The 144,179-nt window shown below is 44.9% G+C and overlaps 1 protein-coding gene across 1 annotated transcript; it reads right to left on the reverse strand.

Annotated features, from left to right (window-relative positions):
* Positions 1–59,219: 59,219 nt before the first annotated feature.
* FMOD (fibromodulin) lies at positions 59,220–120,021 on the reverse strand. The gene is made up of 3 exons (XM_056557825.1): positions 119,684–120,021; positions 118,269–119,217; positions 59,220–59,913 (listed from the first exon to the last, which is right to left on the reverse strand). The coding sequence occupies exons 2-3, from the start codon at positions 119,206–119,208 to the stop codon at positions 59,762–59,764; spliced, it is 1,092 nt and encodes a 363-aa protein (XP_056413800.1). The 5' UTR covers positions 119,209–119,217; positions 119,684–120,021; the 3' UTR covers positions 59,220–59,761.
* Positions 120,022–144,179: the final 24,158 nt, after the last annotated feature.

Raw genomic sequence — 144,179 nt, forward strand, 5'->3', positions numbered from 1 at the left:
TTCTGTGAATACAAGCCCCCACTTATCTTTCCCTGGATGCCACAGAAGCTGGCTGCTTCATTCTTCTTTTGTTGGATACAAAGGGGTGAGGGGGGCAGCAACTGGTAACTGTGGGGAAGCTGCAACCATCTGTTCTGTCTTTAGTCATATGAGAGGGAACAAGATGTATGGAGATTTGTGATTGAAATTGTCCTTACTACTCCCCTAATTCCTAATGCCTCTGGTAATAATAAATATATAGCACTAAGGCAGTGAAATCTGAATGCAACTTTCAGCCTTGCTTAACTGAGTAAGGGAATAAGGCCATGTTCTCACCCCCCCCCCCCCCCCCCCCAAAAAAAAAAGTTTTCAGCCATTTACGACTGAAAAAGCCGATGATTTTATGGTGTGAACTAGGCCTTAAATGGCTAAAATGGTTCCAATTTATATACTGTTTGTATACATATATACAATATCTCACATAAGTGTGTCCACCCCTCACATTTTTGGAAATACAGTGGTCCCTCAACATACGATGGTAATCAGTTCCAAATGGACCATCGTTTGTTGAAACCATCGTATGTTGAGGGATCCGTGCAATGTAAAGTATAGGACAGTGGTCTACAACCTGCAGACCTCCAGATGTTGCAAAACTACAACACCCAGCATGCCCGGACAGCCAACGGCTGTCCGGGCATGCTGGGAGTTGTAGTTTTGCAACATCTGGAGGTCCGCAGGTTGAAGACCACTGGTAGAGGAAGTTGTACTCACCTGTCCCGGCGCTCTGGATCATCACCGCTCGTCACCGCTGCCCTGGATGTCGCCCTCCATCGCTGTTGCCGCGTCCCCGGGGTGTCCCTGACGCTCCGGCAAGGCCTCTGCTTCCCTGGCATCTTCTCTCTCCGCAGCGACGTGATGACTACGATGGAGAGCGCCGACGATGCAGGGGATCCCGAAGAGGACGCGCCGGAGCCCCGAGGACAGGTAAGTGATCGTCAGCGGACCCTGCGGGGCACCGTAAACGGCTATCCGGTGGCAGCTGAAGCAGCCTGTGCTGCCGGATAGCCGTTTATGCGATGGCCCCAACATACTAAAGCATCGTATGTTGATGCTGCCTTCAACATGCGATGGCCTTCAACATGCTGTCCCCTCAAAATAACTCAACACACAGCCATTACTATCTAAACCTTCGCAACAAAAGTGAGTACACCGCTAAGGGAAACAGTGTCAATATTTTGTGTGGCCACCATTATTTTCCAGCACTGCCTAAAGCCTCTGGGCCATGGAGTTCACCACAACTTTACAGGTTGCTACTGGAGTCCTCTTCCTCTCCTCCATGATGACATTAGAATTGGTGGATGTTAGAGACCTTGTGCTTCCTCACCTTCTGTTTTATCACACCTCACAGATGCTCAATAGGGTTTAGGTCTGAAGGCATAATTGGCCATAAGCTTAAGGCTATGTTCACACCTCGGAATGTCCACACAGAAAATCTCTGTGCGGACTTTCAGCAGACTGCTGGCGTCGGCGTAACATGCCAGCGCTAGGACATCATGGGAATGCGCCATCTCATAGATGGCTATGCATTCCGTGCGGAGTCCGCAGAAAGAGTGGACAGGTTAATTCTTTCTGCAGACACAGAAATCGGAATTTCCGCCGTGGGAACAGCGCAGCATTATCCCATTGAATTCAACGGGACTCTGCTGCAGCAGAATCTTTGTGCAGAATTCCAATCATGTTGGAATACTGGCCTGCAGCACAGTTTCTGAAGAGGGGATCATGCTCTGCTTCAGTATGTCACAGTACATGTTGGCACTGTGTAGCTTCCTAGTGCCAGCAGCACTCATGCAGGCGCAGACTCCTACTTTGACTCTGAGATGAACTGATCTTGAGAGTGACGGCCTGCTCAGCCAGTCACAGACTACAACAATGTCCCATTTCAGCCCGGGATTGGCGTAGCAGGCCGTCACTTCTGAGCCCTGTTTATCAGGCCCCCTGCAATCAGACACTTATCCCCTAGAACTTTCGGCAGGAAAATTGCAGTGGTGGAAAGTTCTGCTGCTGAAATTCTGTAGTGTGCACTGTGTAGCAGCAATAGCGACTCCGCTGCACTAGAACTGAATTCTTCTATATGTGTGTGTGTGTGAAAACACCCTTAAAGATACACGTATAGCTAACTGGTGGTATGCCCAGACATGTCTTTTTTGTTCTGTTATACAGTATACACTGTTTATAGAGAACACGTTGAAAAGGCAATTGAATCGACAGGCAGCTTGGTGCAGAACTGGATTTGCTGAGTGCCTATATGCATATGGTATGTGCGTGTTTATATATATATATAGATTATTTATATATATTAGCTGAGTACCCGGTGTTGCCCGTTTTTTCCTTCCTCATCCTTGTTGGGGAGGAAAATCAACAGAGGAGGAAGCTTTTGACTTCATATCCCGTCCCCATATATTGTTGTCATATCCCAACCCCATTTCCCATCCTCATACCCCGACCTCCTGTCCCGACCTCCTATCCCGTCCTCCTATCTCAACCTCCTATCCCGTCCTCATAGCCCAACCTCCTATCCCAACCTCCTATCCCAACCTCATATCCCGTCCTCCTATCTCCACCTCATATCCTGACCTCCTAACACTACCTCCTATCCCACCCTCCTATCCCCTCCTCCTATCCCGACCTCCTATTCCAACCTCCTATCCCAACCTCCTATCCCGTCCTCATATCCTGACCTCCTATCCCATCCTCCTATCTCCACCTCCTATCTCCACCTCCTATCCCGTCCTCTTATCCCGTCCTCATATCCCGACCTCCTATCCCGACCTCATATCCCGACCCATAATATGTGCACCAGGTATTGAAATATCTCCAGCCATACAGAAGTTATGTGAGAACATACATTTCCCATTGATTTTCATGGGACTTTAAACAAAAACCCCGACCCTCACAAATGGGGGTGGTTAAGGGTTAAATTAACTGTCCTATATTTTAAGTGGACATATAAGTAAGATGTGACCAAGTATTATCGAAATATCTCCATCCGTTTGGAAGTTATGCAGTAACATATATTTCCCATAGAGTTGTATGGGACTTTAAACATAAACCCCGCCCCTGGCAAATGGGGGTGAGTAAGGGTTAAATCACCTATCCTATGTTTGTTGTTGACATATAAGTAACATGTGTGCCAAGTTTCATGTTAATATCTTTAGCCGTTTGGACGTTTTTGTGGAACATACATACATACATACATATATAACTACACACACACACACATTGAGTTTTATATGTATAGATATATGAAATATGTATGTATTATTAACTTGTGGTGCCGGGGTGAGGCAATGGTGTAACAGGGTCTGGTGGTATTAACCCTTATTTGTTGTGACGCCAGGGTGAGGTTTGCTTAGTATTGGAGGTCCTGCCGCCTGCAACAGCAGGGATAATAAATGTCCACAGCAGATTTTATGAGATAACTGGAAACTTTTACTTGAACTTTTATGCAACAGTCTTTACAATTAAACAGTTTCTCTCGAGGTAACCGGGATGTAGGTTCCTCACAGGCTTTGCTGGGATTTGTAGTAATGAGCTTTATGCAGGCCACCTTGCTACTAATTATAAGATTTGAGTAGAATAGTACTCACACAGGATTGATAGGTAGAGCTTTATAACTCACGGTTTTAGTGGCTGCTGGTTCTTAGGCTTTGGCCTAGATGAATTGAGATTGAAGATATGCTGATTGTGCTTGCTTGATAGTCCGGAACTAAGAGCAGGAACCAAGAGAGCGAATTTACAGACTATAGCTCTTTATATATTAAGAGGGCTGGACTAAGCTCATTGGCCAGAAAACCTATAGGTCCTGAACCCAGTGAACTCTGGGTACATCACATGACCCAGGAAGGTCCTTAAACCTCCGTACATTCACAACTGTAGATCACATGACCTGGGAAGGTCCTATACATTTATTTTACCTATACATTAAATAATATACATATAAACACAATTATATGAGACAATCAAGGGGCAAGCCCTGCCGAAGAGCCCTGTGGAGATGGAGGAACTCTAGCTGAGGGGACTTAACACAAGGGACAGGACAAGGTCCTGTACAGGGACACCACAAATTTATAACTTATCTTTCATTCATTGAAAGTGTGAACCTATGAGCTCAATTCTTACCCATTCTCCAGATTAAGCTTAAACAAGATGTCCAATGCTAAGCAATTTATATCTGCAGGATAGGGGATAAATGTCTGATTGTCGGGGGTCCAACTGCTGGGACCCCCTGCAATCTTCCGTATGGGGCCCCAGCTCTGCTAGAACGTGTTTTGTACCCAGTAGGTCAGCTGGTACAGTAGTTCCTGTGTCTCTGCCTCTCCCATAGAGATGAATAGAGGGGGTGTGTTTGTACCAGCTGAGCTGCTGTGTGCAAAATGCTGCGCAAAAAAATGTGCTGAAATGCGCTATTAGTACAGCAATTAAGTTTTTTCAATTATTTACTATGGGAAACTGGTATGATGCACTTACAACCTGCAATGTAACCTGACCATGTTGTTCCACCCTAAAACAATGTCTGTAAATCTGTAAAGCAACAACCAATATCTTCATTGTCATAAAAAAATAAAGGTGCACGGCTGCATTTGTAATCTTTCCCACATGCATCCTATATAATATTAATATATTTTAATTGGACCATGCATATTATTATTATTATGTGGACTACTTAAATATTCAGGTGTAGCTGTAGTTATCTCCGATTGTGGTGGCCTAGCACAGCACCTCCAGCTGCTACCCAACAGAGTAGTCAGGTGGCTGAGGTATAATAGGCTCTCTGAGAGAGGTCTTACTTGTAGTTTCTGGGCCCCAATGCAAAATCTGCAACATGGTCCACGTCAGCCATGTGCCATTCATACTACTGGTGTCTTCCTTGGGGTCCCCTCAGTTACAGGGCCCAAATGGGGCTGTTACCTCTGAACCGCTAATAGTTACACCCCTGTTTGCCGGATACAAAGTATGTCTCACAAGTATTGTATGGTCATATAAAGGGTATTTCTGCATTTAACCTCTTAAGGACCCATGACGTATGCGTACGTCATGAGTCCCGGTCCTGCGATATAACGCGGGGTCACACGCGGGGCCCAGTGTCATAGTGAAGCCGGGACCCGCCTCTAATAGCGCGCGGCACTGATCGCTGTGCCGCGCGCTATTAACCCTTTAGCTGCGCGCTCAAAGCTGAGCCGCGCGGCTAAAAACGAAAGTAAAAGTGCCCGGCTAGCTCAGGGAGCTGTTCGGGATCGCCACGGTATAATCGCGGCATCCCGAACAGCTGTAGCACAGGAGGAGGTCTTCTTACCTTCTCCTGTGCTGTCCGATTGCCGAATGAATGCTTCAAGCCTGAGATCCAGGCTTGAGCATTCAATCGCCGAAAACACTGATTGATCCATTCCTATGGAGATGGATCAATCAGTGTAAAAGATCAGTACATGCAATGTTATAGCCCCCTATAGGAGCTATAATATTGCATAAGAAAAGTGTAAAAAAATCATTAACTCTTTCAATTATCCCTTCCCCTAATAAAAGTTTGAATCACCCGGCATTTCCAAAAATAAAAAAAACATTATGTAAATAATAATAAAAATAAACATATGTGGTATCGCCGCGTGCGGAAATGTCCGAATTATAAAAATATACCACTCTGGCTAATAGGCCACCTATCAGTCACTAGTCCTGTCCGCGAAAAAAGTCCTTTCTGAACCCAGTTCCAGCCCCGCATCAAATAAACAGTAAACATTTTTCCTCAATGAGGTTTAGCAATGATAGGTTGCTGAGTTTCACTGGATCTTTCATTGGCCTCTGGTTAGACCAGCGCCTGTTTGACAAGTCATAGAGTACTACCATTGTATATGCTTCAGCAAGTGTTGGGGTAGGTTATTGACTGTTGTGTCCTTTATATTGCATCACACCATGGTCACCTCCTGTGAGATCTTTGTCCTAAACATTTATTTCTGCAAAAGTATCTGCAAAACCAGTATCTGCAAAACCACCTAACTTGTATTACAAACTATACTGTTTCAAGCTATATGTATTGTACTGGATTGCATCCGGAGTTAAGTAAAATTTTAAATTGCTTACTGGAACCCTAATTTCAGAAGTCTCATTCCTGGGCTTTGTGTGCGAGAACAGCTCAATTATACAAAAAAAATAAATAAATAAAAAGTTGTGGCCCACAGAGGAACTTTGGGCCTTTGGCACTTAGCTAAGTGCCATACGCTCCAGGGCCTACTGCCTTCATTATAACCCACAACATTACGCCAATGATTGCCACACAATAACCCCCCTCTTTCCATAATATGCTCAGAGGTCAAACATAGTAGGGAGTTTTTTTGTTGGCCTGCAATCTACTAGTGTTTCTAAGGAAAGTAATACTAATACATACTAAAACATATTAATCTGTAACTTCTCTGGGCATATTTACACTGTAGATTTTTCCATTGGAAAAATCTGTGGTAGAATCTGTGACAGAAACCCAATTTATAGTTACAGGTGGTGTTTTGAAAAATCATTAATTGTAGTATACTTTGTTTGAACTTTATGATATGGAATTTTGTACTGAAAATTCAACACAAATCTGCCAAATCTGAATGTGGCCTAAGGCCTCGTTTGAACTGCGGAAAAATTCTGCTCGGTAATTCAGTTGGAGCGTCCCATTGTTTACAATTAAAGGGGTACTCTGGCGCTTAGACATCTTATCCCCTATCCAAAGGATAGGGGATACGATGCATGATCGCGGGGGTCCCACCGCTGGGGACCCCCGTGATCATGCACGCGGCACCCTGTTTATAATCAGTCCCCAGAGCGTGTTCGCTCCGGGTCTGATTACCGGCGACCACAGGGCCGGTGGCGTGTGACGTCACGCCTCCGCCCCCCTCAATGCAAGCCTATGGGAGGGGGCGTGACAGCTATCACGCCCCCTCCCATAGGCTTGCATTGAGGGGCGGAGTGGGCAGTCCCCAGCGGCAGGACCCCCATGATCAGGCATCTTATCCCCTATCCTTTGGATAGGGGACAAGATGTCTAAGCGCCGGAGTATTCCTTTAAATTCTTCTGCACCCTGCACAAGGAATTTCTGTGGCAGAAACATCTGCTGCGGAAATTCTGATTCCGACCTCTGCAGAAAGAATTGACATGTATGTTTTTTTTCTGCAGAATCCGTTTGGAAATCCACTGCTTTGTATGGAGAGGGCGCATTTCTGAGCAGTTCTAGGTGACTGATGAATAGGCGCCTGCCGCGGACAGAATGTGCAGACAGATATTTTATGGCCAGACATTCCGCAAAAAAGATGCTGTGTGAACAGGGCTTAAAGGCTTCACAAAATATCTTGTAGTTTGAATACCACTCACATACAATATACAAACAAGTCAGCACAGGAGAAAATCTTCTCAGCTATTACTATTTGATTAGTGTAATAAAACGACTTAATGTCTGAATTAGGCTTTATCTACATATTCAGTTCAGCTGACCCTATTTTTTATTTACAATTTCCAGTACATTTTATCTACTGCATGAGAGCAGTATACACATGTGTTAGACCTCCTGCAGGCTAATAACAGGTGAGGAAACAGAATGCCTCCTCATATTCCACCCTTGGGTCTGGTTGACCTCCTCCTCTCCGGTTTCCTGGCTATTAAGAGAGGGTTGTCTCCGTATACTCCCCCTTGTTTACTTGTCTCAAGGCTGCAGCTGCTCACAGTTTGAGAACAAAGACTAGCAATGAATATACCCTTGTCTTTTGTACGGTTTCTAATAAAGTGCTTTTCCAAGGGTAATGTAGTAAAGATAAAAAACCAAAAACAGCATGTTATTGTCTATTTTGTACGTCTGTGACTACCCTAGACGTCTCTTCAGATCAGAGCTTGAAATCCAGGAATAAATGAGGGGCTGATATTGAACAAGGATCAGATCCACAGAGAAGAAAGGACTGAGAAGTAGCCAAAGTAAAAACAAATGGCTGACACTTTTCAAAGAACATATAGCACAGTGAGGGCGAACCTTTTTGAGCCCGAGTGCCCAAACCGTAATGCACGCCAACTTTTTTCCCCTCAAAGTGCCAGCACAGCAATTAAATCAGAATACTGAAGTTTAAGTTTAGAAAAAACTTCTCATACAGTTGCCATAACTAATTAACATCTTTTGTTTTAACTAATTAACATATGTTGTTGTGTGTGTGTTTGAGGGGTGCTGTGTGTGTGTGTGTGTGTGTGTTTGAGGGGTGCTGTGTGTGTGTGTTGAGGGGTGCTGTGTGTGAGGTGCTGTGTGTGTGGGGGTGATATGTGTGTGTGTGTTTGAAGGGTGCTGTGTGTGTGTGTGAGGTGCTGTGTGTGGGGGTGATGTATGTGTGTGTGTTTGAGGGGTGCTGTGTGTGTGAGGTGCTGTGTGTGTGTGTTTGAGAGGTGCTGTGTGTGGGGGTGCTGTGTGTGTGTGTGTGTGAGGTGCTGTGTGTGTGGGGGTGATGTGTGTGTGTGTGTGTGAGGGTGATGTGTGTGTGTTTGAGGGGTGCTGTGTGTGTGAGGTGCTGTGTGTGTGGGGGTGATGTGTGTGTGTGTGTGTTTGAGGGGTGCTGTGTGTGTGAGGTGCTGTGTGTGGGGTGCTGTGTGTGTGTGTGTTTGAGGGGTGCTGTGTGTGTTTGAGGGGTGCTGTGTGTGTGAGGTGCTATGTGTGTGGGGGTGATATGTGTGTGTGTGTGTGTGTGTGTGTTTGAAGGGTGCTGTGTGTGTGTGTGAGGTGCTGTGTGTGGGGGTGATGTATGTGTGTGTGTTTGAGGGGTGCTGTGTGTGTGTGTTTGAGAGGTGCTGTGTGTGGGGGTGCTGTGTGTGTGGGGGTGATTGTGTGTGTGTTTGAGGGGTGCTGTGTGTGTGAGGTGCTGTGTGTGTGTGTGTTTGAGAGGTGCTGTGTGTGGGGGTGCTGTGTGTGTGGGGGTGATGTGTGTGTGTCTTTGAGGGGTGCTGTGTGTGTGAGGTGCTGTGTGTGTGTGTTTGAGAGGTGCTGTGTGTGGGGGTGCTGTGTGTGTGGGGGTGATGTATGTGTGTGTGTTTGAGGGGTGCTGTGTGTGTGAGTTGCTTTGTGTGTGTGTGTTTGAGAGGTGCTGTGTGTGTGGGGCTGATGTGTGTGTGTGTGTTTGAGGGGTGCTGTGTGTGTGAGGTGCTGTGTGTGTGTGTTTGAGAGGTGCTGTGTGTGGGGGTGCTGTGTGTGGGGGGGTGATGTGTGTGTGTCTTTGAGGGGTGCTGTGTGTGTGAGGTGCTGTGTTTGTGGGGGTGATGTGTGTGTGTGTGTGTGTTTGAGGGGTGCTGTGTGTGGGGGTGCTGTGTGTGTGTGTTTGAGGGGTGCTGTGTGTGTAAGGTGCTGTGTGTGTGGGGGTGATATGTGTGTGTGTGTGTTTGATGGGCGCTGTGTGTGTGTTTGAGGGGTGCTGTGTGTGTGTGTTTGAGGGGTGCTGTGTGTGTGAGGTGCTGTGTGTGTGGGGGTGATATGTGTGTGTGTTTGAGGGGTGCTGTGTGTGTGTGTTTGATGGGCGCTGTGTAGGGTTGCCACCTTTCCCTTAGAAAAATACCGGTCATGGGTGTGGCTACGTGGGGGTGGAGCTACAAAAGGGGAGGGGTCCGATTGCACAGGGGCTGAGGGATCAGGGGTTTAAGAAATGGCACAGCGGATGGGAGGGGGGTTTAAGAAATGGCATAGGGGATTGGAGGGATACAATATATATGCGGGGGTAATTTTCCTATATCGCACAAAAAATTTACATTTAGAGAATACCTACCAAAACCCTATTTATGCCAGCAGCGGCGGTAGTGGTGGTGCGCGACAGCAACGCTGGCTCTCTCTGATGACGAGTGACGTCCCCCTGCGCAACGTCAGATAAACAGGCTGATCAGACAGTATCACACATGACAGATTTAGATGCACAGGCTCAGCAGATAGTATCCAACATGACAGGATTAGATACACAGGCTCATATCCCACATGACAGATTTGGATATACAGGCTCAGCAGACAGTATCACACATGACAGGATTAGATACAGAGCGCAGCAGATAGTTTCACACATTAAAACATTAAATCAGTGTTTCCCAACCAGGGTGCATCCAGCTATTGCAAAACTACAACTCCCAGCATGCCCGGACAGCCAAAGGCTGTCTGGGCATGCTGGGAGTAATAGTATTGCAACAGCAGGAGGCACCCTGGTTGGGAAACACTGCATTAAATACACAATTTTGCAGAGAGGTCTCACCAGTCTCTTGTCTTCATTTTCTCCTTTCCCCGGGCGGCTCCAGGTTAAGGAATGTCCGGGGTTGAGGAGGAATGGGGTGGGCAATTATTTATCCCATGGGGCCACATGAGAAACTAAAAATATTGTGGAGGGCCGGGTAGTTTTTCCCCAGATTAGGCAGCATAGTTGTCCCCCAGATTAGGAGCATAGTTTTCCCCCAGATCAGGCAGCATAGTTGTCCCCCAGATCAGGCAGCATAGTTGTCCCCCAGATTCGGCAGCATAGTTGTCCCCCAGATTAGGCAGCATAGTTGTCCCCCAGATTAGGAGCATAGTTGTCCCCCAGATTAGGAGCATAGTTGTCCCCCAGATTAGGCAGCATAGTTGTCCCCCAGATTAGGCAGCATAGTTGTCCCCCAGATCAGGCAGCATAGTTGTCCCCCAGATTATGGAGCATAGTTTTTCCCCAGATTAGGAGCATAGTTGTCCCCCAGATTAGGAGCATAGTTGTCCCCCAGATTAGGCAGCATAGAGGTCCCCCAGATCAGGCAGCATAGTTGTCCCCCAGATTAGGCAGCATAGTTGTCCCCCAGATTAGGCAGCATAGTTTTTAGATACACGGCCTCTCCCCTCCCTGCTCTGCCTATGGAGGGTTGTAAGACTGCACGGCAGAGGGAAGGAGGGGGAGGGGGAGAGAGGAGACAGGAGGTGCACGCCCCCTCCCCAGCACTGTACAATCTCTTCCTGTCATCGCACGGAGCTCTCCCTGTCACAGGCTGGTGGTGTCAGACCTGGGCATTGTACGGCCCGACAGTCAGTGGGCTTTGTGTCTGGGGCTGAAACTGTAGTGCGGCAGCCTGCAGGTCACAGTCAAAATGTAGTTGCCGGTCATGAAAGAAGTGTTCTTCTGGGGATGCTGCTCAGCCCGCCCCTGTCAGTGAATGAAAAATACCGGCCATTGCATGGCCGGTATTTTTCATCCAAACTTACCGGCACAGCCCGGAATGTAGATGAAAATACCGTCTGAGCCGGTAAAATACCGGCAGGGTGGCAACCCTAGCGCTGTGTGTGTGTGTGTTTGAGGGGTGCTGTGTGTGTGGGGGTGATATGTGTGTGTGTGTTTGAAGGGTGCTGTGTGTGTGTGAGGTGCTGCGTGTGGGGGTGATATGTGTGTGTGTGTGTGTGTGTGTGTGAGGTGCTGTGTGTGTGGGGGTGATATGTGTGTGTGTGTGTGTGTGTGAGGTGCTGTGTGTGTGGGGGTGATGTGTGTGTGTTTGAGGGGTGCTGTGTGTGGGGGTGATATGTGTGTGTGTGTTTGAAGGGTGCTGTGTGTATGTGTGTGTGAGGTGCTGTGTGTGGGGGTGATATGTGTGTGTGTGTTTGAGGGGTGCTGTGTGTGTGAGGTGCTGTGTGTGTGGGGGTGCTGTGTGTGTGTTTGAGGGGTGCTGTGTGTGTGAGGTGCTGTGTGTGGGGGTGCTGTGTGTGTGTTTGAGGGGTGCTGTGTGTGTGGTGTCTCGGTGCAGAACATGGTTCTGTACAGTCCTAAAAGTCCCTTAAGTCCACAGGGCTCTCCTGCAGGGTCCCCCCTAAGTCATTATATGGTGTTCTATTATATTCTGTTGTATATTAAGTATGTACATTTAATAAAAGTATTGTACAGGTAATGTAAACTGTATATAAAGGTTACTAGAATATTTACACAGTATAGGACCGTCCTAAGGTCATGTGATATGTCATGTGCTGAGTGATCACATGATATACCCAGAGAGCCATGGGCACAGGTAACCACAGGCAACCAGCTACCAATGAGCTTTAGTCCAGCCCCCTGATATATAAGGGGCTGTAGTCTCTATTCTCACTCTCTTATCTCCTGGACCCAAAAGCAAGCACAAGTCCTGCACAAGTCAAGTCCAGCATTTGTAGGCCAAAGCCTATAAACCTGCAGCCACATCTAATCTTTGAGTAGAAGTCAAGTCTCTACTGTCCCTACCAAACTCATAACAGTAGTACTGTGGCCTGCATCATTATTATAACAACTACAAGTCCAAGCAAGCCTGAGACGTTTCCTGTGTCCCAGTCACCTCTATGGAAGTTGGCTGTTTGTAAAGACTGTTTTCTGCCTTCTTCACAAGTAAAGTTCAAGTTGCATCAGAACCCTGCTTTGGACTTTCATTTACCATATGCCGTTTTTGGGCTGGTTGTCGGCGGTACATTACACCAAACAACCCATTCTGGCGTCACGAACATTAGGGGTTAATAATATCTTGCCCCAGGGGTTAACACCATCTGATCACACCACTCACTGCAACACCCGTGGCCCTGCCACTAATTACTGTAGTCACTACATGTGTGTGTTTGAGGGGTGCTGCATACTGCACGAGCTAGGGATAAGGGGGGGACATCACAGACTGGGGATGATTTCCGCCCGTGCAGTATGTCCCCATTCGCACATAGAAATCTTCCCCTGTCAGTCTCTCCCCTGCTCTTCTGTCTTTTCCCCGTGGAAACTTGTGTCCTCCGAAGGAAGAGCAGGGGGAGGGGAGATGAGAAGCCGTGTGCGTCCTCTCTCCTCTGCTCTGTCTTCTTTATCCCGTGCAGACCTGCATCCTCTGCTCTGCCTTCGCTCTACCCAGCTCTAGCTTCGGAAACCTTCGGAGAGCTGAGGGGAGTAGCAGTCGCAAGTCTGCACGGGTCGCAAGTTTCCACCTCACACCGCCAGATCGCATCAAAAGGCATCCATGGCGAACTATGGCCGCGTGCCCACAGAGGGGGCTCGGCATGCCACCTGTGGCACGTGTGCCATAGGTTCGCCATCACTGACATAGTAGCACTATTTTCAAGTTCACCAGCTGTCCTGTAGTATACAGCCGATGATAAGTACTGGAAAGCTTAAGATTTTTAAATAGAAGTAATTTACAAAAATGTTTAATTTTCTGGCACCAGTTGATTTTAAAACATGTTTTTTCACTGTAGTACCCTTTAACCCCTTGTTGTTGCTGCCAGTTTTCGCTTAATGCTAGAGCCCTATTTTTCAAGTCTGACATGAGCAACTTTATGTGGTAATAACTTTGTAATGTATTTTCATCCAAGTGATTCAGAGTTTTTTTTTTTTATGCGACACATTGGGGGATATTTATCAAAACCTGTGTTTCACAATGTTTTTATTGAATTTTATAAACATAAGAAATGTAACATATAACATATTATGACATCAGATGTGTCAGAGTTTACATATGAACATGCATAATAACCTTGACTGGTGGAGCATAATTGTTCATCCAAACAGTGTTATGCATATTCACAAAGGATCTATCAGGTCCAAAGGGACCTTAATTGAAATTTGAGAGCAAGATAATAACAATAAGAAGGAAAACAATAAAACAATAAAATAGTGAGTCTCCATAACTTCTACAAAATCAATCAAAATTGCTGCATCAGGCAGTTGTCTGGTATTTGGTAGAATTCAGAATCGAGGTCTCACAAGGGTCAGCCGTCTTATACACTATAGAGGAAGAGTGGTGGCGTTGCCTGTAGCAGCCTATCAGATTGCTTCTTTCATGTTTCAGAGGCCTTTTAAAAAAAATGAAAGTAGCAGTCTGGTTGCTATTGGCAATTGTATCTCTACACAGGTTTTCTTAACCCCTTAAGGACTTTTCCGTTATTGCATTTTCATTTTTTTCCTCATCACCTTCTAAAAATCATAACGCTTTCAATTTTGCAGCTAAAATTCCATATTGTGGCTTATTTTTTGCGCCACCAATTCTAATTTGAAGTGACATTAGTCATTTTACAAAAAAATCTACGGCGAAACAGAAAAAAAATTAATTGTGCAACAAAATTGAAGAAAAAATGTCATTTTGTAACTTTTTGGGCCTTTTGTTTCTATGCAATGCATTTTTCAGTAAAAATGACACCTTATCTTTATTCTGTAGGTCCATACGGTTAAAATGGTTCCCTGCTTATATAGGTTTGATTTTGTCGTACTTCTGGAAAATATCATAACTACATGCAGGAAAATTGTATACGTTTTAAATTGTCATATTCTGACCCCTATAACTTTTAAAATTTTCCATGTACAGGCTGGTATGAGGGATCATTTTTTGCGCCGTGATCTGAAGTTTTTATCAGTACCATTTTTGTTTTGATTGGACTTTTTGATTGCTTTTTATTATTTTTTTTTATAAAAAATGACCAAAAATATGCTATTCTGGACTTGACCGTGCGGTTTAATTAACAATATATTTTTATAGTTCGGAAATTTCTGTACACGGCAATACCATATATGTTTATTTTTATTTACAGTTTTTTTTTTTTGAAATGGGAAAAGTGGGATTCTTACTTTTATTAGGGAAGGGGTTAATTCATCATTAGCAACTTTTTTTTTGCTATGTTATAGCCCCCTCTAGTGGCTATAATGTGCAGTACATTGATTCCTGACACTGACCATCCGCATAGAACTATATGCGCATAATCAGTCTTATCGGACACGCCGGAGGCAGGTAATGGACCCTCTGCTCATGTCCTAGGTGATCAGGACATTGCGATTTCACCGCGATAGTCCCGACCAGACCGACTGAGCTGCCGGGATGCAATTTTTTCAACATTAGATGTGGCGATCAACTTTGAGCGCCGCATCTAAAGGGTTAATAGTGCACGGCACAATGATCGGTGCCACACCCTATTAGCGCAGTCACCCCTCGTTATAGACCGAGACCGGGCGCAGGGCGTACAGTTATGCCCTGCAGCCCTAAGAGGTTAAAGGGGTACTCCACTGGAAAACCATATGTTTTTAAATCAACTGGTGGCAGAAAGTTAAACAGATTTGTAAATTACTTCTATTAAAAAATCTTAATCCTTCCAGTACTTATCAGCTGCTTTATGATCCACAGGAAGTTATTTTCTTTTTGAATTTCTTTTCTGTCTGACCACTGTGCTCTCTGCTGACACCTCTGTCCACTGTCCAGAGCAGGAGCAAATCCCCATAGAAAACCTATCCTACTCTGGACAGTTTCTGACATGGACAGAGGTGTCAGCAGAGAGCACTGTGGTCAGACAAAAAAAAAAATTCAAAAAGAAAATAACTTCCTCTTTAATATACAGCAGCTGATAAGTACTGGAAGGGTTAAAAAATGTTAATAAAAGTAATCTACAAATCTTTTTAACTTTCTGGTACCAGTTGATTTAAAACATTTTTTTCCAGTGGAGTACCCCTTTAAACCCCCCGATTGTACTTTATGACAGTGGTAAATTTCGGTCAATATATTTAGAGATTTTTGTGTAAATTTCATGAAATATTGGAAACATTTTCAAAATTAAAAATTCTCTGCTTTTACAAAAGATAGTCATGCCACATAAATTAATAATTCACATTTACATAACTTTTAGAGATGAGCGAACTTACAGTAAATTCGATTCGTCACGAACTTCTCGGCTTGGCAGTTGATGACTTTTCCTGCATAAATTAGTTCAGCTTTCAGGTGCTCCGATGGGCTGGAAAAGGTGGATACAGTCCTAGGAGACTCTTTCCTAGGAATGTATCCACCTTTTCCAGCCCACCGGAGCACCTGAAGGCTGAACTAATTAACGCAGGATAAGTTATCAACTGCCGAGCCGAGAAGTTCGTGACGAATCGAATTTACTGTAAGTTCGCTCATCTCTAATTACTTTATGTTGAAATCATTTATTAACCCCTTCCTGCCTTCCGACATACAGTTACAACATGGGTGGGAATATGTTAACACATGCGTTAACTATTTTAACCCCTTAAGGACCGACCCATTTTTTTACCTCTATGACCTGGCTCTTTTTTTTAAATTTGACATGTATCTCTTTAAATGGTAACAACTTTAGAACGCTTTTTTCTGAGCAGAGCGATTCTGAGATTGTTTTTTTCGTGACATATTGTACTTTATATAACTGGTGCATTTTTGTTGACACATGAAGCATTTTTTTGTGAAAAACTTCAAAATATTGTGAAAAACTGGAACATTTCTGGCGTTTTTTTCTATTTTTTTTTAATGGTGTACACTGTGCGGTAAAAGTGATGTTACATTTACTCCGTGGGTCAGTACGATTATGGCGATACCCATTTTATATAGCTTTCTATGTTCTTTTTCCTTTTCTGAGCAAAATTATTTTTCTGCCATTCATTTTCCAACAGCCATAACTTTTTTATTTTTTGTCCGACACCATTGAGTAAGGGCTTATTTTTGGCGGGATGAGCTGTACTTTTTATTGGTATAATTTTTGTGCTACTTGCTACCTTTTGATCTTTTTTATTCCTCTATTTGTACCAAAATTGGCGAATTTTGCGCTTTTTTTGATGTTTTTTTACGCCGTTCACCGTGCAGGATAATTAACATTATAGTTTTATAGTACACGTCATTACGGACATGGCAATACCTATTATGTATGTGATTTGTGTTTTTGATATTTTTTGGTGATAATACAGGGCTTTTATTGAGATTTATTATATATATATTTTTTTTACACTTTTATTGAAAAACTTTTTATTTTATTTTTTACAGGTTATACTATGCTGCAATACATTTGTACTGCAGCACAGTATAACCTGATGAGCTGCAGACATTACAGCCTGTGCAATCCAGCCTCTGGCTGGATCTCACAAGCTTCCGTAGCAGGCATACAGGAGGTCATGATCTAACCTCCTACTGCCATAGCAACCAACAGCGACCCGCAATTGTATCGCAGCGCCGCCGTTGGAGAACAGGGGGAGAGTGCTCCCCCTGTTAACACCATAGATGCCGTGATCAGGATTGATCACGGCATCTATGGGGTTAATGCTGCCGGGACCGATGCGATCGCGGCTCCGGCAGCTGTGGCGGGTCTCCAGCTGTGATTGACAGCCGGGTCCCGTCACCGATCTCCTGCGCTGCCCGCGGCAGTGCCGGAGATCGCAATGATGTATGCATATGTCTAATTGCGCGAACGTGTCGGATTATTGGACGTATGCATACGTCCTATAGCGGGAAGGGGCTAAAAAGGGCGAGGAATTACTGGAACCTGAACGGCCTGGGGACACGCAGGTATAATACACAAGTCTGTACTTCAGTGTATTATTCCTGTCAGTGTTGGGGATCAGACTCTGCCTCTGGTTGCCATGAATTCAGAACCTGATGTTGTGAATTTGGAGATCAGACTCTGCCTCTGAATTTGGAGATCAGACTCTGCCTCTGGTTGCCATGAATTCAGAACCTGATGTTGTGAATTTGGAGATCAGACTCTGCCTCTGAATTTGGAGATCAGACTCTGCCTCTGGTTGCCATGAATTCAGAACCTGATGTTGTAAATTTAACAAATGTGATGTAAACAGGCCTTTATTTACTCACTGGCCACATTAAACAACTACATCGATGTGGTCTGAAATGGCAGGCGGTCCTCAACCCCAATTGCAGTTGTGCACTTACGCTGGGGTGGAGGTCCTGCATTTGTGGACCACAATATAAGTTCACTACTGTGGTGGATATAAACAATGACATAAAATAACCCTCAAAACTGATGTAAAATTGAGACATACCTGAGCCCGCACACCAACGCCAAGGTTTCTCAAGTGGTACGGGACCTAACACTAACCTACCTGTGCCGGATAAGCAAAACCAGGAACCAAATTACAGCAGCATTAGGTCGGACTTGTAGACTACTCCCCGGTTACCTCCAGTGTGACTAAGCACACATACAATGGGAGGGGGGGAGACAGGCTACAAGCCCCACCCTGTCTGGCTGATATATTGCCAACCTCACAGGTGAAACCTTAATGCTTATCTAGTTTATTAGATATACCTGTTCACACAAATAGCTAATTAGCTAATCACATGGCAGCAGATCAATGTATTAAGGCATGAAGATTCGATCAAGACAATTTACTGAATTCAAACTAAGCATCAGAATAGGGGAAAAAGAGCATTTAAGTGACTTTGAAAGCGGCATGGTTGTTGGTGCCAGATTGGCACAGAGAATGGTCCGAAAAAGAGAAAATATCCAGTGGGTGGCAGTTCTTTGGACAAAAATCCCTTGTTAATGTCAGAGAAAAATGGGGAGAATGGTTCGAGATGACACAATGGCAACAGTAACTTGTTAAACCAAGGTCTGCAGATATTATCTCTGAACACACAACACACCAAACCTTGAAGCAAAAGCAAAAGGGATTCAGCAACAGAAGACCCCACCAGCTGCCACTCCTGTCCGCTAAGAAGAGGAAACTGAGGCTACAGTTCTCACAGGCTCACCAAAATTGGACAATAAAAGACTGGAAGAAAGTTGCCTGGTCTGAGTGCCTGATTAAGGTGGCAGACTAATCCACACTCAGGAATCAAGGGTAATTAACAACCATATTACCATGACCAAAGAACCACCAATACCCTACTAGTAGACCCTAACCATATAATGTAACTTTTATTTGTATGCATTATTATATAAACATTTGTAATCAACGTGTTTAAAATAACAATTGATGCCCTAGTGTTTGTAGGTTTTAGAACATGTTTACTAGTCAAAGTGCGGCAATACCGGTGTCACTATACGTGAAGATGAGTGCACGTGAAGAGTCTTCTGGCTGCAGTCAGAATTTGGCAAAAACCATATTCAGGCTGGTGGTGTAATGGTGTGGGGACATTTACTTGGCACACTTTTGGCCCCTTAGTACCAATTGGGATTTGTTTAAAGCGCAACTGTCATGACATTTTCCCCCCCATAAACTATTCCCAGAGTGACACAGATATTTACAATGACAATTTAGGCATAGCTTTTTGCTGCTTTTTAGCTGCATTAAAGGGGTACTCCACACCCCTAGACATCTTATTCCCTATCCAAAGGATAGGGTATAAGATGTCAGATCGCTGGGGTCCCGCTGATGAGGGCCCCCGGGATCTCGGCTGCCGCACCCACCTGTACGGCTTCCACCTCACACCGGCAACGCTGGAGGTTTCGGAGCCCGACCACAATGGCGGACGAGCGTGATGTCCCGCCCCGCCCCCTAAATGCAAGTCTATGGGAGGGGGCATGACGGACCTCCCATAGACTTGCATTGAGGGGGCGGGGCGTGATGTCACACGGGGCGGAGCCGTGACGTCACGCTCGTCCGCCATTGTGGTCGGGATCCGGAGCCTCCAGCGTTGCCGGCGTGAGGTGGAAGCCGTACAGTTGGGTGCGGCAGCCGAGATCCCGGGGGCCCCCAGCAGCGGGACCCTGGCCATCGGGGATGTCTAGGGGTGCGGAGTACCCCTTTAATCAGGCAAAAGAATTGCTATATTCAGTAGTCAGTAACAGTCGGATAGGACCGCGGGCACCCGGTTATCCTGTACTCTAGGCAGATCCGCCACCTCCCGGACAGCACCACAGACCGACCTCATGCTCGTTGATTGTCTGACCCAGGCTGGAACAGCCTGAGACGGAGAACCATCCTCTCTTGGGGGCATAGCGGCAAACATGTTAAAGAATGCAGCCAACCCCGCGAAAATATCCTGCCCAGGTGTGGGGCCCTCCCCCCCGGCAAACCCTCTAGGAGTCAATATGGGGTAGAACAGTATTATACTCACCGCCCGGCGCCCCCAGAGCTGTGGCAGAAGCGGACCTGTCCCTCCTGTTGGGTGACGCTGCTCCTGATGCTTGGGGGGGTGGGGCGGGAGCTCTCTTCGGTGCTGCCCGGCTGGAGCAGGCTTCCGATGGCGACGGTCTTCTTCTTTTGGAACAGCTTGAGTTCCTGGAGGATCTTCTGGGTAACGGAACTTCCTGCCCTAATGACTTCAGCGGCGCGGCGACGTGATGTGACTCCGCCTCTTCCTCCATTTCTGGACGGCGTATCATCCGGTCTTGGGTCTCGGCTGCGGAGTCCCTCGGATAGGACGGGAATCTTCTTCAACCGAAGGTCCGGGCGCATCTTCAGGACAACGGGTAAGCCAAAGAGCAAATAGAGCTCTTTTACAGCGGAGCTGACAGCGCCGGCAGGGGCTGGATCTTCGGGCTGGAACATGACTTGACCACGGCAGAAATGGAGCTCAAATCTTCTTTCTTCGCAGGTTCGCAGGACTGACCCGAGCAACAGCGATGCCTGGTCATATATACCTTCCAAGATTCCTGCTTCCAGACTCGCAGCCAATCCGCAGCCAGCTAACATCTGCCCAGCAACAGCCCTGCAAGAGAAACTCAGCACCAACGTAAATGGGTAAATAGTCATTAACCCTTACTATACCGACCGGTTAACCCGTATACCCTTATGTAATTTAGATAACAACCTATGGAAAAAGAGGGGGTGGGGGCAGGGGAGAGGAGCCCATCCCATGTGGCCCCTACGTTACCCTCCTGAGCCTTCTACAATATATAAAAAACTTAACCACTAAACTGGACCAACCGCGGGGTCTGATTGTGTGGCAGGGTTATATTTAGTGGGCACAGTGTGTGGCAGTATTATATGAAGAGGGTACAGTGTGTGGCAGTATTATATTTAGAGGGTACAGTGGCAGTATTATAGTTAGAGGGTACAGTGTGTGGCGGTATTATATTTAGAGGGTGCAGTGTGTGGCAGTATTATATTTAGAGGGTACAATGGCAGTATTATATTTAGAGGGTACAGTGTGTGGCAGTATTATATTCAGAGGGTACAGTGTGGGGCTGTATTATATTTAGAGGGTACAGTGGCAGTATTATATTTAGAGGGTACAGTGGCAGTGTTATATTTAGAAGGTACAGTGGCAGTATTATATTTAGAGGGTACAGTGTGTGGCGGTATTATATTTAGAGGGTACAGTGTGTGGAGGTATTATATTTAGAGGGTACAGTGTTTGGCGGTATTATATTTAAAGGGTACAGTGTGTGGCAGTGTTATATTTAGAGGGTACAGTGGCAGTATTATATTTAGAGGATACAGTGTATGGCAGTATTATATTTAGAGGGTACAGTGTGAGTCAGTATTATATTTAGAGGGTACTGTGTGTCAGTATTATATTTAGAGGGTACGGAGTGTGGCAGTATTATATTTAGAGAGTACAGTGGCAGTATTATATTTAGGTACAGTGTCTGGCAGTATAAATGGGGCACATTGTGTATCATTAGTATATTCAGGGGTATAGTGTGTGGCAGTATTATTATATTCAGAGGGTAGAGTGTGTCACAGTATTATTATATTCAGAAGGTACAGTGTGTGGCAGTATTATATTCATGGGGTCCAGTATGTGGCAGTATTAAATTCAGGGGGTACAGTATTTGGCAGCTTTATAATGATTATTGTTTTGATATAGAGGATGAGGATCTGTCAATAAAGTGAAAAACCAATTATGTCCGGGCTTCAGACTCTGCTAAGAGTAGATATAGCTGGAAGAAGACCTGGTGCCTGGAGCAACAGAGAAGACGTCCCTCAGGTCATTGATATTGTGTATTCTTCCCATCAGAGCTGTAGTCACTGGTAATTTCTGTATTGATGATGGATGAAACTGTGCTCCAATCTGTGGCTCTCCAACTGTTACAAAATTACAACTCCCATAGGGGGAGATTCATCAAAACCCGTCCAGAGGAAAAGTTGCTGAGTTGCACATAGCAACCAATCAGATCGCTTCTTTCAGTTTTAACAAGGCCTGTGAAAAATGAAAGAAGCGATCTGATTGGTTGCTATGGGCAACTCAGCAACTTTTTTCCTCTGGACAGGTTTTGATAAATCTCTCCTATAATGCCTGAGACTCTTCAGATATGATGGAAGTTGTAGCTTAGCAATAGCTGGAGAGCCACTTGAACCGAGGTGATCAGTGGGTGTCCCAGCAGTTGGACCACCACAAAAAAAATGGTCTGCTTATTTTAAAATGCCCGGCCTATTTTTGGTCACAGTCCGGCCCTGGCGCAGGGGGGTAGGGGGGCCCTGGGCAATTTTTGGCATCGGGCCCTGTGGTTTCTAGCTACGCCCCTGCCCACATGGCATACTATTTGGAAAACTACACCCCTCAAGGAACGTAACAAGGGGTGCAGTGAGCATTTACACCCCACTAACGTTTGACAGATCTTTGTAACAGTGGGCTGTGCAAATGAAAAACGGAACTTCCTGCCCTAATGACTTCAGCGGCGCGGCGACGTGATGTGACTCCGCCTCTTCCTCCATTTCTGGACGGCGTATCATCCGGTCTTGGGTCTCGGCTGCGGAGTCCCTCGGATAGGACGGGAATCTTCTTCAACCGAAGGTCCGGGCGCATCTTCAGGACAACGGGTAAGCCAAAGAGCAAATAGAGCTCTTTTACAGCGGAGCTGACAGCGCCGGCAGGGGCTGGATCTTCGGGCTGGAACATGACTTGACCACGGCAGAAATGGAGCTCAAATCTTCTTTCTTCGCAGGTTCGCAGGACTGACCCGAGCAACAGCGATGCCTGGTCATATATACCTTCCAAGATTCCTGCTTCCAGACTCGCAGCCAATCCGCAGCCAGCTAACATCTGCCCAGCAACAGCCCTGCAAGAGAAACTCAGCACCAACGTAAATGGGTAAATAGTCATTAACCCTTACTATACCGACCGGTTAACCCGTATACCCTTATGTAATTTAGATAACAACCTATGGAAAAAGAGGGGGTGGGGGCAGGGGAGAGGAGCCCATCCCATGTGGCCCCTACGTTACCCTCCTGAGCCTTCTACAATATATAAAAAACTTAACCACTAAACTGGACCAACCGCGGGGTCTGATTGTGTGGCAGGGTTATATTTAGTGGGCACAGTGTGTGGCAGTATTATATGAAGAGGGTACAGTGTGTGGCAGTATTATATTTAGAGGGTACAGTGGCAGTATTATAGTTAGAGGGTACAGTGTGTGGCGGTATTATATTTAGAGGGTGCAGTGTGTGGCAGTATTATATTTAGAGGGTACAATGGCAGTATTATATTTAGAGGGTACAGTGTGTGGCAGTATTATATTCAGAGGGTACAGTGTGGGGCTGTATTATATTTAGAGGGTACAGTGGCAGTATTATATTTAGAGGGTACAGTGGCAGTGTTATATTTAGAAGGTACAGTGGCAGTATTATATTTAGAGGGTACAGTGTGTGGCGGTATTATATTTAGAGGGTACAGTGTGTGGAGGTATTATATTTAGAGGGTACAGTGTTTGGCGGTATTATATTTAAAGGGTACAGTGTGTGGCAGTGTTATATTTAGAGGGTACAGTGGCAGTATTATATTTAGAGGATACAGTGTATGGCAGTATTATATTTAGAGGGTACAGTGTGAGTCAGTATTATATTTAGAGGGTACTGTGTGTCAGTATTATATTTAGAGGGTACGGAGTGTGGCAGTATTATATTTAGAGAGTACAGTGGCAGTATTATATTTAGGTACAGTGTCTGGCAGTATAAATGGGGCACATTGTGTATCATTAGTATATTCAGGGGTATAGTGTGTGGCAGTATTATTATATTCAGAGGGTAGAGTGTGTCACAGTATTATTATATTCAGAAGGTACAGTGTGTGGCAGTATTATATTCATGGGGTCCAGTATGTGGCAGTATTAAATTCAGGGGGTACAGTATTTGGCAGCTTTATAATGATTATTGTTTTGATATAGAGGATGAGGATCTGTCAATAAAGTGAAAAACCAATTATGTCCGGGCTTCAGACTCTGCTAAGAGTAGATATAGCTGGAAGAAGACCTGGTGCCTGGAGCAACAGAGAAGACGTCCCTCAGGTCATTGATATTGTGTATTCTTCCCATCAGAGCTGTAGTCACTGGTAATTTCTGTATTGATGATGGATGAAACTGTGCTCCAATCTGTGGCTCTCCAACTGTTACAAAATTACAACTCCCATAGGGGGAGATTCATCAAAACCCGTCCAGAGGAAAAGTTGCTGAGTTGCACATAGCAACCAATCAGATCGCTTCTTTCAGTTTTAACAAGGCCTGTGAAAAATGAAAGAAGCGATCTGATTGGTTGCTATGGGCAACTCAGCAACTTTTTTCCTCTGGACAGGTTTTGATAAATCTCTCCTATAATGCCTGAGACTCTTCAGATATGATGGAAGTTGTAGCTTAGCAATAGCTGGAGAGCCACTTGAACCGAGGTGATCAGTGGGTGTCCCAGCAGTTGGACCACCACAAAAAAAATGGTCTGCTTATTTTAAAATGCCCGGCCTATTTTTGGTCACAGTCCGGCCCTGGCGCAGGGGGGTAGGGGGGCCCTGGGCAATTTTTGGCATCGGGCCCTGTGGTTTCTAGCTACGCCCCTGCCCACATGGCATACTATTTGGAAAACTACACCCCTCAAGGAACGTAACAAGGGGTGCAGTGAGCATTTACACCCCACTAACGTTTGACAGATCTTTGTAACAGTGGGCTGTGCAAATGAAAAATTACATTCTTCATTTTCACGGCTCACTATACCCCTTGTTACGTTCCGTAAGGGGGGTAGTTTCCAAAATTGGGTCACATATGGGTGTTTATTTTTTGCGTTTATGTCAGAACCGCTGTAAAATCAGCCACCCCTTTGCAAATCACCAGTTTAGGCCTCAAATGTACATAGTGCGCTCTCACTCCTGAGCCCTGTTGTGCGCCACAGAGCATTTTACGCCCACATATGGTGTATTTCCATACTTGGGAGAAAGTGTGTTACAAATGTTGGGGGTCTTTTTTCCCATTTACCTCTTATGAAAATAAAAAGTATGGGGCAACACCAGCATGTTTCTTGTAAAAAATATAATTTTCATGAGGGGTGCAAGGAGAAATAGCGACCAAAAAATTTGTAGCGCAATTTCTCCTGAGTACGGAAATACCCCATATGTGTCCCTAAACTGTTGCCATGAAATACGACAGAGCTCTGAAGTTAGTAAATTAGGGATTTTCGTAGGGGTGGACCCGGATGTAAGCGTTACACTTGCCTCCACCACCAAAAATACTGTACGTCAGTTTTCCCCAAACAGAATGCCTCCAGCTGTTGCAAAACTCCCAACATTCCTGTCAATGGCTGTCCGGAAATACTGGGAGTTATTATTTTGCAACAGCTGGAGGCTCCGTTTTGGAAAAACTGACGTACAAGAGATTTTTTATTTTTATTTGGGGGGGCACAGTGTAAGTGTGTAGTGTATATGTTGTGTTTTACTCTTTATTTAGGGTTAGTGTGGTGTAGTGTTTTTAGGGTACATTCACACGGGCGGAGGTTTACAGTGTGTTTTCGGCTGCAGCGGAAAATTTGCCGCATCTCAAACTTGAAGTGGGAAACTTGTTGTAAACCTCCACCCATGTGCACCCTGTACGTTCACTTGGGGGGAGGGGGGCAAAATAACAACTCCCAGCATGCACTGACAGACCGTGCATGCTGGGAGTTGTAGTTATGCAACAGCTGGAGGCACACTGGTTGGGATTGGGAAACACTGAGTTAGGTAACAGACTGCCGCAGTGTTTCCGCACCACTGTCTGTTTCCTAACTCAGTGTTTCCCAACCCATGTGCCTTCAGCTGTTGCAAGACTACAATTCCCAGCATACATGGTCTGTCCATGCATGCTGGGAGTTATAGTTTTGCAACAGCAGGAGGCACACAGGTTGGGAAACATTGAGTTAGGAAAAATACAATGTTTCCCAACCAATGTGCCTCCAGTTGTAGCAATACCACAACTCCCAGCATGCCCAGACAGCTGAAGGACATATTGGGAGATGTAGTTATGCAACAACTGGAGGAGAATAGTTTGGAGACCACTGTGTAGTGGTTTCCAAACTGTAGCCCTCCAGATTTTGCAAAACTTCAACTCCAAGCATGCCCAGACTGCCCAGGCATGCTGTGAGCTGTAGTTCGGCAACATCTGAAGGGCTAGATGTTGCTGAACTACAACTCCCAGCATGCCTGGACAGTCTCGGCATGCTTTGAATTGACATCTGGAGCGCTACAGTTTGGGCTCCACTGTATAGTGGTCTCCAAACTGTGCCCTTCCAGATGTTGCAAAACTACAACTCCCAGAATGCTGAGACTGTCCAGGCATGCTGAGAGTTGTAGTTCTGCAACATCTGAAGGGCCAGATGTTACAGAACTACAACTCCATCCACGGCCCCGCACCTCACCGCCATCTTCCCCCGCTCTGCCCCAACATCCAGGGGAGGGCAGAACGGGGAAATTAATGTTCCCCGCCCCTGCCCTCCAATTCGCCGATTGGTCCACCGATCGGCCAATCGCAGGGAATAGGAGGAGGTGGCACCCTGCCACATCGCTCTTATTGTGGTGTTCCTGAGGATTTGTAGTGTTGGGGTGTTGGAATAGTATTACAGGGTCTGGCGGTATTAACCCTTAGTTGTCGTGACGCCAGGGTGCGGTTTGCTTTAATGTTCCTGCCGCCAACCGGCCCACAAACGGCAGGGATAATAAACGGAATGTCCACAGTCTCACTAATATGGCCCTCCATGCCGGCAGTCCTGGAGGGTACCAAAACCTCTGGCCTGGTCAAACTTGACCACTGTGGCGTGTCCATGCTCCAAGGGTGGCTCACCCTCTCGTGGATTGTCCAGCATGCAGATTTTATGAAGTAACTGGACAACTCTACTTTAACTGATATGCAACAGTCTTTACAATTATGCAGTCTTTTGGAGAGAACCGGGATGCAGGTTCCTCACAGGTTTTGCTGGGACTGGAAATTATGAGCTTTTTTATACAGGCCACTGTGCTACTAATTATAAGATTTTAGCTGGTAGTAGTCACACAGGATTTGATAGGTTGAGCTTGATAACTCACGGTTTTAGTGGCTGCTGGTTCTTTCAGGCTTTGGACTAGATGAATTGAATGAAGCTCATTGGCCAGCAAACCTGTAGGTCCTGAACCTAGTGAACTCTGGGTACATCACATGACCCAGTAAGGTCCTTAAACAATTATACATCACAACTGTACATCGCTTGACCCGGGAAAGGTCCTATACATTTATATTTCCAATACATTAAATAATATATCAACATAATTTATATGAGGCGACCAGGGCTAAGCCCTGCAGGAGAGCCCTATGGAAATGGAGGGACTCTGGCTGAGGGGGACTTTAGACAGGGACAGGACCAGGTCCTGTACTGGGACACCACAAACCCCCTTACTTGAGAAAAGTCATCCTCGACGTAGGTCCCCTAAGGTAGAGGGATGGAATGGCCATAGGGCCGGATGCAGTCCTGAGCATTAATACAAATGTCCATATTCAGGCTGTTGTGAAGAACTGGTATAGAGTCTCTGTGCATTTTAAAAATGTCCATACCAGCTCTAACAATAATATACAAACAGAACGGTTGGGGATTAGTTCACGAACTGGATTATTGATAGTTAATTCAAGAAACACTAGTTCTGCGACAAAATTAAAAAAAAAATGTAGTTTTGTAACTTTTGGGGGCTTCCGTTTCTACGTAGTACATTTTTCGGTAAAAATGACACCTTATCTTTATTCTGTAGGTCCATACAATTAAAATGATACCCTACTTATATAGGTTTGATTTTGTCGGACTTCTGGAAAAAATCATAACTACATGCAGGAAAATTAATACGTTTAAAATTGTCATCTTCTGACCCCTATAACTTTTTTATTTTTCCGTGTATGGGGCGGTATGAGGGCTCATTTTTTGCGCCGTGATCTGAAGTTTTTAACGCTACCATTTTTGCATTGATAGGACTTATTGAATTATATAAAAAGTGACCAAAAATGCACTATTTTGGACTTTGGAATTTTTTTGCGCGCACGCCATTGACCGAGCGGTTTAATTAATGATATATTTTTATAATTCGGACATTTCCGCACGCGGTGATACCATATATGTTTATTTTTATTTATTTATTTTATTTTATTTTTATTTATTTATTTTATTTTTTTATTGGAAAAGGGGGGTGATTCAAACTTTTAATAGGGGAGGAGTTAAATGATCTTTATTCACTTTTTTTTTCCACTTTTTTTTTGCAGTGTTATAGGTCCCATAGGGACCTATAACACTGCACACACTAATCTTCATCATTGATCACTGGTTTCTCATAAGAAACCAGTGATCAACGATTCTGCCGCATGAATGCTCATGCCTGGATCTCAGGCACTGAGCAGTCATTCGGCGATCGGACAGCGAGGAGGCAGGTAGGGGCCCTCCCGCTGTCCTGTCAGCTGTTCGGAATGCCGCGAATAGCCGCGGCTATCCCGAACAGCCCGACTGAGCTAGCCGGCCACTTTCGGTTTCGCTTTTAGCGATCGGCGCTGCGCGCTATTAGAGGCGGGTCCCGGCTTCACTATGACGCTGGGCCCGCCGTGATATGACGCGGGGTTTCTGTGTAACCCCGCGTTATATCAGGAGAGCAGGACCAAGGGCGTACCTGTACGCCCTTGGTCCTTAAGGGGTTAATGAAGTTATGCATTTACTGACTATGCATGAAATTAAGTGATATCTGACATTGGACTGATATTTGATTTTTTTTTTTTCTTGAGTGACAAACTGATATTTGACTAGACGTATGCATAAAGACGGTAATGCTACTACATACTGTAATAAATTTAGCCAAACAACAAAAGCGGCAAAACAATACGTGCCGTATGTAGGTCCCGGGGGTACCAATATATAGCCAAAAACAAAGAGACCCACAATACTAATATTATTTCAAAAAGTATAACAATCTTTATTAGACAATAAAAAAACAGTTTTAAAAAATTAGAAAAAGGCAGAGGATGACCTTACGCAGGAGACAACAGGTGCCAGTGGACCTGGTATGGGTAATGTAGGTATTCAGTCAAGAGTATACATAATATAAGGCTGGCGTAGCTGCATGTTTATAATATCGTAACAATAGATATAATACACATTGAGGTAATATAGGAAGCAGCAATGCAATACAACAGACATAAATAGGAAATACCTAAAAAGACTACCTGTCATATACCCAAAGGCCAGGAGCACCAAGCACCAACACCCCAACGCACGTTTCGCGTATGGGCTTCGTCACACGCCCCCTGACGAAGCCCATACGCGAAACGTGCGTTGGGGTGTTGGTGCTTGTTGCTCCTGGCCTTTGGGTATATGACAGGTAGTCTTTTTAGGTATTTCCTATTTATGTCTGTTGTATTGCATTGCTGCTTCCTATATTACCTCAATGTGTATTATATCTATTGTTACGATATTATAAACATGCAGCTACGCCAGCCTTATATTATGTATACTCTTGACTGAATACCTACATTACCCATACCAGGTCCACTGGCACCTGTTGTCTCCTGCGTAAGGTCATCCTCTGCCTTTTTCTAATTTTTTAAAACTGTTTTTTTATTGTCTAATAAAGATTGTTATACTTTTTGAAATAATATTAGTATTGTGGGTCTCTTTGTTTTTGGCTATATACTGTAATAAATCTAACTTTCATTTTTTTTTCTTTTTGACATACATTAAATATTATACCACATATTATTTTCTTTTTCATGTTATACACTGGTTGCGAATTGGGTTGCCTGAGGCTTTCTGCCCAATGCCTTAGCTACTAGGGTCTATTGGTACAACACACTTACCCCTAGAACTCTGAACTAGAAAACTATTTGCATACTGTTACCTTTTTGGATACGTGTATTTTTGGTTAGCTACGGGATTACCTTCTGGCCAGGAAGAGCATCCTGAACACGCAAAGACAAAAGAACATATTAGTACATGACATTAGTGCATAACAGTATATGGACTGAGATATAGCATGTTACAGTTCCTAAGACTTAATTTTGTGTTTTTGTGAGATATTTTTCTGAGTTATGTGTATTGGATCTTATGAAAGTACAATAGTGAATTTTATGTACTGTACTATGTGTACATTGTATTGGATGACTGGAGTCAGTCTTGATACCTGATTGGTATGTTTCGTTGGTATGTTCACTATTGCTAGTGAAGGGTGGCATTATTGTTACTCCCAGAGGAGCTGGTAGGGCACCTTTAAGTAAACACTATAACACCTGGAAAAGATATGTACTGTGTGTACAGGGATTGGATATTTCTGTACAATAACCACTTGCTGTTGCCGGGTGCAAATCTACTAAGATCTCCTCAGGCAAGGAGTCTCTTGGCCTGGGGCCGGGCACAAGCTTAAGAAATGGTTACATTGCTGAACAGTGAATTTCTTGGCATAGTCCTGCCAGGCACTACTTCTTTAACAGGTTACCAAACTGAAGAATCTGTAGGAAGAACAAAGGTACTGGTGTACCAAACAGTTAATGGCAAGCAGGGGAGGGAAAAAAAATGACTTAGACAGGGAATCTTCTTGATTCCCAACCTCGCCTATCAGCGTGCTTCCTGCTCTGCGATATGCAGCGAGGAGCACAAGGTTGGGATTCTCTCAAATGGTTTATAGCAGTGTCCCATGAGACATTGGTGAGACGAGACTGTGATACAGATGGGTTCACGCTCACCACAAAACTTGTAGCAGCGGCTGAGGCCACTGGCACTATAGTTGGTGCCGGTTGGTCCGGCCACACCTCCTTGGGTAGAGTAGGCCACGGCACTTCAGTCGGTGCCTGCTGGTTAGGCCACACCTCCGGGCATGGAGGAGGCCTAGGCACATTTGTTGGTGCCCGTTGTTTAGGCCTCACCTACTCAGGGGGAGTAGGCCTGGGCATGTTTTCTGTCACAGACGCTGTAGAAGAATAGCACCTCTGCATATGTTTAGGATCCATGATGGGTACTCTGTACTCCTCCTCTTCACAGACTGTATTAGGCTGCCTCATCGGCCGGATTCCGTGGGAATCTGCGTCCCAGTCATCCGATGGGAAGTATATGAAGGGTATCTGTGTGGGAATTTTGGCTTTGTCACTGCTGCAGCCCATTCACCCTGCAGACTCTTGACTGGGATATACACTACAATCTCCCCTTGCTCCAGGGAGCGGTATCTTCTTGGCAGGTAGTCCCGCTGAACGGCCCTTCTGTTCACTAATATGGCCCTCCATGCCGGCAGTCCTGGAGGGTACCAAAACCTCTGGCCTGTCAAACTTGACCACTGTGGCGTGTCCATGCTCCAAGGGTGGCTCACCCTCTCGTGGATTGTCCAGCATGCGGATATACAGAGCTTCTAACTTCTTGGTGTCTCTCTGTTGCTCTGCCTGGACTTCATAGAGCAGGTGTTTCGGGCCATACTTCTCCCTGTGCTGGGCCTTTAATTTTTCGAGAATGTTGGAGACTTCAGCCTCCCTGCGGGCCCTTTCTGCCTCAGCTATGGGGACCGGTGGATGGGACTTCCCGGGCTGGGGAAGGATTTGGTCCCACATGTACTGAATAAGTGCAGGCTCATCACCGAAGACCCATTTTGGGAGAGGGGGTGATCGCGGGCGTGCACTGGCCAGGGTCACTTGGGACAAGGGGAACTCTCTCTCTCTCTCTCTGGGCTGGAAGAAGAAGAGAAAGCGGCTTCAGCCGGTGTACTCACATCTGAGTCCTCCTTCGGGATCTCGGTCCAGGACCCCCATGTCCTGTGGTGAGGGGACAGTCTCACCAGTGATGCCATTGCTGATGTCCATGGGGATGCCCCTTTCGGGGTAGCTGGCCACTCATCATCCTCGGGTAGCAGTGGTAGGTTGCAGGCCTCCTCAGCCCCAAGGGACAACTGCTGCAAACGGTCGGCGAGGTCTTGGAAAAGTTGCGCTGCAGTAACTTTCTTCTGCTCCGGCGCCATCTTGCTGCTCTCCTCACGTGTTGCGGTGGGCTCCACCATCTCTGCACACCTCGCTGCCATCTTGAGATTGAAGAGGTCTGGCTGCGTGGCTTCTTTCATGGGAGGCTTCAACAAAATGGCCGCCAGCCGGAAGGACGTCATTGGTGCAGCTCTGACTTCCTGTCCCCCGGCAAACACAAGCAGAAGATAACAGTTCCACTTCGGCATAGGAACAACTACTTGATGTCCACACCCAGTGGCGGGTCGCGTACTAGTGCGGGACATTTTCGCGTGCGCTTTTGGGGTAAGTCATTAACCCTTGCAGGTACTTGTGGCAGAGAAGAGCGCAGTCAGGGCGGTCAGGGTAGCAAAGTTCTTAAAGGCACACACCCGTATCCTGTTCGTGAGACGCCAAAAGAGTTGTGGTGGTCCTCAGGATTTTTAGTGTAGGGGTGTTGGAATAGTATTACAGGGTCTGGTGGTATTAACCCTTAGTTGTCGTGACGCCATGGTGAAGTTTGCTTAATAGTAATGTTCCTGCCACCAAACGGCCCACAAACGGCAGGGATAATAAACGGAATGTCCACAGCAGATTTTATGAAGTAACCGGAAAACTTTACTTTAACTGATATGCAACAGTCTTTAAATTTTGCAGTCTTTTGGAGAGAACTGGGATGAAGGTTCCTCACAGGTTTTGCTGGGACTTGAAATAATGAACTTTTTTATACAGGCCACTGTGCTACTAATTATAAGATTTTAGCTGGTAGTAGTCACACAGGATTTGAGCTTGATAACTCATGGTTTTAGTGGCTGCTTGTTCTTTCAGGCTTTGGACTAGATGAATTGAATGAAGTTATAATGATTGTGCTTGCTTGATAGTTCGGAAATAAGAGGAGGAACCAAGAGAGCAAATTTAGTGACTACAGCCCTTTATATAATAGGGGGCTGGAATAAGCTCATTGGCCAGCAAACCTGTAAGTCCTGAACCCAGTGAACTTCTGGGTACATCACATGACCCAGTAAGGTCCTTAAACAATTATACATCACAACTGTACATGGCTTGACCCGGGAAAGGCCCTATACATTTATATTTCCTATACATTAAATAATATATCAACATAATTTATATGAGGCAACCAGGGGTAAGCCCTGCAGGAGAGCCCTATGGAAATTAAGGGACTCTGGCTGAGGGGACTTTAGACATGGACAGGACCAGGTCCTGTACCAGGACACCACACTATCCTCTAGGAGGATTGGGGCTGTCTGACAGCTCCGATCATCCCTATATTCCGGGCTATCGGGCCCTCAGAGACCCGATCAGCCGGGAATAACCGCAAGTCGCCGATCTGGGGGGGGTTGGGTCCGGGTCTACGGGGATCGAAATTCCCTTGGTCCTTAAGTACCAGAGAACAAGGGCGTACCTGTACGCCCTTCAGCCCCAACAGGTTAACAGTGCCTCTGCAAAAAAGAAAGAAGCAATCTGATTTGTTGCTATGGGCAACTTTTCCTTTGCACAGGTTTTAATAAATCTCCCCCATAATGTTCATATGAACCAAAATCTCTGAGGTATGTTTTCAACACCTTGTAGAAAGTATGCCACATATAATGAATGCAGTTCTAAAGGCCAAAGGGAGTCTAACCCGATACTAGCAAGGTGTATCTAATAAAGTGACCATTAAGTGTGTATCAATCTGCTTAGCTGTTCCTGCTGTATAACATTATACCAATAGATGAGATAACATTTTCATAGTAACTGATACCCTTGGGATCTGTATTATGGTAGGGACTGATTTTGGGGTCTGTATTATGGCGGGTGGTGATTCTGGGGTCTGTATTATAGTGGGGTCTGATTCTGGGGTCTGCATTATGGTGGGGTCTGATTCTGGGGTCTATATTATGGTGGGGTCTGATTCTGGGGTCTGTATTATGCTGGGTGGTAATTCTGGGGTCTGTATTATAGTGTGGTCTGATTCTGGGGTCTGTATTATGATGGGGTCTGATTCTGGGGTCTGTATTATGCTGGGTGGTGATTCTGGGGTCTGTATTATGGTGGGGTCTGATTCTGGGGTCTGTATTATGCTGGGTGGTAATTCTGGGGTCTGTATTATAGTGGGGTCTGATTCTGGGGTCTGTATTATGCTGGGTGGTAATTCTGGGGTCTGTATTATGGTGGGATCTGATTCTGGGATCTGTATTATGGCAGGTGGTGATTTTGAATTCTGTATTATGATGGGGTCTGATTCTGGGGTCTGTATTATGGCGGGTGGTGATTCCAGGGTCTGTATTATGGTGGGTGGTAATTCTGGCGTCTGTATTATGGCTGGATCTGTATTATGGTGGGGTCTGATTCTGGGGTCTGTATTAAGGTGGGTGGTGATTCTGGGGTCTGTATTATGGCGGGTGGTGATTCTGGGGTCTGTATTGTAGTGGGTCTGATTGTGGGGTCTGATTCTGGGGTCTGTATTATGGTGGGGTGGGGACTGATTGTCGGGTCTGTATTATGGTGGGGTCTGATTCTGGGGTCTGTATTATGGTTGTGTCTGATTCTGGGGTCTGTATTATGGTGGGGTCTGATTCTGGGGTCTGTATTATGGTTGTGTCTGATTCTGGGGTCTGTATTATGGTGGGGACTGACTCTGGAGTCTGTATTATGGCTTGTGGTGATTCTTAGGTCTGTATTATGGTGGGGACTGATTGTGGGGTCTGTATTATAGTGGGGTCTGATTCTGGGGTCTGTATTATGGTGGGGTCTGTTTCTGTGGTCTGTATTATGATGGGTGGTGATTCTAGGGTTTGTATTATGGAGGGTGGTGATTTTGAGGTCTGTATTATGATGGGGTCTGATTCTGGGGTCTGTATTATGGTGGGGTCTGATTCTGGGGTCTGTATTATGGCAGGTGGTGATTCTGGGTTCTGTATTATGGTGGGGTTTGATTCTGGGGTCTGTATTATGATGGGGTCTGATTCTGGGGTCTGTATTATGGTGGGGACTGATTCTGGGGTCTGTATTATGGTGGGGACAGATTCTGGGGTCTGTATTATGGTGGGTCATAATTCTGGGGTCTGTATTTTGGTGGGTGGTGATTCTGGGGTCTGTATTTTGGTGGGAGGTGATTCTTGGGTCTGTATTATGGCAGGTGGTGATTCTGGGGTCTATATTATGGTGGAGTCTGATTCTGGGGTCTGTATTATGGTGGGGTCTGATTCTGGGGTCTTGTATTCAGGGGTGTGGAAAAAAAAAAACTACTTGTCCAAGGGACTAAAGCGGAGCACAATCTACTTGTCCCTCAAGAAAATCCACTTGTCCTGATAGATAAAATAATTTCAACCAAAATAGTACGAAAATATGGTCTTTATTAGTTTCTGCACTTTCATTTTTTCCTCCTCGTCCTATAATAGCCATAACACTTATTTTTCCATCTACAGACCCATATGAGGCTTGTTTTTTGCGGGGAAGTATACTTTGTAATGACACCTTTCATTTTCCCATAACTTATGCTCTGAAACAAAAAAAACAAAAACAAATTATTTCTGAGGTGAAACTGAAAAGAAATGCAAATTTTGAGATTTTCTTTTTTTCGCCATTCACCTCGTGGTCAAACTTACATATTATTTTGATACTTTACATCGGCCTGATTACACCAATACCAAATTTTAGTTTCCGTCACTTTTTAATACATATATATTTTTTTATGTTAACGCAATTTACTGTACGGGATATAAAATGTAATTTTTTAATAGTTCAGTCAATTGTGCACGCGCCAATACCAAATATGTTTATTTTTATTATGTTTACATATTTTTATATGGAAAAGGGGGTGATATGAACTTTTAGGGTACGTTCACACAGGCAAATTTATTTGCGGGTTTGCTGCTGCGCATTTGAAAGGGGGCGGTCTCTTCTCAGCTGTCCGCAGCAGATTTTCCGAGGCGAAATTTACACTGCGGAAAATGCGCCGCACGCCCCGTTGAAGTCAGAAGGGTCTGCGGCGGATTTTCCGCTGTGGAAAATCTGCTACAAACAGCAGAGAAGAGGCCGCCCCCTGTCAAATACGCAGCGGCAAACCTGCAAATAAATCCTGCCCGTGTAGACGTACCTCTAATATGGTAGGGGTTAATGGGTGTTTTTAAACTTTTATTAAATTTTTTTTATATACTTTTTTAGGAGGAATCCTTTAGATTCCTCATATGGATAAATGCAGTTTTATTGAACTCTATTGATCTGTGTTCATTTGGTTGAGCCTGCTCAAGGCAGGCTCAATCAAATGCAGATCTATGGGGGCAGCCACGGATCACATCTGAGTCCTCCTTCGGGATCTCGGTCCAGGACCCCCATGTCCTGTGGTGAGGGGACAGTCTCACCAGTGATGCCATTGCTGATGTCCATGGGGATGCCCCTTTCGGGTAGCTGGCCACTCATCATCCTCGGGTAGCAGTGGTAGGTTGCAGGCCTCCTCAGCCCCAAGGGACAACTGCTGCAAACGGTCGGCGAGGTCTTGGAAAAGTTGCACTGCAGCAACTTTCTTCTGCTCCAGCGCCATCTTGCTGCTCTCCTCACGTGTTGCGGTGGGCTCCACCATCTCTGCACACCTCGCTGCCATCTTGAGATTGAAGAGGTCTGGCTGCGTGGCTTCTTTCATGGGAGGCTTCAACAAAATGGCCGCCAGCCGGAAGGACGTCATTGGTGCAGCTCTGACTTCCTGTCCCCCGGCAAACACAAGCAGAAGATAACAGTTCCACTTCGGCATAGGAACAACTACTTGATGTCCACACCCAGGGGCGGGTCGCGTACTAGTGCGGGACATTTTCGCGCGCTTTTGGGGTAAGTCATTAACCCTTGCAGGTACTTGTGGCAGAGAAGAGCGCAGTCAGGGCGGTCAGGGTAGCAAAGTTCTTAAAGGCACACACCGTATCCTGTTCGTGAGACGCCAAAAGAGTTGTGGTGGTCCTCAGGATTTTTAGTGTAGGGGTGTTGGAATAGTATTACAGGGTCTGGTGGTATTAACCCTTAGTTGTCGTGACGCCATGGTGAAGTTTGCTTAATAGTAATGTTCCTGCCACCAAACGGCCCACAAATGGCAGGGATAATAAACGGAATGTCCACAGCAGATTTTATGAAGTAACCGGAAAACTTTACTTTAACTGATATGCAACAGTCTTTAAATTTTGCAGTCTTTTGGAGAGAACTGGGATGAAGGTTCCTCACAGGTTTTGCTGGGACTTGAAATAATGAACTTTTTTATACAGGCCACTGTGCTACTAATTATAAGATTTTAGCTGGTAGTAGTCACACAGGATTTGAGCTTGATAACTCATGGTTTTAGTGGCTGCTGGTTCTTTCAGGCTTTGGACTAGATGAATTGAATGAAGTTATAATGATTGTGCTTGCTTGATAGTTCGGAACTAAGAGCAGGAACTAAGAGAGCAAATTTAGTGACTACAGCCCTTTATATAATAGGGGGCTGGAATAAGCTCATTGGCCAGCAAACCTGTAAGTCCTGAACCCAGTGAACTTCTGGGTACATCACATGACCCAGTAAGGTCCTTAAACAATTATACATCACAACTGTACATGGCTTGACCCGGGAAAGGCCCTATACATTTATATTTCCTATACATTAAATAATATATCAACATAATTTATATGAGGCAACCAGGGGTAAGCCCTGCAGGAGAGCCCTATGGAAATTAAGGGACTCTGGCTGAGGTGACTTTAGACATGGACAGGACCAGGTCCTGTACCAGGACACCACACTATCCTCTAGGAGGATTGGGGCTGTCTGACAGCTCCGATCATTCCTATATTCCGGGCTATCGGGCCCTCAGAGACACGATCAGCCGGGAATAACCGCAAGTTGCCGATCTGGGGGGGGGGGGGGGGTTGGGTCCGGGTCTACGGGGATCGAAATTCCCTTGGTCCTTAAGTACCAGAGAACAAGGGCGTACCTGTACGCCCTTCAGCCCCAACAGGTTAACAGTGCCTCTGCAAAAAAGAAAGAAGCAATCTGATTTGTTGCTATGGGCAACTTTTCCTTTGCACAGGTTTTAATAAATCTCCCCCATAATGTTCATATGAACCAAAATCTCTGAGGTATGTTTTCAACACCTTGTAGAAAGTATGCCACATATAATGAATGCAGTTCTAAAGGCCAAAGGGAGTCTAACCCGATACTAGCAAGGTGTATCTAATAAAGTGACCATTAAGTGTGTATCAATCTGCTTAGCTCTTCCTGCTGTATAACATTATACCAATAGATGAGATAACATTTTCATAGTAACTGATACCCTTGGGATCTGTATTATGGTAGGGACTGATTTTGGGGTCTGTATTATGGCAGGTGGTGATTCTGGGGTCTGTATTATAGTGGGGTCTGATTCTGGGGTCTGTATTATGGTGGGGTCTGATTCTGGGGTCTATATTATGGTGGGGTCTGATTCTGGGGTCTGTATTATGCTGGGTGGTAATTCTGGGGTCTGTATTATAGTGGGGTCTGATTCTGGGGTCTGTATTATGATGGGGTCTGATTCTGGGGTCTGTATTATGCTGGGTGGTGATTCTGGGGGTCTGTATTATGGTGGGGTCTGATTCTGGGGTCTGTATTATGCTGGGTGGTAATTCTGGGGTCTGTATTATAGTGGGGTCTGATTCTGGGGTCTGTATTATGCTGGGTGGTAATTCTGGGGTCTGTATTATGGTGGGATCTGATTCTGGGATCTGTATTATGGCAGGTGGTGATTTTGAATTCTGTATTATGATGGGGTCTGATTCTGGGGTCTGTATTATGGCGGGTGGTGATTCCAGGGTCTGTATTATGGTGGGTGGTAATTCTGGCGTCTGTATCATGGCTGGATCTGTATTATGGTGGGGTCTGATTCTGGGGTCTGTATTAAGGTGGGTGGTGATTCTATCGTCTGTATTATGGCGGGTGGTGATTCTGGGGTCTGTATTGTAGTGGGTCTGATTGTGGGGTCTGATTCTGGGGTCTGTATTATGGTGGGGTGGGGACTGATTGTCGGGTCTGTATTATGGTGGGGTCTGATTCTGGGGTCTGTATTATGGTTGTGTCTGATTCTGGGGTCTGTATTATGGTGGGGTCTGATTCTGGGGTCTGTATTATGGTTGTGTCTGATTCTGGGGTCTGTATTATGGTGGGGACTGACTCTGGAGTCTGTATTATGGCTTGTGGTGATTCTTAGGTCTGTATTATGGTGGGGACTGATTGTGGGGTCTGTATTATGGTGGGGTCTGATTCTGGGGTCTGTATTATGGTGGGGTCTGTTTCTGTGGTCTGTATTATCATGGGTGGTGATTCTGGGGTTTGTATTATGGAGGGTGGTGATTTTGAGGTCTGTATTATGATGGGGTCTGATTCTGGGGTCTGTATTATGGTGGGGTCTGATTCTGGGGTCTGTATTATGGCAGGTGGTGATTCTGGGTTCTGTATTATGGTGGGATCTGATTCTGGGATCTGTATTATGGCAGGTGGTGATTTTGAATTCTGTATTATGATGGGGTCTGATTCTGGGGTCTGTATTATGGCGGGTGGTGATTCCAGGGTCTGTATTATGGTGGGTGGTAATTCTGGGGTCTGTAGTATAGTGGGGTCTGATTCTGGTGTCTGCATTATGCTGGGTGGTAATTCTGGGGTCTGTATTATGGTGGGATCTGATTCTGGGATCTGTATTATGGCAGGTGGTGATTTTGAATTCTGTATTATGATGGGGTCTGATTCTGGGGTCTGTATTATGGCGGGTGGTGATTCCAGGGTCTGTATTATGGTGGGTGGTAATTCTGGCGTCTGTATTATGGCTGGATCTGTATTATGGTGGGATCTGATTCTGGGGTCTGTATTAAGGTGGGTGGTGATTCTATCGTCTGTATTATGGCGGGTGGTGATTCTGGGGTCTGTATTGTAGTGGGTCTGATTGTGGGGTCTGATTCTGGGGTCTGTATTATGGTGGGGTGGGGACTGATTGTGGGGTCTGTATTATGGTGGGGTCTGATTCTGGGGTCTGTATTATGGTTGTGTCTGATTCTGGGGTCTGTATTATGGTGGGGTCTGATTCTGGGGTCTGTATTATGGTTGTGTCTGATTCTGGGGTCTGTATTATGGTGGGGACTGACTCTGGAGTCTGTATTATGGCTTGTGGTGATTCTTAGGTCTGTATTATGGTGGGGACTGATTGTGGGGTCTGTATTATGGTGGGGTCTGATTCTGGGGTCTGTATTATGGTGGGGTCTGTTTCTGTGGTCTGTATTATCATGGGTGGTGATTCTGGGGTTTGTATTATGGAGGGTGGTGATTTTGAGGTCTGTATTATGATGGGGTCTGATTCTGGGGTCTGTATTATGGTGGGGTCTGATTCTGGGGTCTGTATTATGGCAGGTGGTGATTCTGGGTTCTGTATTATGGTGGGGTTTGATTCTGGGGTCTGTATTATGATGGGGTCTGATTCTGGGGTCTGTATTATGGTGGGGACTGATTCTGGGGTCTGTATTATGGTGGGGACAGATTCTGGGGTCTGTATTATGGTGGGTCATAATTCTGGGGTCTGTATTTTGGTGGGTGGTGATTCTGGGGTCTGTATTTTGGTGGGAGGTGATTCTGGGGTCTGTATTATGGCAGGTGGTGATTCTGGGGTCTATATTATGGTGGAGTCTGATTCTGGGGTCTGTATTATGGTGGGGTCTGATTCTGGGGTCTTGTATTCAGGGGTGTGGAAAAAAAAAAAACTACTTGTCCAAGGGACTAAAGCGGAGCACAATCTACTTGTCCCTCAAGAAAATCCACTTGTCCTGATAGATAAAATAATTTCAACCAAAATAGTACGAAAATATGGTCTTTATTAGTTTCTGCACTTTCATTTTTACCTCCTCGTCCTATAATAGCCATAACTCTTATTTTTCCATCTACAGACCCATATGAGGCTTGTTTTTTGCGGGGAAGTATACTTTGTAATGACACCTTTCATTTTTCCATAACTTATGCTCTGAAACAAAAAAAAACAAAAACAAATTATTTCTGAGGTGAAACTGAAAAGAAATGCAAATTTTGAGATTTTCTTTTTTTCGCCATTCACCTCGTGGTCAAACTTACATATTATTTTGATACTTTACATCGGCCTGATTACACCAATACCAAATTTTAGTTTCCGTCACTTTTTAATACATATATATTTTTTTATGTTAACGCAATTTACTGTACGGGATATAAAATGTAATTTTTTAATAGTTCAGTCAATTGTGCACGCGCCAATACCAAATATGTTTATTTTTATTATGTTTACATATTTTTATATGGAAAAGGGGGTGATATGAACTTTTAGGGTACGTTCACACAGGCAAATTTATTTGCGGGTTTGCTGCTGCGCATTTGAAAGGGGGCGGTCTCTTCTCAGCTGTCCGCAGCAGATTTTCCGAGGCGGAATTTACACTGCGGAAAATGCGCCGCACGCCCCGTTGAAGTCAGAAGGGTCTGCGGCGGATTTTCCGCTGTGGAAAATCTGCTACAAACAGCAGAAAAGAGACCGCCCCCTGTCAAATACGCAGCGGCAAACCTGCAAATAAATCCTGCCCGTGTAGACGTACCTCTAATATGGTAGGGGTTAATGGGTGTTTTTAAACTTTTATTAAATTTTTTTTTTATATACTTTTTTAGGAGGAATCCTTTAGATTCCTCATATGGATAAATGCAGTTTTATTGAACTCTATTGATCTGTGTTCATTTGGTTGAGCCTGCTCAAGGCAGGCTCAATCAAATGCAGATCTATGGGGGCAGCCACGGATGCAGAGGTAAATCCTGCGGCTACCTCCACAGGGGATCTTCCCCTGCAATCGCGCTGCGGGGGGTGGGTGGTTTTGGTGCGATCCACCCCACTAGACCGCCAGGGATGGTAAAAAGATCCCTTTAGCGTGATCTAAAGGGTTAATAGCCATCCAAGGCAATCTTCGCATGCCGGGCTATTAGCGGTGGCCCCCGGCTACTGAAATCAGCCGGGGGCCGCCAAGTATGGAGTGGGCTCAACTCAGGAGCCCCCTCTGTACACCCTGAGTGCCGGTGTGAGGTGCAGACTTGCATCCCATGCAAGTCTGCATCCGCTCCTGCAACTCACACCGGCATTGTATAAAAAAAAAAAGGGGAAAAATTCACCTGCCCAGCGCCCGGAACTACATGTCCCGGCCATCGGGCGATAGGATTTCTACATCCCTGGTATTAAGGTGGGTGGTGATTCTGGGGTCTGTATTATGGTGGGTGGTGATTCTGGGGTCTGATTCTGGGGTCTGTATTATGGTGGGTGGTGATTCTGGGGTCTGTATTATGGCGAGTGGTGATTCTGGGGTCTGTATTATAGTGGGGTCTGATTCTGGGGTCTGTATTATGACGGGTGGTAATTTTGGGGTCTGTATTATGGTGGGGTCTGATTCTGAGGTCCGTATTATGGTGGGTGGTGATTCTGGGGTCTGTATTATGGTGGGGTGGGGACTGATTGTGGGGTCTATATTATTGTAGGGGATGATTCTGGGGTCTGTGTTATGGTGGGGTTTGATTCTGAGGTCTGTATTATGGTGGGACAAAACCTACTTGGGCAAATGAATCCCCTCAGGGTGAACCCTGACTAAAGATCCCCTATAAAATTGAACTTTTATTTATATTCATTAAAAATGAATTTTTCAACTTGGTGTGTTGCACATTATTTACCACTAGGTGGCAGTGGTGTTTAAAATTCTCAACACTGTGCCCAGTTAATTCCTCTCTGAAGGATCGCAAAGTTTAACGTTTTAATAGCACACTGTGCCAGTGACCTTCCTAGCTAGTACACCGATTGCCCGAGCTGCAGCAGGGCACTGGAGTACACTAGATAGAAATGTTTAAATAGTAGTCTGCATGACAGACACTTTGCGATCCTTCAGAGAGGAATTAACTGGGCACAGTGTTGAGAATTTTAAACACCACTGCCACCTAGTGGTAAATAATGTGCAACACACCAAGTTGAAAAATTCATTTTTAATGAATATAAATAAAAGTTAAATTTTATAGGGGATCTTTAGTCAGGGTTCACCCTGAGGGGATTCATTTCCCCAAGTAGGTTTTGTGGTATTAAAAATTGGCCCAGAGACCCTTAGGGGACTTATCTTGTGGCATTGTATTATGGTGGGGTCTGATTCTGTGGTCTGTATTATGGTGGGTGGTGATTCTGGGGTCTGTATTATAGTGGGGTCTGATTCTGGGGTCTGTATTATGGTGGGGTCTGATTCTGAGGTCTGTATTATGGTGGGGTCTGATTCTGGGGTCTGTATTATAGTGGGGTCTGATTCTGGGGTCTGTATTATGGTGGGGTCTGATTCTGAGGTCTGTATTATGGTGGGGTGGGGACTGATTGTGGCGTCTGTATTATGGGTGGGACTGTTTGTGGGGTCTGTGTTATGGCAGGTGGTGATTCTCGGGTCTGTATTATAGTGGGGTCTGATTTGGGGGGCTGTATTATGTGGGGTCTGATTCTGGGGTCTGTATTATGGCGGGTGGTGATTCTGGGGTCTGTATTATAATGGGGTCTTATTCTGGGGACTGTATTATGGTGGGGACTGATTCTGAGTTCTGTATTATGGTGGGTGGTAATTCTGGGGTTTGTATTATGGTGGGATCTGATTCTGAGGTCTGTATTATGGTGGGTAGTGATTCTGGGGTCTGTATTATGGTGGGGTCTGTATTATGGTGGGGTCTGTATTATTTTGGGGACTGATTCTGGGGTCCGTATTATGGTGGGGTCTGATTCTGGGGTCTGTATTATGGTGGATGGGGATTCTGGGGTCTGTATTATGGTGGGTGGTGACTGGATTCTGTCATATGGTAGGTGGTTATTCTGGGGTCTGTATTATGGTGCGGATTGATTCTGGGGATTGTATTATGGTGGGGTCTGTATTGTTATGGGGTCTGATTCCAGGGTCTGTATTATGGTGGGTGGTGATTCTGGGGTCTGTATTATGGTGGAGTTTTATTCTGGGGTCTGTATTATGGAGGGGTCTGATTCTGGGGTCTGTATTATGGTGGGTGGTGATTCTGGGGTCTGTATTATGGTGGGTGGTGACTGGATTCTGTCATATGGTAGGTGGTTATTCTGGGGTCTGTATTATGGTGCGGATTGATTCTGGGGATTGTATTATGGTGGGGTCTGTATTGTTGTGGGGTCTGATTCCAGGGTCTGTATTATGGTGGGTGGTCATTCTGGGGTCTGTATTATGGTGCGGATTGATTCTGGGGATTGTATTATGGTGGGGTCTGTATTGTTGTGGGGTCTGATTCCAGGGTCTGTATTATGGTGGGTGGTGATTCTGGGGTCTGTATTATGGTGGAGTTTTATTCTGGGGTCTGTATTATGGAGGGGTCTGATTCTGGGGTCTGTATTATGGTGGGTGGTGATTCTGGGGTCTGTATTATGGTGGGTGGTGACTGGATTCTGTCATATGGTAGGTGGTTATTCTGGGGTCTGTATTATGGTGCGGATTGATTCTGGGGATTGTATTATGGTGGGGTCTGTATTGTTGTGGGGTCTGATTCCAGGGTCTGTATTATGGTGGGTGGTCATTCTGGGGTCTGTATTATGGTGGAGTTTTATTCTGGGGTCTATATTATGGTGGGGTCTGATTCTGGGGTCTATATTATGGTGGCTGGTGATTCTGTGGTCTGTATTGTGGTGGGGTCTGATCCTGAAGTCTGTATTATGGTGGGTGGGGATTCTGGAGTCCTTATTATGACTGGTTGTGATTCTGGGGTCTGTATTATACAAGTCTGAGTTAAAATGGTTGTTCTCACTGTAAGGTCCTTACAGCAAGAACAATATATAGGGACAATTCTGTAAAAAAACAAAAAACACTCTGTGACAAGCCACACCCCCACAATCCCCACCCACAAGAAGCCACACCTATATTGCTGGCACACCAAGCGACTTTGAAAAAAATTTGGGCACAGTACTACCAAAAGGTTGCATGCCCCTGACCTTTCTGGATAGCTTCCTGTCTTCCTACCTAGCTACCAACTTACCTATCTACCTACATAGCTACCTACTTAGCTACCTGGATATCTACCTATCTACCTATTGAATTAAGTCTAACATTTGTTTTCATTTATATATAGATACAGCTGAGGTCGTACTTATGAATGCAAGATAAGCCGTGTACCCCTCGATTTACCCTGGAAAATCGTTGTCATTATAGGGGTACTCCGCTGCTAAGCGTTTGGAACAAACTGTTCCCAGCGCTGGAGCCGGGAGCTCATGGCTTCATGCCCCCTCCCATAGTCTTGCATTGAGGGGGCGGGGCGTGACGGCATGAGGGGCAGGGCTATGATGTCACAAGCTCCCGGCTCCAGTGCTGGGAACAGTTTGTTCCAAACGCTGAGCAACGGAGTACCCCTTTTAAAGAACTAGCTCAATTGCATTTTATATCCAGTAATATGGTATATTTCTACCAAACAGTGTAGGATGTCATCTAATTTCTAGCACGTGTATATATACTAATAATCCTTAGTGCTTATAAATATATTAATTACGGTATTTATTAATTTTAGATTGGCACATTGCACTTTACCAGCTAAGAATTGTCTTAGGGCAAATAAAAGAGAAGAAAACCTCCCGTTGGTTGCACATAAATATTTTCGGTAGTCAACAAAAGAGAGAAGCGGCACTCCAAAATAGGTAGAAAAAAGTGTTGGTTTATTCACCCATCATGTGAATAGTGCTATTTACATAATGGGTAAATAAAGCACCACTTTTTTCTACCTATTTTGGAGTGCCGCTTCTCTCTTTTGTTGACTGGATATTCAAGGGTTATTGAGTCCTATTCCAGACAGCAGAGCACCCACTTGGACCTGGAGTCCTGAAGACAGTGCCTGTTCTTTCTTGATTTAAATATTTTAGGTAGGTATTCTCAATTTCATATTTTCATACTTTTCCGTACAATAGTGATCATCTTCATAGTGATTGATAATCCTAATTTTTTCTTGCAATATATTGTGTTTCATCTACTCTGGAACAACCCACACAAATTTGGAGCAGTATAACAATATATTGTCTCCTCTGCACAGGTATTGATAAATATCCCCCAATAGGGTGTATTTTTTCACTCATGGCTTTTCCATTTTGGCTCCATTTTTGTGTTGTGTTGTTGTTCATCCGAGGTTCTATTTACCTAATTTTAACAACTTATAAGGAAGAGATTTTTTTTGATGTCCTGATATGTAAAACTATACAATAAAAAATTGGTATGCTTTCTCTTTCACATGAATGTATACTGTTTACATGCCTGTATTATGCATTGTGGATGAAGTTATGTTTGACGTAGGCCAAAAATGTGGTTTAATGTTGTGAACAATTTTCAACTCTATGGTGAACAGTGACATCTAGTGGTCAGATTGCAATAATGCTCTATTTTTAAGTAGAACCAGCTTGTAAATGCAGTGCAGTGGTGTTACAACTCAGAGTCTCTAGTTATCCTGATAGAGACACACAAAATGGCACGATAACAGTTCATATTGATGGCAACTGGATTAGTATTCAATATACAAAGGAAATGACAAGTGTAAATACGCAGCTAGATTACTAGGAATGTACTTAATTAGTACACATGTAAGACAGTTAATTACTACAAAGGTGTTATTTCAGGGAAAAACATAGTCCAATTCCACCCACACCTCCATTGTACAAAGTGCTATACCATACTGATATTTACAAGCTAGGGCTATAGGATGCACTCAGAGACCCGCTTAAAGGGATTATCCACCACAAGGTGATTTTAGTACGTACCTGGCAGACAGTAATGGACATGCTTAGGAAGGATCTGCGCTTGTCTTGGGGCTAGAGTTTGCCCTGGAAAAGCTGTCCGGTCCGGCCAGTAGTGTGGCATCAGAGCGGGTGTTTAGTGCAGTGGGGGCCATGGTCACCCCAAGGAGAACTCGTCCCTCCACGAAAAATGTGGAGAGACTGACCTTTGTGAAGATGAATCAGCCAGGATTTCCACCCACCAATGCCAGATGCATCAGAGTAGATTCACCATGGTGTTATATCAACACTTCACAAATATGGATAGTGCCAAACAGATTTAAGGCACTGCTCCTCAGTTACAAACATTCCAGCCACCGTCATCACCGGGTACTGGTATTGCCACCCACCGCACCACTCTGTCACCGGGCCACTTTCAGGACTCCTGATGCTGCTGCTACTGCCACCTCCAGGCGGTTTCATTCAGCAACTATTCTGTCTCCTTATGCTTCTGCCAACTCCAGGCTGTGCCATTCAACCACTATATGGTCTCCTCATGTTTTGGCCAACGCTGTACCATTCAGACACTATATGAGCTCCTTATGCTTTCCCCACCTCCAGGCTGTGTCATTCAGGCAATATATTGTCTTCTGATGCTGCTGGGACTGTTTTGGATATTAATAGAGATGAGCGAACTTTTGAAAAATTAATATTCAGCCGATTCGCCAAATTTTTCGAAAAAATTTGCTTCGATCCAAATTTATATGCGGCGGATCTATATTAAAAACGGCTATTTCTGGCCTACAGAGAGCCTCAATAAAGGTGTAGAACACTTTGCTGTGTTCTAACACGCATAGTGAGTGTGCTGGGGTAGTGAAATAATACTGTTATTCAGAATAACATGCAGATTGCCGGCATCGCTTTTAGAATCACTGCCGCAGAGTGGCACAATGACAGTGCCTGGAGGTGGCATCAGTATGAGGAGACCATATAGTGGCTGAATGACATAGCGTGGAGGTTTTGGCAGCATGAGGAGCCCATATAGTGGCTGAATGACACAGCATGGAGGCGTTGGCAGCATGAGGAGACCATATAGTGGCTGAATGACACAGCATGGAAGTGGTGGCTCCATGAGGAGACCATATAGTGGCTGGATGACATAGCTTGGATGAGGCTGAAGCATGAGGAGACCATATAGTGTCTGAATGGTACAGCCTGGAGTTGGCGGCAGATGAGGAGACAATAGGGCCTCACAATCTCTAATAATAAAATTGCAATTGAAGATATTTGGTACCTAGTGCTACCATAAACATATGTAGGTTATGTCCTAGGCTCAGCAGCATCACTAAACCATGTAGTTGCTATATGACACATACAGGAGCAGGCGGTAGCATGAGTACACAAGAGAGATTCACAACCCCTAACCTTAACCCCTTAAGGACCGGGGGTTTTTCCGTTTTTGCATTTTCGTTTTTTGCTCCTTGCCTTTAAAAAATCATAACTCTTTCAATTTTGCACCTAAAAATCCATATGATGGCTTATTTTTTGCACCACCAATTCTACTTTGTAATGACGTCAGTCATTGTGCCCAAAAATCTACGGTGAAACGGGAAAAAAAATCATTGTGAGACAAAATTGAAAAAAAAAACGCCATTTTGTAACTTTTGGGGGCTTCCGTTTCTACGTAGTACATTTTTCGGTAAAAATGACACCTCATATGTATTCTGTAGGTCCATACGATTAAAATGATACCCTACTTATACAGGTTTGAATTTGTCGCACTTCTGGAAAAAATCATAACTTCATGCAGAAAAATGTATACGTTTAAAATTGTCATCTTCTGACCCCTATAACTTTTTTATTTTTCCGTGTATGGGGCGGTATGAGGGCTCATTTTTTGCGCCGTGATCTGAAGTTTTTAACGGTATCATTTTTGCATTGATAGGACTTATTGATCGCTTTTTATTCATTTTTTCATGATATAGAAAGTGACCAAAAATGCACTATTTTGGACTTTGGAATTTTTTTGCGCGCACGCCATTGACCGTGCGGTTTAATTAACGATATATTTTTATAATTCGGACATTTCCGCACGCGGCGATACCATTTATGTTTATTTTTATTTTTATTTACACTGTGTTTTTTCTTTTATGGGAAAAGGGGGGTGATTCAAACTTTTAATAGGGAAGGGGTTAAATGATGTTTATTCACTTTTTTTTTGCACTTTTTTTTTGCAGTGTTATAGGTCCCATAGGGACCTATAACACTGCACACACTGATCTTTTACATTGATCACTGGTTTCTCATAAGAAACCAGTGATCGATGATTCTGCCGCATGACTGCTCATGCCTGGATCTCAGGCACTGAGCAGTCATTCGGCGATCGGACAGCGAGGAGGCAGGTAGGGGCCCTCCCGCTGTCCTGTCAGCTGTTCGGGATGCCGCGATTTCACCGCGGCTATCCCGAACAGCCCACTGAGCTAGCCGGCATGCTTTCGGTTTCACTTTAGACGCGGCGTTCAACTTTGAACGCCGCGTCTAAAGGGTTAATAGCGCGCGGCACAGCGATCAATGCCGCGCGCTATTAGCCACGGGTCCCGGCCGTTGTTAGAGGCCGGGCCCGAACCGCTATGACGCGGGGCCACGCCGTGGCCCCGCGTTATAGATCGGGAGTGGACACATGACGTTCCAGTACGTCATGTGTCCTTAAGGGGTTAAAAGGCGAATGTTGAAATCTCTATTGAAGATGCTTGTTAGCGCTACCATCCAAAAATGTAAGGCTCAAGCACAGAAGCATCAGTAAGCCAAGTTATTCCTGAAAGACACAGGAGCAGTCAGGAGCAGGCATCAGCAGTACACCAGAGGGTTTCATAACTCCTTATATTGAAAGATCAATGTTGAAATTTCTATTAAGCATGTATTTGGCTTGTGCTAAACATCCAAAAATGTAAGGCCCAAGCCCAGAAGCATCAGTAAGCCAAGTAATTCCTGAAAGACACGGGAGCTGTCCAGAGCAGGCATCAGCAGTACACCGGAAGGTTTTATAACCCCTTTACATTGGAAGATCAATCTTGAAATCTCAATTAAGCATTTATGTTAGCTAGTGCTACCAGAACATATTTGGAGTTAATATCCCAGTCCCAGTAGCATCAGAAAACGATATATTGGCTGAATTACACAGCCTAGAGGTGGGGAAAGCATAAGGAGCCCATGTAGTGTTTGAATGGTACAGCCTGAAGGTGGCTGAAGCATGAGGAGACCATTAAAATACTTCACAGTATATGTGATTAGATGACAACACACTCTCAGTTTGAAAGTTCAGTGGTGGTTAGAGGCAGATCCACTTATGTGTACTTGCAACCTCTGGAGACCCCCAGTCTGGGGCCCACAGTTGCAGGAAAAACAGAGGTACGGCTCGTCCGTTTTTAAATAAAGTACAGTGGTGGGGATAAATAACAAGTCACTTAATCCGTAGGTTCAGGGGTATAGATAACAATGTCTCTACTGAAGGTATAGTTAGATAGTTCCTGCATACACAACGCGGCGGCTGTGCAATAGTGCAAATGAATTGGCGGCTCGGTGGCCGTAAAAATAAAGTCTTCGGTACTGTGTACCGCTTACCCGTCCTGTGGGTAGGTGGAGCGAGGCTCTGCGAGATGGGGTCCCGGGAGCTGTGCAGTTCCTATGGGGATATTCTCCCATCATGCACAGCTCCAGGGACGTGACATCATCATTGAGCAGTTAGACAGAAAACTTCAGAAGCTAATAAGTATTGGAAGGATTAAGATTTTTTTTATAGAAGTAGTTTACAAATCTGTTTAACTTTCCGGAGCCAGTTGATATATATAAAAAAAGGTTTTGCCTGGAATACCCCTTTAATGTTGAAATCTGTATACAAGATGAATGTTATAGTTGAAAAACTCTTGAGGGCAAAGAAACCCACAAGGAGTTCTAAACAGTTGATATGCAAGGAAGATTCTTCTAAGAACAAGTCTCATTATAGCATTCTTTTGGGTATGGACAATACTGCGGCCGTTCAATATATAAATCGTCTCGGAGGCACAAAATAAAAACTTTTAGCGGACATTGCAAAAGATTTTTGGTATTTTTGCTTAGCCAGGGATATTATTCTAAAAGTGGAGTATCTTCCAGGTCTTTTCAATTCTGTAGCAGAATGTAATTCTCGATATTTGACTGACTCCAGCGATTGGCAACTATATCCTATTCTTTTCGCACAGATCGATTCCCTTTGGCAGGGGTCTCAAACCTAAATTATCTGGGGGCCACTGGAGGTAGAGGCTGAGTGAGGCTGGGCCGCATGCACCCATCACATATAATGCCCCCATCATGCGTCCCTCACATATAATGGCCCCATCATGCGTCCCTCACATATAATGCCCCCATCATGTGCCCCTCATATATAATGCCCCCATCATGCGTCCCTCACATATAATGGCCCCATCATGCGTCCCTCACATATAATGCCCCCATCATGTGCCCCTCATATATAATGCCCCCATCATGCGTCCCTCACATATAATGCCCCCATCATGCGTCCCTCACATATAATGCCCCCATCATGTGCCCCTCATATATAATGCCCCCATCAAGCGCCCCTCACATATAATCTCCCCATCATGCGTCCCTCACATATAATGCCCTCATCATGCACCCCTCTTATATAATACCCCCATCATGCGCCCCTCACATATAATGCTCCATCATGCACCCCTCACATATAATGCCCTCATCATGACCCCTCACATATAATGCCTCCATCATGTGCCCCTCATATATAATGCCCCCTGTGCTGTGCCCCTCATATATAATGCCCCCTGTGCTGTGCCCCCCACATATAATGCCCCCCTGTGCTGTGCCCCTCACATATAATGCTCCTGTCCTGCCCGTCACATATATTGCCCCCTGTCCTGCCCCCTCAGGGGGCATTATATGTGAGGGGCACAGCACAGGGGGCATTATATGTGAGGAGCACAGCACAGGGGGCCCCACCTGTCATGTGCTCTTCACATATAATGCTCCCTGTGCTTTGCCCCTCACATTATATATTTCCTTTCCCTCCCAAGTTTTTAAATCCACCCCTCCTTATTCTGCTCGATATAGTGCCCCCTGGGCCCTGAGCATACTCGTCTTACTTACAGTATGCGAGCCGTGGGTGTGATTATGTGATGTCATTGCGCCAGGCTGCGGTGGATAGATTCCCCATGGTTCACGTGATGTGTATTCACAGCGTGTGAGGAAGGTTAGTGAATGCTCCACCATGCTCAAGTACGGGGGGACCCCCCTTGCTACGCCACTGTGCAGTGGGTCGCAAAATTTCGTTCTGCGGGCCGCAAATTACTCGTGGGCCACGAGTTTGAGACCCCTGCCCTTTGGGGTCCTCTTTACCTATACCTCTTTGCTTCCGTCAAATTCAGTTTCTTCAGTTGGCGTCCCGACCCAAAAGCGTTGGGAGTAGATGCTTTTCGCCAACCTTGGCCACATCAGATCCTTTACACTTTTTCCTCCTTTTGCTATAATTCCGAGAGTACTCCTTCATTCATGGATTCAGAAAACGACTTTAGTTTTGATAACACCTCAATGGCTGACTCAATCTTGGTTTCCCCAGCTCCTGGGGATGTCCATAGATTATCCTCGTCTTCTCCAATTGTATCAGTTCATTCTTCGGGATCCTTGTGGGAATCCACAACCTCTTGTTCTTTCAAACTCTCTTCCTCTTATCGCATGGTTAATATCAAGTGTTCCTCATCTTTCCATGCACTTTCACAATCATCTAGAGATATCCTCTCGGAAGCATGGGCCCCAGGTACAAGATCAGCTTACCGATCTGCCTGGAGAATTTGGGTACATTGGTACTCACGACGTGATCTGGATCCCATTCATTCCTCTATTGCTGTCATCTTCAATTTCCTATCCACATGTTTTGATGCATGCAGAGCTTATCGTACTATTGATGTTTATAGATCTGCTATTTCATCTTATCATTCTCCCATTGACTCTTTGCCGATCGGTAAACACCCTTTGGTATGTAGACTTATGAGAGGTATTAGGTTTAAAAGACCCCATCTTCCTAAATATCTATCTCCTTGTGATGTCAATGTGGTTTTATGTTTTATTGAATCTTAAAGGGGTTATCCAGGAAAAAACTTTATATATATATATATATATATATATATATATATATATCAACTGGCTCCAGAAAGTTAAACAGATTTGTAAATTACTTGTATTAAAAAATCTTAATCCTTTCAGTACTTATGAGCTGATGAAGTTGAGTTGTTCTTTTCTGTCTAAGTGCTGTCTGATGACACGTGTCTCGGGAACCGCTCAGTTTAGAAGCAAATCCCCATAGCAAACCTCTTCTACTCTGTGCAGTTCCCGAGACAAGCAGAGATGTCAGCAGAGAGCACTGTTGCCAGACAGAAAACAACAACTCAACTTCAGCAGCTGATAATTATTGAAAGGATTAAGATTTTTTAATAGAAGTAATTTACAAATCTGTTTAACTTTCTGGAGTCAGATTATATATATATATATATATATATATATATATATATATATATATATATATATATAAAGTTTTTTCCTGGAATACCCCTTTAACCCCTTCCCTAATAAAAGTTTGAATCACCCCCTGTTTTCCCATTAAAAAAAACAACTGTGTAAATAAACATAAACATATGTGGTATCGTTACGTGTGGAAATGTCCGATCTATAAAAAATATATCGTTAATTAAACCGCACGGTCAATGGCGTACGCGCGAAAAAATCCCAAAGTCCAAAATAGGGTATTTTTGGTCACTTTTTATATCATGAAAAAATGAATAAAAAGCGATCAAAAAGTCCGATTAATACAAAAATGGTACCTATAAAAATTTCAGAACACGGTGCAAAAAATGAGCCCTCATACCGGCCCGAACGCAGAAAAATAAAAAAGTTATAGGGGTTAGAAGATGAGAATTTTTACCATATAAATTTTCTTGCATGTAGTTATGATTTTTTTTCTGAAGTACGACAATATCCAACCTATATAAGTAGGGTATCATTTTAATTGTATGGACCTACAGAATAAAGATAAGGTGTTATTTTTACCGAAAAATGCACGGCGTAGAAACGGAAGCCCCCAAAATTTACAAAATGAAATTTTTTCTTCAATTTTGTCGCACAATGAATTTTTTTTCTGTTTCGCCGTGGAATTTTTGGTAAAATGACTAATGTCACTGCAAAGTAGAATTGGTGGCGCAAAAAATCAGCCATCATATGGAATTTTATGTGCAAAATTGAAAGCGTTATGATTTTTAGAATGTGATGAGGAAAAAATGAAAATGCAAAAACGGAAAAACCCTGTGTCTTTAAGGGGTTAAACTGGCATAGAAACATCCTGTACATCTGCCCTAAATAATTAAATGCCTCCACATATGTACAGTGACCCCTCGACATACGATGGCCCCGACATACGATAATTTCAACATGCGATGGCCTCTCAAAGGCCATCGCATGTTGAAGGCAGCATCAACATACGATGCTTTTTTATGTCGGGGCCATCGCATAAACGGCTATCCGGCAGCGCTGACAGGGCACGGGGCACCGTAAATGGCTAACTCATATACACACCAAAGTATACATGAAATTCAGGGGTGCAGCTCCAGTGAAATAACACATATTACAACAACTAAGCAAAAAAAAAGAGATCACTGGAAAAAGGAGCACACAACCAATGTAGTAATGAAAATAGAAAAAGCCTTTATTATACATATATCAATAAATCCATATATAGGGAGACATTTAAAAACAATTAAAATAGCCCAATATAGGGCATAGCACAACCCTGGGGAAGGGCCATGAACCCCCTCCCACAGGTAAGTGGCCCCGTCCGTAATAAATACTCAGTACAATGGTAACAGATAATAACACTGTGTCCCAGTTACCTATCCTGCTCAAGCATAGAAAATGCGTCTAACAATAAAGGCAATGCTAAATAATACTTAGGCGAGAGACAGAGATGGATATCCAATGTCAAGGAGGACAGGGTCACGCCAGAGCCCCACGCGTTCCGTCGCAAAGCGACTTCCTCATTCACAAATAATACTCCAACTATAGACCCACTCGTTAATAATGCCCTCCTGTGCCCTTATATATTAATAATGACCTCTTCTGCCCCATATAGTAGTAATGTACTCCTGTGTCCCATATAGTAATACTGACTTCATGTGCCCTGTATATTAATAATGCCCTTCTGTGCCCGTTATAATAGTAATGCCCACTTGTGTCCCCTTATAGTAACAACTCATTTCTCTCATGTGTTCATCATATTGTAATTGTGCCCTCCTGCTTCCCATATAATAATCCATTCCTGTGCCCCATATAGTAAGAATGTCCTCCTGTGTCCCCATATAGGAATAGTGCTCTCCAATGCCTTTTATATGCTAATAATGCCTTCTTTATTAATAATACCCCCATACTGTAATTATACCTTCCTTTGCCCAATATAGTGGTAATACTCACCTGTCTCCCATATAGTAATACTGCCTTCCTGTGCCCCTTTTAGTAATGATGCACTCCTGTGCTTCAAAATAGTTATCATGCCCTCCTGTGCAGCCATATCAGTGTTTCCCAACCCTTGTGCTTCCAGTTGTAGCAAAACTACAATTCCCAGTATGCCTAGATAGCCAAAGCCTTCCAGGTCATGCTGGGAGTTGTACCTGGGAAACAGCTTGAGGCACATTGGGTGGGAAAATTTTATCTATATAGTGAAAATGTCCTCCTGTTCCTCCATACAGTAGTAATGCATTCCTGTTCCCCAAATAGTAAGAATGCCCTTCTGTTTCCCCATACAGTAATAGTGATCTCATGTGCCCCATATAGTAATAATGACACCAGTGCCCCCATTCAGGAATACTGCTTCCCTAAAGTAGTAATGCTATTGTGGCCAATAAGAAAAAAAGCTTTCATACTTACCTAATCCCAGTCCCATGATGAATCAAGTGTCTCATGCTGACCGGTGGGGGGATTGCGTCACTGCAGTTCATAAGCTGCAGGTCTAATGTGTCACTGCACCTGCTTATAGAGGACGCAGATGCAGTCAAGAGTGGCAGTCACCTGGACCTCAGGGGAACCAGGCCAAAAATCCAGATGCCTGATGCTAGCGATGCCCTAGAATGTCACTGTAAAAACTGGCTCTGTCTCATCAATGGCTAGCTATGAGATTTTCATGTTCTGTCAAATAGGACTTACCAAGGCAACTTACTAAGGTAGGTACAGTGAATAACTGGCCATTCATACAAGCTTATCAGACCTAACAGACAATACCAGCCCTTCATAAACCTATGGGGATTATGTGTTCTAAAGAACTCCCCAAACACTTTGACAACGACATTCATCTCTTCTAGGCTTGGTGACTTGATTTTTAGGCCTCGTTAAATATATATTTTTCCCCATTTAATTTATATTATTTCATTGAAACCATTTCATACTTATAACATACCTGGTCATTGTAGTCTGGCAAAGGATCACCGAGGCTTCATTATCATGTTAGAACATACCACAATAGTGACACCTCAGTTCTGCAGTTTTTAGGTTTAGAGTGTATTGTTCGTTATAATGGTGAAGATCGGCACAGAAAACTTTTACAACGTGAATCCTACTTAATCCTGAAAACCAGAGCTCAAGAAGCATCTGGATTGAATGACAAGGTGGATTTCAGACTATTTTAATAATTTTTCTATGATCTTTTTCTATGTGGTTTTAGATTACCTATTGCTACCCACCTGTCCTGCTCACGTCACTGGGGGGCAAGTACTTCAGTGCCGAGGTGCCGGAAGTGGACAGGTCTGTAGAAGCACACGTGTTGTGCGAGACAGCGTTGTTACCTGTCTGTTTGTTGCTGTAAGAAGTTTTGCATCTTCCCCTCCCGTTGGACACTGTACCCGCAAGTTTGAAAGTAAAAGACTGTTTTTTGCATCACACTGGTGAGTTGCCACTGTTTCTCTTCTCTACAACTACATGTTAACTTCTGGCTACAGTATCAGACACACATTGCAGTGTTAGGTATAGGGGTGCAGAGGTAGCAGTCGCACCAGGGCCCACGTGCCTAAGGACATCTGCCCTATAAGAGTCCAGTATTATAATTGGCACATGGGGCCCTGTTGCAAATTTTGAAAAGAGGCCCAGAAGCTACATGTTTTTGATATCTTAATTTTGGAAATAACAGGGCACTAGGGCATTAAAAATATTTAAAATGTCTTATACTTACATATATTGTTATATTCAATGAACTGTGTTAAAAAGTGTGCAGGCTTGTAGAAAGACAACTCTAGATCTTTAAATGAGTAAAAGTATTTTATTGAAAGGTATACAGAGCTGTGTATATTGCAAAAAGCAGGCAGTAACATTTTAAAGGGGTTCAGTAACTCTATGGCAAACAGGTAAAGCACTTGTCTCCCACAAAAGTAAATGGCATTATTAGCATTGCATTTACCAAACTGGATATACCACAAAACAGAAACATCTATGACTTCGTCTCTGTTCCCAATGTGTTTGCAGTGCATGTTTGCCGTATATGCTTGGAAAGTCTTGTAAAACCATACCGTAAATACAGTGTGAAAATAGTTTAACATAGTTCTGTTTTATAGAATGATTTAATGATACAGTTTCACCATCCACTATCGATACCTTCTATTCTATGCAGTCCACTCTTTCTCTTTTTAGGGTACATTCACATGTGCATATTTTGCTGCAGATTTCCCACAGCAAAATATGCACATGAAGTCAATGGGTAGCAAAATCAGCTGCAGAAACTCCATGTTTACTCCCCGTGCTCACTGAGCCTGTTTCCCTTGAGATTCCTTCCCCATTTTGTCAGCGCTTGTCCGTTGTCCGATGTTTGTTCTTTATGTTTTTTTGTCCACGTCTCTTGACCTACCTGGTGGCGTTCGGTTGGGCTGTTGTCTTATTGGCAACCCAAGATCAATGATAGATGGTGACCGGTTGTTCAGTGTACTTGTTATTTCTTGGTCTCTGTTTCTGGTTGAACTGCCTCCTGGGGTCTCTAGCGTCTGACCCTGTCGCTCGCATAATGTGATCTGTGTCTATCAATGAGTGCCTTCACACCTTTTGTTGATGACTATGTTCTTTACTGTTTGTAGGCCTTGTGGCCGATGTTGTTCACTTTTCAATAAAACAAACAAAAAAAATCAGCTGCAGAAAGTCTGCAGGAAAATATGGAGAAAAAAGCACACATATGAACATACCCTTAAAAGAAAAAGGACACATAGTTCACCCACACAAATAAACAGGGTTATAGTGCCCATGAACCTGATTAAAAAGAGGTCTAACTCACAGCGATCAGTGGTCTGGTTTTGGAGATCCAGGCAGTATCCATTAAACATTGCTAATATCCCCTGTGCAATGTAGGTGGGAGACAGTATACAGAGTTACCCTGCCTGCCTTCCCATATGCTTGTCCACCATGCACTTGTAGGAGCCAAGGGTCTATGAATATTTATAAGGTGGGCAGTTATATGAGAGTAGAAGAGGACAGAGGCAGGGAATCTCTGTATACCGGCTTCCATCTACATTGCACAAGGAATATTAGCAATGGTGAATGGATGCAGCCTGGGTCTCCAGAACAAAATCGGGGTAAGTTATACCACTTTTCAGTCATGTTCATCTGCACTATAACCCTGTTTATTGGGTTTAGTGCTGGAGAACAAGGTGTCAGTTTCCCTTTAAAGAGATTTTCCCGCTATGGTAAGTGATGGCAAATCACTACGATGAGTCTTTCTGATCGGACTGTCATAGCTCTGTTGATACTTCGCATGAAGGAATTCTTATTGGCCACTCACTGTGCAAGGAACTATAACAAAACTGTATTCAATTGAGTATGATTATGTTGCTATTACCGTATTTTTTGCCGTATAAGACGCACTTTTTCTTCCCCAAAACTGGGGGGAAAAAGTCGGTGCGTCTTATACGGCGAATACACCCCTATTGCGGCGGTCCCTGCGGCCATCAACGGCCGGGACACGCGGCTAATACAGGACATCACCTATCGCGGTGATGCCCTGTATTAACCCTTCAGACGAGGCGATCAAAGCTGACCGCCGCGTCTGAAGGGAAAGTGACACTAACCCGGCTGTTCAGTCGGGCTGTTCGGGACCGCCGCGATTTCACCGCGGCGGTCCCGAACAGCCCGACTGAATAGCCGGGTTAGTGCTTACAGGACACCGGGAGGGACCTTACCTGCCTCCTCGGTGTCTTCTCCATTCAGGGATCCCCTGTATGCCGGCGCTCTCCTTCCTCATCATCACATCGTCGCGTAGGTGCGTCGGCGTGCGTAACGACATGATGGCGGCGACGGAGAGCGAGGATACCCGGCCGGCAGCAGAGACGTTCCGGGGCGACGGGGACACGGCGACAGCGATGGAGCGACATCCAGGGCGGCGGTGACGGGTCCGGAGCGGCGGGGACACGTGAGTATTACCTCCTATGCAGTGGGCTTCAATCTGCGGACCTCCAGATGTTGCAAAACTACAACTCCCAGCATGCCCGGACAGCCAACGGCTGTCCGGGCATGCTGGGAGTTGTAGTTTTGCAACATCTGGAGGTCCGCAAGTTGAAGACCACTATTGGGTTCAAAATCTTAATTTTTTTAGATTTTGCCCCTAAAAATTGGGTGCGTCTTATATGCCGATGCGTCCTATAGGACGAAAAATACGGTAACTTCATGGTGTGCGGCTTAAAGTGTTATACCCTAATATTCTATCATGGGACATGTAGCAAATAAAACAAAAAGTTAAACAAATTTAACTAATGGGTGCCCTGTTCACACACTGTTTTGCAGTTTCATGATATGTGCAATGCAGTTAATTTTTAGATGGATGTGAACCTTATTGTAGTAATAGGAGTTAATATCAGGTGATGGGTGGGATTTACTTTTTGACAGTATCATCAGAGTAGTCTAAGCAAAACCTCTGGTCACTCATTAATGATGCATTATTAGTTTTACACATTTTTAGAGGGGTCTTCAAACTGTAACTTCTGCAGGCAACAAAATGCTTCTCTTTGCTGCAAGATTTCACACCTTACTTCCAGTTGTGAGAGACTTGTGAGCAGATAGGAATAAAGAAGAATAAAGCATTTATGGCATATGTTCTCTTTGCTGGTTACATATTGATAATGTCAGCATTTCGCAGGCATAAGGGAGTGTCTGGTGGGATACTATTACTTTGGATCTCATTACCATCCAAGCGTAAAATTTGAAGTTGAGAGAAGGAGGTGATGTCCACATGTGTGCAGAAACTTTTTACTGTAAATTCTGAAAAAAAAATGTAATCAAAATTATTATACATATTAAGGCATTGAATGCGTAAAATCATTTATTCAACAGCATTTAAAGGGGTATTCCAGGAAAAAACTTTTTTTATATATATCAACTGGCTCCAGAAAATTAAACCGATTTGTAAATTACTTCTATTAAAAAATCTTAATCCTTCCAATAATTAGCAGCTGCTGAAGTTTAATTGTTGTTTTCTGCCTGGCAATGGGGCTCTCTGCTGACATCTCTGCTTGTCTCGGGTACTGCACAGAGTAGAAGAGGTTTGCTATGGGGATTTGCTTCTACTCTGGACAGCTCCCGAGACAGGTGTCATCAGAGAGCACTTAGACAGAAAAGAACAACCCAGCTTCAGCAGCTCATAACTACTGAAAGGATTAAGATTTTTTAATAGAAGTAATTTACCAATTTGTTTAACTTTCTGGAGACAGTTGATATATAAAAAAAAAGTTTTTTCCTGGAATACCCTTTTAATATAACAGTGTAGACTTCATTCACATCATATTTATGGTCTCCACTGCAAGTATATGTTAGAACATCATCAAAAATGTGTTTTAAACTAATGTGTCTGTGGCATGGCCATAGACTTCAGACCAAATGTAGTCTATCTACTTGGACTGTATTTAATAATATAACAATTATTTATAATAATAATTACTTATATAGATACTGCAGCGCTGTACACTCAGATTAGTCCCTGTCCCCATTGATGCTCACAATCTAAATCTATCTGTATGTTTTAAAGTGTTTTAAAAGAAACTTTTTTTTAAAAAAAGGTAGACGTTAATAGTCTTTTGGAATATAGTAGTTCACATTATCCCAAGTGGATCAAAAATGTGCCCTATGGGCAGTATTTACGTATTCGCAAAAACTGTACCAATAAACAAGATTTTTTTAAACAGTCGGGTATCCTCCGTGAGCGTTTTCTATCAAAGGGCTATCCCCCCTCCATTCTAACTGATGCATTTAATAGGGTGAAGGATATATCACAAGAAACACTTAGACAGCATCTAAGGAATCTAAGGAATCTTATAAATGTTATTTTATTACAGATTTTAACTGTGGAGCAGGCAATATCTGCCGAATATTAAGCAGAAATTGGTCTATCCTACAGGATGACTCCATTTAAAAAAAAATTGTTACCATCTCAACCAGGTATTCGTCGGTCCCCGAACCTGAGAAATATGGTGGCCCCAAGTAGGTTAAAATCTGAATCCTTTTTACAAAACCATTCTGTTGGTTCTAATGCCCCGGGCACTTTTCCATGTGGGCGATCAAGGTGTCTGTGTTGTGCTATGATAGGCACCCCCCCCTGTTTCATTCAAATCTACAGTAACAAATAAAAGTTTTCAAATAAAAAAGCAATATTCTTGTGATAGTTCGTTTGCCATCTATCTACTTACCTGTTCATGTGGGCTTCAATACGTTGGCTGCACCGTACAGACGGTGTGGTCACGTATGAATAAACACAGATCTAACATTAAAAATGGTTTTGCCTTGCACAGGGTCTCACGCCACCTACTTCTTAAGCATGATAGATGCATTGATGTTTTAAAATTGACCATACTGGAAACTGTTCCAGTTTTCTGTCATAATCGCATGCAGCAATTAAATAAGAGGGGATCCTTTTGGATTTTCTCTATAGTCACTTTATTTCCAGATGGACTTAATGAGACATTGGAAAATTCTCGCAAAAAAAATTATTCTAAAGAGTATTGTGATATTTTTATAATATAATTATTGTTCTTAATTATGGTGTATTTGTTTTATTAGATATTACTTTTGTGATATTATGTGTTTTTATATTGTTGTAAAGGGTTAGAAGGGCTTGGCCCCTCAAGGGGTTAATTAAATTTTCCTATATATACCACGTAATTTGCTGAACCCAATATGCCTGAGGAAGCGGGTAACCGTGAAACGCGTTGCATGATGGGAAATAAACCATTTTAAACCTCTACCTTGTCTCAGCGCTCCGATCCATCCCGCCTTGCTGTCTGGAGATTGTCTGCTCTTATCATGTTTTAAAGTGTGGGAGGGAACCAGAGTACCTGGAGGAAATCCACACAAACACGGAAAGAACATACAAACTCTTTGCAGATGTTGTCCTTGGTTGTCCCAGAGCTGCAAGGCAACAGTGCTTACCACTGAGTCACCATGTATTTGGTCTGCTTTAACCCAATATACATTTTATTAGACAGATAGAAAAGTAAAGATGACCATACCTACTGTCCTTCTAATAAACTGTATTCTGGAATAAAGAAGACCAAATGTAGTCACATGTATTCTACATATTGTGGTGAGAGTGTGGTGAGGGCAGATGTTATTACCCTAGGGGCAGATAGCATTAACCCCTTGTATTCATGACGCCAGGGCATGGTGAACCTCTGCACCACCCGAGGTAGGGCCGCTAGATCCTGGGCTAGGCGCGGGGCAAATAATGACTCCGCTGCCAAGTTACGAAACAACGGCAGCTTTACTGAGGCAGACAGATGAAATAGTCTTTACAACTCAGTTAGGCCCAAGGAGGTGACCAGTGACTTTAGAGACTTGCGGGTTTCGCTGGGACTTGTAGTGGACTTGAACAGAATTCTGCAGGCCCACGCTGAATTTAGACAGACTTGACAGACTTGACTAGTACTGACTAAACTTCACCCCTTGTGTAGCTTACCAGGCTTTGATGTTCACCTGTGTGGCACTTGATGATGGAAGCATGGCTGCGTGACTAGGCCTTGGGTCTTCTCAGGACACCGGACACTCTCAGGTCTTGACTGTACCTCAGCATTCATAGAACTCAAGAGAGCTAGCTAACTCCTTCCTTAGTTTATATAGGAGGACTTTTGAAGGGGTCCTACAGGTCACCCACAAGTCATCTGGTCACTGACACCTTCCCTGGTTACAAGACTTGGTAACAATATTTAAAGAACATTATACAGACAATCTCAGATAACATAAGGCAGTTATTAACCATTTAAGATATATGCACAAAGGGTGGACTCAGGGGACACTGCGATAGCGTGTGCCACACAGGACAGAAAGGATACACAAGTGTAACTTCTGTACTGGGCCACCATAATATGGTCTATTGAAACCTATGCTGCAGAAACATTGCTGCAGAAACATTGCATTATATGTTTGAATAGCTTTTTGATAAAATTTTGACCATTACCCATGGCAGATTGTAATAACACCAGCTGACCTACACCAGTGATAAGAGGTGGCTTAAAACATAACTTTTAATTGTTATCCTCAATAAAAGATACATATAGTACAAATAGTGCCGTTTTGTGCATGTACCCAATAATCTTTAAACCAGAGTATTACTGCTAATCAATATTCCTTCATCAATAATATCCAAGTAGGGAGTACTATAATGTTATACAAGCACATCCGTTCACATGAAAAAGGTTCTGTCAAACTACGTTCAACCTGATGTGACTAACCATCTAGTGATCATTCAACATACAATTACTCCCTCAGTCATCCTATGGTGCGCGCACATACACCGTCTGGACTCCATCATGCCTATCCTCACCAGGTGCGTTCCTGCTCCCTCATTGGTAGGTTCCCCCTTAAATACCATGGCCATCTCAGTCCACATCAGTCCTAGACAAAGCGAAACGCGTTGGAGCTGTGGTTGTGGGTCCTGGGTGAGTCCTGTATTCTACTACATTGGCCTATCTGTATTCAATGCTGCTACTTGCTAGCCACCGTTTTTGCTGCTAATCTGCATCAGTCACCTTCTCACTTGCTGCTACCAGTGTCCCCACCCCCCTTTTTTTGTCTCACTTGTGTTTCTTCCAGTTACTTATTGGCACATTACACTCACAATTGTGTGTTTTTGATTCTCTTTGAGCTATGTTTGCACTTTTTTGCATTCTTTTGCACTGTGTGTACCAGCACTGATTTCTCTATTTATTTACTCAGTTGCAACATATCACTTGTGCACTTATCTTATCCCTGGCACTAGCACTTTATCAATTAGCAACCTAGGCCATTGATTTTTCTGCATCATACATATCATTCCCTTTTTTAATTATACAGGACTCTACATCCCAGCACCCCTCCATTTTTCTTTTATCCTATATATATATATATATATATATATATATATATAAAACTATAATTTTTTTATATATATATCCAAAAATATTTTTTAATATGCCCATATGAATTTATTATGTATGCATTGTTTTATCTATTTTGTGTACTAAAATATTTTTAACTATCACTCTCATTGTATTTTACCTGTCATTTTATCTCTATTTATACATCATATTGGGGGTTAATCTCTCAGTCAGGTGTGTTCTTTCACACAACTTTTGGTGGCATATGTTATTTGGTTCTTGTGAACCCCTTTTTCTATATATTTTTGAGCTTGGAAATAGGAAAGTTTCTCTTCGGTGTGGTATAAAAAGTGACCAAAAATACGCTTGTTACGCCGAGCGCTCCGGGTCCCCGCTCCTCCCCGGAGCGCTCGCTACACTCTCGCTACTGCAGCGCTCCGGTCAGATCCACTGACCCGGTGCGCTGCGATACCGCCTCCAGCCGGGATGCGATTCGCGATGCGGGTGGCGCCCGCTCGCGATGCGCACCCCGGCTCCCGTACCTGACTCGCTCTCCGTCGGTCCTGTCCCGGCGCGCGCGGCCCCGCTCCCTAGGGCGCGCGCGCGCCGGGTCTCTGCGATTTAAAGGGCCACTGCGCCGCTGATTGGCGCAAGTGGTTCTAATCAGTGTGTTCACCTGTGCACTCCCTATGTATACCTCACTTCCCCTGCACTCCCTCGCCGGATCTTGTTGCCATTGTGCCAGTGAAAGCGTTTCCTTGTGTGTTCCTAGCCTGTGTTCCAGACCTCCTGCCGTTGCCCCTGACTACGATCCTTGCTGCCTGCCCCGACCTTCTGCTACGTCCGACCTTGCTTCTGCCTACTCCCTTGTACCGCGCCTATCTTCAGCAGTCAGAGAGGTTGAGCCGTTGCTAGTGGATACGACCTGGTCACTACCGCCGCAGCAAGACCATCCCGCTTTGCGGCGGGCTCTGGTGAAAACCAGTAGTGACTTAGAACCGGTCCACTAGCACGGTCCACGCCAATCCCTCTCTGGCACAGAGGATCCACCTCCTGCCAGCCGGCATCGTGACAGTAGATCCGGCCATGGATCCCGCTGAAGTCCCTCTGCCAGTTGTCGCCGACCTCACCACGGTGGTGGCCCAGCAGTCACAACAGATAGCGCAACAAGGCCACCAGCTGTCTCAACTGACCGTGATGCTACAGCAGCTACTACCACAGCTTCAGCAATCATCTCCTCCGCCAGCTCCTGCACCTCCTCCGCAGCGAGTGGCCGCTTCAGGCCTACGACTATCCTTGCCGGATAAATTTGATGGGGACTCTAAATTTTGCCGTGGCTTTCTTTCTCAATGTTCCCTGCACTTGGAGATGATGTCGGACCAGTTTCCTACTGAAAGGTCTAAGGTGGCTTTCGTAGTCAGCCTTCTATCTGGAAAAGCTCTGTCATGGGCCACACCGCTCTGGGACCGCAATGACCCCGTCACTGCCTCTGTACACTCCTTCTTCTCGGAAATTCGAAGTGTCTTTGAGGAACCTGCCCGAGCCTCTTCTGCTGAGACTGCCCTGTTGAACCTGGTCCAGGGTAATTCTTCCGTTGGCGAGTACGCCGTACAATTCCGTACTCTTGCTTCTGAACTATCCTGGAATAATGAGGCCCTCTGCGCGACCTTTAAAAAAGGCCTATCCAGCAACATTAAAGATGTTCTGGCCGCACGAGAAATCCCTGCTAACCTACATGAACTCATTCATCTAGCCACTCGCATTGACATGCGTTTTTCCGAAAGGCGTCAGGAGCTCCGCCAGGATATGGACTTTGTTCACACGAGGCGTTTTTTCTCCCCGGCTCCTCTCTCCTCTGGTCCCCTGCAATCCGTTCCTGTGCCTCCCGCCGTGGAGGCTATGCAGGTCGACCGGTCTCGTCTGACACCTCAAGAGAGGACACGACGCCGCATGGAGAATCTCTGCCTGTACTGTGCCGGTACCGAACACTTCCTGAAGGATTGTCCTATCCGTCCTCCCCGCCTGGAAAGACGTACGCTGACTCCGCACAAAGGTGAGACAGTCCTTGATGTCAACTCTGCTTCTCCACGTCTTACTGTGCCTGTGCGGATATCTGCCTCTACCTTCTCCTTCGCTACTATGGCCTTCTTGGATTCCGGATCTGCAGGAAATTTTATTTTAGCCTCTCTCATCAACAGGTTCAACATCCCAGTGACCAGTCTCGCCAGACCCCTCTACATCAATTGTGTTAACAATGAAAGATTGGACTGTACCATACGTTTCCGCACGGAGCCCCTCCTAATGTGCATCGGACCTCATCACGAGAAAATTGAGTTTTTGGTCCTCCCCAATTGCACTTCCGAAATTCTCCTCGGACTACCCTGGCTTCAACACCATTCCCCAACCCTGGATTGGTCCACTGGGGAGATCAAGAGTTGGGGTTCCTCTTGTTTCAAAGACTGTCTTAAACCGGTTCCCAGTTCTCCTTGCCGTGACCCTGTGGTTCCCCCTGTAACCGGTCTCCCTAAGGCCTATATGGACTTTGCGGATGTTTTTTGCAAAAAACAAGCTGAGACTCTACCTCCTCACAGGCCTTATGACTGTCCTATTGACCTCCTCCCGGGCACTACTCCACCCCGGGGCAGAATTTATCCTCTCTCTGCCCCAGAGACTCTTGCTATGTCTGAGTACATCCAGGAGAATTTAAAAAAGGGCTTTATCCGCAAATCCTCCTCTCCTGCCGGAGCCGGATTTTTCTTTGTGTCCAAAAAAGATGGCTCCCTACGTCCTTGCATTGACTACCGCGGTCTTAATAAAATCACGGTAAAGAACCGCTACCCCCTACATCTCATCTCTGAACTCTTTGATCGCCTCCAAGGTGCCCACATCTTTACCAAACTGGACTTAAGAGGTGCTTATAATCTCATCCGCATCAGAGAGGGGGATGAATGGAAAACGGCATTTAACACTAGAGATGGACACTTTGAGTATCTGGTCATGCCCTTTGGCCTGTGCAACGCCCCTGCCGTCTTCCAAGACTTTGTTAATGAAATTTTTCGTGATCTCTTATATTCCTGTGTTGTTGTGTATCTGGACGATATCCTGATTTTTTCTGCCAACCTAGAAGAACACCGCCAGCATGTCCACATGGTTCTTCAGAGACTTCGTGACAATCAACTTTATGCCAAAATGGAGAAATGTCTGTTTGAATGTCAATCTCTTCCTTTCCTAGGATACTTGGTCTCTGGCCAGGGACTACAAATGGATCCAGACAAACTCTCTGCCGTCTTAGATTGGCCACGCCCCTCCGGACTCCGTGCTATCCAACGTTTTTTGGGGTTCGCCAATTATTACAGACAATTTATTCCACATTTTTCTACCATTGTGGCTCCTATCGTGGCTTTAACCAAAAAGAATGCCAATCCTAAGTCATGGCCTCCTCAAGCGGAAGACGCCTTTAAACAGCTCACGTCTGCCTTTTCTTCGGCTCCCGTGCTCTCCAGACCTGACCCATCTAAACCCTTCCTATTGGAGGTTGATGCCTCCTCAGTAGGAGCTGGAGCGGTCCTTCTACAAAAAAATTCTTCCGGGCATGCTGTTACTTGTGGTTTTTTTTCTAGGACCTTCTCTCCGGCGGAGAGGAACTACTCCATCGGGGATCGAGAGCTACTAGCCATTAAATTAGCACTTGAGGAATGGAGGCATCTGCTGGAGGGATCAAGATTTCCAGTTATTATTTACACCGATCACAAGAACCTCTCCTATCTCCAGTCTGCCCAACGGCTGAATCCTCGCCAGGCCAGGTGGTCTCTGTTCTTTGCCCGATTTAATTTTGAAATTCACTTTCGGCCTGCCGATAAGAACATTAGAGCCGATGCTCTCTCTCGTTCCTCGGATGCCTCGGAAGTAGAGCTCTCTCCGCAACACATCATTCCTCCTGACTGCCTGATCTCCACTTCTCCAGCCTCCATCAGGCAAACTCCTCCAGGGAAGACCTTCGTCTCTCCACGCCAACGCCTCGGAATCCTCAAATGGGGTCACTCCTCCCATCTCGCAGGTCATGCGGGCATCAAGAAATCCGTGCAACTCATCTCTCGTTTCTATTGGTGGCCGACTCTGGAGACGGATGTTGTGGATTTTGTGCGAGCCTGCACTGTCTGTGCCCGGGATAAGACTCCTCGCCAGAAGCCCGCTGGTCTTCTTCATCCTCTGCCTGTCCCCGAACAGCCTTGGTCTCTGATTGGTATGGACTTTATTACAGACTTACCCCCATCCCGTGGCAACACTGTTGTTTGGGTGGTCGTTGATCGATTCTCCAAGATGGCACATTTCATCCCTCTTCCTGGTCTTCCTTCAGCGCCTCAGTTGGCAAAACAATTTTTTGTACACATTTTTCGTCTTCACGGGTTGCCCACGCAGATCGTCTCGGACAGAGGCGTCCAATTCGTGTCAAAATTCTGGAGGGCTCTCTGTAAACAACTCAAGATTAAATTAAACTTTTCTTCTGCCTATCATCCTCAATCCAATGGGCAAGTAGAAAGAATTAACCAGGTCCTGGGTGATTATTTACGGCATTTTGTTTCCTCCCGCCAGGATGACTGGGCAGATCTTCTACCATGGGCCGAATTCTCGTATAACTTCAGAGTCTCTGAATCTTCCTCCAAATCCCCATTTTTCGTGGTGTACGGCCGTCACCCTCTTCCCCCCCTCCCTACTCCCTTGCCCTCTGGTTTGCCCGCTGTGGATGAAATATCTCGTGATCTTTCCACCATATGGAAAGAGACCCAAAATTCTCTCTTACAGGCTTCATCACGCATGAAGAAGTTTGCTGATAAGAAAAGAAGAGCTCCCCCCATTTTTTCTCCTGGAGACAAGGTATGGCTCTCCGCTAAATATGTCCGCTTCCGTGTCCCTAGCTACAAATTGGGACCACGCTATCTTGGTCCTTTCAAAATTTTGTGCCAGATTAATCCTGTCTCTTACAAACTTCTTCTTCCTCCTTCTCTTCGTATTCCTAATGCCTTTCACGTTTCTCTTCTTAAACCACTCATCATCAACCGTTTCTCTCCCAAACTTGTTTCTCCCACTCCTGTTTCCGGCTCCTCGGACATCTTCTCCGTAAAGGATATACTGGCCTCCAAGAAGGTCAGAGGGAAAACTTTTTTTTTGGTCGATTGGGAGGGTTGTGGTCCTGAAGAGAGATCCTGGGAACCTGAGGACAATATCCTAGACAAAAGTCTGCTCCTCAGGTTCTCAGGCTCTAAGAAGAGGGGGAGACCCAAGGGGGGGGTACTGTTACGCCGAGCGCTCCGGGTCCCCGCTCCTCCCCGGAGCGCTCGCTACACTCTCGCTACTGCAGCGCTCCGGTCAGATCCACTGACCCGGTGCGCTGCGATACCGCCTCCAGCCGGGATGCGATTCGCGATGCGGGTGGCGCCCGCTCGCGATGCGCACCCCGGCTCCCGTACCTGACTCGCTCTCCGTCGGTCCTGTCCCGGCGCGCGCGGCCCCGCTCCCTAGGGCGCGCGCGCGCCGGGTCTCTGCGATTTAAAGGGCCACTGCGCCGCTGATTGGAAGTGGTTCTAATCAGTGTGTTCACCTGTGCACTCCCTATGTATACCTCACTTCCCCTGCACTCCCTTGCCGGATCTTGTTGCCATTGTGCCAGTGAAAGCGTTTCCTTGTGTGTTCCTAGCCTGTGTTCCAGACCTCCTGCCGTTGCCCCTGACTACGATCCTTGCTGCCTGCCCCGACCTTCTGCTACGTCCGACCTTGCTTCTGCCTACTCCCTTGTACCGCGCCTATCTTCAGCAGTCAGAGAGGTTGAGCCGTTGCTAGTGGATACGACCTGGTCACTACCGCCGCAGCAAGACCATCCCGCTTTGCGGCGGGCTCTGGTGAAAACCAGTAGTGACTTAGAACCGGTCCACTAGCACGGTCCACGCCAATCCCTCTCTGGCACAGAGGATCCACCTCCTGCCAGCCGGCATCGTGACAACGCTATTTTGGACATTGGAATTTTTGTTGCGCGTACGCCATTGACCGTGCAGTTTAATTAATGATATATTTTTATAGTTCGGACATTTACGCACGCGGCGATACCACATATGTTTATTTTTATTTACACAGTTTTTTTTTATTTGGCAAAAGGGGGGTGATTAAGACTTTTTTTATTTTTTATATTAACGTTTTATTAAAAGTAGAAAGTTCAAGTAAATTACAAAAACACCATCAATAAACAGGCATCGTAGGAAACGCTGTTGTCGATAGGGTACACACATATGATGCGTACCATCACTATATAAAGTCAGGTATTCAGTAACAAGACAGGATGTTGAATACATTAAAGTGAATAGTTAAAGACATGACAATTCAAACATCAACTAGTCAACTCAAGGTACATGGTCCATGCTTCTATGTGATCAGGGTAGGTACAATCAACAACAATGTGGTTGGTGTAAGCAACATATGGGAAGAAGAGGAGATGAGGACAGAAAGAAGGAGGAAGAAGAGACAGGAAAGGGTTCCAAAGGGACAGAAGGGAATGGGAACGAGGAAGACTACTAGGTTCGTAAGAAAGAGGTTGTTAGACTTACCCAGCGGGTCAGGAGGGCTTCAGAACAACATGGCAAAGCAATGAGGCATGGTGGCTATTTGTGAAAAATGGGCTGTTTAGGTAGAGGGAGCACCGGAAACCGGGCGTGCTGTAGGGCTTGGGGGACATATGTTTCCGAGTGAAAGATGCATGGACGTATAGTCCCTAGAGGATGTAAAATGTGTCCAAGGGTGCCAGACGGTGTTGTATTTGTCTACCTGATTTTTGGAGTCAGCTAGCAATTCTTCCATCCTGTGTAGATGGGAGGATTCTTGGAGCCAAGAGGTAATGGATGGGGGAAGTTGTGATTTCCAAAGCCTTGGAATTACCGTTCTGGCCGCAAGCAACAGAAACGATATTAGTTTGGCCGTATGCTTGGGTATGTGAGCAGGAAGGATGGTGAGTAGGATGACTTCTGGCGTGGGGGGGAGCTGGGTCAATGTGATACGATGTATTATATCTATAACTTGAGTCCAGTATGTAGATAAGTGGGGGCAGGTCAGCCAAACATGAAGCATAGTGCCACCTACACCTCCACATCTCCAGCACATATCTGGAAAATCGGGATAGAATTTGGCGAGTAAGGATGGCACTCTGTACCATCTCGTTAGAACTTTATAGTTGATTTCTTGTGCTTTACAAGAGATGGAGGTGTGGTGGCATTGATTCAAAGCCCTGGTCCAGTCTTCCTCCGTGAATTGATGTCCTATTTCTTTTCCCCAGCCTAACCGGAATGGGAGCGGATCGGTTGTAAATTCATGTATGAGGAGAGAGTAAAGGACACTGATTTTATGGTTGATTTTATGCGAGGAAACACAGAGGTTTTCAAAGTTGGTGAGTGGACGATGAAGTGATAGCTTCCTTTTGTTAGACAGGTAAAAGTGACTGAGTTGTGCGTATTGAAAGAGTAAGTGGGTAGTCACCTCGGCCTCCTGTAAGAGATCAGGTAGGCTCTTCAACGATGTCTGAAATATTAATTTGGAAAAACAAGTGCCATCTCCCCTTTGGAAGGTGAGGAAGGGGCTCGTGGATAAGGCCGGGGGAAAAGCCGGGTTGTCAAATAATGGGGTAAGGGGGCCGTCTGGGGAGAAGAGCGAAAGATGACTAAGATATGTATTGCGAGTGCGAATGATTGAGTTAAGGACAGCCGGGAGACTGGCCACATCTTTAGTGGAAGAGATGTATTGCGGGAGCCAAAGTAAGAATTTGGGGTTTTGATTCAATATAGTACCCTCAAATTGTACCCATTGTTTGTCTGTATAATGGTGAAAGCAATCTAGTACGCGGGAGAGGACTGCAGCCAGGTAATATGAGAGAGGGTCAGGCATCGCCAAACCCCCCTCTCTTTTCCTTCTAATCAATATGGTGCGGGCCAGGCTTGACGGTTTGTGCATCCATACAAATCCAGAGCTGAGAGCAGAGAGTTCCCTGAAATAGGATCTGGGTATTAGGCAGGAAATACAGGAGAAAAGATATGAGACGAGGTAGCATATTCATTTTCAGGATATTTACCCTCCCCAGCCAAGAAAAGTCTCTCCGCTCCCATCTGGACAAGTCGGATTTGAGAGAGTGTAAGAGTGGTGGGAAGTTGATGCAAAAGGTTTCAGACGGCTCAGCGGGAACATGGACACCTAAGTATTGAATAGACTTAGCCTGCCGTCGGAAGGGATAACATTCCTGCAACTGTTGTAGGGTGTGGGCAGGGAGTGTGATGTTTAAAGCTTCACATTTGGAAGTATTGAGTTTGTAATTGCTATAGTTAGAGAACTGGTGTATTGTGGACAATAGGGAAGGTAAGGTAGTTAAAGGGGAGGAAAGAAATAACAGCATCGGCGAAGGCCGAACATTTGCAATGACCCGGGGGGACATTCAGACCCTTAATGTCCTCATTATTGCGAATGGCAACCAGAAGATGTTCCATACACAGGACATATAATAAAGGGGATAACGGGCATCCCTGTCGGGTGCCATTACAAATATTGAATGGGGTCGACAATTGGCCATTTATTCTTATCTGAGCCTGTGGGTGGAAATATAATGCCTGTATACGGGCCAGCATACGGGAACCTATACCAATTTGAGCCAGCGACGCATATAAGAAGTCCCAGTCCACCCGGTCAAAAGCCTTTTCTGCATCTAACGACAGCAGAAATAGAGGGACTTTATTTTGTCTAGCGTAAGAAACTACAGAAAAGGTCCGGAGTGCATTATCCCTTGCCTCTCTGCCGCTCACAAAGCCTACTTGATCCGGGTGTACTAGGGACGGCATATGCGTCGCCAATCTGTTAGCAATCAGTTTAGCAAACAGTTTTGCATCTGTGTTAATTAAAGATATAGGTCGGTAGCTTTGGCATAGTAGCGGGTCTTTACTCTCTTTTGGGATTACAGTAGTTACAAAGGCTCGTAGAAAGGAACTGGGTGGGGGGGGGGGGGGGGGGAGAGGAATGGACCTGATAATTCCTCTCTAAGTGATCTGTAAAATGATTAAGACTTTTATTAGGGAAGGGATTAAATGATCTTTATAACTTTTTTTTTTTTCACTTTTTTTTTTTTTGCAATGTTATAGCCCCCATAGGGGACTATAACATGCACTACATTGATTCAATACACTGATCACTGCCATTGCATTACATTGTTATCAGTGGTTGATTGCTCAAGCCTGGATTTCAGGCATGGCGCAATCAATCGCCATCGGAGGCAGGTAAGGCACTTTCCTGTTGCGTTTTAGCTGATCGGGACATCGCAATTTTACTGTTAAAGGGGTACTCCGGTGCTTACACATCTTATCCCCTATCCGTATGATAGGGGATAAGATGCCTGATCGCGGGAGTCCCGCAGCTGGGGACGCCCGTGATCATGCACGCGGCACCCCGTTTGTAATCAGTCCCCAGAGCGTGTTCGCTCCGGGTCTGATTACGGTCGACCGCCCCCGTATGACGTCACGCTCCGCCCCTCAATGCAAGCCTATGTGACAGCTATCACGCCCCCTCCCACAGGCTTGCATTGAGGGTCGTAGCGTGACGTCACACGGGGGCTGAGGCGTGACGTCACACGCCGCCGGCCCTGCGGTCGACCGTTATCAGACCCGGAGCGAGCACGCTTCGGGGACTGATTACAAACGGGGTGCCACATGCATGATCACGGGCGTCCCCAGCTGCGGGACTCCCGCGATCAGGCATCTTATCGCCTATCCTTTGGATAGGGGATAAGATGTGTAAGCACCGGAGTACCCCTTTAATGGTCCCGATCAGCCCGATTGAGCTGCAGGGAAGATTTTACTTTCCCTTTGGACGCGGCGATCAAAGTTAAAGTCTAAGTCTAAAGATTTAATCCCAGACATCAGCCCGATCGGCGATGTAAGGCATTAGCCACGCGTCCTGGTTGCTTATAGCAACTGGGACCCACCGGGTATGACCTTCTGTGGGCATGTCATACCTCGAGAGCCGCTTATGGACATTTATAAACATCCGTATGTGCAAGGGGTTAAGGACACAGCCCATTTTGGCCTTAAAGGGGTACTCTGCCCCTAGACATCTTATCCCCTATCGTAAGGATAGGGTATAAGATATCTGATCGCGGGGGTCCCACCGCTGGGGACCCCAGCAATCTCTCCTGCAGCACCCTCGTTCACCAGCTGCATGGAGCGAAGAACGCTTCATGGCTGATGATGGTCGATACAGGGGCCGGAGTATTGTGACATCACACTTCGCCCCTTGATGCAAGCCTATGGGAGGGGGTGTGACAGTCGCCATGCCCCCTCCCATAGGCTTGCATTGAGGGGGTGGAGCGTGATGTCACAAGGGGGCGGGGCAGTGACGTCACGATACTCCGGACCCTATATCGCCCGTCATCAGCCACAGAGCGTTCTTTGCTCCGTGCAGCTGCTGCTGCAGGAGAGATCGCAGGGGTCCCCAGCAGCGGGACCATGGCAATCATACATCTTATCTCCTATCCTTTGGATAGGGGATTAGATGTCTAGGGGCGGAGTACCCCTTTAAGGGCAATCAATTTTTTTTTTCCATTTTTGTTTTTTTCTCCTCGTATTCTAAAAATCATAATTCTTTAATATTTCTATCCATAGACCCATATGAGGGCTTTTTTTGCACGGCCAATTGTCCTTTGTAATTACATTACTAATTTTACCATAAAATGTATGGCACAACCAAAAATATTATTTGCGTGGGGAAATTGAAAAGAAAACTGCAATTTTGCAAATTTTGGAAGGTTTTGTTTTCATGCTGTACACTTTGTTTTATACACTTTATGGTAAAATTGTTTTCGTGTTTGTTTTTCATGTTTTTTTATTCTGTGGGTCAATACGATTAAAATTATACCCATGGTTACATGTTTTTCTATTGTACTGCTTAACAAGAAAACCCATATTGATAATGTCAGTATTTTGCAGGCATAAAGGAGTGTCTGATGGGATACACCGGTACTATTACTGGATTACTTTGGATCTCATTACCATCCTATTTTTTTTATTGTAAATTCTGGGAAACATTTTTATCAAAATTATTATACGTATTAAGGCATTAGTAGTGTGTACCAAATATGTTTATATACCAAATATGTTTATGAATAATTTTTTTAAGGCTTTCTGGGGTAAAATGGGAAAAAGAGGCCATTTAAATTTTTATTGGGGGAGGGGCTTTTTCACATTTTTATAAACCCCAATTTTACAATTATTTTACACTTATTATGTCCCCATTGAGGACTATTTATAGTGATCATCAGATTGTGAATATTGTTCAATTCTATGCATAGTCATAGCGCTGATCAGTATTGTTGGCGATCATCTTCTTTGGTCTGCTCGATTGCACACCAAAGAAGTAGAAAAATGAGAAAAAATATCACCACAAATTTCCTAAAAATTTGTTCTAAGCAAGAAAATATAACGTCTGAGATGACACAGAAGCAGAAGTGAAGCATCGGGAAGCGAGGAAAGGTAAGACCTTTCCTGCTGCTTGGATAACCCCTTTAATTTCAGTATGTGTGTATTTGCCCCTGTTTGCATCATACTATTGCACTGTTTGATGTATACACTGGAAAAGGTCATGAATGATGTACACCTCTGATAGTTGTCTGTATTGTGATCCACTGTATAAGCATACCATGGAAAACATTGTCAATGTCATATTAGTTTTTTCAAGTTATCCAGGACTGCTGAATACAGACTGACTGCTTGTAGCACTATACATTTAGTACTTAGTCATTTTTAATTGCATATTACTGCCAAAAGGAAAAAGAGCCAAAAAACTCACAGGGAGTGAAGCACATAACTGCATGCTTATCTTCACTTATTATGATGATCGGTGGGGGGGGGTCTCACTTCTGAGACCCTTACTGATCAAAACTTATGTGTCTCTGTTATGTGTATCTGTGACATGTCAAACTTTTTTCAAATGACAGGGACACTATTATGTAGAATTTAGAATGTGGATATTTATTGAGATAAAATTACTACTCCTAATGCAGCACATTCTTGTCCTCTCGACCACCAAAGTTTGGTGCCATGCAGGTACATGCAATTTACAATTAATTTACATTGAGTGGGCAGTACTTTAACATGTTCAGAGGTTTAGCTTCTGAAAAGGGGCGTGGCTAGGGTATATAGTGTGACATCTTTTTTTAATTGGCTTGTTAGTGCAGTCATACTGCATGAATCTGTGGTGCAGCAAAATCACTGGACACAGTACTGCAGGTCATCCTACTGCACAATGCATTGCTTTGTGTAGTAGTGATAGCCGGAAGAAGCATGATTTTGTGTGAAACGGACATTGCTCTGCTATTGTGAGTTTGTACCTGGATGTACACCAGCTTGTGAATAAAGAAACCCAGAATTCATTTGGTGAGCTGCCACAGTTTCTGCCCCAGTTTCAAACCTGATTGGCCTGGGAGCCATATACAAAAAAAAAATTGCCAAACCCACAGTCAAGTGATATTATTGCTAGCTGCAAAGTGATATTATTGCTAGGCTACCCTAACGTCATCTCAGTGTTCCTACTTCCTCATCCGATGCTCAAAAGGTGCCAAAACGCTATGTGTTCCTTATCCTTTCCTCTATAAGAGTGCCATAAACGGGCTCATGCAAGGCATCTGAGGCAAAGTTTGGCTCGCTCATCTCTAATCTTAAAGGGGTACTGCAGAGGGGAAAAAAAAATTCAAATCAACTGGTGCAAGAAAGTTACAGAGATTTGTAAATTAATTATATTTAAAAATCTTAATCCTTCCAGTATTTATCATCTGCTGTATGCTACAGAGGAAGTCATGCAGCTTTTTCCAGTCTGACCACAGTGCTCTCTGCTGACACCTCTGTCCATGTCAGGAACTGTCTGGAGCAGGAGAGGTTTGCTTTTCTCCTGCTCTGGACAGTTCCTGACACAGACAGAGGTGGCAGCAGAGAGCACTGTGGTCAGACTGGAAAGAAGTACACAACCTTCTCTGGAGAATACAGCAGCTGGAAAGTTTAAGATATTTTTAATAGAAATAAATTACAAAATACATAACTTTCTGGCATCAGTTGATTAGAATTTTTTTTTACCCCTTCAAACATTGATCACAAGGTGGATCCCAAGTCACAACTGCCTTAAATACTGCCTCTAGGAATGCTGACTACAAGTCAGTATTCAAATCTACTTTCTACTACTACTACAACTTTCTACTTTATAACTACTAATCCATGTAATTGTTCCTGGCTGGTGCATCCCTATCTCTTATCCTCTTAAGGATGCAGGGCGTACCTGTACGCGTTCCACCCCCTCCCACGATATAACACGGGTTCACACGGTGACCCCACGTCATATCGGGTCGGTCCTAGCAGTAGCCGGGACCCGTGGCTAATACCAGATATCACTGATCGTGGTGATGTCCAGTATTAACCCCCTAGAAGCGGCAATCAAAGTTGATTGGGATAGCATTGATCTGTGTCTGCAATCAATGTACTGCATGTTATAATCCCCCATGGGGGCTATAACATTGCAAAAAAAAAAGTAAAAAAAAAATAAATTAAAGATGATTTAACCCCTTCCCTAATAAAAGTTTAAATCACCCCCTTTTTCCCATTTAAAAAAAAACTGTGTGGTATCACCACGTGCGTAAATGTCAAAACTATGACAATATATCATTAATTAAACCGCACGGTCAATGGCATACACGGGAAAAAAAATCCAAAATAGCGTATTTTTGGTCACTTTTTATACCATAAAAAAGGAATAAAAGGCGATTAAAAAGTCCCATCAAAACAAAAATGGCACCAATAAAAACTTCAGATCACGGTGCAAAAAATGAACCCACATGCGGAAAAATTATAAAGTTAAAGGGGTCAGATGAGGACATTTTTAAACATATAAATTTTTGTGCATGTAGTTATGATTTTTTCCAGAAGTAAGACAAAATCAAACCTATATTAGGCTGGGTCCACACTACGTTTTGTCCCATACGGGAGCGCATACGGCAGGAGGGAGCTAAAACCTCGCGCTCCCGTATGTGACCGTATGCGCTCCCGTATGTCATTCACTTCAATGAGCCGACCGGAGTGAAACGTTTGGTCCGGTCGGCTCATTTTTGCGCCGTATGCGCTTTTACAACCGGACCTAAAACTGTGGTCAACCACGGTTTTAGGTCCGGTTGTAAAAGCGCATACGGCGCAAAAATGAGCCGACCGGACCGAACGTTTCACTCCGGTCGGCTCATTGAAGTGAATGACATACGGGAGCGCATACGGTCACATACGGGAGCGCGAGGTTTTAGCTCCCTCCTGCCGTATGCGCTCCCGTATGGGACAAAACGTAGTGTGGACCCAGCCTAAGTAGGGTATCCTTTTAATCATATGGACCTATCGAGTAAAGAGAAGGTGTAATTTTTACTGAAAAATGCACTGCATAGAAACAGAAGCCCCCCAAATTTACAAAATGACTTTTTTTTTTTTATTTCAATTTTGTAGCACAGTGATTTCTTTTTTGGTTTCGCCGTAGATTTTTGAGTAAAATGACTGATGTCATTATAAAGTAGAATTAGTGGCACAAAAAAAAAAAAGCCATCATAGGAGTCTGTAGATGCAAAATTGAAAGGTTTATGATTTTTAAAATGTGAGGAGGAAAAAACGAAAGTGCACGGAAACGGAAAAACCCTGAGTCCTTACCATATGCCAACTCTGCCCCAACCCTTATAGTACTGCTACTATTCTTATTTTATGTGTCAGTGTGTGTAGGTTGATGTTTTCTAGACTCGTCTAGCATCTCTTTTTGGATGTCATGGCACAATTATTTTATTTCTATATTCTGCTTGTATCACAAAGTAACAATGAAACCCTGTAATGCTGTATGTGCTGCTCAATGAAATTATACTTTCTGTGTCTGTACAGTAAGCTTTATCCACTGCTAGTAAAATGCTGAATGCTGAGGATTAGCATATTAACCTCACAAGATGCATAAGCAAATTGTTTGCTTTGTATATGTAGAAAATATATTCTTTGTGATAAACAGTAAGCCATTATGAAATGGCAAGCTTTTTATTTTTATTTTAGTTTAATATTTGTTACTGTGAAGTAAACTGTATCCACCAAGTTTATGCCTCCCTTGAGTAAAGTTGCGTGTCAGATTCAAGTGTCTTTTGTTATCCCAGCTGCACTAATTCCTTTGTGGGATGGTCACTCTTCTGCTTTAAAAACAGTTCTGATCCAAAAATATATATATTTTTTTATGTAATTGTTGTAATCCCCTACGTACACTAAAATCACAAGATGTTTTAAAAGAAGCATAGATGGTCATAACAAGGATATATTTTTGCCTTTGTACAAATCAGCAGTCCGACCACTTATAGAATATTGTGTCCAATTTTAGACGCCTGTTTATAAGAAGTTCATGGCTGAACTGTAGTGGGTGCAGAGAAGGAAGACCAAGATTAGAGGTGAGCAAATATTTGAAAAAGTCGATTCGGCCGATCCGCCAAATTTTCCGAAAAAAAATTGGTTCAGTCTGAATTTATTCACAACGAATCTGTATTAAAAACGGCTACTTCTAGCCTACAGGGGTGCCCTATTTCTAGCCTCAATAGGGGTCTAGAACACTTTGCCTTGCTGTAACACGTATAGAATATGTGCTGAGTCATTGAAATAATACTGTTCAGTATGTATGACATGCAGATTAGAGGCGTCGCTATTAGAATCACTGTCGCAGAGCGGCACAATGACAGAGCCTGGAGGTGGCATCAGTATGAGGAGACCATATAGTGGCTGAATGACACAGCATGGAGGTGGCAGCATGAGTAGACCATATAGTGGCTGAATGACCCAGCCTGGTTGTGGCAACAGCCTGATGAGACCATAAGGCCTCACAATTGAAAAGATTAAAGATATTTTTTAACATTTAAATTGAAGATTTCAAAAAGATGAACCTAAGAAGTTTTATTTAATGTGCCAGCAGCATGAGGAGACCACATGGCGGTACAGTGACACAACCTGGAGGTGGTGGAAGCATGAGGAGACCATATAGTGGCTAAATGACACAGCCTGTAGTAGACGGCAGCAAGAGCAGACCATATAGTGGCTGAATGACAGCCTGGAGTTGGCAGAAGCATGAGGAGAACATATGGTGGCAGTATGAGAAAGCCTGGAGGTTGTATCAGCAGCATCAGGAGTCCTGAAAGTAACCCAGTGATATAGTGGGGCGGTGGGTGGCAATACCAGTACCCGGTTCTGAAGGTGTGTGAAAAGGAGAACTTGGCATCAGATGTGTGGCATCACCTGGGTGGCAGGATCAGAATAGTAGCTGAGGCAGGTAAGCAGAAGAAAACGGTCTCTTTTATAAAAGTGTTAGTGTGCACAAGGAAGTATGGAGGATATGCACTACGTAAAACCTAACTTTTAATAAAATTCTTAGGATAAAATATATGTACCCCAATTTTTTTTTTAAATCAAACAAAAGGAAAGGTGTGCAAAAAAAACCATGTGCCACCTACACCACCAAGTATTGATGTGATACAAAAAGACCTCTAAATGGTGTAAGGAAACAATGTATGGTCCATTGTAACCAGTGGGGTTAAAAACTTCCCCTGTAAGGCCCTACTCTCGCATTATTAATTCCCTTCTTGGCAAGTGTTACTCGCCCTAAAAAGGGTGGCCCCACACAGGAATCTCTCTCTTTTTCCACCCGCAAACACTACAATTTCCCAGGGTTTTTAGGTGGAAATAGGGAGAGGTTCCTGTGTGGGCTGCCCTTTTCAACACCCGCTCTGATGGCACACTACTGGCAGAGAAGGACAGCTTTTCCAGGGCAAACTCTGCTAGTTGCAGCCACAAATCAAGTTTGGCTGCCCAGAAGTCAAGCGGATCTTCAAAGTGTTTTGGCATAGTCATGTCAAGGTATGCCACCACCTGCTGGTTCAGGTCCTGCTTCCGGTCTACCTGCTGATGATGAGTTGCTTCACTATGTGGGTGAAGAAAGCTACTCATCAGTGACTGTAGACTCAGGCTGCTGCTGATGGAACTGGTACTGCTCCTGCCACCCCACCCCTCCCCAGCAGCTATGGCAGTGGAAGGTGAGCGCAGAGGGGCCCCCGAGTCAGACCTGCGAGAGGATGAACGATGGTGCAGATAGGCATCAGCCAACTGACTACGTAGGATGTCTCTGTAGTAGGTCAGTTTGTCCTCCCTCTCAGTGGGTGTAAAAATGCCCCCATTTTGTGCTAGTAGCAAAGGTCCAATAAGGTGGAGAGCCAGAAGTCATCCTGCTGCCGAATGGTGACAATTCGGCGGTCACTACACAAGCAAGCATGCATCTTGCCATTTTGTGCAAGTGACTCAGAGGGACTCCCTGCCTCCATCTCCACTGCATACTGTCACTGTGTGTCTGGGTCCTCTGTCTCGCCTTCCTCATAACCCTCTAGCTGCTCCTGCTCCACCTCTCTTGTCAGATGACTAGAAGAACCGCCTATCTCGCGAAACCTAAACTCAAACCTCATCCTCCTCCTCCAGCTCAGCCCCCTTCAGGGCTCATGTGGCCGTGAGATGTAGGTGCCACGTCTCCAGTGCCATGACCAGCCATTGTTTCCAACACATGTTGTAGTAAATGAAGCAGTAGAATTATGTCGTTCATGCCATAATCCTGGTGACTGACAAATAATGTGGCTTTCTCAAAGGGCCTGAGCAAACTGCAAGTGTCACGGATGAGTTGCCACTGGTTGACATTGAAGATACACAGGGGAGTCCCCCTATCCATTTGGATCATAAAGAAATAGGTGATGGCTTTTCTCTGTTCGTGTAGTCGGTCCAACATATGGAGGGTGGAATTCCAACGTGGGGAAATGTCGCAAATTGGACAATACCGTTCTGATGCTGCAGCTCAAGGAGGGTGTGCTTTGCGGTGTACGAGTGGCTGAAGTGCATGCAAAGTTTCCTTCTCATTGTTAGGATGTCTTGCAGATGGGGGAACACTTCAGGATCCACTTGACAGCCAGATTGAACATGTGTGCATGTCTCATGCTTCTTTGTCGCAGCGCAGACAAGATGTTCTTCCCGTTGTCGGTCACCATGGTTCCCATTTCCAGTTTTCGTGAAGTAAGCCATGATTCGATCTCTTGATGAATGACTTTTAGCAGTTCCTCCCCATGTAACTCCGTTCGCCAAGGCAAACCATGTGAAGAACAGCGTGACACTGCCGTACCCTGCACACATGGTATACTGTAGGGGCACTGAGACTCGTCCGTGCAGTGGAGGCTGAGGACACAGGGGAGGATGAGGAGGCGGAGTCACACACTGTCATAGGACCAATGACCTGAGAGCGTGGAGGCGGAAGCGGCGTGACCTGTCTAAGTTGCTGTTGTGGCTGTGCAGGAACCACATTTACCCAGTGGGCTGTAAATTACATGAATTGTCCCTGACCGTAGTTACAGCTCCACATGTTGGCGCTACCATTCACTTTGGTTCACACCGACAGGCCCAAGCACTGGCCTACCTTCTGTTCCACAAAATTGTGCAGGGCTGGTACTGCCTTCATCGCAAAGAAATGACGGCTTGGCACTCTCCACCTCGGCTCGGCACAAGCCATCAGTTCTCTGAAAGGTACAGAGTCCACCACTTGAAAAGGGAGGGAATGCTGCACCAGCAACTTGGACAGGAGCACATTCAGCTTCTGCGCCAGTGGATGAGTGGGCGCATACTGTTGTCTCATGGACACGGCTTCACCAATGGATTGCTGCCGGAATAATTCGAAGTAGGAGCAGCAAGAGCATCTGGAGCGACAGAAGATGAGTATGACACACAGCTCCCTTTGGCTGAGGTGATGGAGCCTTGGCTGGCTGAAACAGGGAGCAGTGTGCCACTGGGTGATGCAGCAGGCTGGACCACCACATTGGAGCCCCAGTTCTTCCAGGCCACTTTATGGTGACGCTGCATAAGTTAACGCAGGGCCGTGGTGCCAACATTGGGGACCCTGGCCACGCTTCACCTTCTGCCGACACATCTTGCATGTGGCCAGGTTAACCTCCTCCGGATGCTTAATGAAAAACTGCCACACAGCTGAGTAGCTGATTTTCCCTCCAACAGTCCACGCTGATTGACTGCTACTTCCGCAGACTCCAGGAACCCCTGTTCCACTACTTCCTGGGAAGGTAGGCTGCTGTAAAGCAGGTGGTCTACCCCGTGAACATTTGGCTCCAGACTTTCCACTTCTGCCACCATGCTGACTGCCAACCATGCTACCACCTTGCTGGCTCAGCTGCTGCTTCACGGGCAACCTGCATCCCTCTTTTCCTGATGATGATAAAGACCCTTCTACACCTGGCTCCCAAGTGCGATCGGCTTCATCATCATCGAGTTGCGTCTGCACGTCAATGATGTCCTCCTCAGGTTCCTCAACAGTGTCTGCTTCAGGAGCTTGAACGTTCGCAAGACCAACTTCCACGCCACTCTCCTCATCACTACTTGCCACCTAGCGGAGGAAGCGTCAGATTTATCCTCCACTTCTTGGCTGGGCAGTAGCTGCTGACTGTCCTCTAGTTTATCCTCACTAAATAGTGGATGTGAACCCACAACATAAGATACTTCTGTGGGGGAGGGAACAGCATAGGACAGAGGCAATGGGAGGACAGGGACTGCTCCCGGGCCATGCCAACTGAGGGTTGTGTCTGAGGTTCCCACCGGCTGTTGACTGGGGGTGTCAGATATCACTTGTGATGAAGTGGATGACCGTGTTAACCAGTCAATGAAGGCAGATGGGTTGCTGGTCGAGACACGACCACTAACTGATACCGGGAGCTCAGGCCTCTTGCTGCAACTCCTGCTGCCACTCACCCCTAGTCTGCTGCGACCTCTGCCTGATGAATTTAGGCCTCTGCCACTCTTCTGTGCACGTGCTCTGCCTGACATACTTAGTGCATATATGAGGGAAGTACAATACGCTCCACTATGCTTGTCTACAACACCAGCAGGTGTGTACTTTTGCCTGACCTTTCACAGTATCTAGGCCCTTAAAGGGGTACTCCGCCCCTAGACATCTTATCCCCTAGCCTAAGGATAGGGGATAAAGATGTCAGATCGCGGGGATCTCGCCTGCTCCACCCTTCTATCATTACTGCACAGAGCAGACTTGCTCCATGCGTAATGACCAGCAATACAGGGGCCGGAGCATCGTGACGTCACGGCTCCACCCCTCGTGAAGTCACGGCCAGCCCCCTTAATGCAAGTCTATGGGAGGGGGCGTGATGGCTGTCACGCGCACTCCCATAGACTTGTATTGTGGGGGCGGGCTGTTACATCACGAGCAGTAACGTAACTATGGGGGCGGAGCAGTAACGTAACTATGCTCCAGCCCCTGTATTGGCCTTCATTACGCACGGGGCGAGTCTGCTCTGTGCAGTAATGATAGCGGGTTGCCACAGCCGAGATCCTGGGGGTCGCCAGCAGCGGGACCCCTGCGATCTGACATCTTATCCCCTATCCTTAGGATAGGGGATAAGATGTCTAGGGGCGGAGTACCCCTTTAAGGCTTTAAAAGGAACAAAATGGTACACCACTTAGAGGTATGCACAGGTTACACTTAATAGAGGACAATATGCTTTTAGTGCTCTGCTCACACTAACTTGCTGGCTACTCTTAGCTTTTCAGTTGTTGTACACACCAGTGCTGCAGCACACAGTAACTGTGTACTACACCCAAAATAGCACTTTCGCTCTCAAACTCACTACTTCCCTATCAGTGTTTCTAGGCTGGATTTGGGCTTGAGGGGAATCGCTGCTGCTAAAAAGCTTTTCTGTGCAACACACTGCTCTCTGTCTGCAATAGAACACTTAGTTCTGTAACCATGACAAGGGGGCATCCTCTATGCCTAGAGGAAAGAAGGTTTCACCAGCATTACAGAAAGAGATTTAAGAACAGTTAGACTAATGAACTTTCTTCCACATGGTGTTGTGATACAGTAGTTGATTCATTGAACATTTTAAGAGTGGTCTTAATGCTTACCAGGAGAACAGGGAGAGTGAGCCCTAAACTGACCCTAAAACATCTCTCCCTGCCTACTTGCCCATCCATCCTAAATGATGGCTCGACAACTGGGTGCCGGTCCCTTCCTGCGCTAAAGTGTAGTGGTGTAAAAACACATAATATACATAGTCGGTCACAAACCAGAACAGAAACAGAAAACTACTAGACAACCTGATATACCAGACAGAATACACATACTAACAGGGCAGAATGTAAACTCACAAACAGAGCAGAATATAGCGAATTAACAAACAGTTCATAAACTGGATATAAGATAAATGGCAGACATGATAAAATGAGACTAGGCATGATATGAGTATACAGGAAAATCCAGGAGATGAAGGGGATAAACAGAAGAACTGAGAGCCAAAACACTAAACTGAACAGGTAACATAGAACACTGTTCACAAACAGGTACAAGTACAAATGAAAACGATCAGATCAACCAAACTGGATATAAATATAGGACACTGTTCACACTGGGACACAGAACATACAAACTGGACTCCCCACTCCACTATAGGAGCAGCCATTAATAATAAAGCCAAATAGGCTACTGGCCAGCGGACACACTCCACCGTGTGGACAAAATGCTGACCCAGTAAAAACGGAAATATAATACATGAAACACTAGACTAGAACCGGATGAGTCTGAATAGACTCTAGAATACCGAACAAGAATATAACATACACACTAGAACCAGATGAGCCTGAATAGACTCCAGAATACCGAACAAGAATATAACATACAGAGCACAAGGTACAAGCTAGACTCAGACACAGTGTGAACACAGACAGAGCAGAACAAACAAACATATTCCTAAAACTGACTAATGTAACACAGACTAAAATACAAGGAGCATGCTATATAACCATGGCTAAAAACCCAGATAAAATGACAAGATAAATTCCAGGTAAATGCTCCAGCAGACATCGTCAGAATATATCACAAACAGACATAGTAGTATTGCACTAGATAACCAGCACCAGAATGCAGGAGAACTCTGGCTAAATAACTCCACCCGAATTCTCATTCGTTCAGAGCATTAACTATTCCCTATCCAGGTAAAACGGCAAACTGCTCTGAACAAACTAGTGTGTGAACACACACCTGAACAGAAAAATACAAAAACAAATAAACGGACATTATATAACGGGGACTAGTGGGGAGATTTATAAAAACATGTGCAGAGGAAATGTTGACCAATAGCCTATAACAACCAATCAACTTCTTCTATTTTTTTAGAGCCCTTTTAAAAATGTAAGAAGGCATCTGATTGGTTGCTATGGACAACTGGTCAACTTTTCCTATGCACAGGTTTTGATTAATCTCCCCATAGATTTCTGGAGGTACGTTGATCTCTGGATTTATTCTGATTACCATATTTGAGGTTGGTAAGTAATTTTTTCCCCTGATATGGTGCATTTGTCATCTGCCCCATAAGGGATTTTTGCCTTCATTTGTATCGAAACAGCATTGGTTGGGCTTAATGGGCTCTTGCCTTTTTGCAACCATATAATCTATGTAACAATTTTAGGCAGGCAGATTTAGGAAGAATAGAAAATAGCATTGCATTCAAAATCAGAGTGTCATGAAACCAAGAAAACAGTGAAACTAGTACATGACCTTTTTAGGTGTTAGACCAATGAGTAAGGAAATGTTTCATTGTACAGCCAAGACATTTTGTTGTCCACTTTGAATTTTTTTTCCATATGTTTGAGTGTAGTGTAAAAATAATAAAAAGCAATATTCACCAATTCCGAGCCCCTACAGTTGCCATGCTGGTGCTACTAGTCCATGCTTATCACTTCTATTCCCTTGTTCCTGGGGAAGCAACTTTCCTGCAGAAACACCTGCTCAGCCAATCACTGACTAAGGAGAAACATCAACAAGTCACCAGAAGCCAGGAAATAGCGATAACAAACGGTTCTGGGCCTCAGGTAGTATTACTTTTTTTTATTAGAAAGACATGAAGGGGATTCCAAAATTGATGATGTCTCTAGCTATTCCTTATAATTTGGATGCACACCTTGTTTTATCAATGAAAACTTGTCTCAAACGGCACTGTGGGAATCTGGTGTTGACCATTTAAAGACATCATATGTGCCCTTATTTTACATCTCCAACTTTTCACAACTATGTAGAAAAAGTCATGCATGGGTGTCATGGAGAAGGTACCCTCCTTTCCAATCACAGAAAACGTGTATAAACAATTTTTTATGACGGTCTCCAAATTACTACTGTACATCTCCAAAATTATTAGCACTAGATCATATAAACATTAAGGTATAAGACCATATTTTACCATATTATTTGACAGAAGACACATCATCTTTAATAAAAAGAAATATTGTATTTGATATCATTTCAGCTTAGTTTAAAATTATCTAATAAACCCTATCCTTTATCCTTGAACTCAATAGATTTTAATACAATAGATTTATGTCTGGTTACTGCCCAGTGATTAAAGTTATTCAGCCAAGTCTTTGGATTGACATTGATATCAGATTACTTATTTATAGCTAGCAATTCCAGTTCTACAGTTGATTTAAACAGGTGCTTACCATTAGCATTCATGTGATGTATCTCCCTATTAACAGTTCAGAATTATAGATTTTTGAAATGGTTCTGAAAATAATAGTGGACTGTTCCTATACATAAACAGAAATGTACTAGCTGATATTGCAGTATAGGTTTTTAGTCACCAGTTCTTCTAATAACTAGTTGTTGTTAAAATGAACTTGACCTGTTTTGCGATCTTGGAATTGTTCCATTGCTGATCCAAGTGGCTTCAACTGCGTTCCCCCAATATGTTACATCTGTGAGCAACTTAGAAGTACCTTCTCAAAGCCTTTACCTTCTAAAAGCCTTTTAAGCATGTTTCAGTATATTTCATCAATGCATTCGGAGACTTTTCAGACCCTTTCATTTTTTCACATTTTATGTTGTACCCTTGTGCTATATATATATATATATATATATATATATATATATATATATATATACACCGTATTTATCGGCGTATAACACGCACTTTTTAGGCTAAAATTTTTAGCCTAAAGTCTATGTGTGTGTCATACGCCGATACAGGGGGAGAGAAGCGGTGTCGGCAAAGGGGCAGCGGCGCCGACAGACAGGGGGAGAGAAGGGGCAGCGGCACCCATTGCCGGCGCCGCTGCCCTGTTGCCTCCCCCATCCCCGGTTGCATAATTAGCTGCTGCCGGGGTCGGGTCGGCGCTGCTTCAGGCCTCCGGTGTGCGTCCCCTGCATCGTTGCTATGCGCTGCGCGGCGCATGACGCCACTGCCCCTTCTCTCCCCCTGGCTGTCGGCGCGGCTTCTCTCCCCCTGGCTATCGGCACCGGCAATGAGGCGCCGGCACCGATAGTCAGGGGGAGAGAACGGGCAGCGGCGCCTATAGCCAGGGGGAGAGAAGGACCGGCAGCAGGGCTCTAGACCCCAGGAAAGGCAGGGGGAGAGAAGTCGGCAGCCACGGCCTCTCTCCCCCTGCCTTTCCTGGGGGTGTATTGGGGTATACACGCGCACACACGCACCCTCATTTTACCATGGATATTTGGGTAAAAAACTTTTTTTACCCAAATATCCTTGGTAAAATGAGGGTGCGTGTTATAGGCCGGTGCGTGGTATACCCCAATAAATACGGTATATATATATATATATATATATATATATATATATATATGTATATTTAAGATCTCAAAGCTGACAATTTATATTAGAGCAAGAAACCAAGTCATGACTAATAAAGAACTGCCTGTAGAGCTCAGAGACATGATTGTGCAGAGGAGCAGATCTGGAGAATGGTACAGTAAATTTCTGCTGCCCCAAAAGTTCCCATGAGCATGGCAGCCTTCATAATTCTTAAATGGAGAAAGTTTGAAAGAACAAGGACCCTTCTAGAGCTGGCTGCCCCACCAAACAAAGTAATCATGGGAGAAGGGCCTTGATAAAGATAAGTAGAGATGAGCGAACTTTTGAAAAATTAGATTTGCCTGATTTGTTTCGGTCTGAATTTATTTGCGGTGAATTTATATTAAAAACAACAAAGCGCCTCAATAGGGGTATGGAACACTTTGCTGTGTTCTAACACGCATATGGAGTGTGCTGGGGTAGTGAAATAATATGGTTATTCAGAATAACCTGCAGATTACCAGCATCGCTTTTAGAATCACTGCTGCAGAGCGGCACAATGACAGAGCCTGGAGGTGGCATCAGTATGAGGAGACCATATAGTGGCTGACACAGCGTGGAGATTTTGGCAGCAGGAGGAGACCATATAGTGGCTGAATGACACAGCATGGAGGTGTTGGCAGCATGAGGAGACCATATAGTGACTGAATGACACAGCATAGAAGTGTTGGCAGCATGAGGAGACCATATAGTGGCTGAATGACACAGTGTGGAGGTGTTGGCAGCATGAGGAGACCATATAGTGGCTGAATGACACAGCGTGGAGGTGGTGGCAGCATGAGGAGATCATATAGTGGCTGAATGACACAGCATGGAAGTATTGGCAGCATGAGGATACCATATAGTGGCTGAATGATAGCGTTGAGGTGTTGGCCGCATGAGGAGACCATATAGTGGCTGAATGACACAGCATGGAGGTGGTGGCATCATGAGGAGACCATATAGTGGCTGGATGACACAGCTTGGATCAGGCCGAAGCATGAGGAGACCATATAGTGTCTGAATGGCACAGCTTGGATGAGGCTGAAGCATAAGGATACCAGATAGTGGCTGAATGACACAGCGTGGAGGTGTTGGCAGCATGAGGAGATCATATAGTGGCTGAATGACACAGCATGGAAGTATTGGCAGCATGAGGAGATCATATAGTGGCTGAGTGACACAGCATGGAAGTATTGGCAGCCTGAGGATACCATATAGTGGCTGAATGACAGAGCGTTGAGGTGTTGGCCGCATGAGGAGACCATATAATGGCTGAATGACACAGCATGGAGGTGGTGGCATCATGAGGAGACCATATAGTGGCTGGATGACACAGCTTGGATGAGGCTGAAGCATGAGGAGACTATATAGTGTCGGAAAGGCACAGCCTGGAGTTGGCGGCAGATGAGGAGACAATAGGGCCTCACAATCTCTAATAATAAAAGATGAATTTTTATATTGCAATTGAAGATGTATGGTACCTAGTGCTACCATAAACATATATAGGTAATGTCCTAGGCTCAGCAGCATCACTAAACCATGTAGTTGCTATATCACACATACATTAGCAGGCAGCAGCATGAGTACACAAGAGGGATTCACAACCCCTAACATTAAAAGGTGAATGTTAAAATCTCTATTGAAGATGCATGTTAGCTAGTGCTACCATCCAAAAATGTAAGGCCCAAGCCCAGAAGCATCAGTAAGCCAAGTAGTTCCTGAAAGACACAGGAGCAGTCAGGAGCAGGCATCAGCAGTACACCCGAGGGTTTCATAAACCCTTACATTGAAAGATCAATGTTGAAATTCCTATTAAGCATGTATTTAGCTCATGCTAAACATCCAAAAATATAAGGCCCAAGCCCAGAAGCATCAATAAGCCAAGTAGTTCCTGAAACACACTGTCAGGAGCAGGCATCAACAGTACCCAAAAGGGTTTCATAACCCCTTACATTGAAAGATCAATGTTGAAATTTCTATTAAGCATGTATTTAGCTCATGCTAAACATCCAAAAATGTAAGGCCCAAGCCCAGATGCATCAGTTAGCCAAGTAGTTCCTGAAAGACACAGAAGCAGTCAGGAGCAGGCATCAGCAGTACACCCGATTGTTTCATAACCCCTTACATTGAAAGATCAATGTTGAAATTTCTATTAAGCATATATTTAGCTCATGCTTAACATCCAAAAATGTAAGGCCCAAGCCCAGAAGCATCAGTAAGCCAAGTAATTCCTGAAAGACACAGGAGCAGTCATGAGCAGGTATCAGCAGTACACCAGAGGGTTTCATAACCCCTTACATTGAAAGATCAATCTTAAAATCTCAATTAAGCATTTATGTAGCTTGTGCTAGTGCTATCAAAACATATTTGGAATTAATATCCCAGTCCCATTAGCATCAGCAAACAATATATTGGCTTAATTACACAGCCTGGAGGTGGGGAAAGCATAAGGAGCCTATGTAGTGTCTGAATGGTACAGCCTGAATGTGGCTGAAGCATGAGGAGACAATTGAAATACAAGAATTTTAAATAGAAATCTAAGATATTGAAATTGAGGATTTTGAAATGGAACTTTTAACTCCCAAGTTTTAGTGGCCAGGGCCCCGACGTGTGGGTACAAAGGACCTAATCTAACAAGGAGTCCCATGTCACATGTCAGTACAATGAGCCCGGAGGTGGCATCAGTAGGAGGAGACCATATAGTGTCTGAATGGGACATCCTGGAGTTGGCTGAAGCATGAGGAGACCCCAGGGCTTCACAAAAATTGTCAGAATACCACCTGACATTCAAAATAATGAAATGATGGATACGTGCTCTGAAGATGACAATATGAGTATTGTGTGTTCCAGTGACATTAACTCATCGGAGGAACAGGAAAAGATGATACAACTAAATTCTGCAACTGAAGAACCACAACAAAGAATGAACGACGTAAAGCCTACTGGAATTGAGGAACTTCAAAATGGTAAATATACTACCTGGGATAGTTAGTCAATTCCCACAGTTGGTGTTTAGTATCCACAGTTCCCTGTTTCTGCTAGTCCTTGGCAATATTCCTTTTATTACTGGTCTGGAATCACCATGGCAATAATGCTGGGAGAGTAACTCAAGGATAGCCACATGTTTCCTACAATACACAGTCAATATATGGAGACCATATAGTGGCTGAATGGCACAGCCTGGAGGTGGCATCAGGAGTCCTGAAAGTGACCCTAATGCAAGGAATCTCTGAACCTGGGGACCAGCACCTTAATTATGTTTTGCAGTATCCATGGCAGCACAATGAGAGAGCCTGGAGGTGGAAGCATAAGCATGAGGAGACCATAGAGCAGCACAATTATAGAGCCTGGAGGTGGCAGCATAAGCATGAGGAGACCATAGAGCAGCACAATTGGAGAGCCAGGAGGTGGCAGCATCAGCATAAGGAGACCATATGGCGGCACAATGACAGTGCCTGGAGGTGGTAGTATCAGCATGAGGAGACCATATGGCGGCACAACGACAGAGCCTGGAGGTGGTAGTATCAGCATGAGGAGACCATATGGGGGCACAATGACAGAGCTTGGAGGTGGTAGCATTAGCATGAGGAGACCATAGAGCAGCAAAATGAGAGAGCCTGGAGGTGGCAGCATCAGCATGAGGAGAAAATATTGCGGCACAATGAAAGAGCCTGTAGTTGGTAGCAATAGCATGAGGAGACCATAGAGCAGCATAATAAAAGAGCCTGGAGGTGGCAGCAGCAGCATGAGGGCCATGCCAACTGTGTGAGGAACCCTCTGACTGTTGACTGGGGGTGTGGGATGTCACTTGAGATGAAGCAGATGACCGAGTTAACTGATCAATCACAGCTGCTGGGTTGCTGGTCGTGACACGACTGCTAGCTGACACTGGGAGCTCAGACCTCTTGCTGCAACTCTGGCTGGTACACACCCCTACTCTGCTGCGACCTCTGTTTGCGCCTGATGAATTTAGGCCTCTGCCGCTCCTCTGTGCACATCCTGGCAATACTCTTCCTGACATACTTATTGCGCATATGAGGGGAGTACAATATGCTTCACTACACTACATTTACACTTAAAACAGTATTTGTCTAGAACAGCAGCAGGTGTGTACTATTGGCTGTCCTTTCACAGTATCTAGGCCCTTGACAGATTAACAAGTACAAAATAGTACTCTACTTAGATGTAGGTATGCTTATGCACTGATGAGGGCAGAAAAATGCTCTACAATACCCTAAAAACGCTGTATTTTAGTAAAACACCAGCCGGTGAGTACTATTGCTTGTATTTTCACAGTATGTATGCCCTTGACAGATTAACAGATACAATATGGTACACTACTTAGATGTAGGTATGTGCTATTCACGTATGAGGGCAAAAAAAATGAGCTACAGTACACTTGAAAAACGTATTTTCATGAAACAGCCAGTGATTAGTTTTCCCTGGCCTTTCACTGTATGTAGGCTTGTTACAAATTAACAGGTACAAAAAAGTGAACTACTTAGATGCAAGTATGTGGTATGCATGTATGAGGGCAGAAAAATGTACTACAGTCCGCTGAAAAAACATATTTTTGAACAGCAGCAGGACACAACAGTGCAGCACCACAAAAAATAAAAAGTGCACTCTGTCACACAGTATTAAGAATGGTTTGAACTGCTGGTTATTATACCGTCTACAGACTAGTAGAAGCAGCAGATAATTTCTTGTGGAAAAAATACACAGAATTGCACTGAAAAATCATTCCTGCCTCCTGTGATACGGTTCATGAAGTTAAGGCAGCTTGTTGAAATGTATGAGGCAACGAAAAGCTATCTGCCCCTCTCTGATAAAATGCTGAATAAGGTGACTGGGAGGTTAATGGCGGGCATAAAAATCTTTCTCAGTGAGAACAAGCAAAGCACTGCACTTCTCTCTGTTCACAACGCTGATGTGACTAGCAGTTGGAAGTTGAACAATGTGGTATTATCAATTCAGCGTGTCCGTAACACACAGAGACACGCAGCCGTCCTCTCTATGCAGTGTATGGCATGAAATGAGCAGCTGCAAAATGGCTGCCAATTATATAGGGCTGTGACATCACAGGGGTCATTGAATGCTGATCCTGCATGTGATTCAGGGTCATCCAACCTACCTCCCTTCCCGCCTTGCCTTCCCGCTTTCCCAGCATCCCCTGCCCCATGTACTGACAGGCTCCGCCATTTTAGGGGTCCTGGAGCCTGAAACGCTGTAGAATGGAGTATAATGAAGCGATTCGCGCAAAAGAATTGTGGCGATATTCTCATTCGTTGCAAATCAAATAAATCCTGAAATTCGCAACAAAACATTTTGATTTTATAAATGTGTTTATTGTTGTCTCTTGTAATTATCTATTTGTAATTCCATGTACAAAAGTTGAAGTGTACCGGTCGTCTGCAAAAACTTTTTATATAATACAGATAATACCATAATTTTTTTAAATATTTTTGGCTGAATAAAATCTGTCCTGCAGCTATTGCCTGTTTGTCTCTGTAAGGAGACCAAATACAGGAAGTGAGGGCGGGACAAGCAGGGCTCTGTGCAGGCTCTTGGCTAGTCAATCATCCGGCTATGTGAGCCCGGAGTATGTCACAGGGCCGCAATGCACGGAGCCCTTCTTGTCCACCCACACATCCTGTATTTGGTCTCTTTACAAAGAAACACAGGTGATAGCTGCAGGGACAAAAATATAAACATTTTTAATCAATGTATATTTCAAATATACAAATAATGTTATTTTCTACATTATAGAATATATATATATATATATTTTTGCTAATAAGTACACTAGAAACTAAGATGCTTATATAAGGAGCTGTTACCAGTATGTGTGTCACTGTGGCTAAGCCACATGGCAGCGAGAAGTCCCCTTTACCGAACAAAGAACTAGTCTAGAGGAAGACAATAGTGTGCATTGGAGGGTTGTGATGTTGCCTGTTTGGTTCTGTGGTAGGTACTAAACTGAAGTAAAATTAGAGGTTAGTTGAAGAAGAATGAAGCTTGGTGTCTAGAGAAAGACCCTCTTCTTGACTAAAAGAAATGTGTTGAAAATTGTTTTGTGTTGTAAGCTGATGTTAAATGAAGTTGAATTATGACAGCTTTATGTTGACGGCAAATTTCACACAAAATAAGTGCCAATTTGTGTGTAAGATTTACACACTTTGCCCTGGCTGAAGATGGAGTGTTCAGATGTGACTGTCAAGACTCGGTTACAGAGAGGGGTGTAACCCTAGTGCTTTTACAGAAGTCAACACTGGTCTGTGGTCCTTGTGGAGCTAACAGTGACTTAAAGGAAAACTGTCATATATTTTCTCCCGCACTATCCACACTACTGGTGGATAGTGCGGAAGACGCTGATTAAAATGAGCCCTACTTTACCCGGATCCGGACGTCCGTTCGCCCGCAATTGTAGTGCTATAACTGGTACGGACGGGGCTTCTGCAGCTAACTGGCACTGACGTCAGCGCCGCTTATGAATATTCATCCCCCCTCCCTCCAGCTCTCCCTCTCTTGGCCGCTCCTAACTGGAGGGAGGGGGGATGAATATTCATAAGCGGCACTGACGTCAGTGCCAGTTAGCTGCAGAAGCCCCGTCCATACCAGTTATAGCAAGATATACACATAGAATAAAACTAAAATTGCGGATGAACGACGGATCTTGGTAAGGTAGGGCTTGTTTTAATCAGCGTCTCCCGCACTATCCACCAGTAGTGTGGATAGTGCGGGAGAAAATATCTGACAGTTTTCCTTTAATAAGAGTATAATTGTTGTATTCCAAAACAAACTGCTTAATTTATGTTGTAGAATGGCACTTAACTGCGGTCACTATGCATACTGTGCCCTACCAAAGACACTGTAACTGTCAAAGTTGTTGTGGTACTGTGGGGTTTTGGTCTGCAATGATTTCATTAGAGGGAACCTATCACCTTGTCTATCACCTTACATGTGTAGTCAGTAAAGGATCTATGGCTTTGAGGAACTAGCCATGTTTGGGTCATTTAGGAATATATTTTCTGGGTGTTAAATGACACAGTACTAGTTATCATAATATTCTTAATATGGTGATGAAAAGATGGTAAATGTTCATGTAGCATAGAAATGTACACATGATGTTCTCAATGGAGAAGGTGGCCTACAAAATAAATATATTACTCCCAAACCTGGACCACATTTTACCACCACTTAATGAAAAATAATACTATGCTGTAAAAGGGGTTCTCCGGTTCTCCTCCAGTTGTTGCAAAACTACAACTCTCAGCATGTCCTTCGGCTGCCTGGGCATGCTGGGAATTGTAGTTTTGCAACAACTGGAGGCACACTGGTTGGGAAACATTGTCTGTTTCCTAACTCAGTGTTTCCCTACCTGTGCGCCTCCAGCTGTTGCAAAACTATAACTCCCAGCATGCACTGACAAACCGTACATGCTGGGAGTTGTAGTTTTGCAACAGCTGGAGGTGCACGGGTTGGGAAACACTGAGTTAAGTAACAAACTCTCAGTGTTTTGCAACCAATGTGCCTCCAGCTGTTGCTTAACTACAGCCCCCCATGATGGGAGTTGTAGTTTAGCAACAATTGGAGGCTCCCTGTTTAGGAACACGCTGCATTATGTGCGCTCTTCCCAGGGGAGAGCACAAAAAATTTACTAACCCATATTTCTTGTTTTTCTTTTCTTCTCATTTCAGATACGTGAATGCGGAGGACTACATCAGATTCGGTGGACTGCGACGATGACCAGCATTTTTTTTTTATTTCAATAAAATGGTTAACGAGGGCTGTGGGGGAGTGTTTTTTTAAATAAATTTTTTTTTCAATGTGTCCATGTTTTTCATACTTGAATTTTCAGGGTTAGTAGAGGAAGCTGTCTTATAGACGGAATCCATTACTAGGCCGAGGCTTAGCGTTAAGCCCCAAAAACAGCTATCGCTAACCCCCAATTATTACCCCGTACCCACCACCACAGGGGTGCCGGGAAGAGCCGGTACCAACAGGCCCGGAGCATCAAAAATGGCGCTCCTGGGCCTAGGTGGTAACAGGCTGGCGTTATTTAGGCTGGGGATGGCCAGTAACAATGGTCCTCGCCCACCCTGGTAACATCAGGCTGTTGCTGCTTGGTTGGTATCTGGTTGATACTGAAAATAGGGGAACCCTATTATAAATAAAAAAATTAAAAAAAAAAGTGTGTAGTTCCCTCATTTTTTCAGTATCAGCCAGATCCCAACCAAGCAGCAACAGCCTGATGTTACCAGGGTGGGCGAGGACCACTGTAACTGGCCCTCCCCAGCCTAAATAATGCCAGCCTGTTACCGCCTAGGCCCAGGAGCGCCATTTTTAATGCTCCGGGCCTGTTGGTACCGGGTCTTCCTGGCACCCCTGTGGCGGTGGGTACCGGGGTAATATTTGGAGGTTAGCGCTAGCTGTTTTGGGGGCTAACTCTAAGCCTCGGCCTAGTAATGGATTCCGTCTATAAGACAGCTTCCACTACTAACCCTGAAAATTCAAGTATGAAAAACACGGACACATTGAAATATTTTTTTTTTTTTTAAAACACTCCCCCACATCCCTCGTTAACCCTTTATATAGGAGTGTACAGCCTTAGTAAATTCTGAGCAAGAGTGTACAATAGACAAGAAGTGTAAAGGGGTAGAACTGTGTCTACAATAGACACATAATGATAAATTCCCCCCATCCTGTGTACAGCTGATAGTATACTGGTCTGTGTATAGTGGTTTTATTCAGTACAGTATGGCGGTATTATCCAGTTATTGTGTGGTGCTATATATTTGCTCCTTGTATACCAGTATTATTGGTCATGGAAATTTACCTACATTAAAGTTATTCTTACATATATAAATTTTAGTTTATTGTGTGTGGGATTTTTGTGGAATAGGGGTGTGGTAGAAGATTGACGAGCTGCAGAGCCTAGCAGGGGCCCAGCAGTCAGTCCGCCCCTCTAACAGTAGATACCAATCCTACACAAGTGTTCTGCAGACTGTATAAATGAATATAGTTACCACCAGTGACTCATTTTCTTCTCCACCTGTCCTGGACCACCATAATGACTTCGGCTATAACTTGTTTCTGCAATTTCCTTGGCAGATGTCTTTAGCTGATCACTTTTCCAGCACACTCCACACCTATTCTTTACCCTCTACACAAACTTCCCACTCTGCTCCCCTTTAGCAGTACTATCTTGTGCCTGCTGCTGCAGCCAATACTCTCATACCTAGATATTTAACCCCTTAACGACGCAGGACGTATATTTACGTCCTGCGCCGGGTCCCGCATCATATCGCGTCGGTCCCGGCGCTAATCAACGGCCGGGACCCGCGGCTAATACCACACATCGCCGATCGCGGCGATGTGCGGTATTAACCCTTTAGAAGCGGCGGTCAAAGCTGACCACCGCTTCTAAAGTGAAACTGAAAGTGACCCGGCTGCTCAGTCGGGCTGTTCGGGACCGCCGCGGTGAAATCGTGGCGTTCCGAACAGCTGATCGGACACCGGGAGGGCCCTTACCTGCCTCCTCGGTGTCCGATCGACGAATGACTGCTCCGTACCTGAGATCCAGGCAGGAGCAGTCAAGCGCCGATAATGCTGATTAATACACGCCAGTGATCAGCATAGGAGATCAGTGTGTGCAGTGTTATAGGTCCCTATGGGACCTATAACACTGCAAAAAAAAAGTTAAAAAAAAAAGTGTTAATAAAGGTCATTTAACCCCTTCCCTAATAAAAGTTTGAATCACCCCCCTTTTCCCATAAAAAAAATAAAACAGTGTAAAAAAAATAAAAAATAAACATATGTGGTATCGCCGCGTGCGTAAATGTCCGAACTTTAAAAATGTATCATTAATTAAGCCGTACGGTCAATGGCATACGCGCAAAAAAATTCCAAAGTCCAAAAAAGCGTATTTTGGTCACTTTTTATACCATTAAAAAATGAATAAAAAGTGATCAAAAAGTCCGATCAAAACAAAAATCATACCGATAACAACTTCAGATCACGTCGCAAAAAATGAGCCCTCATACCGCCCCGTACGAGGAAAAATAAAAAAGTTATAGGGGTCAGAAGATGACATTTTTAAACATATAAATTTTCCTGCATGTAGTTATGATTTTTTCCAGAAGTGCGACAAAATCAAACCTATATAAGTAGGGTATCATTTTAACCGTATGGACCTACAGAATAATGATAATATGTAATTTTTACCGAAATATGCACTGCGTAGAAACGGAAGCCCCCAAAAGTTACAAAATGGCGTTTTTTTTTATTTTGCCGCACAATGATTTTTTTTTTCCGTTTCGCCGTGCATTTTTGGGTAAAATGACTAATGTCACTGCAAAGTAGAATTGGCGACGCAAAAAATAAGCCATAATATGGATTTTTAGGTGGAAAATTAAAAGGGTTATGATTTTTAAAAGGTAAGGAGGAAAAAACGAAAGTGCAAAAACGGAAAAACCCTGAGTCCTTAAGGGGTTAATCATCCAATATCAAGTCCAATTAAACAGTGGCCCCTTAGTGCCCCACACAAAGTTCCCCCTTAATCCCCCTCCCCCCCCCACACACACAAAAGGGCCTCCTTGAAACATTGAAACACAAAGTGGTGTACCTTAGTACCCCCAAACACAAAATCCTCCCTTAGCAACCCACACATGTCCCACGAAATGATGTTTTTTTAGTGCAGTATACAATATCCATAACATTCCATCTTTTTGCCCTTAGTGCCCCCATATACAAAGTGCTCCTTAGTGGCACCCACACACAAAGTTCTCCCCTACTGCCCCCCCACCAAAGTGCCCCTTTAGTGGCCCCCACTAAAGGTGCCCTAACATAAAAAAGTAAATACTTACTTAAACCTGTTCCCACAACAAATGGTTCTGGGCCTCTTATGGTCAGTGACAGTGCTTTCAACATGGTGGTGCAGGTGGGTGTGATATCATCATTACATGCACTGGCTTGCATGGAGTATTGTAGGCTGCAGAATTGAAGTGGATGCGGCCCATGAGACTGCATTGTGGAGAAGAAAGATAGTACTTCTGTGCTCCACCATAGTATGCAGGCAACATCTCTGTTGAAAGCTGCCTGAACTGGACAGTCCGATAAGCAGCCAGGGGAGTGGTATGACAGATGAGTGTTATTTATTTATTTATTTATTCATATTTCCACATATGGAGTAGTCTGGGGGTCTGATCTACTATTTGTGGCAGGGTGGGGGTCCTAACTACTATATGAAGCAGTGTGGGGCCTAACTATATGAGGACAGTCTGGGGCCTAACTATTATATAAAAGCAACGTGGTGGCCTAAACACTATATAAGGGCAGTGTCTGGACCTAACTACTATATGTGGGGGGGGGGCTAACTACTATACAGGGGCACAAAGGAAGGCTAACTACTGTATGGAGCACAGAGGGTGCCTAACTACTATATGGTGGCAGAATGGAGAGCTTAACTACTTGATGGATCAGTGTGGGGGGAGCCTAACTTCTTTATGGGGCAGCATGGAGCCGAACTACTATATAGGGCAGTATGGGTGGCCTTACTACTTTATTGGGCAGTGTGAGGGGCCTAACTACTAAATGGGGGCAGTGTGGGCTTAACTTCTATATGGGTCAACAGAGGTGGTCAAACTATTATACGGCAGTGTGATTTGGCTTAGTTACTATATGGGGGCAGTGTGGGGGCCTAACTACTATATGGGCCACAGTAGGGCCTAACTACAATATGGGGTGGTGTGGAGGCCTTACTACTATATTCAGGCCTAAAGGGGGCCTTACTACTATGTGGGTAGTAGTGTGGAGGTCTAAATACTGTATGTGGGCAGTTTGGGTGCCTAACTACTATATAGGAGCACTACTGTATGGTGCACAGAGGGGCCCAACTACTAAATGGAGGCACAGAGGTCTAACTACTAAATGGGGCAGTGTGGGGGAGCTTAACTACTATATAGGGGCACAGAGCGGGCCTAAACTATATTGGCAAAGTATGTGGGCCCAACTACTATCTAGGGCAGTATGTGGGTTTAACTGCTGTATGAGGGCACACAGTGGGCCTAACTACCAAAAGGAGCACAGAGAAGGGCCTAAATACTTTGTGGGTGGTGTGGGGGGGGGGGGGGGGGGGCTTAACCTCTATATGGGTGAACAGAGGGCAAGGAAGCGAAGAATTCCATATAAGAAAAAAGAATGATTGTCCCATAGATAAAGTTTCTAATTACTCAACATTTTTACCTTTTATACACTATATTCCTTTTTTTCTACAAAATGTATTAGAACAATTGTATGCAAACTAATCTTAGGCAATTGTAAACCAATACAGTAGCACATGCAAAAATGAATACCTTAAAATACATTTTTGGCAGAACTGATTCGCATGGCAGACAATATTTCACTACTGCTAGCAAACAATATCCAGATGTGAATCAAATAAATGCCAAAATGACATTCTTTTAGCTTACGTTTATATAATATAAACCTATTAGTATGTCATAGGATATGTTTAGATATATATAGAAGTTTTTTCATGCCTAAATGTAATCTGCAGACGTGGCTTATGAATGAGGTATGAATAAAGACAATTTTTTCCTTTCAGAAACATACGTTGTGATAATTGAACCTGTTCCCTTACAGCTGTAATCCTACGTGTCCATTCCTTTTATTCAGGAGGAGGATTTTGAATATTTTCTTGGATAACCAAAAGCATTTCTAAAAATTAGAAGTTCACTCTACAAAAATCTTATTAGTAGTCATAAAGGATAAAAAACATGGTAACAAGGTAAAAACAACAGAAAAGTTGTTTTCTTGTAATGGTTTGCATTATGTATGTGTAATTTAGCTCTGGGCTTTGCCACCTAGAGAATCCAGAATGCAGCAGAAAAATGTGGGAAGCTATGAGGAACTACCCCAACTAGAATACCCCATAATGAAAGAGGGTTAAACGGGTACTCCGATGGAAAACAATTTTTTTAAATCAACTGGTGCCAGAAAGTTAAACAGATTTGAAAATTACTTCTATTTAAAAGTCTTAATCCTTCCAATACTTATGAGCTGCTGTATACTATAGGAAGTTGAGTTGTTCTTTCCAGTCTGACCACCGTGCTCTCTGCTGACACCTCTGTCCATGCCGGGAATTGTCCAAAGCAGGAGCAAATCCCCAAAGCAAACCTCTCCTGCTCTGGACAGTTCCTGACATGGACAGAGGTGTCAGCAGAGAGCATTGTGGTCAAGAACTTCCTGTGGAGCATACAGCAGCTGATAAGTACTGGAAGGGTTACAATTTTTAAATAGAACTAATTTACAAATCTGTGTAACTTTCTGGCACCAGTTGATTTAGAATTTTTTTTCCCCACCGGAGTACCCCTTTAAGGGCATGTTCCCACTTGGCATATACGCAGATTTCACACTGCGCAAAATCTGCAGAAGTAGTGTAAAATACGCTGCTTATCCCTCGCTCACCATTCACACAGGCAGCAGCTCTATGTGTGTAGTGAGTTTTGGAGGCGTAGCCGCCCGCCACAGTCATTCCGACACACGGCCCCGCCTCCAAAACTCACTGCACACACAGGGCTGCTGCAGGAAAGCTGTGTGAATGGTGAGCAAGGAATATGCAGCATATTTTCCGCTGCTTCTGCAGATTTTGAGTAGCGTGAAATACACTGTATATACGCCAAGTGCCATGGTTCCTGGTGCCATGGTTCATAGCTCTTTTTGTGAAATGTCTTTTTTTTTCAGAGTAAAACCCTGTATCAGAGTCTCCCTAATAACAATGCTCTCAGAATGTCTTTGATAAAGGAGGTTATCCCGGATTAGAATAACCACAGCTGTTTTCTTCCAAAAACAACACCACTCCTGCCTTCAGGTTGTATGTGATATTGCAGCTCAGTTCCATTGAAGTGAATGGAGCTGACTTATAATACCACACACATCCTGAGGTGTGTTTTTTTTTACACCGAAAAAATCAGCCTGTTAAGGTTTGATGCATCCCATGGCTTGGGCATAAATCTTTAATGTATGTTTCAATGTTTTTAGTGTGCTCTGGCCCCTTCTGTCTAAAATCCCCTGTTGAAATGCTGTGCAACCTCTTTCATTAAGTTGCATTGCAATACTCTGTCCTACACAGTTAAAAGAAAACTGTCAGCCAGTTCACCCACACTAAACCCAATATACTGGGTGATAGTGTGGTGTACAGGAGTCCATACAGGGGTCACTTACTTTTTTGTGTGCCCTGACCACTGAGTACACCCCCGCTTAAGTTGTGTTTTCGGTCTTCTCAGTGGCGCTTTGAAGGCGGGTCCCCCGCTGTCTGTCTCGCTTTGGGTCCCGGAGGAAGGGCCCTAAGCCCGCCCCATTGTTTGCATATTGATTTTGTTCAACTCCTAGTTCTAGTGATGTGAAGTTACATGCCCCTGAGCACACCGCTCTGTCTGCAGAGTGCATGTGACTGAAGTTTTTACGCAGCTCTTACATGCAAACAATGGGGTCGGGCTTAGGCCCCTTCCTCCAGGACCAAAAGTGAGACAGACGGCGGGGGAGCCACCTTGAAAGCGCCACTGAGAAGGCAGAAATTACAACTTTAGCCTGTTCACCCACACTATCACCCAGTATATTGGGTTTAGTGTGGGTGAACTAGCTGACAGTTTTCCTTTAACTGTGAACAAGTAGCAGATAACAAACCTGTGCCTGCAATGTGCACTGTATCTGGTGTTTTGTCTAATCAAACAGGTTTACCCAATTTTGTTCCAGGGTACAGAAACAGGTAAACCTATATAGAGAAAGCAATTGAGCATTTAGTACAGCAGAGCATGCATTGCAATTACAGGTGCAGCTATGTCATCATTACCTTCTATGGCTCATTCACATGTGCAGGACTGCCATCAGAAATTTTGGGGCCCCTTACACAGCTCAAGGCTTGCCCCCCCTCCCCTTCCACCACGTGGCCCGCCCCCCGAATCCGCCCCCAGGGCCTGTCCCTAATCTTATTTTATTTTCTATTTATATATTTCTAATTAGATTATAACAGAGTGCAGTGCAGTAAGACATTGTGCTGCACAGTATTTTACTGCACTGCACCCTGCTATATTGTAAAACACCCTAATCTAGTTACTGTGAAACTTCCCTAAAAATTCAACAATAGTGCCACATACTGATCATACAGTGGTAGATACTAGCAAGGGCTCTGCAGCCATTATAAGGGATTACAGTTACATTTACTGTCTCACAAGCTACGTCTTCTTTGATTAGAGGCCATCATGGAGACTCATCTCCAAAGAACCTGCCAGACTCCTCATGTGTATGTCTGCACACATTAATAGTGCCCACTTTGTGCCTCTCTGTCCCTGTATATATATGTACACCCCTCTGTGCTCCCTATATATTTATTGACACCCCCCCCTCTTGGTGCCCCCATATATATATATATATATATATATATATATATATATGTAATGACTCCCTCTCGGTGCCCCCATAATATATTTAATGACCCCCTCTTGGTACCCCCATATATATTTAATGACCCCCCCCTCCCCTCTGTGCCCCCATATACTGCTGTAGGCCCTCCACAGACATACTGCCTCCAGCCATATATAGGATGCGGCTGCAGGCAGTATGTCTGTGTACCGGCCAGTTTCCGTGGTCCAATCACTCCTTCTCTAGTCTGGGGTCAGGATTGACTGCTATGGCCTATGGGTCATAGCCAGGGGCAGACTGACAACACTCGGGGCCCCCAGACCAAAAAAAAATGCAAGGGCCCCTGCTAGGCTCTGAAGCTCATCTTCTGCCACAGCCTATTCCACCCAAATCCCACACACAATAAACTAAAATTTATATATGTAAGAAACACTTTAACGTAGGTAAATTTCCATGACCAATAATACTATTATACAAGGAGTAAATATATACCACCACACAATAACTGGATAATACCGCCATACTGTACTGAATAAAACCACTATACACAGACCAGTATACTATAAAGGATCTGTATAAGTGATTATATACAGGACCATATGGCGGTAGATATCAGCTGTACACAGGATGTGCATACCATATAAGTGATTACAGTTACATTTTGGGACTCACAATTACGTCTGTTCTGATCAGCGGCGTCCTCTTTCCCTTTCTTCTCCATCCGGATAAGAACGCCATGTGGATCTCTTAACATCTGCAGGAAAAACATTTTCCAGTGCCCTCCCCTCCTCTACACAATCTTTCCATCTATAGGCCCACAAAATGTAATAATGCCCTCCTTGGTGTCCTGCACAGTAAAAGGGCAGGTAGGTAGGTAGCCAGTTAAATAGGTAACTAGGTAGGTAGATCAGGAAGCCAGATATGTAGGTAGGTGACAAGCCAGGTAGGTAGGGGGCTAGGTAGTTAGGCAGCCTCGTATGAAGGCCAGGTACATAGTTAGATAGCCTGGTATGTAGGTAATTAGTTAGGAATCCAGGTATAAAGTTAGGTAGCCCCCCCCCCCCCCATAAGTATAGGCAGAGTTACCCAGCCCATTCCCCATAGGTGTAGGCAGAGTTATCCCCCCCTTCTTCCCCATGGGTATAGGCAGAGTTTCCCCACCCCCTTTCCCCATAGGTATAGGCAGAGTTACCCCCCTTTCCCTATAGGCAGAGTTACCCCCCTTTCCCGATAGGTATAGGCAGTTACCCCCTTTCTTCCCCATGGGTATAGGCTAGGCAGAGTTACCACCCCCCTTTCCCCATAGGTATAGGCAGAGTTACCCCCCCCCTTTCCCTATAGGCAGAATTACCCCCCTTTCCCTATAGGTTTAGGCAGAGTTACCCCCCCCCCCCCCCTTTCCCCATAGGTATAGACAGTTACCCCCCTTTTCCTATAGGCAGAGTTACCTCCCTTTCCCTAAAGGTATAGGCAGAGTTACCCCCCCCCCCCCTCTTCCCCATAGGTATAGACAGAGTTACCCCCCCCCCCCCTTCCCCATAGGTATAGGCAGAGTAACCCCCCCCCTTTACCTATAGGCAGAGTTACCCCCCCTTTCCCTATAGGCAGAATTATGCCCCCCCTTTCCCTTTAGACAGAGTTAACCCACCCCCCTCTTCCCCATAGGTATAGGCATAGTAAAAAAAATATATATATAATTATGCTCATCTGATGTCCCACGCAACGATCTCCTCACCAGCAGGGGCCCGCGTCTTCTCCCCTCCACAGTACAGGCGCCGATGAGTGACGTCATTGGCTCCTGTGCTGCATGGGGGTCACGTCTCCTCTGTATAAGCGGCTCACACAGAGGGGATGCCTTCTCCTGTATGTGTGTGTCCCGGATCCTCAGTAGTGGTGGCGGGCCCTTAACCCAGCCGGGCGGGGTCGGTCACTGAGCCCGGGCCCCCCTGGGCTCCGGGCCCCATACCGGGGTACTGCCTGTACCCCCTTGATGGCGGCCCTGCACATGTGAGTACAGGCAGTAGCAGGGAAGGACAGAGCTGCAAGTGCACTCCGTTGGACCCGGCATTCTCGCTCTTTCTAAACAGGTTTAGAAAAACCAGGTGCTCTCTTGGGTACAGCATCAGGTAGAGCTATTTAGAGAGAGAGAGAAAGAGAACACTGGGTCCTGTGCTCATTGCATGTGCAGCTCTGTCATCTCCTGCTACTGCCAGTACATAACAAACTGGCCCTCATTTACTGAGCTAAAACTGACTAGTTTTTGTCAGGTTATTCCAAGTTATTTTGGCGCATAGTGTCTGAGACATGTCTGCGCCAGTCTGCACTATTTTGCGACAGTGTGCGCCAGGAAAATCGGACAAACCACATTGCATTGTAAAAAAATAGAAAAGGGGGTGTGGTCTGTTGCAAAGGTGTGTGGTCAGTCCAAAAAGGGGCATGGTTTCACAACCCGATCTATTTACTATTGAATTCCCAGAAAACCCTGTGAATAAATGGCTGAAAATTTCCACCTAGAAAAAGCTGGTCAAAAAGAGTCCCAGACTTGTAATTCTGTGAATCCCCATAGTTAATAGAGTGGAATCCTGCAAGTCTGAAACAACATTTCACACTAGTAAAAACCCAACACTCTTAGTAAATGAGGGCTACTGTGTTGGTTTACATAGTAATGCAAAATGCAAGATGGTCACAGCAAAAAAAAAAAGAATATCAGAAATACGGAAGTAGTGAAGGCTTCATATTTATTGTACATCATCAAGTGTACATGTGCAACTTTTCGGCCAGGAGCCTTTATCAAGCATGCTGACTCTTCTTTTTGGTTTACATAGTAACATAGTTTGTAAAGCTATGACCGACCCAATATGGCAATCAGAATAAATCCCTGGATCAACGTTCTATCCCCTTAAATCCAGTATCCATAGCTTCTAATGTTATTACTCTCTAGAAATACATCAAGGCCCCCCTTGAACTTGTTTATTGAGTCAGACATTACTACTTCTTGCAGCAGGATTTCCATAGTCTTACTGCTCTTACAGTAAAGAATCTCTGTCTGTGATTATGGTGAAACCTTCTTTCCTCTAGACGGAGAGGATGCCCCCTTTCATGGTTACCGGATTAGGTATTAAAAGATCACTAGAAAGATCTCTGTACTGTCTATTCATATATTTGTACATTGTAATCAGATCCCCCCTTAAACATCTTTTCTCTTTCTTATTTGTAGATTTTATTTCTCTCCTTATAATTCTTTAATTTTCCCCATTAACTTCTTGTTTTAGTAGTCTAAACGCTGCTTTCCTCTGTTAGCCAAATTGGTTTTCTCCTATTCCTAGACTCTCTGGTTTGGCTCATGGTACAGGTAATATTTCAGAAAATACTACCTTGGAGGTCCTTGGGGCTTGTTGCCTAACTCCCTGAAATCATTTTTAAGGACACTCCACCTTCGTCTTAGGCTCCTTTCACACTGTTGTCGGGACACGTTTTTTTTTTTGGGGGGGGGGGCGAAAACAGGCCCGTTACCTGACTGTTCACAATGGTTGCCGACAGGACGCGATAGACCCCATTCACTATGATGAGGTCCCGACAGACCCGTTATTTTTTCTACTATTCGCGATCCTAAAATAACAAGCTTCACACTGTTGGAGTCAAATGGCAGTGTGAAAGTAGCCTTACTTTGCCATTTGTGCCAATGTGTACTATGACCGATGGGTCATCTCCAGCCCCACCCAGCAACCTGTCAACCCGATCCGTGATATGCCGAACTCGAGCTTGAGCGCCCGGCAGACAACACATTATTCGGCAATCCCGGTCTTTGTGACAGATCGCCCTGTCTGTCCCCCTAATAATAGAATCCTAGTGTGCTAGATCAGGACTAGCCTCCCTGACACTTTTCTCTTACCCCGTTTTCGAACTGTGACCCAGCTAGCTGCCCAACCTCCCTGCACCTCCATCCCGCTCCCCTCCCCCCCCTCTACCCCCGAAAGTGCCTGCTCAGTGACTCCTCTTCATGTTGTCAATGGATCTCTGTGTTGCCAGTTGCTCTTCTAGATCCAGGATCTGGGTTTCCAAATGAACAACTCGCACACACCTCACACAGCGTATGCACCCTTAAACCGTTGTTAAAGGAGTGTATACGTTGAGCAAGATGTACACTGGATAACATTTTTGAACATGGAGGACACCTTAATTTTGGGGTTTGCACAGATTAACAGCCCAAAACAGACAGTAAATATTACAATTAAATTGTCTCTAGACCTTGTGAGTCTACAGGGTAAGGAAAGTAACACTTACAGGGATGTCAAACTCCTGCTTTCAAACTCCTCTTTAACCAGCACCTCTAAGACCTGGGTCCCAGAGTAAAACCTAAAGGGGTATTCCAGGCCAAACCTTTTTATATATATATCAACTGGCTCCAGAAAGTTAAACAGATTTGTAAATTACTTCTATTAAAAAATCTTAATCCTTCCAATAGTTATTAGCTTCTGAAGTTTTCTGTCTAACTGCTCAATGATGATGTCATGTCCCGGGAGCTGTGCATGATGGGAGAATATCCCCATAGGAACTGCACAGCTCCCGGGACGTGAGTCATCAGAGAGCAGTTAAACAGAAAACAACAACTCAACTTCAGAAGCTAATAACTATTGGAAGGATTAAGATTTTTTAATAGAAGTAATTTACAAATCTGTTTAACTTTCCGGAGCCAGTTAACTCAGGCAATTTTATTTTGACGTTTTTGTTTTTCCCTCCTCGCCTTCAAAAAATCATAACTCTTTTATATTTTCATCCACAGACTAGTATGAGGGCTTGTTTTTTGCACGACCAGTTGTCCATTGTAATGCCGTCACTCACTTTACTATAAAATGTATGGCTCAACCAATAAAATACTATTTGTGTGGGGAAATGAAAAAGAAAACCACAGTTTTTCAAATTTTGGAAGGTTTCGTTTTCACGCCGTACAATTTACGGTAAAAATGACATGTGTTCTTTATTCTTTGGGTCAATACGATTAAAATGATACCTATGATAACATACTTTTCTATTACTGTTGCACTTAAAAAAAAACGCAAACTGTTTAACCAAATTAGTATGTGTCAGGATCCGGATAGGTATGCAGCGAGGACACTGGTGGTTGATCCTCTGTGTCAGTGGGGTGATGACGTGGGCCGTACCAGGGGAACATAGTCTAAGGGGTTACTGGTTTTCACCAGAGCCTGCTGCAAAGCGGGATGGACTTGCAGCGGCAGGTAACCCCCAGGTCGTTCCACCCAATAGCGACTCAACCCCAGCTGACAGCTGAGACAGGCGCGGTAAAGAAGGACAAGGCAAGAGCAAGGTCAGACGTAGCAGAAGGTCAGGGCAGGCAGCAAGGGTCGTAGTCAGGGGCAACAGCAGGTCTGGAACACAGGCTTGGGAACACAGAAAACGCTTTCACTGGGCACTAGGCAACAAGATCCGGCGATGACAGGAAGGGGAAGTGGGTTTTTATAAGGAGGGAGCAGGTGCAGGTACTGATTGGGCCAGGCGCACTGGCCCTTTAAATCTCAGAGAGCCGGCGTGCGCGCCCTAGGGAGTGGGGCCGCGCGCGCCGGGACTAAGCAGACGGAGGACGGGGCAGGTGATGGGATGAGATGAGATGAGATTGGGATGCGAGCCGCGGGCGGGCGCGTCCCGCTACGCGGGTTGCATCCCCGCCAGTGACAGTAATGCAGCGCTCCCGGTCAGCGGATCTGACCGGGGCGCTGCACGGAGGTGAGTGCCGCGAGCGCTCCGGGGAGGAGCAGGGACCTGGAGTGCTCGGCGTAACAGTATGTTTAAAATCCCCCTATTTTGAAGACCAATAACTTTTTAATTTTTCCGTATAAGCGGTGGTATGAGGGCAAATTTTTTTCCGCCGTGACTTTTTATTGATACCATGTTTGCTTATATAAAACTTTTAATACTTACTTTTTTTGGGAATAAAATGTTATAAAAAAAAAGCAGCTATTTTGGACTTTAAATTTTTTTTTACGTTCACGCTGTTCACCGTACGGTATCATTAACATTTTATTTTAATAGTTGGGATATTTACACACGCGGCGATACCAAATATGTATATAAAATATTTTTTTTACACTTTTTGGGGGTGAAATAATGAAAATGGGACAATTTACGTTTCTATTTGGGGAGGGGTTTTTTCAATTTTTTTTTTACTTTTTTATTTTTACTTTATTTACTATTATTTTTGCACTTTAATAGTCCTCGATTGCTAATACTGTTCAGTGCTATGCATAGGACATAGCACTGATCAGTATTATCGGTCATCTTCTTTTCTGGTCTGCTCGATCGCAGACCAGAGCAGAAGACCCATGGAAGGCAGCAGAGGCAGGTGAGGGGACCTCCGGCTGACATGCTGGATGATCGGATCGCGTATTGATCTTGGCATCTGAGGGGTTAATGGCGGACATCTGCACGATCACGGATGTCCACCATTACGGGCGGGTCCCTGGATGCTATCACCAGCCGGAACCTGCCGCCCATGACGAGAGCATCACTCTGATGTGGTTATGCATACATTTACGTCCTGCGTCGTTAAGGGGTTAAAACTAACTTCTCTATAAAAATCTTAAAACTTCAGCTGCTGTATGCTACAGAGGAAGTTGTGTAGTTATTTCCAGTCTGACCACAGTGCTCTCTGCTCCCACCTCTGTCGGTGATAGGAACATTCCAATGCAGGAGAAAATGCTTATTGCAAACCTCTCCTGCTGTATCCTGTCCTCATAGTCTGGTCTTATATCCTGTCCTTGTATCCTGTCCTGTTATCCTAACCTCATATCCTGTCCTTTTATCCCGACCTCGTATACTGTCCCGAGCACTAACTATTCTCTGCGCCTGCCTCCTGGGCAATCTCTGCAACCCGAGTTGTTGGATCAGGAGATGTACTAGAACAGGGGTACTCAACTATTTTTAGTGAGGGTCCGCTTATCCAGGTCTGCCTTCACCTCTGGTGAAGGTCCGAGCTGAACGCTAAGGCCTGTTCACAAATAGCAGCCTCAGTGCCAAACGAGCAACTGAAGTGTGGAGGATGTATGACCTGAATACTGCCTCACACTGTACCCCTGAATATAATACTGCCACACATTGTACCCCTGAATATAATACTGCCACACACTGTACCCCTGAATATAATACTGCCACACACTGTACCCCTGAATATAACACTACCACACACTGCACCCCTGATTATAATACTGCCGCACACTGTACCCTTGAATATAATAATGCTGCACACTGTACCCTCAGAATATAATACTACCACACACTGTACCCCTGAATATAATACTGCCACACACTGTACCCATGATTATAATACTGCCACACACTGTACCCCTGAATATAATACTGCCACACACTGTATCCCTGAATATAGTACTGCCACACACTGTACCCCTGATTAGAATACTGCCACACACTGTACCCCTGAATATAATACTACCACACACTGTACCCCTGAATATAATACTGCCGCACACTGTACCCACTGAATATACTACCCCACACTGTACTCCTGAATATAATACTGCCGCACACTGTACCCTCTGAATATAATACTGTCACACACTGAGCCCCTGGTATTTTACTGTCACACACTGGGCCCCTGGCATATTACTACTACACACTGTGCCCCTGAATATAAAAGTGCCACACACTGTGCCCCTGAATATAATAATTCCACCCACTGTACCTGTTATATTATTGCCACACACTGTACTCCTGAAAATAATTCTGCCATACACTGTACCCCTGAATATAATACTGCCATGCACTGGGCCCCTGGTATATTACTGCCACACACTTTTTCCCTGCAATACTACTGCCACACGCTATGCCCTACGCTACATTTTCAACAAACACTGTGTGCCCTGTACAGACTAATTGTACCTCTGTGCTCCAAATAATTGATGCCACTGTGCCCCCAGAATTAATGATGCAACTGTGCCCCAGTTATTTATGCCACTGTGCCCCCAGAATTAACCTGTTGGGGACGAAGGGCGTAAACATACGCCCTTGCATCCTGGTACTTAAGGACGAAGGGTGTATGGATACGCCCGTGGGAATTTTGGTCCCCGCCGCGCGCCAGGCGGGGACTGGAGCAGGGTGACTGCTGATATCGATCAGCAGGCACCCCGCGCAAATGCCCAGGGGTGCCCCCATGTCGGCGACCAGCGCAAATCGCAAGTGAATTCACACTTGCGATTTGCTCCGATTCCAGGTCATACGGGATCTGTGGTGACCCGGAATATAAGGGGAATCGCGGTTGTCTAAGACACTTATGATCCCCCTGAAGGGATAGGAGTGAGGTGGCACCCCTCATATCCCTGCTATTGGTCGTCAGAAGCGACGACCAATAGCAGATCTGGGGCGGGGGGGGGGGGGGGTTAACTTTCATTTTCCCCGTCCTGCCCACCCACAATAGGCGGGGCAGAACGGGGAACCGAAGGGGACCGGGCGCCGAAGATCCACTTACCCATCTGACGGGAGCGGGCGACGGTGATCGGCAGGCGGCGATGTCGTGCGGCAGAAGAGGATGGCTCCCTGGATCCTACGGAAGCCGGTAAGTTGCCTAGCAACATCTGGAGGGCTATAGTCTGAGACCACTTTACAGTGGTCTCTAACCTGTAGCCCTCCCGATGTTGCAAAACAGCTGTTTTGGCATGCTGAAATATGTAGTTTTGCAACAGCTGGAGGGCTACAGTTTGAGACCACTATACAGTGGTCTCTAAACTGTATTCCTCCAGATTTTGTAAAACTTAAACTCCTAGCATGCGCAAACAGCTGTTTGCTGTCTGGGCATGCTGGGATTTGTAGTTTTGCAACATTTGGAGGGCCACAGTCGGAGATCACTGTGCAGTGGTCTATAAACTGTAGCCCTCCAAATGTCTCAGCATGCTGGGAGCAAACAGCTGTCTCGGCATGCTGGGAGTTGTAGTTGCGTACCTCCAGCTGTTGCATAACTACATCTCCCAGCATGCCCTTCGGAGATCAGTACATGCTGGGAGTTGTAGTTTTGCAAAAGCTGGAGGCACACTGGTTGGAAAATACTGAGTTAGGTAACAGAACCTAATTGAAGGTTTTCCAACCAGTGTGCATCCAGCTGTTGCAAAAGTACAACTCCCAGCATGCACGGTCTGTCAGTACATACTGGGAGTTGTAGATTTGAAACAGGTTTGCCCCTCCATGTGAACGTACAGGGTACATTCACACAGGCAGGTTTTACAGTAAGTTTCCTGTTTCAAGTTTGGGCTGCGGCAAATTTTTCACCGCAGCGCAAACTCCTAGTGGGAAACTCACCGTAACATGCCAGTGCAAATGTACCATAAAAACACTACACTAACACATATACACCCCCTTACACTGTCCCCCCCAATAAAAATGAAAAACATATTGTACGGCAGTGTTTCCAAAACGGAGCCTCCAGCTGTTGCAAAACAACAACTCCCAGCATTTCTGGACAGCCACTGACTGTCCGGGCATGCTGGGAGTTTAGCAACAGCTGGAGGCACCCTGTTTGGGAATCACTGGCGTAGAATGCCCCTATGTCCACCCCTATGCAATCCCTAATTTAGTCCTCAAATGCTCACGGCTCTCTCTCATTTCGGAGTCCTGTCGTATTTTAAGGAAACAGTTTAGGGCCACATATGGGGTATTTCTGTACTCGGGAGAAAATGCACTACAAATTTTGAGGGGCTTTTTCTCCTTTTACCTCTTATGAAAAGGAAAAGTTGGGGGCTACACCAGCCTGTTAGTGTAAAAAAATCAAATTTTTTACACTAACATGCTGGTGTTGCCCCATACTTTTTATTTTCACAAGCAGTAAAAGGAAAAAAAGACTCCCAAAATTTGTAACACAATTTCTCCTGAGTACGGAAATACCCCATATGTGGGCTTAAAATGCTCTGCGGACGCAGAACAAGGCTTAGGAGTGAGAGCGCACTATGTAGATTTGAGGCCTAAATTGGTGATTTGCACAGGGGTGGCTGATTTTACAGCGGTTCTGACATAGACGCAAAAATATAAATACCCACATGTGACCCCATTTTGGAAACTACACCCCTCACGGAACGTGACAAGGGGTATAGTGAGCCTTAACACCCCACGGGTGTTTGACGAATTTTCATAAAATTTGGATGTGAAAATGAAAAAAAAAAATAAAATGGCACTAAAATGCTGGTGTTACCCTAAATTTTTTCATTCTCAAAAGGGAAAATAGGAAAAAAAGCCCCCCAAAATTTGTAACCCCATTTCTTCTGAGTAAGAAAATGTGGATGTAAAGTGCTCTGCGGGCGAAATACAATGCTCAGAAGAGAAGGAGCGCCATTGGGATTTTGAAGAGAAAATTTGTCCGGAATTGAAGGCCGCTCGTGTTTACAAAGCCCCCATAGTGCCAGAACAATGGACCCCCACATGTGACACCATTTTGGAAACTAAACCCCTCATGTAATGTATTGAGGGGTGTAGTTTCCAAAATGGGGTCACATGTGGGGGGGGGGGGGGGGGGTTCCACTGTTCTGGCACCAAGGGGGGCTTTGTAAATGCATATGGCCCCTGACTACCATTCCAAACGAATTATCTTTCCAAAAGCTCAATGGCGCTCCTCCTCTTCTGAGCATTGTAGTTCGCCAGCAGAGCACTTCACGTCCACACATGGGGTATTTCCGTACTCAGAAGAAATGGGGTTACAAATTTTGGGGGTCATTTTCTCCTATTACCCCTTGCAAAATGTAAAATTTAGGGAAAAAACTGCATTTTAGTAAAAAAAAAAAAAAAATTTCATTTACACATCCAACTTTAACAAAAAGTCGTCAAACACTCGTGGGTAGTTAAGGCTCACTGTTGCCCTTGTTACGTGCCTTAAGGGGTGTAGTTTCCAAAATAGTATGCAATGTGGGTATTTTTTGCTGCTCTGGCACCGCAGGGGCTTTCTAAATGTAACATGCCCCCCCCCCCCCAAAACCATTTCAGCAAAATTCCCTCTCCAAAATCCCATTGTTGCTCCTTCCCTTCTGAGCCCTCTACTGCGCCCGCTGAACACTTGACATACACATATGAGGTATTTCCTTACTCGAGAGAAATTGGGTTACAAATTTTGGGGGGCTTTTTCTCCTATTACCACTTGTAAAAATAAAAAAACTGGGTCTACAAGAACATGCGAGTGTAAAAAATGGAGATTTTGAATTTTCTCCTTCACTTTTCTGCTCTTCCTGTGAAACACCTAAAGGGTTAACACACTTACTGAATGTCATTTTGGATACTTTGAGGGGTGCAATTTTTTTAATTTGGTCATTTGTGGGGTATTTCTAATATTAAGGCCCTTCAAATCCCCTTCAAATCTGAACTGTTCCCTGAAAAATTCCGATTTTGAAAATTTTGTGAAAAATTGGAAAATTGCTGCTGAACTTTGAAGCCCTCTGATGTCAACATGTCAACTTTATGATGCAAATATAAAGTAGACATATTGTATATGTGAATCAATAGATAATTTATTTGGAATGTCTATTTTCCTTACAAACAGAGAGCTTTAAAGTTAGAAAAATTCAAAATTTTCAAATTTTTCATCAAATTTTTTAATTTTTCACCAAGAAATGATGCAAGTATCGACGAAAATTTACCACTAACATAAAGTAGAATATGTCACGAAAAAACAGTCTTGGAAGCAAATTTATAAGTAAAAGCATCCCAGCGTTATTAATGCTTAAAGTGACAGTGGTCAGATTTGCAAAAAATGCTCCCGTCCTTAGGGTCATAATGGGCTCCGTCCCCAAGGGGTTAATGATGCCGCTGTGCCCCCAGAATTAGTGATGCCACTGTGCCCCCAGAATTATTGATGCCACTGTGCCCCTAAAATTAGGGATGCCGCTGTGCCTCCAGAATTAGTGATGCCTCTGTGCCCCAAGAATTAATTATGCCACTGTACCCCAAGAATAAGTGATGCTGCTGTGCCCCCAGAATTAGTGATGCTGCTGTGCCCCCAGAATTAGTGATACTACTGTGCCCCCAGAATTAGTGATGCCACTAAGCCGCACAAAATTTATGATGCCGCTGTGCCACACAAAATTAATGATGCCCCTGTGCTCTCCCCATCCATCTATTCATCCATCCACAGTCTCCTCACCCCCCCATCCATTAACAGTCTCTTCACCCCCATCCATTCATTCTCCTCACCCCCTCAACCCATCCATGCATCCACGGTCTTCTCACATGCACATTCCCCATCCTTCCATCTATGCATGGGTCTCCTCACCTCCCCCTCGGTCTTCTCACTCCTCCCCCAGCCAGTGCACTCACCCTCCAGTGCCGCTGGTAAAATGTGAGGTAGTGCGGAGGGTGCTGTTTCTGTGCTCCTGTGTGCACTGCAGTTGATCTGTGGGGTCAGACACAGGGACCTGTCAGGGGCTTGGAGCACGTGTGTGTCTGCTCCCAGCAGCCCCAGACCTGTCCAGCCCTGCACAGATTTTTAAAGAGCCCGGGCTGGGGATGAAGGTGATGGACCTGCTGTGGCAGCATAATGTATAGCGCGGTCAGGGCTACTCCCCCTGCTCCTTTATAGGCAGTGATTTCAACCACTGATTCGATGCTAATTGTTGTGTTTCGTCGGCGCTCCTACTGTCCTGACACTGCTCTAACTACTAGTGCGGCGACCTGACATGTTTTTCATGTCCGGATGACTGGCGGCCGCGGTCCGGATCTGGACCGCGGTCCACCAGTTGAGTACCCCTGTACTAGAAGTACCACATAGTTGCTTGGGAGTTCATAGTAAAACCCCACCCTTGCATAAAGGGGTGGCTTACTGTTAATTTAACTCTGCTATACTTTTAATTGTCATGTGTACCGAGTTTCATTGAAATAACTCCAGCCATTTGGAGTTATGCTGGAATGTACATACACACTATATATATATATATATATATATATATATATATATATATATATATTTGTGTGTGTAATGTCCCAGTACAGGACATGGTCCTGCACTGCAGTTAGGCCCTTTCAGGTTGAGTCCCTCGGTGACTTGGGGGCATCCCTGCAGGGTCTCTCCTGCTGTTTTTATAATGTTATTTACCCTACCTTATATTTAGTCAGTGTCTTAATGTATAGCTAATCTAAAGGACCTTTCAGATTGTCACATGTTATGCTGTCACATGATGTTACCCAGAGAGCACCAGCTTAACCTATGACCCGCAGTTTGACCAATGGGCCTTAGTCCCCACCCCCCACTATAAAAAGGGGTGGCCATTACAATTCACTCCTCTTTGAGATCAGTCTTTACTGAGACCAGCAACCACCAGAGAGCTCAGTGCAAGTGACCAGCATCTGGAAAGCCACAAAGCTACAGTCATTCCAGTAAGTCAAAAGTCTATGCCTGTTGTCACTACAATTAGTCAAGTCCTGCATATAGTCAAGCCTCAAGATAATTGTCTCAAGTCTATTACAAGTATAATTGGTCCCAGCAAGCTGTGAGGTCCTTCTGGGTTCCTGGCCACCTCTCTGGGAATCTGGCCTAGCTGTGAAGATAATTCCATCTGTCTTAACTCAGTAAAGCCTTTGTTAAACCATAACTGGTTGTGGACTCTCCTTTCCTTAACTAACCATTGGAATAGTGGAGATACCGTTTGTGTGGTTCCGGTACCAAAAACCACTCTGGCATCACGAACACTAGGGGTTAATAACATCTTGCCCCAGGGGTTAATAACATCTGGCCCCACCACCTACACCGCTACACCTGTGGTCCCGCCATGCACCGGTGGTCCACCACATATAATGGCTAGCATCAGATCCATTGTATGATGATACAATAATTATCAGTGAAGTTTAAAACAAGAATATAAGGGAAATATTGTATAATGAACAATCTGTTTAAATCTAGCTGGTAATAATCTGTAAAACTTTAGAATTTTTTAGTTAGCTGAAGCTTTAAATCTGCACCTAACCCAAGTTTCCAAATAAATAAATAAAAACATTGCATTAATTAATTAGTCATGAGCATATATATATATATATATATATATATATATATATATATATTCTTTTTTTTTTTTTTTTTTTTTAATTCTCACCTGCGATCTGATTTCCTTGCAAGTAAAGATGCTGCAAGCTAGTGCTAACTGGTGGTATACGATGAAGTTGGTTATAAGATAGGTCTAGCTCCACAAAACTGCTGGTGTTGAATGTAGTTCCGGACAACCCATCACTGGTGAGTCTGTTGTGTGAGATTCTAACATACTGTAGCTTTGGATAGGCTTTGAAGTAATCGCTTGGCACAGAGCTCAGTTGATTGTACTCTAAATATATCTGCTCAATAGAATCTGGAAGGGAGTCCGGTAGTCTGCGGAGTTGATTGTTGCTAAGGTCCAAGTGCACCAAAGACTTAAGACCTCTAAGTGAGTGCCCCACTTCTTGAATCTGGTTTTCGTGAAGATACAGAGCGGTTAAATTTTCCAACCCTTCCAAGGCATTTGTGGGAACTCTGTTTATCTGATTAGCGGACAGGTGTAGTTCACGAAGTGAGCGAGGCAGGCCACTAGGAATGCGGGTCAAATTATTGTTTTGCATATAAAGTCTCTCCAACCCTCGAAGCTTAGAGAAAATCTTTCTGCCAACTTTATCACTTAAAATCTGGTTCCCATGCAGAGCCAACCACACTAGTCCAGTGGCATTGTCAAAAGCACCATCTGGAATAGCAGTTATCTGGTTGTTCTGGAAATAGGCATATTTAACACGAGATGGAACATAAGGTAAATATTTCAGATTGCGTCCATCACAGTACATAGCAGTTGGAAAACTTGGGGGGCACTCACACTCCTGAGGACAGTCACTGACAAATGGTCTTGGAGGATCTGGACCCTCATAATCATAAGAGGGACCATAGCTATACTGTGGACTGCTGTACTGCTGACTGTGCAAATAGGCAATCCACCAATGGGAATCATATTCATAATATTGTGAAAATGAGACATCACAGAGGGAGACCAAAATAATAATAGCAAGGAACTTCATTTTGGAAACCTTAGGGAGGAAAAGTAAAAAAGCTTTACTTGACACAGAGGTTGTTTTTACATTGTATCAGAATATTTGTATATAAAAGGCATATACTACTAACTTGACCTATGAGATCAGTAGTGTCAGAATATGTGCTGATGTTTAAGGAAGAGACTTTTGTTATTAGGAATACATATTTAAAGTTTGTATTGTAGTATACATAGAAGAAGGCAAATAGGTTAGCTAGCATTTCCTTGTGTATTTAATGTTTTATTAGCAAATACTCTCATTCTGACCATTGACAGATATTAAGATTTGCAGCAACTTTAAAGTTATGTTTCAATTTGAATGACAAATGTGATAGTAATAATTTATAATGGCTTTACAATGGAATAGATTTATAAATATTAAACCTGGAATAATGAAATGTAATGACTTATTTGCATATTAACACAATATTCTATTATAGTGAAATAAATGATAATCTATTTACCTTTTGTGTCGGTACCTTCAGTCTAGTAGGTTGTGGCAAGCTGAGTCTTTAGGTGCGATGCAGATCTAACTGCTGTTTTATTCTGTATGCTGTAAATACAGAACAGGGGTGTATGTGAGTCCAAAAATTGATGTCTTCCTAAGGCCACCAAGCAATTTCTTCTCTTCTTCTCTGTAACCCCCTTGTCTTCTCTCCACACTTTATTTTTTGCTTAGGAAAAAGAAAATACTTTCCTCTCTCTTAGCTGTACTCTTTTTTTCTCCTTTCCTCTGTCACACTCTCTCTTCTCTCCTTTCTGATGAGCTTCTTCCCGTGTTTCTATGTGGTGTTTATGGAAATTGAGACCTGGGATGAAAATGGAAGTTTTCCTCCATCCCCTGCCAATTACAACCTTCATTTGTAACTTCTGTGTGGCTCCTCCTTGTCTCCTGCCCTCAACAGTGCTGCCAGTTATTCTCATGCAATGAGGCCCTCTTAAAATGTCTGCATGCCATAGTGCAGCATAGCAAAGACTTAACTGTAACCTTCCCCGTAATCTTTTCTCAGGATTTTCACAGTTGGATTTTTGTATTTGAAGTCACAATTATTTTTTGTAAAAAATGACCAATTAAATTTTGAAAGACCCCTGTCACTTTTGTATCTGTATTTGATTATTGTATAAAATGTTGGCTTTGTTAACAGTAGTGCCATGGCTTTTGTTCATAGCATGACTGTGACAGCTATGCAAACAAATCATTCTGTTTTGTTCTTGCTGTCATAAATTCCTCTAAATTAAAGGGGTACGCCGTTGGAAAACATTTTTTTTAAATCAACTGGTGCCACAAAGTAGGGTTGTCCCGATACCATTTTTTTTAAGAATGAGTACGAATACCGATACTTTAATTCTAGTACTCACCAATACCAAGTACAAGTACTTTTTATTTAAAGGGAATCTGACACCAGGGTGACCCGGTTTCTGGCGCTGTTTACCGTATGATATGTGGTTCCTTGTTGTGTACAATGGAGGCGGCTGCTGTAATATGAGCCAAGATTTCTCTCTTCTCCATTGGACAGAACAGGGAATTTGCATTGGCGGCAAAACCAATGTCTCCGGAGCGATTGGGCTGACATTCACATGGTGAGCAGCGGTAGAAACCGGGTCACCTGACCTATCTACCTATAAATTGAAGTTAGTGCAGGTGACTCTGCTGTAAGATTGCCTTTAATAGTAGGTAGTATCCCCTTGTAGGTAGTATAGATAGTTGCAGACATTAGTAGCAGCCCCCCTGTAGACCGCAGCCCCCCCTTGTAGACAGGGCCCCCCCCTGTAGACAGCACCCCCTCTTGTCCCCCTTGTAGACAACAGCCCCCCTTGTAGACAGCACCCCCTCTTGTCCCCCTTGTAGACAACAGGCCCCCCCCTTGTAGACAGCGCCCCCGTGTCTCACTTGTAGACAGTGGCCCCCCCCCTCCTTGTATACAGGGGGACCCCTCCTTGTAGACAGGGAGCAGTGTCCCCCTTGTAGGGAGCAGGCCAGCCCCTTATAGACAGCAGGCCACCCCCCTATTATAGACAGCAGCCCCCCTTATAGACAGCAGCCCCCCTTATATAGACAGCAGACCCCCCTTATATAGACAGCAGCCGCCCCCGCTTATAGACAGCAGCCCCCCCTTATATAGACAGCAGCCCCCCCTTGTATAGACAGCAGCCCTTCCCCTTATAGACAACAGCCCCCCTCTTATAGATAGCAGCTCCCCCCCCTTTATAGACAGCAGCTCCCACCTTCATAGACAGCAGCCCCCGCTTATAGACAGCCCCCCCTTATAAAGACAGCACTCACCTGCGTCCGTCCTCGGGGGTTGTCGCTCCGCTGTCCCATTCTCCCGATCGCATCATTGCGTCCTACGGAGGAGCATGTGACATACACGTCACTCTGCTTCCTCCGTAGCATTACGCTGGGCGCAGGGGAGGAGGAGTGACGTGTGTGTCACATGCTCCTCCATAGGACGCAATGATTGCGATCGGGAGAACGGGACAGCGCCGCACAGCACCAGGTATCGGGCATGGTATCGGGGACATTAAACGAGTCCCCGATACCATGCAAATGCCGAGTATCGGCCCCGATACTGATACCACAAAGTTAAACAGATTTGTAAATGACTTCTATAAAAAAATCTTAAATCCTTCCAGTACTTATTAGCTGCTGTATACAACAGAGTAAATTCTTTTCTTTTTGGATTTCATTTCTGTCTGTCCACAGTGCTCTCTGCTGACACCTCTGTCCATTTTAGGAACTGTCCAGAGCAGCATATGTTTGCTTTGAGGATTTTCTCCTGCTCTGCACAGTTCCTGACATAGACAGAGGTGTCAGCAGAGAGCTCTGTGGACAGACAGAAAAGAAATCTAAAAAGAAAAGAGTATTAGTATACAGCCTCTAATAAGTGCTGGAAGAATTTAGATTTTTTAATAGAAGTAATTTACAAATTTGTTTAACTTTTTGGAACCAGTTGATTTTTTGGAAAAAGTTTTCCACCGGAGTACCCCTTTAAGTCTGTGATTTAACCCCTTAAATGTACGTCCTGGTGATGTGGTACTTAACGCACCAGGACGTACATTTACGTCCTGAGCATAACCGCAGGCATCGGAGCGATGCCGGCATCATGCGCGGCAGGTCCCGGCTGTGGATCGCAGCCAGGGACCCGCCGGTAATGGCGGACACCCGCGATCCCGCTGATGTCCGCCATTAACCCCTCAGATGCCGTGATCAATACAGATCACGGCATCTGCAGCATCGCGATCACTTAACAAGATGATCGGATCGCTCGCAGCGCTGCCGTGGCGATCCGATCATCCTGCACGGCAGACGGAGGTCCCCTCACCTGCCTCCGCTGTCTTCCGGGAGTCTTCTGCTCTGATCTGCCTTCCCGCAGACTAGAGCAGAAGATGACCGATAACCCTGATCAGTGCTGTGTCCTATACATAGCACTGAACAGGATTAGCAATAGAATGGTTGCTATAAATAGTCCCCTATGGGGACTATAAGAGTGTAAAAATAAAAGTAAAAAAAGTAAAAAAATTAAGTTAAAAAAATTTGAAAAACCCCCTCCCCCAATAAAAACCTAAATTGTCCCATTTTCCCTATTTTACCCCCAAAAAGTGTAAAAAAATTATGGTGAAAACCAGTAACCCCTTAGATTCCTTTCCCCCGGTACGGCCCACGCCATCGCCTCTCTGGCACAGAGGATCCACTACCAGTGTCCTCCCCGCGTACCAGTCCGGATCCTGACACCGACCTCCTATCTCGACCTCATATCCTGACCTCATATCTTGACCTCCTATCCTGACCTCCTATCCTGACCTCCTATCCTGACCTCCTATCCTGACCTCATATCCTGTCCTTATATCCTGATCTCCTATCCTGTCCTCATATCCTGTCCTCATATCCCGACCTCATATCCCATCCTCATATCTCGACCTTCTATCCCAATGTCCTATCCTGACCTCATATCCCGTCCTCCTATCCCGACCTCCTATCCCGACCTCCTATTCCGTCCTCCTATCTCAATCTCATATCCCGTCCTCATATCCTGACCTCCTATCTCGACCTAATTTCCCGTCCTCCTATCTCAGCCTCATATCCTGTCCTCATATCCCGACCACATATCCCGACCTCATATCCCGACCTCATATCCCATCCTTATATACCATCCTCATATTCCAACCTCATATCCCATCCTTATGTCCCATGCTCATATCCTTTCCTCAGGTGGGACTGATTTGGGATGAAGATATTGTAAGCTGAAAATAGAAGGGAACGTGGCTTTGTGGGACTGGGCATGATTTGCAAGCCAGACCGATGCACAAAAAGGGTAGAGCATATAATGGGTGGGGCTTAAACAGTGGGCAAGTCTTTGTGAGATGAGGTGTGGCTTGCAAGCCGGATTGACACATCCACCAGGAGATGCAGAGCGGAGCTTGTGGAGTAAGGTGCTGGAAGTCCCATATACTTGCATCCTATGTTTGTTGTTGACATATAAGTAACATGTGTGCTAAGTTTCATGTTAAAGGAAATATCCAATAGTGAAAAATCTGAAAATAAGTACCTGCCACAGGTTAGACCTTGACTCCATGATGCCACCACACTTTTCATTATATGTCTGCCCAATCCCGTTTGTATGCTATGCCACTGTGAAAATAGCAGCACTTCCTGGTTATGGAGCCTGAGCTCCCATTATCCTCTTCACTCTGATAAAAATTACTTCCTCTCAAGTCTGTAACATAATGTACGCCCCCAAAGCCTGCCCATATCACGCCCTACTGTACTAAATCTCTGCCCTTCTTATTGCTTACAGCTCCTCACCCCCCCCCTGCTCTGTTTACACAGGACGTAACTTATCATGGGGAGGTTTCAAGTTTGCACAGGGAAAGCACTGAGCAGGAGATGTGTGAGGAGACATACTGCACTGCACGGGCTGGGGATGATTTCTATATGTGAGGAGACATATTACACTGCACGGGCTGGGGATGATTTCTATATGTGAGGAGACATACTGCACTGCACGGGCTGGGGATGATTTCTATATGTGAGGAGACATACTGCACTGCACGGGCTGGGGATGATTTCTATATGTGAGGAGACATATTACACTGCAGGGGCTGGGGATGATTTCTATATGTGAGGAGACATACTACACTGCAGGGGCTGGGGATGATTTCTATATGTGAGGAGACATATTACACTGCAGGGGCTGGAGATGATTTCTATATGACAGGAGACATATTACACTGCAGGGGCTGGAGGTGATTTCTATATGTGAGGAGACATATTACACTGCAGGAGCTGGGGATGATTTCTATATGTGAGGAGACATACTGCACTGCACGGGCTGGGGATGATTTCTATATGTGAGGAGACATATTACACTGCAGGGGCTGGGGATGATTTCTATATGTGAGGAGACATACTGCACTGCAGGGGCTGGGGATGATTTCTATATGTGAGGAGACATATTACACTGCAGGGGCTGGGGATGATTTCTATATGTGAGGAGACATACTACACTGCAGGGGCTGGGGATGATTTCTATATGTGAGGAGACATATTACACTGCAGGGGCTGGGGATGATTTCTATATGTGAGGAGACATACTGCACTGCACGGGCTGGGGATGATTTCTATATGTGAGGAGACATATTACACTGCAGGGGCTGGAGATGATTTCTATATGTGAGGAGACATACTGCACTGCAGGGGCTGGTGGTGTATAGACTACAGGGAATAAATATCATACTGGGGATGATTTCTATATGTGAGGAGACATACTGCACTGCACGGGCTGGGGATGATTTCTATATGTGAGGGGACATATTACACTGCACGGGCTGGGGATGATTTCTATATGTGAGGAGACATATTACACTGCAGGGGCTGGGGATGATTTCTATATGTGAGGAGACATATTACACTGCAGGGGCTGGGGATGATTTCTATATGTGAGGAGACATACTGCACTGCACAGGCTGGGGATGATTTCTATATGTGAGGAGACATACTGCACTGCAGGGGCTGGGGATGATTTCTATATGTGAGGAGACATATTACATTGCACTGCAGGGGCTGGTGATGATTTCTATATGTGAGGAGACATATTACACTGCAGAGGCTGGGGATGATTTCTATATGTGAGGAGACATACTGCACTGCAGGGGCTGGGGATGATTTCTATATGTGAGGAGACATATTACACTGCACGGGCTGGGGATGATTTCTATATGTGAGGAGACATACTGCACTGCAGGGGCTGGGGATGATTTCTATATGTGAGGAGACATATTACACTGCACGGGCTGGGGATGATTTCTATATGTGAGGAGACATATTACACCGCAGGGGCTGGGGATGATTTCTATATGTGAGGAGACATATTACACCGCAGGGGCTGGGGATGATTTCTATATGTGAGGAGACATATTACACTGCAGGGGCTGGGGATGATTTCTATATGTGAGGAGACATACTACACTGCACGGGCTGGGGATGATTTCTATATGTGAGGAGACATATTACACTGCACTACAGGGGCTGGGGATGATTTCTATATGTGAGGAGACATATTACACTGCAGGGGCTGGGGATGTTTTCTATATGTGAGGAGACATACTGCACTGCAGGGGCTGGGGATGATTTCTATATGTGAGGAGACATATTACACTGCAGGGGCTGGGGATGATTTCTATATGTGAGGAGACATATTACACTGCAGGGGCTGGGGATGATTTCTATATGTGAGGAGACATATTACACTGCAGGGGCTGGGGATGATTTCTATATGTGAGGAGACATATTACACTGCAGGGGCTGGGGATGATTTCTATATGTGAGGAGACATATTACACTGCACAGGCTGGGGATGATTTCTACATGTGAGGAGACAAATTACACTGCACGTGCTGGGGATGATTTCTTTTTTTTTTGTATAACTGTTTATTTAAAGGATTTTGTATCTTAATACAGAAGAAAAATACGACATGTGTACAGTGAGCATGAGTACTTTGCAATATATAAAGCAAAATTTGCAACTTTATATATATAAAGGAGAAACACTGTAGAGATGAAGTAGGAGGAGAGAAAGTGGCAGAAAGTAAAATTTAAAAAGAAATAATGATTAAATAAATTAAAATAAATAAAAGAAAGAATATAAAATAGAGAATCTCGCATGGCCATGGCACATCAGTGGTTATTCAGAGAATCATCATACTCCTCCCAAAGCCTCCATATCTTCTGAAAGACATGGAGTTTATTATCTAGTACTGCTGAAAGACGTTCCATCCTATACACCTCTTTAATTTTTTCCAACAGGGCTCGAGTCGGCGGGGATTCGGGAGATTTCCACCAAAGGGCTATGAGACATTTAGATGCAGTCAGAATATGTAAGAGCAGTTTAGAAGAGGTGGAGGGCATTCCGGAAACAGGGAGATTCAGAAGATATGTGGTTGAATGGAGGGGGACATGTATTCCCAAAACCTGAAGAATTAGGGATTGGACCTCCAACCAAAAGTGTCTCAATGCAGGACAGTCCCAAAAAATATGTTGTATAGAGCCAGGTCCAACCTGACACCTCTAGCATAGAGGGGATACCTGAGGGAAGAGGCGGTGCAATTTCTCTGGGGTCTTATACCACATCATTAATATTTTATATTGATTTTCCTGGTATGAAATGCAGGAAGATGACTTTGCCGCAGCCTTCCAAATAGTCTGCCATTGGGAGGTGGACAAAGGGGTGCAGAAATATTAGTCTCATTTGTCCATATAGGTATGTCTATGATTGTCTATGCCTCCTTCAGAGGACAAAATATTATAGATAGCAGAAATGAGGCCTTTTGTGGACGTAGAACCCCTACATAATAATTCAAATGAAGTGGGAGGTGGAAAGGGGGGGCAATTTAGGGGCAGTTTCAGGTAGTGTATAATCTCCCGGTACAGCTCGGAGGCACCATCTGGGAGGTGAAATTTGTCCCGCAGGACCGAGAAGGGGAGGAGGGTCTTCGAGCGTGGATCAATTATGTCAGCTAAGTGAAAAAGATGAGATTGGATCCATGGAGTGACAGTTATAGGGTCCCAACTATTTGGGATCAGGAGGTTGTACAGGAGGGGAGTAAGAAGTGTGATATTAGATTTAAGATGGAACATGGACATGGATTGTTTCCAAATGTCTATTGTCAATTTCATGGGACCCAATAATTTAGGGGAAGGACAAATGGGGTCTTTAGACCATATAAAAAAAACTTGGGTGTATAGGGGAGACCCACATCTTCTCTACCTCCGTCCATTTGTTAAAGGCCAGAAAAGTTGACCAAGATGGGATTCTGTGTAAGTGGGCAGCTAAGTAATATTTATGTAGATCTGGCACAGATGATTTCTATATGTGAAGAGACATATTACACTGCACGGGCTGGGGATGATTTCTATATGTGAGGAGACATATTACACTGCACGGGCTGGGGATGATTTCTATATGTGAGGAGACATATTACACTGCACGGGCTGGGGATGATTTCTATATGTGAGGAGACATATTACACTGCAGGGGCTGGGGATGATTTCTATATGTGAGGAGACATACTGCACTGCACGGGCTGGGGATGATTTCTATATGTGAAGAGACATAACACTGAACGGGCTGGGGATGATTTCTATATGTGAGGAGACATACTGCACTGCAGGGGCTGGGGATGATTTCTATATGTGAGGAGACATATTACACTGCAGGGGCTGGGGATGATTTCTATATGTGAGGAGACATATTACACTGCAGGGGCTGGGGATGATTTCTATATGTGAGGAGACATAGTACACTGCAGGGGCTGGGGATGATTTCTATATGTGAGGAGACATATTACACTGCACGGGCTGGGGATGATTTCTATATGTGAGGAGACATATTACACTGCAGAGGCTGGGGATGATTTCTATATGTGAGGAGACATACTGCACTGCAGGGGCTGGGGATGATTTCTATATGTGAGGAGACATATTACACTGCAGGGGCTGGGGATGATTTCTATATGTGAGGAGACATACTGCAGGGGCTGGGGATGATTTCTATATGTGAGGAGACATACTGCACTGCAGGGGCTGGGGATGATTTCTATATATGAGGAGACATATTACACTGCACGGGCTGGGGATGATTTCTATATGTGAGGAGACATATTACACTGCACGGGCTGGGGATGATTTCTATATGTGAGGAGACATATTACACTGCACGGGCTGGGGATGATTTCTATATGTGAGGAGACATATTACACTGCAGGGGCTGGGGATGATTTCTATATGTGAGGAGACATATTACACTGCAGGGGCTGGTGGTGTATAGACTACAGGGAATAAATATCATACTGTGGATGATTTCTATATGTGAGGAGACATACTGCACTGCAGGGGCTGGGGATGATTTCTATATGTGAGGAGACATTACACTGCAGGGGCTGGGGATGATTTCTATATGTGAGGAGACATATTACACTGCACGGGCTGGGGATGATTTTTATATGTGAGGAGACATACTGCACTGCACGGGCTGGGGATGATTTCTATATGTGAGGAGACATATTACACTGCACGGGCTGGGGATGATTTCTATATGTGAGGAGACATACTACACTGCAGGGGCTGGGGATGATTTCTATATGTGAGGAGACATATTACACTGCAGGGGCTGGGGATGACTTCTATATGTGAGGAGACATATTACACTGCACGGGATGGGGATGATTCCTATATGTGAGGAGACATATTAAACTGCAGGGGCTGGGGATAATTTCTATATGTGAGGAGACATACTACACTGCAGGGGCTGGGGATGATTTCTATATGTGAGGAGACATATTACACTGCAGGGGCTGGGGATGATTTCTATATGTGAGGAGACATTACACTGCAGGGGCTGGGGATGATTTCTATATGTGAGGAGACATATTACACTGCAGGGGCTGGGGATGATTTCTATATGTGAGGAGACATATTACACTGCAGGGGCTGGGGATGATTTCTATATGTGAGGAGACATATTACACTGCAGGGGCTGGGGATGATTTCTATATGTGAGGAGACATATTACACTGCAGGGACTGGGGATGATTTATACATGTGAGGAGACATATTACACTGCAGGGGCTGGGGATGATTTCTATATGTGAGGAGACATATTACACTGCAGGAGCTGGGGATGATTTCTATATGTGAGGAGACATATTACACTGCAGGGGCTGGGGATGATTTCTATATGTGAGGAGACATATTACACTGCAGGGGCTGGGAATGATTTCTATATGTGAGGAGACATATTACACTGCACGGGCTGGGGATGATTTCTATATGTGAGGAGACATACTGCACTGCACGGGCTGGGGATGATTTCTATATGTGAGGAGACATATTACACTGCACGGGCTGGGGATGATTTCTATATGTGAGGAGACATATTACACTGCAGGGGCTGGGGATGATTTCTATATGTGAGGAGACATATTACACTGCACGGGCTGGGGATGATTTCTATATGTGAGGAGACATATTACACTGCACAGGCTGGGGATGATTTCTATATGTGAGGAGACATATTACACTGCAGGGGCTGGTGGTGTATAGACTACAGGGAATAAATATCATACTGTGGATGATTTCTATATGTGAGGAGACATACTGCACTGCAGGGGCTGGGGATGATTTCTATATGTGAGGAGACATTACACTGCAGGGGCTGGGGATGATTTCTATATGTGAGGAGACATATTACACTGCACGGGCTGGGGATGATTTCTATATGTGAGGAGACATACTGCACTGCACGGGCTGGGGATGATTTCTATATGTGAGGAGACATATTACACTGCACGGGCTGGGGATGATTTCTATATGTGAGGAGACATACTACACTGCAGGGGCTGGGGATGATTTCTATATGTGAGGAGACATATTACACTGCAGGGGCTGGGGATGACTTCTATATGTGAGGAGACATATTACACTGCACGGGATGGGGATGATTCCTATATGTGAGGAGACATATTAAACTGCAGGGGCTGGGGATAATTTCTATATGTGAGGAGACATACTACACTGCAGGGGCTGGGGATGATTTCTATATGTGAGGAGACATATTACACTGCAGGGGCTGGGGATGATTTCTATATGTGAGGAGACATTACACTGCAGGGGCTGGGGATGATTTCTATATGTGAGGAGACATATTACACTGCAGGGGCTGGGGATGATTTCTATATGTGAGGAGACATATTACACTGCAGGGGCTGGGGATGATTTCTATATGTGAGGAGACATATTACACTGCAGGGGCTGGGGATGATTTCTATATGTGAGGAGACATATTACACTGCAGGGACTGGGGATGATTTATACATGTGAGGAGACATATTACACTGCAGGGGCTGGGGATGATTTCTATATGTGAGGAGACATATTACACTGCAGGAGCTGGGGATGATTTCTATATGTGAGGAGACATATTACACTGCAGGGGCTGGGGATGATTTCTATATGTGAGGAGACATATTACACTGCAGGGGCTGGGAATGATTTCTATATGTGAGGAGACATATTACACTGCACGGGCTGGGGATGATTTCTATATGTGAGGAGACATACTGCACTGCACGGGCTGGGGATGATTTCTATATGTGAGGAGACATATTACACTGCACGGGCTGGGGATGATTTCTATATGTGAGGAGACATATTACACTGCAGGGGCTGGGGATGATTTCTATATGTGAGGAGACATATTACACTGCACGGGCTGGGGATGATTTCTATATGTGAGGAGACATATTACACTGCACAGGCTGGGGATGATTTCTATATGTGAGGAGACATATTACTCTGCAGGGGCTGGGGATGATTTCTATATGTGAGGAGACATATTACACTGCAGGGGCTGGGGATGATTTCTATATGGGAGGAGACATATTACACTGCAGGGGCTGGGGATGATTTCTATATGTGAGGAGACATACTGCACTGCACGGGCTGGGGATGATTTCTATATGTGAGGAGACATATTACACTGCAGGGGCTGGGGATGATTTCTATATGTGAGGAGACATATTACACTGCACGGGCTGGGGATGATTTCTATATGTGAGGAGACATACTACACTGCAGGGGCTGGGGATGATTTCTATATGTGAGGAGACATATTACACTGCACGGGCTGGGGATGATTTCTATATGGGAGGACACATATTACACTGCAGGGGCTGGGGATGATTTCTATATGTGAGGAGACATACTGCACTGCAGGGGCTGGGGATGATTTCTATATGGGAGGACACATATTACACTGCAGGGGCTGGGGATGATTTCTATATGTGAGGAGACATATTACACTGCAGGGGCTGGGGATGATTTCTATATGTGAGGAGACATATTACACTGCAGGGGCTGGGGATGATTTCTATATGTGAGGAGACATATTACACTGCAGGGGCTGGTGGTGTATAGACTACAGGGAATAAATATCATACTGTGGATGATTTCTATATGTGAGGAGACATACTGCACTGCACGGGCTGGGGATGATTTCTATATGTGAGGAGACATTACACTGCAGGGGCTGGGGATGATTTCTATATGTGTGGAGACATACTGCACTGCACGGGCTGGGGATGATTTCTATATGTGAGGAGACATATTACACTGCACGGGCTGGGGATGATTTCTATATGTGAGGAGACATACTACACTGCAGGGGCTGCGGATGATTTCTATATGTGAGGAGACATATTACACTGCCGGGGCTGGGGATGATTTCTATATGTGAAGAGACATATTACACTGCACGGGATGGGGATGATTCCTATATGTGAGGAGACATATTAAACTGCAGGGGCTGGGGATAATTTCTATATGTGAGGAGACATACTACACTGCAGGGGCTGGGGATGATTTCTATATGTGAGGAGACATATTACACTGCAGGGGCTGGGGATGATTTCTATATGTGAGGAGACATTACACTGCAGGGGCTGGGGATGATTTCTATATGTGAGGAGACATATTACACTGCAGGGGCTGGGGATGATTTCTATATGGGAGGAGACATATTACACTGCAGGGGCTGGGGATGATTTCTATATGTGAGGAGACATATTACACTGCAGGGGCTGGGGATGATTTCTATATGTGAGGAGACATATTACACTGCAGGGACTGGGGATGATTTATACATGTGAGGAGACATATTACACTGCAGGGGCTGGGGATGATTTCTATATGTGAGGAGACATATTACACTGCAGGAGCTGGGGATGATTTCTATATGTGAGGAGACATATTACACTGCAGGGGCTGGGGATGATTTCTATATGTGAGGAGACATATTACACTGCAGGGGCTGGGAATGATTTCTATATGTGAGGAGACATATTACACTGCAGGGGCTGGGGATGATTTCTAAATGTGAGGAGACATATTACACTGCAGGGGCTGGGGATGATTTCTATATGTGAGGAGACATATTACACTGCAGGGGCTGGGGATGATTTCTATATGTGAGGAGACAAATTACACTGCACGGGCTGGGGATGATTTCTTTATGTTAGGAGACATATTACACTGCAGGGGCTGGGGATGATTTCTATATGTGAGGAGACATATTACACTGCAGTGGCTGGGGGTGATTTCTATATGTGAGGAGACATACTGCACTGCACGGACTGGGGATGATTTCTATATGTGAGGAGACATACTGCACTGCACGGGCTGGGGATGATTTCTATATGTGAGGAGACATACTGCACTGCACAGGCTGGGGATGATTTCTATATGTGAGGAGACATATTACACTGCAGGGGCTGGGGATGATTTCTATATGTGAGGAGACATATTACACTGCACGGGCTGGGGATGATTTCTATATGTGAGGAGACATACTACACTGCAGGGGCTGGGGATGATTTCTATATGTGAGGAGACATATTACACTGCAGGGGCTGGGGATGATTTCTATATGTGAGGAGACATATTACACTGCAGGGGCTGGTGATGATTTCTATATGTGAGGAGACATATTACACTGCAGGGGCTGGGGATGATTTCTATATGTGAGGAGACATATTACACTGCAGGGGCTGGGGATGATTTCTATATGTGAGGAGACATATTACACTGCACGGGCTGGGGATGATTTCTATATGTGAGGAGACATACTGCACTGCAGGGGCTGGGGATGATTTCTATATGTGAGGAGACGTATTACACTGCAGGGGCTGGGGATGATTTCTATATGTGAGGAGACATATTACACTGCAGGGGCTGGGGATGATTTCTATATGTGAGGAGACATATTACACTGCAGGGGCTGGGGATGATTTCTATATGTGAGGAGACATATTACACTGCAGGGGCTGGGGATGATTTCTGTATTTGAGGAGGCATATTACACTGCACGGGCTGGGGATGATTTCTATATGTGAGGAGACATATTACACTGCACGGGCTGGGGATGATTTCTATATGTGAGGAGACATATTACACTGCAGGGGCTGGGGATGATTTCTATATGTGAGGAGACATATTACACTGCAGGGGCTGGGGATGATTTCCATATGTGAGGAGACATATTACACTGCAAGGGCTGGGGATGATTTCTATATGTGAGGAGACATATTACACTGCAGGGGCTGGGGATGATTTCTATATGTGAGGAGACATATTACACTGCAGGGGCTGGGGATGATTTCTATATGTGAGGAGACATACTGCACTGCATGGGCTGGGGATGATTTCTATATGTGAGGAGACATATTACACTGCACTGCAGGGGCTGGGGATGATTTCTATATGTGAGGAGACATATTACACTGCAGGGGCTGGGGATGATTTCTGTATGTGAGGAGACATATTACACTGCATGGGCTGGGGATGATTTCTATATGTGAGGAGACATATTACACTGCACGGGCTGGGGATGATTTCTATATGTGAGGAGACATACTGCACTGCAGGGGCTGGGGATGATTTCTATATGTGAGGAGACATATTACACTGCACGGGCTGGGGATGATTTCTATATGTGAGGAGACATACTGCACTGCAGGGGCTGGGGATGATTTCTATATGTGAGGAGACGTATTACACTGCAGGGGCTGGGGATGATTTCTATATGTGAGGAGACATATTACACTGCAGGGGCTGGGGATGATTTCTATATGTGAGGAGACATATTACACTGCAGGGGCTGGGGATGATTTCTATATGTGAGGAGACATATTACACTGCAGGGGCTGGGGATGATTTCTATATGTTAGGAGACATATTACACTGCAGGGGCTGGGGATGATTTCTATATTTGAGGAGGCATATTACACTGCACGGGCTGGGGATGATTTCTATATGTGAGGAGACATATTACACTGCACGGGCTGGGGATGATTTCTATATGTGAGGAGACATATTACACTGCAGGGGCTGGGGATGATTTCTATATGTGAGGAGACATATTACACTGCAGGGGCTGGGGATGTTTTCTATATGTGAGGAGACATATTACACTGCACGGGCTGGGGATGATTTCTATATGTGAGGAGACATATTACACTGCAGGGGCTGGGGATGATTTCTATATGTGAGGAGACATATTACACTGCAGGGGCTGGGGATGATTTCTATATGTGAGGAGACATACTGCACTGCACGGGCTGGGGATGATTTCTATATGTGAGGAGACATATTACACTGCAGGGGCTGGGGATGATTTCTATATGTGAGGAGACATTACACTGCAGGGGCTGGGGATGATTTCTATATGTGAGGAGACATATTACACTGCAGGGGCTGGGGATGATTTCTATATGTGAGGAGACATATTACACTGCAGGGGCTGGGGATGATTTCTATATGTGAGGAGACATATTACAATGCACGGGCTGGGGATGATTTCTATATGTGAGGAGACATACTGCACTGCAGGGGCTGGGGATGATTTCTATATGTGAGGAGACATACTGCACTGCAGGGGCTGGGGATGATTTCTATATGTGAGGAGACATACTACACTGCAGGGGCTGGGGATGATTTCTATATGTGAGGAGACATATTACACTGCAGGGGCTGGGGATGATTTCTATATGTGAGGAGACATACTGCACTGCAGGGGCTGGAGATGATTTCTATATGTGAGGAGACATATTACACTGCAGGGGCTGGGGATGATTTCTATATGTGAGGAGACATATTACACTGCAGGGGCTGGGGATGATTTCTATATGTGAGGAGACATATTACACTGCACGGGCTGGGGATGATTTCTATATGTGAGGAGACATATTACACTGCAGGGGCTGGGGATGATTTCTATATGTGAGGAGACATACTGCACTGCACGGGCTGGGGATGATTTCTATATGTGAGGAGACATATTACACTGCACTGCAGGGGCTGGGGATGATTTCTATATGTGAGGAGACATATTACACTGCAGGGGCTGGGGATGATTTCTATATGTGAGGAGACATATTACACTGCAGGGGCTGGGGATGATTTCTATATGTGAGGAGACATATTACACTGCAGGGACTGGGGATGATTTATACATGTGAGGAGACATATTACACTGCAGGGGCTGGGGATGATTTCTATATGTGAGGAGACATATTACACTGCAGGAGCTGGGGATGATTTCTATATGTGAGGAGACATATTACACTGCAGGGGCTGGGGATGATTTCTATATGTGAGGAGACATATTACACTGCAGGGGCTGGGAATGATTTCTATATGTGAGGAGACATATTACACTGCACGGGCTGGGGATGATTTCTATATGTGAGGAGACATACTGCACTGCACGGGCTGGGGATGATTTCTATATGTGAGGAGACATATTACACTGCACGGGCTGGGGATGATTTCTATATGTGAGGAGACATATTACACTGCAGGGGCTGGGGATGATTTCTATATGTGAGGAGACATATTACACTGCACGGGCTGGGGATGATTTCTATATGTGAGGAGACATATTACACTGCACAGGCTGGGGATGATTTCTATATGTGAGGAGACATATTACACTGCAGGGGCTGGTGGTGTATAGACTACAGGGAATAAATATCATACTGTGGATGATTTCTATATGTGAGGAGACATACTGCACTGCAGGGGCTGGGGATGATTTCTATATGTGAGGAGACATTACACTGCAGGGGCTGGGGATGATTTCTATATGTGAGGAGACATATTACACTGCACGGGCTGGGGATGATTTCTATATGTGAGGAGACATACTGCACTGCACGGGCTGGGGATGATTTCTATATGTGAGGAGACATATTACACTGCACGGGCTGGGGATGATTTCTATATGTGAGGAGACATACTACACTGCAGGGGCTGGGGATGATTTCTATATGTGAGGAGACATATTACACTGCAGGGGCTGGGGATGACTTCTATATGTGAGGAGACATATTACACTGCACGGGATGGGGATGATTCCTATATGTGAGGAGACATATTAAACTGCAGGGGCTGGGGATAATTTCTATATGTGAGGAGACATACTACACTGCAGGGGCTGGGGATGATTTCTATATGTGAGGAGACATATTACACTGCAGGGGCTGGGGATGATTTCTATATGTGAGGAGACATTACACTGCAGGGGCTGGGGATGATTTCTATATGTGAGGAGACATATTACACTGCAGGGGCTGGGGATGATTTCTATATGTGAGGAGACATATTACACTGCAGGGGCTGGGGATGATTTCTATATGTGAGGAGACATATTACACTGCAGGGGCTGGGGATGATTTCTATATGTGAGGAGACATATTACACTGCAGGGACTGGGGATGATTTATGCATGTGAGGAGACATATTACACTGCAGGGGCTGGGGATGATTTCTATATGTGAGGAGACATATTACACTGCAGGAGCTGGGGATGATTTCTATATGTGAGGAGACATATTACACTGCAGGGGCTGGGGATGATTTCTATATGTGAGGAGACATATTACACTGCAGGGGCTGGGAATGATTTCTATATGTGAGGAGACATATTACACTGCACGGGCTGGGGATGATTTCTATATGTGAGGAGACATACTGCACTGCACGGGCTGGGGATGATTTCTATATGTGAGGAGACATATTACACTGCACGGGCTGGGGATGATTTCTATATGTGAGGAGACATATTACACTGCAGGGGCTGGGGATGATTTCTATATGTGAGGAGACATATTACACTGCACGGGCTGGGGATGATTTCTATATGTGAGGAGACATATTACACTGCACAGGCTGGGGATGATTTCTATATGTGAGGAGACATATTACACTGCAGGGGCTGGGGATGATTTCTATATGTGAGGAGACATATTACACTGCAGGGGCTGGGGATGATTTCTATATGTGAGGAGACATATTACACTGCAGGGGCTGGGGATGATTTCTATATGTGAGGAGACATACTGCACTGCACGGGCTGGGGATGATTTCTATATGTGAGGAGACATATTACACTGCAGGGGCTGGGGATGATTTCTATATGTGAGGAGACATATTACACTGCACGGGCTGGGGATGATTTCTATATGTGAGGAGACATACTACACTGCAGGGGCTGGGGATGATTTCTATATGTGAGGAGACATATTACACTGCACGGGGCTGGGGATGATTTCTATATGGGAGGACACATATTACACTGCAGGGGCTGGGGATGATTTCTATATGTGAGGAGACATACTGCACTGAAGGGGCTGGGGATGATTTCTATATGGGAGGACACATATTACACTGCAGGGGCTGGGGATGATTTCTATATGTGAGGAGACATATTACACTGCAGGGGGCTGGGGATGATTTCTATATGTGAGGAGACATATTACACTGCAGGGGCTGGGGATGATTTCTATATGTGAGGAGACATATTACACTGCAGGGGCTGGTGGTGTATAGACTACAGGGAATAAATATCATACTGTGGATGATTTCTATATGTGAGGAGACATACTGCACTGCACGGGCTGGGATGATTTCTATATGTGAGGAGACATTACACTGCAGGGGCTGGGGGATGATTTCTATATGTGTGGAGACATACTGCACTGCACGGGCTGGGGATGATTTCTATATGTGAGGAGACATATTACACTGCACGGGCTGGGGATGATTTCTATATGTGAGGAGACATACTACACTGCAGGGGCTGCGGATGATTTCTATATGTGAGGAGACATATTACACTGCAGGGGCTGGGGATGATTTCTATATGTGAAGAGACATATTACACTGCACGGGATGGGGATGATTCCTATATGTGAGGAGACATATTAAACTGCAGGGGCTGGGGATAATTTCTATATGTGAGGAGACATACTACACTGCAGGGGCTGGGGATGATTTCTATATGTGAGGAGACATATTACACTGCAGGGGCTGGGGATGATTTCTATATGTGAGGAGACATTACACTGCAGGGGCTGGGGATGATTTCTATATGTGAGGAGACATATTACACTGCAGGGGCTGGGGATGATTTCTATATGGGAGGAGACATATTACACTGCAGGGGCTGGGGATGATTTCTATATGTGAGGAGACATATTACACTGCAGGGGCTGGGGATGATTTCTATATGTGAGGAGACATATTACACTGCAGGGACTGGGGATGATTTATACATGTGAGGAGACATATTACACTGCAGGGGCTGGGGATGATTTCTATATGTGAGGAGACATATTACACTGCAGGAGCTGGGGATGATTTCTATATGTGAGGAGACATATTACACTGCAGGGGCTGGGGATGATTTCTATATGTGAGGAGACATATTACACTGCAGGGGCTGGGAATGATTTCTATATGTGAGGAGACATATTACACTGCAGGGGCTGGGGATGATTTCTAAATGTGAGGAGACATATTACACTGCAGGGGCTGGGGATGATTTCTATATGTGAGGAGACATATTACACTGCAGGGGCTGGGGATGATTTCTATATGTGAGGAGACAAATTACACTGCACGGGCTGGGGATGATTTCTTTATGTTAGGAGACATATTACACTGCAGGGGCTGGGGATGATTTCTATATGTGAGGAGACATATTACACTGCAGTGGCTGGGGGTGATTTCTATATGTGAGGAGACATACTGCACTGCACGGACTGGGGATGATTTCTATATGTGAGGAGACATACTGCACTGCACGGGCTGGGGATGATTTCTATATGTGAGGAGACATACTGCACTGCACAGGCTGGGGATGATTTCTATATGTGAGGAGACATATTACACTGCAGGGGCTGGGGATGATTTCTATATGTGAGGAGACATATTACACTGCACGGGCTGGGGATGATTTCTATATGTGAGGAGACATACTACACTGCAGGGGCTGGGGATGATTTCTATATGTGAGGAGACATATTACACTGCAGGGGCTGGGGATGATTTCTATATGTGAGGAGACATATTACACTGCAGGGGCTGGTGATGATTTCTATATGTGAGGAGACATATTACACTGCAGGGGCTGGGGATGATTTCTATATGTGAGGAGACATATTACACTGCAGGGGCTGGGGATGATTTCTATATGTGAGGAGACATATTACACTGCACGGGCTGGGGATGATTTCTATATGTGAGGAGACATACTGCACTGCAGGGGCTGGGGATGATTTCTATATGTGAGGAGACGTATTACACTGCAGGGGCTGGGGATGATTTCTATATGTGAGGAGACATATTACACTGCAGGGGCTGGGGATGATTTCTATATGTGAGGAGACATATTACACTGCAGGGGCTGGGGATGATTTCTATATGTGAGGAGACATATTACACTGCAGGGGCTGGGGATGATTTCTGTATTTGAGGAGGCATATTACACTGCACGGGCTGGGGATGATTTCTATATGTGAGGAGACATATTACACTGCACGGGCTGGGGATGATTTCTATATGTGAGGAGACATATTACACTGCAGGGGCTGGGGATGATTTCTATATGTGAGGAGACATATTACACTGCAGGGGCTGGGGATGATTTCCATATGTGAGGAGACATATTACACTGCAAGGGCTGGGGATGATTTCTATATGTGAGGAGACATATTACACTGCAGGGGCTGGGGATGATTTCTATATGTGAGGAGACATATTACACTGCAGGGGCTGGGGATGATTTCTATATGTGAGGAGACATACTGCACTGCACGGGCTGGGGATGATTTCTATATGTGAGGAGACATATTACACTGCACTGCAGGGGCTGGGGATGATTTCTATATGTGAGGAGACATATTACACTGCAGGGGCTGGGGATGATTTCTGTATGTGAGGAGACATATTACACTGCATGGGCTGGGGATGATTTCTATATGTGAGGAGACATATTACACTGCATGGGCTGGGGATGATTTCTATATGTGAGGAGACATACTGCACTGCATGGGCTGGGGATGATTTCTATATGTGAGGAGACATATTACACTGCACGGGCTGGGGATGATTTCTATATGTGAGGAGACATACTGCACTGCAGGGGCTGGGGATGATTTCTATATGTGAGGAGACATATTACACTGCACGGGCTGGGGATGATTTCTATATGTGAGGAGACATACTGCACTGCAGGGGCTGGGGATGATTTCTATATGTGAGGAGACGTATTACACTGCAGGGGCTGGGGATGATTTCTATATGTGAGGAGACATATTACACTGCAGGGGCTGGGGATGATTTCTATATGTGAGGAGACATATTACACTGCAGGGGCTGGGGATGATTTCTATATGTGAGGAGACATATTACACTGCAGGGGCTGGGGATGATTTCTATATGTTAGGAGACATATTACACTGCAGGGGCTGGGGATGATTTCTATATTTGAGGAGGCATATTACACTGCACGGGCTGGGGATGATTTCTATATGTGAGGAGACATATTACACTGCACAGGCTGGGGATGATTTCTATATGTGAGGAGACATATTACACTGCAGGGGCTGGGGATGATTTCTATATGTGAGGAGACATATTACACTGCAGGGGCTGGGGATGTTTTCTATATGTGAGGAGACATATTACACTGCACGGGCTGGGGATGATTTCTATATGTGAGGAGACATATTACACTGCAGGGGCTGGGGATGATTTCTATATGTGAGGAGACATATTACACTGCAGGGGCTGGGGATGATTTCTATATGTGAGGTAGACATACTGCACTGCACGGGCTGGGGATGATTTCTATATGTGAGGAGACATATTACACTGCAGGGGCTGGGGATGATTTCTATATGTGAGGAGACATTACACTGCAGGGGCTGGGGATGATTTCTATATGTGAGGAGACATATTACACTGCAGGGGCTGGGGATGATTTCTATATGTGAGGAGACATATTACTCTGCAGGGGCTGGGGATGATTTCTATATGTGAGGAGACATATTACAATGCACGGGCTGGGGATGATTTCTATATGTGAGGAGACATACTGCACTGCAGGGGCTGGGGATGATTTCTATATGTGAGGAGACATACTGCACTGCAGGGGCTGGGGATGATTTCTATATGTGAGGAGACATACTACACTGCAGGGGCTGGGGATGATTTCTATATGTGAGGAGACATATTACACTGCAGGGGCTGGGGATGATTTCTATATGTGAGGAGACATACTGCACTGCAGGGGCTGGAGATGATTTCTATATGTGAGGAGACATATTACACTGCAGGGGCTGGGGATGATTTCTATATGTGAGGAGACATATTACACTGCAGGGGCTGGGGATGATTTCTATATGTGAGGAGACATATTACACTGCACGGGCTGGGGATGATTTCTATATGTGAGGAGACATATTACACTGCAGGGGCTGGAGATGATTTCTATATGTGAGGAGACATACTGCACTGCACGGGCTGGGGATGATTTCTATATGTGAGGAGACATATTACACTGCACGGGCTGGGGATGATTTCTATATGTGAGGAGATATATTACACTGCACGGGCTGGGGATGATTTCTATATGTGAGGAGACATATTACACTGCAGGGGCTGGGGATGATTTCTATATGTGAGGAGACATTACACTGCAGGGGCTGGGGATGATTTCTATATGTGAGGAGACATATTACACTGCAGGGGCTGGGGATGATTTCTATATGTGAGGAGACATATTACACTGCAGGGGCTGGGGATGATTTCTATATGTGAGGAGACATATTACAATGCACGGGCTGGGGATGATATCTATATGTGAGGAGACATACTGCACTGCAGGGGCTGGGGATGATTTCTATATGTGAGGAGACATACTGCACTGCAGGGGCTGGGGATGATTTCTATATGTGAGGAGACATACTACACTGCAGGGGCTGGGGATGATTTCTATATGTGAGGAGACATATTACACTGCAGGGGCTGGGGATGATTTCTATATGTGAGGAGACATATTACACTGCAGGGGCTGGGGATGATTTCTATATGTGAGGAGACATATTACACTGCAGGGGCTGGGGATGATTTCTATATGTGAGGAGACATATTACACTGCAGGGGCTGGGGATGATTTCTATATGTGAGGAGACATATTACACTGCACGGGCTGGGGATGATTTCTATATGTGAGGAGACATATTACACTGCAGGGGCTGGGGATGATTTCTATATGTGAGGAGACATATTACACTGCAGGGGCTGGGGATGATTTCTATATGTGAGGAGACATACTGCACTGCAGGGGCTGGGGATGATTTCTATATGTGAGGAGACATATTACACTGCAGGGGCTGGGAATGATTTCTATATGTGAGGAGACATATTACACTGCAGGGGCTGGGGATGATTTATATATGTGAGGAGACATATTACACTGCAGGGGCTGGGGATGATTTCTATATGTGAGGAGACATATTACACTGCAGGGGCTGGGGATGATTTCTATATGTGAGGAGACATATTACACTGCAGGGGCTGGGGATGATTTCTATATGTGAGGAGACATATTACACTGCACGGGCTGGGGATGATTTATATATGTGAGGAGACATACTGCACTGCACGGGCTGGGGATGATTTCTATATGTGAGGAGACATATTACACTGCAGGGGCTGGGGATGATTTCTATATGTGAGGAGACATATTACACTGCAGGGGCTGGGGATGATTTCTATATGTGAGGAGACATATTACACTGCAGGGGCTGGGAATGATTTCTATATGTGAGGAGACATATTACACTGCACTGCAGGGGCTGGGGATGATTTCTATATGTGAGGAGACATATTACACTGCAGGGGCTGGGGATGATTTCTATATGTGAGGAGACATACTGCACTGCAGGGGCTGGGGATGATTTCTATGTGTGAGGAGACATATTACACTGCAGGGGCTGGGGATGATTTCTATATGTGAGGAGACATATTACACTGCAGGGGCTGGGGATGATTTCTATATGTGAGGAGACATATTACACTGCAGGGGCTGGGGATGATTTCTATATGTGAGGAGACATATTACACTGCAGGGGCTGGGGATGATTTCTATATGTGAGGAGACATTACACTGCAGGGGCTGGGGATGATTTCTATATGTGAGGAGACATATTACACTGCAGGGGCTGGGGATGATTTCTATATGTGAGGAGACATATTACACTGCATGGGCTGGGGATGATTTCTATATGTGAGGAGACATATTACACTGCAGGGGCTGGGGATGATTTCTATATGTGAGAAGACATATTACACTGCAGGGGCTGGGAATGATTTCTATATGTGAGGAGACATATTACACTGCAGGGGCTGGGGATGATTTCTATATGTGAGGAGACATATTACACTGCAGGGGCTGGGGATGATTTTTATATGTGAGGAGACATATTACACTGCACGGGCTGGGGATGATTTCTATATGTGAGGAGACATATTACACTGCACGGGCTGGGGATGATTTCTATATG

The sequence above is a fragment of the Hyla sarda genome, chromosome 2 (genome assembly GCF_029499605.1).
Source record: "Hyla sarda isolate aHylSar1 chromosome 2, aHylSar1.hap1, whole genome shotgun sequence".
In the NCBI taxonomy this organism is placed as follows: Eukaryota; Metazoa; Chordata; class Amphibia; order Anura; family Hylidae; genus Hyla; species Hyla sarda.

What these genes read in the sequence shown, in the direction of transcription:
- FMOD (XM_056557825.1), bottom strand. Translation starts at nt 119,208, where the DNA reads ATGAAGTTCCTTGCTATTATTATTTTGGTCTCCCTCTGTGATGTCTCA. An exon ending in GCAAGGAAATCAGATCGCAG is followed by an intron (nt 59,914 to 118,268) that starts GTGAGAATTAAA and finishes TTTTTTTTTCAG; the next exon opens with AATTTACAGTAAAAAGTTTC.